We start from the raw sequence: 144,179 nt of genomic DNA, 5'->3' as shown, positions 1-144,179 counted from the left end.
TGGGATTGTGAGCTTCTGTTGGAGAGCCCCAGCTGCTGTACTAGCTACTAGGTCTTGGGCTTGGATGATGTGGTTCTTTGGTTGGCTGATTTCATCCTAGACCAGTATGCAAGCTTGAGCACAAGGGGGGAAAATGTCTCCGACGTACAGCCAAGGCCTTGAGGAACTAGAAATGTGTCCTTAAATAATGTTTGTGTGTATATGGAGAAGCCTTCATTTGGAATGCATGTAAAATTCCAATTTACGCTTTTTCTATTCTCCGGGTTTTCCAGCCTCCGTCCTAAGTGCCCAACCTTAGGAGCTTGTTGACCTTTGATAGTGTGAGGAGATAAAACTCCCCACAGCTCTCTTGGCCCCTAACCCCCTCCTTCCGGATTAAAGTGTAAGGACACAATGTAATGTGTGCCAGAGGGGGTAATTTGGAACTCCCCTGAAGTAAACAAAAAGTATTACTAAGAAAAAAAGCAAAGGCTTTCTGTGGGCATCTGAGAGAAAAGCATCATTTGTTGAAATAAACCCCATAAGACAAGCTGCAGTTTGGCTGCCGGACACTGCACACATCCCTGGTCGTCCTGCTGGGCCAGTTAAACGCTCACTTGTCCGGGATTAACCCCAAGGGGTTAAATAGGGGCAATGCAGAGATAATGTCGGGTGATTTCTGTCATTAAGATTGTGTTAAATTCTTCTTCTGTTTGATAATAGGTCGTAAAAATAAATTATTAGACCGGAGAATGTTTGGTATATGGTTAAAAATCAAGACCAGAGATGACTCCCAAGCAGAATTCTTTGTGTAAACTCGGCCTCGGCTCTGACGGGGGAGCTCGAATGTGACTTCGCAGGGGGCAAGGCTGACCTTGCGTGGGGCAAGTTACATCCTGCGGGTTGTGACCCGAGGACTCGACCCCACCCCCAACTCTGATTTCCTTGACCCAGAGAACTGTTTCTGAGGCTAGGTGGCCTAACTTGTAGCTGAGAAGAGAGGCGCAGGACCCCTTCAAAGAGTCCTTGGTGATAAGATTCTTGTAGGTGAGCAGGATGTGTCTGGAGCCTACGGAGTCCAGTCCCCACTGTCAAGCACCCTGGCGTTCGCTTTTGAGAATAGGAAAAAGAAAGGAAATAGAAAATGGTAGGTGGAGAAATATGGAGAGCAAGAGAGAGAGAGAGAGAGAGAGAGAGAGAGAGAGAGAGAGAGAGAGCCTTTACTTTCAGTCCCGATTATTTTAGATAGTATATGAAAGGCCCTTCCCCCCATATTGCCAACCCAATACGTTTTCCTATCCTTTGAATCAAAGAGAAAAAAAATTGCTGCCCAAACGCGTTTAATGGCATTAATTTAAAAAGAGGCATGTGATGGAAAGAGATACTGAAAACCTTAATCTCTCTCTCTCTCTCTCTCTCTCTCTCTCTCTCTCTCTCTCTCTGTGTGTGTGTGTGTGTGTGTGTGTGTGGTGTGTGTGTGATGTGTGTGTGGTGTGTGTGTGAATTGATATATTTTTTAAATGACATACATAAGTAAGCAAAAGTCCTCAATCACTGCAGGAAGGTCGCCAGAGTTAAGTACCTTTCAGGTATTATCAAAATAGTTTATGGAATAGGCAAACTTCTGATTAGTATTTATTTTTTGTGCTTTTGAGGTTCCTTTTATTTTAAAAAGGAAAACATGTTTTTAAATGGCATCGATGACAAAGAGAGAGCCTTGATATTCAAGGATGCCGCCTTCCTCTCCTCCCTCAACCACCCTGCCTGCTCCTTAAGGGAGACCCCAGTTCTATCCACCTGTCCCAGGGTTCTCAATACCCACCATCGGGCAGTGTATGGGTGAGAGAGCCAGGAGAGGAGAGAGTTGGCCCTGCACCGGGAGAGAGAGGCTTTTTGGCCAGTCCTTCAGAAAGGAGCAGAGGCCAGTTGAGGACTCTGCAAGAGTTTTTTAGGAACTCTTACAATGGTCCTGACCTTCAGGAAGAGAACAGAGTGCAGAATGTTTGGGAGTAGCTTCTGTAGAGCAAAAAGCCCACAGCGCTGCTACCCGCTTGGCCTCAAAGCCTGTCCACTTTGCCCTGTGACAAGTGGCCAGTACGTCACCCTCTGCCCCCTACCCCCAGCCATGCTGTTAATTTTTAAATAGCTTTGACAGAATGGCTGGACTGAAAGTATTCTTTCTGATCACACCTAGTCCCAGATTTCCCCGCCTGGAAGGAAACTAAGGTCCCTCCTGATACCCTGGGTCCCCGCATGCCCCTTCTCCCACTCTGCCAACTCAACCCCCCTTGGGGGATATGGGTAAACTCTGGCTCTTGACTGGGCACAGTTTCCCTCTTGGACCCCCAGTCACTTAGTCAGAAAATGTTGGTGAGCCTCCTCATTTTAACTACAAAAGAACATGACTCTCTTTTCCTTCAACATTATGAAGCTGCTTAAATGGGAGATCTTCTAACAGCAGCCACTTAAATCTCTGTAGCAAAATGCAGAATGGTGGTTCCTGGGGCAGGGATCTGAGCCCTGAGAAAGAAGGTTACACACATGTGGGAAAGTGGAGAGACCGTGGCTGTGACGAGGAGGTAAGGTATAGGTGCTAACTAAGGAGAGCGGAGGCTTGCAAGAGCAAAGCCAGGAGGACTGGGTGGTGGCAGGTGTCTATTTTCTTTTCCCCCCGCTGAACACCACCTCTACCACCATTAAACCTGCAGTGACACTGGCAGAAGCCGCCTCTCTGCCTGTGGTTTGCAACCCCCAGTCCCAGCGGGAAATTGTACCAGATGTCCAGGTAGTTAGTCCCTGGTGATCGGTGGCACGAGCGGCGACCAGCGTTCTTTGCAGGAGAAAGGACTGCCTCCTTTCTCAAAGTTTCTTTAGACTGCTTGGGCTGTTACTGCGCACAGGCTGCTGTTAATATATGCAGCAGTTGTTAGAGCGACTCCGGGGAAAAGGAAATGTATAACGAAAGCTTATTCGTGAGCAGGAATATACTAATGGAACAATCTGATGTCTTCTTAATCCTATGTAAAAAGCTTTGTCGTCTTCCTAATATTGACTGAATGGGTAATTAATGGCTCTTCATCTAGGCGAATACCCTGTAATCCAAGATAGGCAAAAGACAACAAGCCCAAGTTAGAAGACAAAAGGCCCAATGCAGCCACAGGCCCCTCCTCAGGGACTCCAACTGGGAAAGTTTCTTCTGCTGGGGAAGAAAGCAGGAATGGGAGACAAGACCCACCCTTTCTTGGTTTTGCTAACCACGTACTTGACTGCTCAACCCTCCAAGATGCAGCTTTGCTCTCTCCAGCTCTTCTTCTAGACTTCTCTAAGGCATACCCATCCAAAAGCCATCCGAAGCTCACCCACCCCCAAATCGATTAAATGCCCATGTGCAACACAAAAGGTCCCTAAAAAGCCTTAACGGGGCACTCACTCCCTTCTTTTACAAACCAGTGATTAGAGTCCATTAAGACTGAAGTAGTTGAGGTGCAGGCAAGAAAATAGTAGAGCAACACACGCACGTGTGTGTGTGTGTGTGTGTGTGTGTGTTGAACAACCATTGGGAGTGATGGAGTCAACTTCTTTGTGAGAATCTGATGTAGAGTGCCCAAGATTCTGCCAGCATGTTTTGAACAGGCTGACATTTTAATTTAAACCTTTAGAGTAATACATTACTAAGGTTACTACAATGAGGTGGGTTCCTTTTTTTGTCAGCTGACAGCTTTTAAAATATTATTTCGCTAGGGAAATAAAAGCTTCATCTCAGATTATAGGTGGGTATTTTTGGATTTATGTGATTTATGGTCACCATGGCAACTAATGCTGAATGTTAGCTACCAGCATGTCTGGGAGAGAAAAAACAGAAAGAAGAGAGAGGGAGAGAAATAGGAAAAGGAGGTGAACATGAGCTGGAGAGAGGATTGATTTAATCCAATTATTTTTTAAGTGACTTCAGTTAGTTCCTTGCACCTCCTTTTCTCCAAACCTGCATATCTATATTTATTTTCATTTTCGTTTTCTTCCTGCCCTTGCTCTTCTCAGCTTCCTTCTCCTCTCCTGCTCACTGTCTGTTTCCTTTCCTCCTTTTCTCTCTTCTCCATGCCTCTAAGTCACATTTAACTATACCAATCTCCCTGTTAAGGAAAGTGATGCTTTCTAGAAATGAGATGAATGTCTAGTGAACCTGCCATGCTCACATGCAAATGTGGGGGGGCATTAACTGCTCTTGGGTTAGTAGTGCCAGCACCCTCTTCCCCTCGGTCTCTTCCATTTTTCTCACTGGGAAGCGGGAGATAGGGAGATACCTCCCAGTGGCACCCTAGTATCCTCTTAAGTTATCACCCCAAAACCGCTTCAAGAGGTTGAGCAATTAGAACAGAGATGAGGGACTCTACCGGCTCTGGTCTACCGAGTATGTTTTTATAGGACTGCAGTGTTGGTTGATCTTCGGCCTTCTGATTTACAGCCGAATCCTCTCTTTTAACAAACCTTAACTTTTGTTGCGTTTAGGGAATGAAAAAAAAATCATCCACGCTGAAGAAGCTTTTAAGTTGGGAGGGGTAGTCACTTTCGTGTGTGTGTGTGTGTGTGTGTGTGTGTGTGTGTGTGTGTGCACTCGCATGTGCGCATGTGTTAAGGGCAGGGTCTTTTCAAGCCTGGTATGTGAAAAAGCCCACTCAGTTGAAAGAGAGAGTAAGAGGCCACTTCTCTAGGTGCCAGATCTCGTCTAACCTTTGTGCCTCACAGCACCCATTCACACATTCACTACCCATCACATGGCCAGCACCCCCTACACACACACACACACACACACACACACACACACACACACACACACACACACCTCCTTATGGCCTGATAGCTCAGGGAACCCTCTAACTTCCAGGTGAGTTCTGAGGGCAGAAGCTTTATAAGATTTGAGGATTGGTTGATTAAGTCCCAGCCCATACTCCCCGCAACTACTGCCCAGACAGACTTACTGCTCACAGAGCTGGAATAGCTGGAGGGAGTTTGCTCAACTAACACTAAAGAGTGTGAAATTAAATAAGACTTTAAGACAGTAATCGGGTAATCGGTGGCAAATACCAGCTCAAAACACGCCTGACCCTGTGTCACATACTTCCCTCCTAGAGAGTCTTTCTTTGAAGGAGTGAGCAAGAAAACCCAGTTGATGGGACCCTAGTGCCTCCTAACACTAGGTTTCCTCTCCTTGGCCCCAAGGAAGACACACAACAGAGCACAGGTTTCACACACACACACACACACACACACACACACACACACACACACACACCTTCTTCTTTCTTCCTTTCTTTCCTTTTTAATGTTTGTTTCTTGAATAGAAGACTTCTCTAATGATGGCTGTGGTCACCATAATATCTAGAGTCGACCAAGAAGAATCCACTTGGATTCGCAGTAGTGCCAAACTCACTGAAAACACGATTTGACTTCAAACCTCTTCTTCATCTATGTGACTGTCTACAGATCTCAAATAGTTGATTACAACTCCAAACTTGGTTACCACCCTGGAATCTTCATTTCAAGGCCTTTCTTGGTCTCCATCAAACACCTCCACAACCTACTCTGGCACGAACCCTTTGGGTCCTGAGAAGGCTGACGTCCTATCAGGACTAGTTGGCATGTGAAGAGCAAGTAGGAAAGGGTCAGATGACTGTGAAAAGAATGTTAAAACATATTTGCATCAGTTGCTTGTGTACGTGTGTGCCCACATGCGTACACATGTGTGCACAGGTATATATATGGACATGCCTCAATGCTATGCTATTCTGTTTTTTACTTCAAGCAGCGTTCTCCGAATACTGTTCAAATGTCTTTATTCTCTTGACCTCAGTGGTTCCATGCAATTTAAATTTATTTTTTAATCTATTTAGACCTGGCTGTTTGTACATCTATATCTTTCCCAAATCTCCCATAATATGGCAACCACTTACCCTTGGGCTTTCCATCCATTTGGGGGTCTGGCTGAGCCACGCCCCACCCCCACCCCCATGTGTTTTTCCATATCTGAATGTTCTGCTAGAAGCGTGGAATCAACAGAGCTTAAGCTGAAAGTCTCCGGGCTGAATGGGAGATGATCTGGGAACTCTATGTGGCTCTTTGCACCTGCTCAGTTCTGCAGGAAAAGGAGCCTTGAAAAAGATCTGTAGTCTCAAAAAAAAAAAAAAAAAAACAACCAACTGGTTTTGATGCTTCCCCATTCGAATCTTGAGGCAAAGAAGAGTATGCCCACCAAAGTAGAGATTCTTCCATGCTTTGATGCAATGGAGTCTATCATGAAATGAAGCACTCTGGGCGATGGTATTGTGACACCCACAGTGATGGTGAGGTTTATAGAAGAAACTAGAATATGACTAGTAAACATGTTGGGCAAGAAAGATTCATATTGGCTTAGTTGTAGGTCATTCGCTGGCAAGTGCACAGGAGAAAATATTTACTTTACACATATACTTTATGATCTTGAGGGAATTAGAGGAAATTCAATAAGAAAATGGCGAGAAACATTTAAAACCCTTATTTAAGAGACTTAGGCAAATGAGAGTCTTATCAGATTAAAACCCACTACAAATGTAAGAACATTGTCTTCAGTGAACCGCTGTGGGGTCTGAGAAGGAGATTGGCCCTCCAAATCTCAGGGATAAAATGCGTCATCTAAGCACCAGATAATGAGTAGAATGTAAATTAATTTAACCTTCTTTACCAACAGGCTGATGGTGTAATGTGTGCAATTTAGTGATAAGGTTGGAGGACCTAATATAGCTGGATGCATGAGCCTCTGTTAACGCAGGCATGTGTTCTGCTCTGAGCAGGTGTGTGTGTGTGTGTGTGTGTGTGTGTGTGTGTGTGCGCAGAATAATGTGAGTTAGAAAAAAAAAGGTTAAAAACCAACAATGCTGACCTAAAGCTTATGAAGAAATTTCTCTAGTACCTAAATTCTTAAAATGGATTGACAGTGGTGTGACAAGACTGGAAGCAATTCTCCTGTTGGTCCTTTGGATGGCCTTGTGTATTTAAGATGGGAGGAATTGTTGATAGTGTGTTGGGAAGGGGGAGTAAGGGTAAAAGAGACAAATGTTATAAATATATCTGTAGTCAGTTTCATCTGCTTAGTGCCAGGGTCCCCCAACCTTGTGAAAAGGGCTGGAAGGGGAGTTTGCTGAAGATTCCTTATACTGGTGTTGCAAATCATTGACTGTAACGTCAAACAAATTACGTTCCACGATGATAACACTAACTCCACAGTAAAACAATCACCAATGCAGAACCCAGAGGAAAGGGGTAGATTACTTTGTGTTCTTCTGCTGACCTAGGCTGGGGGACAAAAGGTGTGTGTGTGTGTGTGTGTGTGTGTGTGTGTGTGTGTGTATGTGTGTGTGTGTGTGTGTGTCTAGATCTCAAACCCAGAACCTCCTGAGAGCTAGGTAAGAAGAACTCCCTGACTGAGCGCGGACTCCTCCCTTCCAGTCCCACAACGAATTGAGAAAAAAAAATGAATGTATCTAAATGTATTTCTTTGAAACTTAAATTTCCTTTGGAATAACGCTGCACCATGCTGATGCCTTCATAAGTGATCTGTTTTGTTTTATATATATATGAAAAAGACTTTGCTTGTCCTAGTTGAACAGTCCTCTACCCCCCCTCCAGCGCAAACCTACTGTTTCTGCCTGTGTTTTAATGATTCAAGACAGCCTTGAGCTCCCTAGGAAAAGAAAATGACTGTTAAAAATCATCCTTGAAATTGGTCATTTGGCAACGTCCTTAATTGTATGGAAATTCATTAAGGCATATTTTCTATATAATTAGCTCAAGGTTGTTGATTCTACGGGCTAAAGCCTGGATTTGAATCTGATTGATAATAAAGTAAACAAGGGAGTCGAATTTAAAGCATAGCTCTCTCTCTGGCTAGGACGAACTTAATACAGTGTACAAGGAATTTGAAAGATCTAGGATGTGTCTTAATCAACGTTAAGTAGAATGGATAAGCTTTCAGCATTTCGAAAGCGCTGGGTTAGGGTTTCTACTCTATTGTGAGTTTTCTGTCTGGGGACTAATAAGCATTACAGCGAACGTGATTTGAGGCGACTTTTTATTCATGTATAAATCCAGAGTGAACCACCAAGCAGTTGTTCGACTAAAGTCAAGGTAATTTCCTTTTGACGGGTCCATTTTCTTCTCGATTTCTAATTTATTAGCCTGCATTTTCAAGACTCTGTCTTCTTTGCAATTAAAGTAAAGCTTCCTCAGATTAGCGCGACATTCACCTGACAGGCGAATGGGGTGGGGGCGGAATTAAGATGGGAAAGGTGATTTGCTGATGTTTTTAACTTCGTAGCTGTAGGTAGCACATCTTCTTTCTGTCCTGGCCAGAGGTGGTGGTGGAGGCGGGGGGGGGGGGTTCTGGTCTAGAAATGGATGTGGTGAGACACAAAAGGAAGAGTACCGGGTGCTTGCTAAACCTTACACCTTTCGGTCCTCGACTTCTCTTCCTTTTCCCAAACCATCCGGCTCCAAGCCTCCTCTCTCCACCTAACCCAAAGCCAGGTCGCCTTTGGCCAGGCAGGAGCAGAATTCCCAGGAGCGCGCCTGTGTAGACCGGGTGGGCACAGCTAGGAATTAGTTTGGGCCTCGCACTGCTGATAGGTGCAGACAGAACCATCCCTCTGCCGCGGCTCGGGGCCTCGCGATTGGTGTGGAGCCACGTCACTCCGACCCCGAGAAAGGTCTGGGAGGAGGCGGAGGCGGGGAGAGCTGGGGAGGGCCTCCGCAGAGTGACGTCTCTCCACCAGGAAGCCCGCCTCTGGTTTTAAGATGTTAGGCCAACAGGGAAGCGCGGAGCCGCAGAGCTTGCCCGTCGCTCGCCAGGGTGTCTGGAGCTGAGCTGCGGCGGGGCCCGGCTCCAGCTCGACGGCCCGCGGGGGTGTGCGTGCGCGCCGCGGAGGGTGTGCTCGGAGGCCAGCGCGGTGGCCGTGGCGGCTGCAGCCGCCGCGGGGGATCTAATATCAGCTACCTGTCCCTGTCACTCTTGACACATCGCTGTCAGGGCTGCAGCGCCGGGGGCGGGCAGAGCGCGCCCTTAACTGTCCTTATTGGAGGGGTATCTGGGGGGAGGGAGGGAGGCAAGAAAAGGGTCTTTGCCCATTCTTGTTTCGCTTTGGATCGTGGAAGTCAGCTCCCTAAAGAGGCTCGCAGCGGTTCCCTCCTGCCCACGTCCCCAAGTCTCTGTTGGCTCCCTGACTTTCGGCTGCCGAACACTTTTGGCTGGAACCTGCAGCTAGAGAAGACAGGGGGAACTTGGCTCGAGGACTCGGCAGGGGTTGCTTCCCCTAGCTCTACCGTCTCGGCTAACGCGGGGACACTCGGTGCCTAGAGTGCTACCCAGAACCGGCGACTGTTGCGGCACGGTGGGCGCTAGCCCGGGACTCATAGAACGCCGCACTCCCTCGTCCATGAACTGCATGAAAGGCCCGCTGCCCTTGGAGCACCGAGCAGCCGGGACTAAGCTGTCGGCCGCCTCCTCACCCTTCTGTCACCATCCCCAGGCGTTAGCCATGGCTTCGGTCCTGGCTCCAGGTCAGCCCCGCTCCCTGGACTCCTCCAAACACAGACTGGAGGTGCACACAATCTCAGATACTTCCAGCCCTGAAGCCTCAGGTAAGGCGCCGCGCTGCCCCACCGACACTTGAGCGCAGCCCCCCGGCGCCTCCTGGTTCTCTTGATCCCCGAGGAAGTCGCCCCCTCCTGGGGGAGGCGTGGTGGGAGTGGTCGTTCTGTTAGCTCAACGTAGAACTTCCGGGAGCCCGGATTCTAGTGACCCTGTCCCTTCCATTCGGTCTACATCGGCTTGGTTCCTGTGGTTCAAGTAATCCGGCAAACGCCACAGTGCCCACCTTGGTCTTCCTTCAGTTTCTTAGATCACAAATCCCTGAGCATTTCGTTCCAAGGACGTTCAGAGGCTGCCCACCATCCTATCCCTAGTCTCTTGTTGGCCTTTACCTCCCAAGGAGACTCACTCTCTTAAAAAGTATTTCTAAAGCTACTTAGAAAGGCCCTTGGCAACGAGGCTTACCTCCCCACCATTTGAAGAGCTGGCCAACTTGCATTCCTACCTGTATCCTAACATCCACTTTCCTGGCCTTCCAAAACCGTAAGGAAATCTGAGGTTCGGGGGTGTTGTCTGTAAACCACGCACATGTGCGTGTATTGAAAGATACGTGTCTTCTCAGGGGTGTATGCTTGTGAGCAAGGCTATAAAAATGAGTGTATCGCCTGCCTCGGTGAGATAAACGTGTAAATAAAACGTGCAGCGCTGGGGGAGGGGAGGAAATGGGGCGCACACACCCACGCTTCCACCGCTCACCCCCAGACACAACTGCTCCCTAAGGAACTGAGCTGCTGCTCACTGCCCTGTCCTCCTCCAGCAGCCTGGCTACCCGATTCGGTTAAGAGCTCACGTTTTGCAAACAGGAATCTGACCGAAGCCGTGTGTTTCTTTTTGTTTTGTTTTGTCTTGTTTTCTCAGAGAAAGATAAGGGCCAGCAAGGAAAGAATGAGGACGTGGGCGCCGAGGACCCATCCAAGAAGAAGCGGCAACGCCGACAGAGGACTCATTTCACTAGCCAACAGCTACAGGAGCTGGAAGCCACTTTTCAGAGGAACCGCTACCCAGACATGTCCACTCGCGAGGAAATCGCCGTGTGGACCAACCTTACGGAAGCCCGAGTCCGGGTAGGAGACAGCACCCAGTCTGGAAAAAACTAGGGGGAAGGCCTTGCCAAGCTTCAGACCCTGCAGATCGGGGCTGGTGGTAAGAGTGGTGTTTGGAAGGCAGTGCCGCCCTCCAGGGTGACAGTGGGAAACAATTTTACAAGAAGAAAAGGCCGAAGGCCTCTAGGCGGCAAGTGTGCCCGGAGTTATTGCTCTGGGTTCCCAGGCAGAGCGGCTTGCCTGGCGCAGGCGCCGAGAGCCTCACCCGTTCTCTGCCCGGCCATCCGGCGCCCTCCCAAGCTGAGCCGCGCGGGCATTCCTCAGTAAAGGGCATTGTGTTCCCGGCTTGCCTTCTCCAGACGAGCGCCAATAAAATCCATCCCCTCCAGGAGCTGTGAACAGGCTCCAACCTGTGCGCCTAGAACAAGAAACCCCTCCAGAAACACGCTAGGGTTGGCCCGGCCCAGCCTTTTCTTCCATCGGCTAGCAAGAGTTGCTCTCCGACCTTTTCCCGGGCGGGGTTTTTAGCCATTCAGACTTCTCTCAAACTCTACTCCCTAGTTTTGTAATCCTTGGAAATAACGACTATTCTGCTAGCACTTTTAGAAAGAAAGGAGAAGAAAGACGTTTCAATTTGGTTTATTTATCTTCTCGAGGAAGTTCAGCTCTTTGAAGGTTGTACTCACACCCCTCGCTTAATTATAGTTATAGGTTTATAAAGAGGGCTTACCTTCACTCTGTAGCAAATCTGCCCCTTTACGGACTGGCGAAAAAAAAATAAAAAGCTTAAATAAATTACCAAGTAGCAGCATCCTGGTTTAACACCGGTCGGTAGGCATTTCCAAAATAGTTACGACTCTGAAAGAGGAAAACAGAACCCAGCAGACTCCAGAGACCACCGTTTTATAAAACGCGGTCTGTGTAGAAGTGTAAGAAAGTAAGGGGGGCGAAAAGAAAAAGAAAGAGAATATTAGACAGCAAGGAAAGTAAAAACTCAAGTGCATTCCCAAAGCTAAGAGAAGGAAGACCCTGTCCGGGCGGCACTGCTTCAGGCTAGGCTACGCCGGTAGATAAAGGAGCCCGGAAGAAGTGGGGAGTGGTTTTAGTTTAACTGCGGGGAGCCAGCGCTCGTGCAGGGGCCGCCTGGTTTTGAGCAAGGTCAGACTTCCTTTAGCTTTCCTTAGCGTCAGGGAACAGTGGGTCTTGCACGTTTTGTTCTCGCCTGGTCAAAGTTTAGAAGGCCTGGAGTAGAAATGACAAGTCATTAAAATAAAGACACAATTTGTCTTTCACTGAAATCCCCGGGGAGAGCCCTCCCACCACACCCGCTTTTCGGAGGCCCCGTTCCCCCGCAGAGGGTGCTCGCTCCAGTGGTCTCCTTCCAGGCGCTTAGTTGTTCAGCCAAGTGCGTGAAGCTTGCTTTTTATAGCAATCGGGTGCAAAGAGGAAGGGGGAGAAAAAAGGAAATCTGGACTAAAAGGAAAAAGGAAAAAAAAAAGCGGATTAGACGGCTGGGCGCGACAGAGATGTGTAATGTGGAACATCACCAGTGTCAGCTCTGGGCTGCTGGGCCAGGCCTCGCTCCAATACACAAAAGCCGCTGTCTGGGGCGACCGGCGGGCTGGGTGTGGATTGGAAGAGGGGTTGCGGCGGGGCCACCGAACGCGGGCCGGGGGCTGGCCAGCTTGAGCAGGCAGATGACTGCTCTGGTCTCGTCCAGAGCTGAGCCCGGTGCTGGCGAGGCCCGAGTGTCAGTGGGGTGCTACAGAGTAAAGCGAAGCGAGGTGGAGGGCTACAGACAGGCTGGTCCGGGAGCCCCAGTTTGCCCAGCTCCCGAAATTTACTTTTTATTCGGTTGTTTTTCTGGGAGGGCAAGGGTATCTTGCATCCGGGTCCTAGCGAGTTGGGGCAGAGGGGGTGGAGGGGGCAGCGTGGAGGTACTGGGGGCAGGGGAGGGGCTGTGTGGGAGGAGAGTGGGTGCTCCCCAGTGCCTCTAGTCCTCATCACTATCTGTGGCTTTCGAAAGGAAGCAAGTTTGCAAGGTCCGGGAAGGGTCCCGTTTATTTTACAGTGTGTTTGGACCCCAAATAGGGCTTAGGTTGGGGAGGGGGGAAGTCAAGCGACCTATAGACAGTTAGGCGTTTGGCTGGGCATTGTGGCCCAGCTCAGAGGCCAGAGCTGGAGCAGCGGACTAGGCCTCAGAGCGTTGCCAAGGCCTGGGACAAGCCCCGGTGCTGTTTTCACTACTCTCAAGGGGCTCGCACGCCATGTAGACTGCGGGGGATGCGGGGGCGGCCAGAGCGTGACCTGGGTTGGCTCCTGGTACTTTGTGTGAGTGAGTTTTTAACTGTCTCTGTGCCCTCTGTCTCATCCTTTATCCCCACCACCCCAGGTTTGGTTCAAGAACCGCCGAGCCAAATGGAGAAAGAGGGAACGCAACCAGCAAGCCGAGCTGTGTAAGAATGGCTTCGGGCCGCAGTTCAATGGGCTTATGCAGCCCTACGACGACATGTACCCCGGCTACTCCTACAACAACTGGGCCGCCAAGGGCCTCACGTCGGCGTCCCTGTCCACCAAGAGCTTCCCCTTCTTCAACTCAATGAACGTCAACCCCCTGTCGTCACAGAGCATGTTCTCCCCGCCCAACTCCATCTCATCCATGAGTATGTCGTCCAGCATGGTGCCCTCGGCGGTGACCGGCGTCCCGGGCTCCAGCCTCAATAGCCTGAATAACTTGAACAACCTGAGCAGCCCGTCGCTGAATTCCGCGGTGCCGACGCCCGCCTGTCCTTACGCGCCGCCGACTCCTCCGTATGTTTATAGGGACACTTGTAACTCGAGCCTGGCCAGCCTGAGACTGAAAGCGAAGCAGCACTCCAGCTTCGGCTACGCCAGCGTGCAGAACCCGGCCTCCAACCTGAGTGCTTGCCAGTACGCAGTCGACCGGCCGGTGTGAACCGCGCCCAGCGCGCGGGGATCCGAGGACTGTCGGAGGGAGCAACTCTGCCCCAGAAAGACTGAGAATTGTGCTAAAAGGTCGTGCGCACTACGGAAAGAAGAGGAAAAAAAGAGAAGATATCGGAGGAGAAGAAACCACTGAATTCAAAAGGAGAGCGCCTTTGGTTTCAAAGGAACGCCCCCAAGTGTCTGACATCTTTCCCTAAAAGTATTTCCAGCAATTGCAAGAACGCGTACACCAACAAATGTTTGACTGGATATGACATTTTAACATTACTATAAGCTTGTTATTTTTTAAGTTTAGCATTGTTAACATTAAAATGACTGAAAGGATGTATATATATCGAAATGTCAAATTAATTTTATAAAAGCAGTTGTTAGTACTATCACGACAGTGTTTTTAAAGTCTAGGCTTTAAAAGAAAGCATGTTATACAGAATCGGCTAGAATTTTTCGCTTGCAAGCAAAGGAATGTATATACTAAATGCCACACTGTATGTTTCTAACATATTATTATTATAAAAATGTGTGAATATGTTTTAGAATAGTTTCTCTGGTGGATGCATTGTTTCTGAAACTGCTATGTACAACCTATCCTGTGTATAACATTTCGTACGATATTATCGTTTTACTTTTCAGCAAATATGAAAAATGTGTTTTATTTCTTGGGAGTAAAATATACTGCGTACAAATTGGTCTGGATTCTTTCTCCCTTTCTCTGTCACCTGGCCAGGGTATCTCAGTCACTGCCTCCTAAACAAACCAGTTTCCTCTGCCAGCTCAGTCAAACATACAGGGTAGTATTTAAATTCAGTAGAGATAGTTTCTAGCCATTCATCAGAACCTAAAAGGGGGGGCAGCAATGGAGAGGTGGGAAGCTGCAACATGTTATGTGCCTAGGATTTTTCTTTGGCCTAAATCCATAAAATGCCATTGTTAGCAAATAATACCAGAGAAAGAAGAGAGGTGAAAGAAATTTCGAGGTATGCCAACCAGCTTGGAATGATTCGGAAGCTTACTCAGTCAGAAAGAAACCACACCTCCAGTAAACTGTTCTGGAGAAATATAGGAGTGTATACTCATGTACAGTTTATATACATAAACTTCTTAGAAGGGACACAGCTATAATAAATTTACAAGGAAACACCTCAGTTCAAAATATTTAGGCCTCTGCGTTTATCTTGGAGGCTTAAGTAGAGAGATCCTTCATTTATATTGTATTACTATTTCCAAGTCCTTTGGAGACATTAAAAGAAACAAAGCCCATTTCTAATAACTACAGCCGTTTCAGTGTGTCAAAGAACCCAGGGGTCGAGGGTTAGACTGGAGTTTCCTGAGCCTTGTAGAGCAATATGTAGTTGAGGCAAAGGTCATGCTCCCTGTGTTTTGTTTTAAATAATATTGACCCATTAATTCTAAACCTGCTTGTTCCTGAAATTATACAGGATTATAGTTTGCACACTGCAGGACAATGAAGCAAATCAAGATGAATTACAGCTTGGGCCCTCCCCCCATCCTCTGACATCTAAACAGGGAATGAGATCCATGTGAGTGTTTGAAAGAACCTTAAGCCCCGGCCTCGTCCAGCGCAGCGTTTTAGCTCCTTTATGTTAAACGTGAAACTTGATTTCGTAACCAATAGTGGCCAATAAGGCTTACTCCCGAAGACTTGGCGGCCTAGGCGCTGGGAGGGTCACCAAAGGGTGTGCAGAGGTCTTTTGTTATTCTTGCCCCAGCCCCCCACGCAGTACGCTAGGACAAACACCAGCTAGGGAACCGGTAGAGAAAAAGCGGCCTCCGGTTTTCTGAAGTCGAGAAAGCCGGCATCTTTACGTTTAAGTTCTTTTTGTCTCGCGGAAACTCTACCTAGGAGCTTTCGGAGCTCAGACACCGAGTCTTTGTTCTGCGAGGATCTGCTGCTGCCACTTAAACAGACCGCAGATAATATGCCCGGTTTAAGATCAAGTGCTCCGAGCACATTAACTTTCTTTTTCTTTCTTTCTTTTTAAAGCTTTGCTCCTGTCCCGGGCCGGGATCACGCGGCGGTGGGGGCAGATAGAAGAAGGCCTTTGGACGAGGGTCACCTCCGTCCTTGTTCACTTGAGAGCAGTGGAGAGGAAAGTGGTCACCCAAGGCGGACTTTGCCTTCTGGAGCAGGGAAGGCGGGCGAGGGTGCCTCTCTGCTCCTCAGTGTGGTAGGGGAGAGCTGAGAGGGCGTTGTAAACTCGGTGAAAGATTTGGGGACCCTGCCTCCAAGTGCGGGAGAGGGCAGCTGGCTCCTTTTGCTTCTCCGGCAGGACTGACCCAGGGTGACTTTGGGAGCCCACGTTTAAAAAGGCGAATCTTGGCCTGCTTTGTTGACTTAACTAGAACTCTGTTGGAGGAAATCAAAGTGAAAATAAATAAATAAATAAATAAACAAATAAAAGAGTTATCACTTCCCCGACTTTAGAGGTTCAGACCGGGGGCGGAGATTTGGGACAGAAGATATAGGCCTTGTCTCAATCACACCTCAGCTACATTCTGTGGACTTCCATTTCGCCTTCCTCCGGGATTCACAGGCAACGCATCCTCCCGGCAGCTCCTCTTTTGCCCCAGGAGGGAGAGAAGCCTAGTTCCCGAGCGAGTGGAACCCGTCCCCATCCCCCCTCCTACCCGGACCCCCCCCAACCATCGCCACCTCTACCAACTCAGTTCCACTCAATCGATTTTTGCTGCATGTCAACACTTATTACCGGTGAGTGTGAGGGTATTTTTTTTCTTCTTCTCTAGGTCTCTTAATGATTTCTGAGCTAGTTGTGTATTAAAGTGCTTAAAGGAAACTTTAAGGTAATCTATAGCATGAAGATCAACCTCCCCCGCGTGAGTTCAAACATGGCGAGCGCTTAGCGGCAGAGCCAGGCCTCGGTGGCCTGGGTGTCCAGCAGCACACCTCTGGGGAAGCCAGAGCAAACCCGGCTTAGAGCGAAGGAGGCCTTGCTTAGACCCGCAGTGGGGTAGGCTCTAGTTCCTACTCACCCATTTGCTACACACTCGAACTTTCACCCACCTTGACGGCTACATTTAAACTGGGTTTTTATTTTATTAAAAAAAAAACTTTAAAAATCTTAGGGTCTCCAAACTCACCATTCTTCTAATACGGGATTCGGGTTGGTGGAGGCTGGAAGAAAGGTGTCTACAGCCCACGTTCCTCCTCATCACCTCCCTAAATCTCAAATGTAATGCCCACAACTTACTTACAAATGTGATTGGAAGGGAAATATGGTGGCAAGCACCAGCCCCACAGGCAACCTGAGCAGAAGGGCAAGCCGCTCCTCCATGACCTGGTTTTTCCCTTCCCACGAGGTTCTGAAACCTGGAGTCCTCTTAGGAGTGTAGAAACACCACCAACAAATTAATGGGGAAAAACAGCATCTTTAAAGTCCCAATATTCCTCGAAAGCCCTAGAAATTAACCCGTGGAGAGCAACGAACCCTTTCAAGGAGTGTCTATAAAACGCGTTCAGGAAAGAGGACAATCTCCCCGCCCCCTGTCACGGAGGTGACCTAAACAAAGGTCTGTCCTGCAATCCACATCCAAATCCACGAGTCGCAGACGCCTGTCGCCTGTCGTCCAGCTCAGTAGGCCCACGACAAGACCTGAGCTAACTGGGAAGCCCCGGCTGGGAGGTTTAACTTTTTTTTTTTAAGAGGTGAGGAGAGAGGGAGGGGTGTAACCAGATCAGAGTCTTTATGAATATAGACTCCCCACTGATTGATTTATAAACCCCCAGCGAACTGCAGTTAACGCAAGTTAGCACGCTGATATTCGAGACACAGGGTGGGCTCGGTGAGGCAGGTCTGAAAAGAAAAGGACAGGAATCTCGTAGCAGATTTTTCAGAAGAAATTAAAAAAATACCCTTCTCCATCCTCCCAGACTATTGTGTTTTAATTTAACCTGAAAACAGATAATTCTAGAGGAGACTTTTTTTTTTAAATGAGCTGTTAGAAATGTCTCTGTGAACACAGATTTCACACTGGTCTTCAAAGTTTTCACCTCCTCCTTTCTCCTGGCCCCCCCTCCCCAGACCTTTACATTGTTGATTTTTCTATCTGAAAAGACAGAAAGTAGAATTTATTGTGTTCAGGATGCATACCTTCACTTCTGTACTGAATATTTTATGTTTTATGTAAATGTTGGTTTTAGGTGTTTAAGGACTAAGGAAGTCCTGCAAGAAATAAATGCCCCATTAAAGTAGCTAATTCTACTTAATTACTCTAAAAAAAATCACAGACACTCCTTTCCTGCACTGTAGCAGTTGTGGAAAAAGTCAGATACTCAAAGCTTAAGCTACTTAGCTCAAGAATGCCTAATAGAACCATCTAGCTTCCTTTTAATTTAAAACATGCTTTTAAAAACATTCAATGGCTATGTGGAGAAGGTATTTACTTTGGGGTGATAGTGTTGCAGGATTACCTTTCTTCCTCTGTCTTTTTAAAAGGAGGCTAAATGAAGTTGAGGCTAATTAGTTGCTCCCCAACCACTGTGTTGTGTGTGTGTGGGGGGGGCTGCTAGTCTGTGATTTTGATGGATCTTTTCCCGTTCCTCCTAATCTTCTGGTAAAAATGTTTAACGTCTCCTTGTTTATTTTTATTTTTATTTTTCTCTCCCTTACCATCTTCTTTGGACCCAGCCAAGGTTTTGCTTTGTTTTGCTGTTTTCTTGCCCTCTCCATTTAGAGAGGTAGTGCTGAAGGCTGATGCCCCAAAATTAAGTCTTGGGTTTGGGTGTTTCCTTAGAGACTCGGCCAAAGCTTTGTTTTTCAAGATTTTGCATAGCTTCTTTGCTTCTTTCAGTGAGTAGCAGCGCTAACTGTCGGGAGCTGGAACCCTTCTGCTAGTCGCTTGGACATGAGAATATCTAGAACTCTCCTAACTGTCCCCAGTAGAACAGTGGGGCAGGGTTTCAGTTGTGACTCGGAACTCAGCCAAGTAGCAGCCCAGTTCTCCTGCTCTGCACCCAGCAACTAAGTATCACCGCTGGGTTGATTCCTGCACAGGAAGAAAAAAAAAAAAAAGGAAGAAAAAGAAGAAGAGGAAAAAAAAAAGAAAACTTTGATGCCATCCTTTCCTGTTCTTCAAGATGGAGAGGCAGGGCTTTCTTGGGAGTCACTACACACCGATGCCTGCGTTTGGTTGACCGCCTGTCTCCCAGACGGCTTCACCTCGCGGTGTGCGGGCCCGGGGGGCCGGGGAGGGGAAGACTGCGGACAGAGGTGGAAACCCTGCAGGCCATCCTCAGGACAGGGCTTTGCCTGCCAGAGCCCAGGGCTACAGATCCCTTTGAAAATAAAGTAATATCAAACAAAAGAAAGTGAAATAAAAGCCTTCCGCGTGCTCTGGGCCTCAGGCGAGTGTTCATTCCCGGGACTTCATCAACCGCGGCGCCTCGGGTCCCCGCTGAAATCCAGAAATGGGGTGGGGGGAGTTGATCTTATCTGATGAGGTGGTGTCTTATCTGTTTCAATGACAAAGGGGTGGATCCCGCCTGCGACTGCCGGACTGCCCTTCCAGGCTCCAGCTTCCCCGCTCGGAACTTCCCTGGCTTAGACCTCCTTCTGCATAGCTGGGCTAGTTTGCCAATTCCCGGACTCCAGGCCCTGGGCAGCAGGACAGGACCTTTTGGATCCTCGAGTTCCGTTCCGCCCGGCCCACTGCCACGGCTCCACCTGAGTGTGCCCTCCAGGCCAGCTACTAGGGCCTCTAGACCCGGTGGCTCGGTACAGCCCAGCGTTGTGGCTGTCTGTCTATTCCCGCAATCGCTTTAATCTCAACGTCCTGGCGTTTTTGTTTTATTTTGTTTTGGCCAGGAGGTAAGAGCAAGGGACTGTGGTAAGAGGTCTGACCTCCCTTTAATCTAATCGCATTTTTCTGATACAGTAGGAGGAGACTATGGAACCCTAGGGCCACCTACGCACGTCCAGTTTCGCTCTGTTGGGTCTCAGTATAGTTTCCACGTCCCTCCAGATAACACAATCTGACCTGGTCGGTAGCCGGACCCACTTCCCTGCTTCCCTCTCGCGCCCGCAACCAGTAGCCCCGGATGCGGGGTCCAAAACCTTTGGCTGGAGCACTTAGGGTGGCCGCGGGGTTCAGAGGTGGAGGTGAGCGGACCCTAGCTCGCGCGTGCCTGGGTGGCCCTGAAAAGGTCGGGACCGCAGCCTGGCAGGCGGTCCCCACACAGCCAGGGCGCGACCTTGTAGCAGCCTTCCCAGAGACTGCAGTCTGGGGCAGGGGGAGCCCTCCCCTTTACATCCCTTCTCACCCTCTCCCGGCCTCTGCGTCTTCGCTCCTGAGCGGCCATATACCTTGAGTGGGTCACCCTTGCCTGCCTCCTTCAAGATGCCTCAAGCCCGAGGCTTAAATATTAACTGGCCAGAGCTATAGAGTGAGGTAAAACGTTACATATAAAAATGAATCATCTATCCGATCCCAGGAGAGACAGCCTATAGCCAGCTCGGCATCTAGGAAAAGTCTGGTCACATCCCGTGTACCCACTCCACTGACTGCTTCGACCCACAGACCACTCTGCCGCAGGTGGCCAGGGACAGACACCGGACAGCCAATCATTCTCCTCGCCGAGCCTGAGGTTAATTGAGGGTTTTGAACACAAGCAAAAGTCCTTTCGAGAAAGGTCAGGGACAGCATTTCATCTCTTATAAGAGTTAGTGGAGACAGCCTTTAATTTAAGAGGACTCCCTGGCCTCAAGGTGAAGGGGGAAACCCCGCGGTCGCTTCTGGCATAGCTGGGAGACTGGGCTGAGTGGGTATCAGAGTGTCAGGCAGAGGAGATCAGAGGCCAGTGGTGGGTGGCTACAAGCTCATAGGGCTGGCCTGGGCCGAGTGTCCTGGCCTGAGGTGCTTCAGGAAAGCACTCAAACGCCTCTCCCCACACCCCTACCCCTCATCCTCCTGCCTCTGGCTTTACCTTTTCTCTCTCTGACCTATTATTTCTATTAACAAAAAAGTAACCAATGCTCTATGCTGAGTTAGGAGGTAGACCAGGCATCCAGTCACTCGAAACACATGTAAAGATAGCAGAAATTGAAAGAATAAGAGACACTACTCTCTCTAACTTCTTTCGTCGTTACCTGGGAAACACTAATGACTCTGGCGCTGGGCAAATTCCTGAGTAGGAAGGTGATTTGGTTTCTTTCTCTGGTTTTCCCTCAGCCTAATCCTCCCTTCCCCTCCCAGTTGAGAGAGAGAGAGAGAGACAGAGAGACAGACAGAGAGAGAGAGAGAGAGAGAGAGAGAGAGAGAGAGAGAGAGAGAGAGAGAGAGAGGTGGTGCTCCATGAAGCTCCCAAGCATTGCCAAGAAGCTGCACGAAAAGTGCCTGCCTCCTAAGAAAACTGAACCATCCCTACCCCCGAATACTGGTTTGATTAAGAATGCCTGGCTTGTAGCATTTGTTCAGCATCTTTGCCCTGGCAGGTGGCAATCACCATTCTCCTCAACTTGGACTCTCCTTTGACCTGGTCACTGAAGCAACCCCATTTTCACTGAGAGCATTTCCCTGAGTCTTTGCACTTAGTGGCTACAAAAATAAATAACTAGAAAGTGGCTTTGGTGGTCTAATGTGAAGCCTGCTCCACTTTGCATCCTCAGACCCCCTCTTAACTTCTTCACTGTGTTCACAGCCTGTATCACTAGCGGTCCTGTGTAGTTCTGGAAAGGTTTAGAGGCTGGCAGCAGGGATGTCTAGTTAACAGGGTTTTTCAGAGACTCCCCAGGTGTACCCATGATGTTCTGCTGAGTCCTATGCACAAGTATTAGTGGGATGTTGCCATTCAGTTAGTTATTAGCGAATACGGCTTGAGTTTAAGATGTGGTTACACACTTAATCTCATCACTCCGTGGCTTGTCACTGCTCTTACTTCATTGCACACAGTGTCCTATGTCACTCCAGTACAGCCGTGACAGCCCAGCTTTGTCATCATCCAATTTTGTGTTCCATCCCTTCCCCAGGAAAAATAGAATTGACTCAAAGGTTCCAGCAGTTTGCTCCAGAAAGATAATGAACACATCAAAGCAAATAAATACAAGGAGGTATGAATCACGCACTCCATTGCCCTTCTCAAAGTGAATTTGAGACTGAGGAACAGGTCGGGAAGGGCATTTACTCTTTAAGGTACCCGGTGGCAGGGGAAGGGGAATTATGGAGGGCATAATAGCCTCCAACAACCTTCTTCCTCACCAAACTACCGTGTTATCTGACACCCTCGATCTATTTGTGTCCTGGGTAACAGGGTTTGACTGATAGGTCACAGACTAGAGGGCTTGGGTGACTGAAAACAAGTTTGACAAGAAAGGAATCTGGGTGGGGTGCCACCATGGAGGTGGAGAGAGGATGGGCCTGGAGTTCCAGGAGCAGCCTGACAGCCAGGGTTGGGCTGGATCCTGATTTACACAGAACTCTTCCTCAGAGAAGTTACAGATACAACATCATGGAGGAGACAAACTTCAATCTCTGTGTACATACACATTTACCTTTTCCCCATTTCCCACTTCCGCCGAACCTTCCTGCTCAACCTCGCTCTGACCTCCCCATAACCGGGGCTCCTCCTGGTTAACCCTCTGCTTGTTCCCTTTTAAATTAGACTTTGGGTTAGTTTCAGTTTTCATTTCTTTTTGTATAAAAAGTTGTTTTGTGCAAATAAGAGTCTACCTGTAAACTGTTCGTTGTCAAGAATCTGGAGCATCCGTTTGAACCAACCACAGATCTTTTGGGATGAGCAGACTCTGTGCACATTACCCTTGTCTTTTAAGAGCTCAAGAGAGACCATGGCTGTTCTTCAGTGATGCTCCCTGGCATGCTGGATGTCCTGGGAAATCATGAGCACAGTCCTTCCAGGGGGCTCCGAGACCCTTAGAAAGAACACCAAAGTGAGACATCTGCCTCCAATTTATCCTCTTGATTTTAAATAGCAACAATAACAGCAAAAGCAAATATTTGTGTGTGTACATGTGTGCACACATGTATGGAGTTCAGAGGACAACTTAGGATGTACTATTTAGGAACACCACCCAACTTTTTTTTTGACTGTGTTTCTCTGTATGGCCCTGGCTGTTCTAGAACTATCTTTGTAGACCAAGCTGGCCTCAAACTCATAGCGATTCACCTGTCTCTGCCTCCCAAGTGCCGGCATTAACGGCATGTACCACTCCTGCTCAGCCCAACTTATTTAAAAAACATATTGCTAGCGTGTCTTCAGTCATGCATGTCTTGTCATGTATGTGGAGGTAAGAGGACAACTTTTTGGAACCAGTTCTCTCATTTTTCTCTTTCTACTTTTTGGTGAGTTCTGGAAATCAAACTCAAGTTGTCAGGCTTCATTGGTAGGCCTCAAGCACCTTACCATTGAGTCATCTCTCTGTCCTAGCCTAACTTATTTCAGAGTCAGGGTTTTCCATTAACTTGGAACTCCCATTAAGATAGGCTAGTGGCTAGAGAGCCAGGTACCCCCTGTCTCCACCTCCCTAGTTCCGGTATTACAATCCTGTACCACCACACTTGGCATTTTACCAGGGTTGGGGACATGCAACTCAGGTTCTCCTGCTGTCAAGGTTGGCACTCCACTGACTAAGCCTGTCTCCCAACCACAGTTTGCTGTCTTACCTTGGAGGTTTCCTCCATGGAAATTACCACTTGTGGACTTGTAAGTTGTCTTCCAGGAAAACACACACAGCCTTTGTTGAGCTGATATGTGCTCATCAGCTCCTCTGTCCATCATCCTATACAAAGGCCCTTGGTTTGTAGTGGTACATACTTATTGGATTCTCCTTTCTTTTGTGATGGAAAAACCCTTGCATCTTCGTGCTGTAACTCAGACTAGAACTTGATTAGAAGATACCCTTCCTCCATACACAAGCTGCCTGTTCCCCTTTCCTCTGACCTCTTCTCTGCTTTTCTAACTCCTTCCAAAGTCTGAGCTGATGTCATTTTAAATCAGTCCCACACTCTTTTTGTTAAACCTAGTTTCTAGAAAATTGCTGTTCTCATACCGTATAACTACCTTTTGACGAGTAACTCCTTTGGTGATTCCTATATAGGGCATTGTATTGTGAGCTAAGATTTTGGAGGTCATTTTTTAGCTTTTTGTTGGAACTTGGCACCATACTTGACATGATAGTAGATGTCCAATAAATGCTTATTGATCAAATGGTATAATTAAAACCTTTGTGCACAGGAATAAAACATCAAAGACATTAAAATCTATTTGGTTTCATGAATTAAATCTCAGATTAATTCTAATTAATTTTTAATCTTTTTCTCAAATCAGATATGTAAAAGTATCCTGTAGAAGTTTCTCCTAAATCTTTTCATCATCTTCTTGATGCCAGAGTGTTTCTAAGATGTTGAGTCATAGTCTAGGTTCATAAGATGCCAGACAAATGCTAGCATATTGGCTTTATCTATAAAGATGTTTCTAGAAAATTTAACTTGAGAAATAGATGTGATAAGTAGGTAGAGAAAGATATTATGACTTGTCATGGGGGAATGACGCTTGTTGCTAACTGTAGGACCTAGGAGGCTGAGCCACAAATTCAAACCAAGCTTAGGCTATCAAAATGAGGCCCTACCTCAAAATGAGAGGGATGGGAGGTGTTGGAATGAGAGAAACAGAGACAGAAACCCAGAGTGTGTGTGTAAAGTGAGGAGCAGACAAGGCAGACATTCTCAGCTTGTCCAGCTAGAGGGTTGGTTATAATAGCTAATCCTTAAAATTATTTTACTATTTAAGTAATTTTCCTATTTACAATAGTATGAACAAATATGATGATTCCCAAGAATATAATGACAAATCCATCAGCAAAGTTGGTCTTTCTTTGCCTTTTTTCTCCCTTTTTCTTCTAGTGTTTTGAATGAGTCTTGGTTTATTTCTTTATTGATTTTATGTATATGAGTGCTCTGTTTTCATGTACACCAGAAGAGGGAGTCAGATCCCTTTACAGATGGGTGAAAGTCACCACATGAGTGCTAGGAATTGAACTCAGAACCTCTAGAAGAATACACAGTGCTCTTAACCACTGAGCCATCTGTCCAGCCCCCAAGGCTTCATTCTGTCTAGATGTTAGACAAGTGCTCTTTCACTTAGTTATGTTCCAAGACCCTGATTTTTCATTTTTATGATTAGAAACAAGAAAATCTGTGCGGTTAAAAATACTGGCAAAAAGAACAACAAAGATATTTTACTCAATCAGATTGGAGTTGCAAACTAAATCACATTTTATTTTTCGCTAATGCAAATATGTGTTACATGTAGTAAGACTCTTTGCTGTTGATTGTTTGGTATATGGTCTTGCCATGTAGCACTAGTTGTCCTAGAACTTGCTGTATAGAACACGTGACTAGACCAGCCTACCTCTGACTCGTGAGCAAGATGAAAGGAGTGTACCATCATGCCTGCATGCTCACATATTTTCTTTCTCTTACTGGTGGCAACATACTCCTTGGACCAATCATATGCATTCCCACTTTCCAGAAGCTATGACTGACCTTGCCTGAGACATGGGAACTTTGATGAAATATCTATGAAGCTTTGATAATTCTTGATAGTTACCAGAAAAAATCACCTTTGCACAAAATAAATGGACAAAAAATACATACATAAATAAACAAGTAAATGGTAAGGTCCAGAGTTGTAAAGGATTACAGTGAAGTGTGTCACTTCTAATAATGAATCTGTCTTACAGGACTCTGAGAGAGAACTCACTGTCTAGAGAGTCAAAAACCAAGAAGATAGTTGTTGGAAAAGCAGAAAAAAATGTAATCTTGTGAAGTAGGTACTATCATTTTCTTATCTGCTGGATTGATGTTGAGGATTAGTTTGCTTCAGATTGCTTGGTTAATCAATGGTAGACTCAAGCCTAGAATAGAACTGGTTGATTGACAACATGATTCCCAGTACACTCTCCCAAGAGGTGTTTCCAGAGATGATTAACTAGAGAAAGACCTATCCTGCCTGTAGATGGAGCCACTCAATGTATTGAAAGCCCAGATGAAACAAAAAGAGGCAGGAAAAAAAGAAACAGTACACTAATGTGGGCATTCTCTCTCTGTGTGTCTCTCCCTCTCTCTGTCTCTCTATCCCTCTGTCTCTCTGTCTTTCTCCCTGTCTCTCTGTCTCTGTCTCCCTCTCTGTCTCTCTCTTTCTCTCTCTCTCCCCCTCTCTCTGTCTCTGTTTGTCTCCCTCTGTCTCTCTCCCTCTGTTTCTCTCTCTCTATCTCCCCTACTTCCCTCCCCTTTCTCCCCCTCCCTGCTTCCTGACTGCCATGAGGTAAGCAGTTTCTTCCATACGCCCCCACTCCCTTGCTGGTCCGAATCACTATGGCCTAACACTGAAACCAGCTGTCCTCCAAAGCCACAAGCTAATACACACATATCCTCTTTAAACTATCTCTCTCAATATTTGCCAAAGGTTGAAAGAGTCTAGCCCAGGCACTAAACAATCTTGCCACCCTGGAATTATTACTATTCTTCTCTATTGCCCTTTGATGACCTGATTGGAATATATAAGATCAAAGACTGATATGGAAAGTGACATGAACACAACAGCACCTACCTGTCTCCTGAGAAGAACAAGGCTGGGAAAAGTGATGATTACAATGACCAAGCCAAGGATTAAGTCTTACTCTTTCTTGTGCATTTCAACACACATTTTTTTTCTTTTTAAATTTGCTTATGGTGTTTTGCCTGCAAGCACATCTGTATGAGGGCGTCTTATCCCCTGGAACTGGAGTTATAGACAGTTGTGAGCTGGCATTTGGATCAGGGATCTCTAGAAGAGCATCCAGTGCTCTTAATCTCTAAGCCATCTATCTCTCCAGCCCCTCAGCACACATTTCTTGGGGCAAAGAAATACACACAGTGTCTCCTGATATTTGAACATGGGATATTTTATTTTTTTAAACATTTATTTAATATGTATACAGCATATGTTTATATGCCCACAGGCCAGAAGAGGGCACCAGATCTCATTACAGATGGTTGAGAGCCACCATGTGGTTGCTGGGAATTGAACTCAGGACCTCTGGAAGAGCAGCCAGTGCTCTTAACCTCTGAGCCATCTCTCCAGCCCCATGGGATATTTTAGATACAATGGGAAAATCAGTCCATTCTCCCTGGCATCCATCTATCTATTTATCTATCTATCTATCTATCTATCTATCTATCTATCTATCTATCTATCATCTCTCTATATATGCATACATATAATTGTGTATACATACACAAATGTGTAACAATCAGAAATATGGTATTTGATAGTTATTTTTCCACTTCATTTTATATGTATGTTACACCTCTCCCACTTTCTTGCTCCTCCTTCCCTGTCTACACTGTCCCTTCTCAAGGCTATCTGAAGGTCTTAGCTTGCTCATCCCTACTCTGGGAAAAGCATCCCTACCACCCTGGCAGTAACTTGGACTGGACTACCTCTCCTTTGTCCTTTCATGGTGTTTTAGTTCCATGTCTTCTTGATATGACAAAAGCAATAGAAGAGAAATGATTGGTTTTACATCGCAGTTTTCCACAATACAGACCATCGTAGCAGAGAAGTCACAGTGATGGGGGTTTGAGAGAACTGGTCACACTTTGCATCCATAGTCAAGAGCAGGGACCAGTGAATTTAAGCACTGCATGCATGCTTACACTCATCTCTCTTTCCTCATTCCTATATAGCTCAGGATCCCCGGCCTAGGGAATTGTGCCACCCAAAGTGGATGGGTCTTCACATCTCAGTTAACATAATCAAGGCCTCCACCACAAGCATGCCCTCTGACCTAGAGAATCTCCCTTTGAAGTCTCTTTCCAGTTGATTCTAGACTGTGCCAAGTTAACAAATATGATCATACCAAAGCAGTTTCATAAACTTTGGACTTTTGAAGAGCATGAACTGAATGATGAAGTTTAGAATGTCACATTTGGGATTTTCCACTAATCTCACATATTCTGATTACACATTTTCTATGATGCTCAGGATATCAAAACTACAGTTCACAAGCATGTTCTTTTGTGTAATCCTTCACCCAAGTGGCCCACTACCTACGTTCTATTAGCAACTCCAAGAAGCTCATTCACTCACCAAACTAGACTGAAGGAGAATAGTTTATTTTGGCCTGTTGCCAGTGTCCTGTCTGGGTGAGTAGATATTGTCTCTCCAGGAAAATTCACCTAACAAACTATGTGATTGAGCTTGGGACCAGAGCCTGTATCTCCTTAAATCTATACTGCTATGATCAACAGCTTGACTCTTCTCTTCTCAGAATGCCAGTGAACACAGCTCCCAGACTATAAAACACTGGATGGCGTAAATGAGAGTTAGCAACTGCTTCTTCCTAGCTGGGTTTAAGGCCTGCAGAAGGGAACTGACATTTGGCACCGGAGAGTGTGTGAAAAGTCCAAGGCTGGAGAGGTCAGAGGCCCCAGTGATAAAGCTATTGCTGTTGTTTGGCTAGATGGACACAACACGCTAGTCAGATTACTCTCTGGATATGTATGCTTGTGCACATAGATCAGTACCAATTTCAACTCTGGTCAGAGAAGCTGCTTTTTAAAAACTAGCTTTATGTATTCTTTATGTCTTTCACATCATGCACCTCAAGCCCACTCATTTCCATTTGTATCCACCCTCGGCCCTCACAACCCCCCCACAATAAAAGAAAATTTAAGAGAAGGGGGGAGGAAAAATCGCGAAGCTGCTGTATGACACAATGAGTCACACAGTATACCATTTTGTCCACACATCGTCACTTGCAAGTGTTCATTACAAAGAGTCATTGGTCTGGTTCGAGGCTCAAGTTTCTGCTACACTACTGATGCTGGGCCCTCACTGGGACTCCTCTTAGATAGCCTGTTGTTGCCCTGTGTCATGGAGATCCTGCAGCTTTGGGTCTACAGCCCCAGCCTTTTCACAGGCACCGGCAGATCATAGGTGGGATGGACGTTGGGCTGGGCCAACTCATAACTCTGCTTCTGGGTCTGAGTAGTTGCAGGATTGGTCAGCCCATCAGTTCTTCCCCATGCTCACTCCCAAGATGAGCTCTCCAGCATTGCCCTGGCTAGTTTACCCATTGCAGTGATGAGCAAGGGACAGGACCAGTTTTCCTGCTTTCGTGCCAATCAATGCATGGACCACACAGATGGACAGGGCCAGCTCTATTTACTGTGTTGCTCAGGCAAAATGCAGCTGGTGAGGGACAGGGACAGCTCTTTCACTCTTATGACCTCAGGGCCAGCTTTCCCACCCATCACAGGCAGCAGGGGATATGTCTATCACACCACTATATGGCAGATGAGGTGTGGGGCCTGATCTCCTGCTCAGGTTCTCAAGGCTGGTTCACCGATAGTCCTGTCAATAGGGTCAGCTCTACTGTGCCGCCCAGGTGGGGTGCAGGGCCCACTTTCAAGAGTGCTGCAGCTAGTAAGGGGGAGGGTCAGTTCCCTTGTTCACCACAGGTTGGAGAAGCAAGGGAGCGAGGGTGTCTTTCTCTCAACCTCTCCACCATACGGCAGACGAGGGGGGTGGGGCTAGCTATCCGGCTCTCACACCCTCAGTGCCAACTCACCTGCACCTCTTCCAACAGGATCCGCTATACTGTGCTGCCCAGACCGGGAGCAGGCAGACCGGGAGCAGGGTCTGCTTTCCTTAGTGGTATGGTAAGGCGGAGGGAGAGCCGGCTCCCTGGTCTGCAGAGAAGCTTCTTTTGCGCTGAGTGACAGCTATTGCAGAGACAAGTGTAGAGAAAGCACGACTGCTGAGTGCTTAGCCCTAAAGCAGATGTCTGTACTGACCCCTCCAAGGCTCAGAGAACATTGTGGAAGGGGGTCTGGAAAGAATTCAGGAGCTGGAGGAAGCCACAGAGTGCTGCAGAGTACTCCAGAACATGCCACGGCCTTTGCACTCAGTGTTTACCCTCATGAGGGATTTGACCCGTCAACATTCTCTCACAGAGGGAGGCAGGACTCAGGAGACCCAGTGCCTCCCTGAAGACTTATCTATAAGGAGTTATTGGTTACTGGGGGTGGAGACATGCATTCTTCAGTGGTGTAGCTAGTGGCAAGTTGCCCCTGCTACTATAGATAACTTCTCATTGAGACCCCTGTAAGCAACCTTAAATCAACTGGGTAGCCCTCTCAAACTCCTAAGAATAAAAGACATTAAAGTAGAAACGGGACTAATTGGGAAGAAGACTGGGACCATTAGGAGTGGAAGGGGAAGAAAAGAGAGCCATAGGGGGTGAAGATGATCAAAATTATTATATACATGTATGGAGATGTCTGAATGGATCTTGTTATTGTGTATAACTTATATACTTATATATGCTAGCACAAACTTTAAGAATTAAATTAGGGTCGGGCGTTGGTGGCGCACACCTTTAATCCCAGCACTCGGGAGGCAGAGGCAGGTGGATCTCTGTGAGTTCGAGACCAGCCTGGTCTACAAGAGTGAGTTCCAGGACAGCCTCCAAAGCCACAGAGAAACCCTGTCTCGAAAAACCAAAAAATACAAAAAAAAAAAAGAACTAAATTAGGAAAACCTGACGGGATAGGCTTATGATCCCAGGTACACAAGAGGCTAAGAATGGAAGATTGCAAAGTCAAGGTCTGCCCGGATTAGGGACAGTTCACTGCCAGCCTGAGCAATTTAGTGAAATTCTGTTTCAAAATAAAAAGTAAAAATATAATGGGTGACAGCCTCATTGTTAGAGTATCTGCCTAGCTCCTGCAAAGCTCTAGGTTCAGTTTCCCAGGAGAACACACACACACACACACACACACACACACACACACACACACACACACACTGGGTAAGATAACTTTTTAAATAATGCTATATTTTAGAATGATTTATTATGTTACAATAGATAACTAATGCATTATATACCTTTTATAGTAAAATATTTGCCACTTTTCATCTTTTGCAATCTCCTTTACATTTAGTGGTATGTTCATTTGTTTGCTTTTTGTTTTTTAGTGCTACTTTAAAAGCATTCTAGGGGCATTAGAAGTAAATAAATGTAGTCAAGTACCACACTTCAAAATATGTCAAGGAAATACATCTCAAGCAGCGTTGGAATGGGGAAGAGATGGGAAGTAGTCATATTGTGCTTGACACAAAAGAAATACAAAATCAACGACAGTGGACAGAGTACCGTGACATTTTATAGAAACAAAAACAAGCTTTAGGAAGGTGTCTTGATTTCATAGTTGATAAGACTATCTCTTACAGTGCCAAGATTGACCTTTAACTCTTAAGCTCAAGCAATTCTTCTGGACTCCACAGCTCAGAAGACACTGTGGAAAAGGGGCTGAAGGAGAGCTGCAGGGGAGTAGCTGGGCTCTAAGAGTGCCTCACCACCCTGGCTTCTTCCCGACTGTAGCTTAACAACACTTTTCTCAGTGTCTTTGGTTCTTCTGCAGATAGGTGTCTTCCACTGGGACAAAGCTGCCCTTCCCTTTATTCCAGCCATATTGGTCTACTGAAGGCTGCCAATTAGACTGGCTCCCAGGACTAGGCAAGTGACCTTAGTGGCACCTGTACCTTCCTCACAATTTCTCAAGTGGAACTTTAAAAAAGAGAAGCAGTTCACGATGAAGAGATGAATTTTCAGAATCTATGTCCCTGAAAAGCAGAAGGCTGAAGGGTCCTGATCCCCAAGACAGAGAGCTGACTTTGAGAGAAGCATACTTGAAAGAATGAAGAAGACAGGACACTGGGGAGTACTGTTGTTAGGATGTGTGTGATCCCCTTAAAGCCATGCCCATTCCTAAGATCCTGCTACTTAGGTCCATATATATTTGCCTGAAGTAGGACACAATGAGTCTCTGCCACTTGGAAAGGAAGAGTTCCTGTTTCAGTAGACACAGCCCTTCTCCTTATTCATGGATTTTGGAATCAAAATTTGACACTACCTGTTGGGGTCCTCAGAAGTTCAGTGAGAAGTAGATGAAATATCTTCTAGTGACTCTCACCTAATGCTGCCTGAGTGGTATCAAAGGGAAGAAGGAGGATCATGCATATACACACATATATACACAAACACACACATACAAACACATACATTCCCACACATGCACACACATGTACAACTCACACATGAATAAACACACACATACACACACAAACACACATGTTAAGTTACTTTTTTTTGTTTTTGTGATTTCTTTTTTTTTGCTGTAACACTTATTGAAAGTCTATTATGTTTCCAGGACTTTCAAAAACGTCTGCTCTGCATTAGTTCAAGACACTAGATTTTCAAACTGTATCTAATTATAGATAAGATAACATCTTTAAAAATGAAACAAACTGAATATTATCCTTTACAAAACTGGAAAATCAGGGGTGAAGGTCCTCTGCACCTCTCCACACCTTATCTGGGTTTGACCCACTGCTTAAATGTCTTTTCTGGAGTTTTAGGAAAAGATTATCCCAAGGAACTTGAAACATGATCTTACATGTGAAGTCTGTGCAGCGCTGCAGTGTGGGGGGACTTGGTTCTAAAGATATTTTGGAGAAAGGTTATTTAAAAAAAATAAACCCAAACTCTGAATTAACTATAACTAAGTAGCGTGACGTGCCCTGAAACTCTAGCTTTCCTCATGGGAAGTTTTCCTCCTCCCAAGAAGCAGGCTGCTACAAGCCAGCTCAAACCTATACACACAGGCCTACACTTAGGATCCCAGCCATGTTAAAGGTATTAATCCCAGCTTTGGTTACTCCCTTGAAACAAACAAACAGCGTTTGTCCAGTAGTCCCTCAGGTGCCTTTCTCCCGGAGTCTTCCTGAAGGCAGATGGCTACAACCATTTAGAGGGCAGAAAATACTCATGCGGACAAGGAGGCACACCAAGGGTTCGCTTTCGATGTGGGTGGTCCAGCACAGCCCTGTCCCATGGCCAAGCTCTAGAGCTGCCTAGACTTCCCATAAGCCGGAGTGTTTAAACATCTTTATTTGTAATTGAAGATGCAAGCTCTTGGAAATAATAATAGGTAACTGGATGTTTCCCATTAGAAAAAAATGTAAGGATCTCTCATCCTATTCTGTAGTTAAGACTTTGCTATAAATTTATACAAGAAGTTAGAAGGTGAAGGAGGTAAGATGTCTCAGAGGGTGAAGGGGCTTGTGATCAGGCCAGATAACCCAGGTTTGAGCCCGGGGACTCACCTCATAGAGGAAAGAACAGATTTTGGCAGGTGCCCTCTGGCCTCCACCAATGCACCCTGTGCTGGAGCCCCTGTTTTTGGTTTCATGAAAGGGTTTCATATTAGCCTTGAACTCACCAAGTCGCTGTCCCTGGCCTTAAATTCCCACTCCCTCTGCTCGTACCTTTTGCAGGCTAGGATCACAGGTGTGGACCACCAAACACAGTTAAAAAAAATAACAAGCAAGATTAAATTTCTTTTTTTTTTCTTTAAGATTTATTTATTTATTATGTACACAGTTTTCTGTCTGCATGGATCCCTGCAGACCAGAAGAGGGCACCAGATCTCATTACAGATGGTCGTGAGCCACCATGTGGTTGCTGGGAATTGAAATCTGGAAGAGCAAATAGTGCTCTTAACCTCTGAGCCATCTCTCCAAACCAAGATTAAATTTCTTCATGCTTACTTTTAAAAAGTCTTGGAGCTTGGGCTCAGTGGTTAAGAGGACATGTTGCTTTTCCGAGGGCCTGGATTTGGTTCCCAGCACCTACAGAGAGCTTGCAACCACCTGTAACTCCAGTTTTAGAGGATCTGATGCTCCCTTCTGGCCTCTGAAGGCAACAGGCACAGGTGGTACACACATATATATGCAGGCAAAACATTCATACACATAAAAATAAATTAAGACAGTCTGGTGCTGGTGGTACACGCTTTTAATCCTACCACTTGGGAGGCAGAGGCAGGTGGATCTCTGTGAGTTCGAGGCCAGCCTAGTCTACAGAGCGAGTTCCAGGACAGGTTCCAAAGCAATACACAGAAATTGTGTCTCGAAAAACCAAATAAACAAATACTAAAACAAAAATAAATTTTCAAAAAATCTTCATTCTTTGCCTTGCTCTGTCATCTTTATGTTTTCCCCGTATGTTTCCAATATTTTTCTTAGTTGTTCTGCAATTCAGAATTCTTAGTTTGTTTTTACTTTTGGACAACTCATTTTATTTTATAAATTATTTATTTGTTTGCCTTTTGAGACAGAGTTTCCCTGAGTAGGCCTGGCTGTCCTGGAACTCACTTAGTAGACTGTCTGACCTCAAACTCAAAGACCCGCCTCCCTCTGATTATTAACCGCTCAGATTAAGGCGTGTGCCACCATGCCTGGCAGCATAAATTTTATTCTAATTGATTGCCATTTTATCAAAATATACAGAGATCTCTTACAAGATTTCTGCTAGGCACAAGAAATGAAGATAATAATTACTTTTTAGCACTATTTGTTTTGGAAAAGAGTCTCACTATGTAGCCCAGGTTGGCCTCGAACTCTCAGTTCTCCTACCTCCTCCTCCTGCCGAGTGCTGGGGTTACTGGGATGTGTCAGGACATCTGGCACAGAAGCGACTTATAGAGAGCATGCTATTTAACTATGACAGCAGGTTATGAGATAAGGCACACTATACTACTTTTGGCGACGAAGAGCCTGAGGTGTCAAAAGATGAATTGATTTACCCACGATCATCCAGTTTAATTAGCCCTGGGATGGTTTGGACTTCAAAGATTTTTCTCCTAACCACACACAATACTGCACTACTACCTACTACCCCAAAAATGACAGGCAAGGCTTATTTAGTTAGGCCCACTCCATAACTCACAAAGAACCTCTACGTAGGGCAGATGTGCTAACTGCTGTTCACGGAATGTTGCTACCCAAGTCCTAAGAATCTTACAATATACAAGAAAAATCACGCAGTCAAGTGACTGAATCTGTTACAGCATGGTACATCGTTCCATGAACCTTCAAGGGGAATAAAAACAGCACTTTTAGCAGAAAAGATTATGTTTTCAAGTCCTTCTGCCTTTTTCATAAATTTTAATGGAAGTAGAGGGAGAACATTTAGAGCAGAGGCAGAAAATGCAAAATAGAAACTTGATGGTGTGTGGGGTGAATTTGGTGAACCAAAAATAATATGGTGTGGGGAAGAGACATTTTTGGAAAGCTAAATTGTGGCTAGAATGTGGCAGACCCTGAAATATAAACTGTACTGGCAGTTCATCACAGGACTGGTGAGGCATTGGCACTGAGGTTTCTGGGAAACAAGATGAGTGTTGATTTTGTGTTTTAATGTGGTGAGGACGTGTGGCCGGATGACCTGCTGTGAGAGGTAAGCTAAATAATTTAAACTGGGGTCACAGTAGAAAAGAAAAAAAAAACTATAAATTTTAACTTAATAGTTTTTTCATTTTAAATATTATTATTATTATTATTATCAATTTTTATTTGCTTTTTGAGACAGGGTTTCTCCTTGTAGCCTTGATTGTCCTAGAACTCACTCCGTAGACCAGGCTGGCCTCGAACTCACAGAGATCCACCTGCCTCTGCCTCCCAAGTCCCGGGATTAAAAGCATGCATGCACCACCACCACCCAGATAATATTTATTATTTTAAATTAAAAACACTCTTATTTTGCATAATATTTATTTTGTATGTGCAAGTATTTGTGTGTGCCTGCATGAGTTCATGTATATCATGTTTATGGCCCACAGACTCATGGCCATAGGAGCCCTAAGAATTAGACTTACAGCTGTGATGGTTGGGGGAACAGAATCAGGGAACTATGAAAGAGCAGTAGTAAGTACTCTTCAGCACTGAGCTACCTCTCCAGCTCCAGAGTGGGGTTTCAGAAGATGACCAGGTCAGAACGGGGGGCACTTTTGGGGTATCTAGGGTGTGGCCCTAATGATAGGAGAAACTGGGTACCAAGAAACCAAAGAGGGAGATTTATATACATTAATAGTTATTAACCAATTTAGCACGTAAGGAGCATCCACTGGGCAATAGTTATAGCTTCATGGCAGAGCACTTGCTTAGCCTGTGTAAGGTCCCAGGTTCAGATCTGTGGGGGGGGGGTCAGAATGACAACAAAAACCCTGCCTCTGCTCTTAGGAAATTTAATGGGCAAAAGATAATCAATTTATCTTACCTTGTAATTTTGTCAGAGAGTAGTACTTGGTATATAACTCTAGTGATTCAATCATATGTTTATAGATTCCAAATTAGAAATCTACACTTGTAATCATTAGTACTCATTTGTTGAGGGCTTTGCAGCCTAATCCAGTCTTTGAAAAATGTGTTAGAATTTCTAAAGAAGTTAGGGCTATGGCATACATGACATACTATAATGTAAGTTCATTCCTGCAAATCGTTCTCTGACTTCTACACATGTACTTTGCCAAGTGTGTGCCCCCACAAATATACCCCTACAAATACAATAATAAATAAATTCCATGATTTACTACACTAATCATTCAAAGTTCAAGAATGTTGTTCATATAACAGAAACACAGTTCAAAAAAATCTGATTAGGTTGGAATATGAAACTGAATTTGATCAGACTTAAGTGTCTGACAGCCATGAAAGGTGTCGGTGGTTGAGTGCCTGCCAGTAGGCATGAGGCCTTAGATTCAATTCGCAGAATTACACAAAGTAAAAATAGCTAAATGACAAAGAAGGGTGAATTTAAACAGTAAAAACCAGTGAGTACCTAAAGAGGTAAAGCTGGATTAATAGAAGCATCTAAACATTAAGGCATCAGTGATTTCATTGAACATGGCCACTCACTCCCATGATAATGCCAATGATTCCTGGATCCTATGATCGACACTCTTCTGCAGCCTTCTTTCACAAGGATTAAGAGTTGATAGAGTATGTAGAAAACAGTAAGGGTGGCACAGGCATGTGTTTTACCATAGAACACATGCTTAGTATGTACACGGTCCTTGGTTCAATCCCCAACATGTTAACTGAAAAAGTGATATTGAAGAAATGACGAAATGTCACTGCCTAGGCTAAGACATAAGAGACACGCAACTTTTACTTAGCTTTCCTGTGAATAGATCTCTGACAATGGGACAGGAAGCAGTTGTCATGTCACGAGGTCACTCTGACCACTCTGTGAAGAAGCCCGTAAGGTTTAGGAACTAAGACTGCCTGACAAGAGCCAGCAGGAGCTTACCAGCCATGTGAGAAGGTGTCTGGGAAGCAGACCTACAGCCACTGTGACTTTATAGATGGTTGCAATGGCAGTAAGTGTCTATGAAAGTCCCTGGAGGACCTCATGAAAGACCCCGCAGCAGAACCACTTGGGATAAGCTGTTCACCAATCCCTGGCTCACAGACACTGAAACAGCAACTCAAGGAGCCTGGTGATTTGCTGTGTGTTAATAGTTAACTAATATATCTGGAAATGGGCTGCTGCCAAACAGCATGACAATAAAGGCCAATCAAAAACCAAACCAAAGACAAAGCAGGACCAGGGAAGAGCTCAGCGGTAGAGGATTTCTGCCCGCCTCCCCAAAGTTGAGAGTCCCATCTTCAGTACCACAAGAAGAAAAGGGAAAAAGAGAAAACCGGCTTGTTTAGGTAACAGATTTCCAATTAGAGTTTTGAAGATGGTCCTTGGCTGATTTTGCAATTCACAGTGAAATGTGAGAAGAGGAAGTCAAATGAATGGAAGGATTGTCAAACCAACACGAGCCAAGAATTGTTGACTTTCAAAGTGACCAGACTTTCCAAGATGGAGAACATGCCAAAACAAAGACGTGGCTTCTAGACCAAAATTCAGCGCAGGACTTCCAGATAGTCTCGGCCTGAAAGTGAAGCTGAGGATAGGACTGTGAAAGTCTCCGTGAAAACCTTAGGAAGATCCACAGTACTGCTTCAGACAACCTCTGAGTCTAGTGTGGTGTGCTTCATTAGTTCATTGACTTCAGCAGGATCTCTAAGTAGAGAAGGAATGATGCTGAAAGACCTTGTAGTGTGTGTGTGTGTGTGTGTGTGTGTGTGTGTGTGTGTGTGTGTGTGTTTAAATGGAATCAGCCCTAGTAAAACTCACAGGATACCATCATATTTCTCTGAGCACAGTGTCATCAGGAATGTCATTAGGGTATATGGAAAGGAATGGAGATGGCAGTAAAAGGAAAACATTTGGACTGTTGGTTTTCCATAGGCGGTGACCAGACTTAGAAAAGCAAGGTGTGCGTCATTGAAAAGAAGTCCCCTCCAAAGAGGAAGCCTGCATGTAAAGAGCCAAGATGAATACTCAGTCCCAGGAAGCACGAATGAATGAGCATGCATGAAGAACGTCTGATATTTGCCCAGCCAGATTCCAGAATTTCTATGAACCAGTGACTCCAGCACGTCCAGCATTCACTGTGTTCTGAATGGGAGTGTGTACAGTGGTTACTGCCATTCTGTCCCATTGTTGTGTGGTATGCAATACACGGGGCAGGGTGGGGGGGAATCTTATCTATTTAAGCCACACTGAAAAAGCTTCATCTACATTTAGACCTGGTTGGCACGTAAGACTTGGGATGCTCTTGCTAATGGGATGAGGCTTTTGGGAACCTTGAGAAGATGAAAGGATACTTCACACATGGATGATGATGGTGGTAGAGGGTAGTGGGGGTATAGGATTAACTCGCATGTTAATGAGAAATATGTTCCCCAAATAATTCTCTCTCCTCATGCTCCTATATAGTCTTCTCCCACAGTAGATAAAACTGACCTGTACCACCCATGGTATAGAACATGGAAAGGACAGTGTGTGGCTTACAGTGTTAACACATAAGAGATACTGTGGTTTCTTGATTTTTCTCTGTTGTATCACCAACTCTGAGGAAAGCCAACTGTCATACCATGTCATGAGGACCCTCAACCAGTGCTATGAAGTCTGTGTGGTAAGGACCAAAGCTAGCGTGCATCAGAGTAAGCTATCTTAGAAGAAAGACTCCATCCCCACACCAGCTCTTTCTTGGAAGACTATGCTGAGAGTTTAACTTTAATTTCATGAGAGTGGCACTGATCCAGAATCACTCACCTAAGCTGGGCCCAAATTCCTAAGCCATAGAAACCATGTAAGATAATAAATGTTTGTTGTCGTTTTCAGCTAGTAAGTGTTAGGGTAATTTGCTATGCAGCAATAGGTAACTAATACGTTGAATTGCACTCTCAGTATGTGGCTGGAGTATGACATAATTGTTTAAAAAATGTGAAATGTGTTTTGCCTGCATCAATTGAAGACTTTCCACATTCCATTCTAGATCTACACAATATGAGATGCTGTGTCTACTTTAATTCTTACACTCTGAAAGGTACTGTTCAAAAACACTGAAAGACCCAAGGGACTGTCAGAATGGTGAATACTCAAAATACACAGGCTCCTTAACTCATGATATTTAGACTTAGTGAGTTTTTGACTTTCTGATGATGTCAAAGATATACACATTTAGTAGAAACTGTACTTTTAATTTTGATCTTTTTTGGGCAAATAATCATGCTGTGATAACTCTCTCACAGTGCTTGGGAGCAGCAGGGAGCTCCCTGTCAACCACACAGCCAGTAGGGGAAGCTGCTAATACTCTCTTGTGTGTGGTGTGGCTGAGTTATCATGGCTGGGAGGTTGGGTGTATTAAATGCATTGCTGATTGCATTTTCAACATGCACTGTTTTCGGTGATATATAACACTACTGTAAGTTGAGGAGCATATGTGTAACACGTGGAATGCTCCAGACAACTGCAAGGTGTTTGTCCTTGAGTAGATTTAAGAGTGGCATGTCTATCTACGTATGTTTAAACCAGCAATTCAAGGTAGATGTAATTGATACTTCCTGTGGATCCCGTGTCCTGAAGAACAAAAGGGCGGATGTGATGAAGTGGTAGATTCCAGCCAGACATATGGAATCATTTTCTGGTACTTCAGTCATATAGCAAAATAATGGCTTCCTCGTTGAAAGAGTTACAACATAGGCAGAGTTACCACCTGCAAAACATGTATGCAGAAAAGTCCTCAACTGGAATATGGCATGAACTTAGAAACACTGCCTTAAAGTTTTTGTCTTATCTGGTCTAGCCCCTTTATTTAGTGAACTATAACAACCAGATTCATAGGACTTCCCTTAACATTAAATTCCAAAATCTTACTGAAGTGCCACCTTAGGTGATACCGTAGACTTTCTTCAGATAATTGGTCTATATTACTATTTTCCAGATACATGAACATGTAGTCTTTCGGCAAAGGATCTTCCACCTTGTTTTATAGAAACATTAAGACCTGAAAATGTGATTTCCCTAGGATAGGTGTACTTTCTGAACCTAACACCCATGTTAATCTTTATCTTCATATTAAAGCACAAACCCAGTGGCTTAGAGCAATTCATAAGATTTAAGATTAACTGGCATATTGTAAAGTACAAAGAAGCTAGACATAGGCCACTTGCTTCACCAAAGTCATCTTGCTTTCCACCGTTGGAGGCCTATGCAGAGGTTTTTTTCATGTATCTAACATGTAAGTGATAAACTGCCAGTCACTTAGCCAATCATAATTATTGATAACACAACTGGGAAAAGGAATCAGTGTTTTTCATTCTCAAGGTGACAGTCATAATTTGGGGAGTCTCATGTTCTACAGTTTAATTTTAGTAAAAAGTTGAAAAGATTAATTGACATTGTCATTCTTAAAAACAAGTTAGAAATTAGTATAAAATGATGCTTACAAGCCGGGAGGTGGTGGCACACGCCTTTAATTCCAGCACTCGGGAGGCAGAGGCAGGTGGATCTCTGTGAGTTCGAGGCTGGGCTGGACCGATAGCCTCCAAAACAATACAGAGAAACCCTGTCTCATAAAAACAAAAAAAAAATGATGCTTACAGTTATAAGAACAATGGTTTATCTATAGCACTTTATTGGATTTTGTTGGATGTGATATTCCTTTTAAGAGAAATATAGAAAGAAAACCATAGGCTTTCTTGGCTAATTGTCTCTGAAGTTAATATTCTTTTTCTATTTTGCCATCCATAGGTTGGGATCAATGTTGATGAAAATGCATGAATGTTATAAAAATATTGATGTTATCTATTGTTGCTTGATTGTAAAGAGTCTGATTATTGTGAAATGGCATTTAAAGTTTCATATTAAATCTTACTGTGATATCAACCACATTTGTTTAGAAAATACATAATCAAATGTTGTCTAAAATGTTAATTGCAAAGTAGTTTTTTTCTTTTGATATCACAGAGCTCAGTTTCTTGAAAGCATTCCCAAGAAGCTGGACTATACAAAAAGCCCATTCTTAATTGTCTTCTTGGGGAAAATCTTATGTTCAAAATCTCCCTTTTTCCATTTCTTTCCTCTCTCTCTCTCTCTCTCTCTCTCTCTCTCTCTCTCTCTCTCTCTCTCTCTCTCTCACACACACACACACACACACACACACACACAACACTTTTTCTGTCTATTTGCTTGTTTTATATGCGTGTAGGGGATACATTCAGGTGATAACATGTGAGTGTACACTCATTCATATATTTGTTTCTATGTGCACACACTCATCTATGTCAGTGTGGAGGTGCACATGTGCCCCCAGACGCAAGCAGAGGTCAAAGTACAATTTATGGGAGGGAGTCAGCTCTGCCCTTCTACATCCATCCTTCCAGGGATGGAACACAGGTCCTCTGGCTTGATGGCAAGCACCTCAAGTCACTGAGCCATCCCACCATCCCTCAATACAGTTTCTTATTGCTCTCCCAGGTAAAGACTTTTGAGTTGTTTTGGGGTCATCACTACAGATTATGGGTTAAATAGAAAAACACATAAGGCAAATTGTACATAAATGCATCAGTGTTCTAACTTAGATATTTGCCTTTCCAAGTTTTAGTTACTATTGTCAATATTGGTATAAGATAGTTTAAGGTTTTTAAATTATTGACAGTTTGGTGAAGGGGAAACATATGCTTTTAAATTTTCTTAAAAAACTTGTTCCTACCCCGTGAGCCTTCACTAGTTCCTGAAATCCATCAGGATTAACATTTATAAACTGCAAATACACAAAGAGCCAGAGGCCCAGTGTTTCTCAGTAGATGTAAATGCAATTTTCCTGCAGTGATAAAGTCTATTTGCCCTGAGGAGAACCTACACTCCTCATTTCCAATGCACCTCCCAAATAAATTTAGTTTCTCTACAAAATGAATGGGCCTGGATTTAGAACATAGAAAATTTATAAGAAATTATATTACAGTAAGGACAAGAGTACCCACTTGTCACACCAGGTGGTTATGTGCGTCTGTTTCTAAACATTAACCACAACAAATTATTAAATATATTTTATTCCTGCCTAAGAAAAGCTAATATCTTTTTTACTCTAAAGCCACTACTGTTAAATATACCTGAAAGTTTTGTTTAAGAACAATGTTGTATAAAGTAGGTAGAATACTACCAGAACAGCTCTAAATGAGAACATGGAGTGTGAATTTCAATGTCTTGTACTTATTTTCAGTCATGGAGACTCATCTCATAATATTTAAAGAGAATGAAATTTAAAACACAAAGTAAATGGTTTTTCTTTCTCCTACTGTCTTAATAAGTTATTTGCAATATGAAAATATTTCATTGCTAATGGCTTGCAGAACAGTTTTTTAACATCACTAGAAGTGAATATTCAGGGTCTGATAAAAGAAAATTAATTTGTCTCTAATTTGGGTCATCCTCAAACCCAATATATCTTAGTCATGGCTTTTCCTTTAATGTTCTTTATATATTTTTAGTCATAAAATGAAAAATTGGAAATGGTACAATCAACACAATAAAAAATATACATCTCACCCAGCACTAGGGAGGTGAGTCTCTAGGTTTGAAGCCAGCCTGGTCTACAGAGTGAGTTCCAGGACAACTAGGGCTACACAGAGAAACCCTGTGTGTGTGTGTGTGTGTGTGTGTGTGTGTGTGTGTGTGTGTGTGTTTGTATGTGTGTGCGTGTGTGTCTATGTCTGTGTCTGTATACACATATCCATAGTTTGGAATATCATTTCAGAGACTTTGATGCACTATTAAATGTTATAAAAGCCTGTGCTTTACTCAGGACACAGAACTACAGGACTGTAGAGCACTTTACAAGTGATGAGAAAAGGAGAGAAATTTAATGTGGCTGTGCTGGTGCCAAAGATTGCCCTGTCAACACCAGTCCTCTTCCATCACTCAGAAGAAAAAAGCAAAACCACCACGCAATAGCACAAGTATTCCAATCGCTTTCTTAACCCAGCAGGCGTGGGGGCCGGGAGATGCACGCATGCGTGTGTTTCCAAAAGTCCGGTGACTTGTAGCGCATGTACATACAAATAAAGACTAAAAAGATGAGACTCAGAGCTGACGGATTTGACAATTCAAATTCTAAACAATGTCTCAAGGGTGGCAAGATGAAAATGTTCCCTCAGTTCTCATCATTCATGGCAATGGTGGGTATCCAGTAGACGGACCGGTTCCTGGGTTGTTTTCCAGCTCTTTTCTCCTCAGATAGCTGAAGAAAAAAAGTTTGGAATCACAGCACATCTACATCAAGCTCTCATGGATTCTGCACGTTAGTACTCTCAAATTGTCTAAAATGTCTAGTAAATCCATTATAGGCTTAATAAGCCTAGGAGCAGACACCAATTTACTAAAGGGAATTGCTGCCTCCAGTGAGCTCCAGCACAACGTCATTTGCTGGCGCTTCTGCGCTGAGTCATTTAATATGTTATATAAGTGATGAAGATGATTATGTTGATGATAGTGGTCTGGCCCGCTTTCGCAATATTAAGTTTTAATGTTTTCTGTGCTTGAATATAGAAAAGTTTCTCAATGATTGATTAGAGCTGCTCACTGGCTATTTCAGAACATTACTTTTAAAAGCCCTGTGTTGACAAAATAATTTATTACTAAAACTCCCGAGATTACTGTTGAAACACAATCAGTACCATGTGATTTTGAGAGCTGTGTTCAGTGGACATTAGTGAAGTAAAGAGGGGGAATTAAGGCAATTGTTATAATATTTAAAGCCTGTTCCTGTCCGGGAGCCAGAAAAGGCTATGTATCCAATAGCCAGGGTAAAATATTTTAAATTCTCTGGGGTTTTATTTTCATTTCTATTATAATAACTGAGCAGCAGGGCTTCTACGAAGGGAAGAAAATGATCTAATCCTCAGTTTGTTAGTGAAGATTGAAAACTATTTTAAATCATTGGAAAGATAGCATGGGAAATCTATCCATTTATATGTGATTAGACATGATGGGTTTATTATAATAATAGAGAAAAAGGAAACTAAATCAATCATGAGACTTTCTGTGGTGATATTTTGTCTATGATCTAACAAAAAAAGTTTGCCTGAAGATCAGAGTGCAAAACTAGCCACACTAGTTAGCCATCAAGGCCAGGCAGTGGTGGCATACACCCTTAATCCCAGCATTTGGGACGCAGAGGCAGATGGATCTCTGTGAGTTCAAGGCCACCCTGGTCTACATGAGAGCGAATCAGTCTAAAAGAGAAACAGAGCTCACCCCTTTGATCCCAGCACTTAGAGTGACATGCTTTTAATCCTAGCACTAGGGAGGTGGAGACAGGGGTGATATGGCTAGGCGGAGAGAGTACTATAAGGCAGGGGGAGACAGGAACTCATTGGGGTCTGAGGTTCAGTGGATCTCCCCTTCTGCCTGAGCATTGGTCGAGGTGAGAACTCTTTAGTGGCTGGCTGCTTTGCTTCTCTGATCTTCAGTTTTAGCCCCAATATTTGTCTCTGGGTTTTTATTTATCATGCTACAACTTTCCCTCAAAGTACTATCTCATTTTTTTTTCTGGATACTTGAATTACCTGAGTAATTATTCCTGAATACTGTCTTTGGGCCTGAATAGGCAAAGGCCATTTCCAACAGTAAGCTCAATTAATGTAGCAGATGGCACGGGGTTACCAGTCCCATGAGGTTATTATTTTCCTGCATCAATAATAATAGAGTAGTTCCATCATGTTTCATGTTGTCTTTAGTTCCAGGCACTCAGCAAATACGAATTCATCATTGCAGCACTCCTACCCAAGTGGAAAAATTTCAATAAACAAAATATAGCAAAAAATAAGATTGAGGTTAATTTATTTGAAAGCACCTGTGTAAGACACGCGGAGAAATTAAAACTATTGCATGTTTATATTAATTATATAAAGAAAGGTAGCCCTGTTTTATTGTTCGGTCTCCGTGGAACAAAAGGATTTATGAGAAGGGTTTCAGCGGGAGAGGAGGAGGGTGGAAGAGGGCCGTGGAGGGTTGCCAAAATAACCAAAGTTCACTCTATAGGTGTGTGAAGTCGAACGAAAGGTAGACATACTCAGGGAACTTCTCCGAGGTCCATCCTTTCAAAAGAGTGTCAATATGTCAAGTAGGTCTTTTCTCAATCCGTGTGCCTGCCTTTCTCATTCCTCCAATCCATCACCTCAAACCCTGGCTTCTCACACTGGAAATGAAGGAGTAAAGAAAATGTTCTCCCTCATCCCTCATTAAAGGCTGCCGTGAGCTACCTCGGGAAGCTTGAGGACCGCAGTCCAGACATTTGTTCCCATAAAGGATGGTGTCAGGGAGCTGGAACCACCTTAGGAGACAGCAAAGTGTCCCACCTCCCCTGGGCACTGGACTCCTTGAACCAGGCTGCATCCTTAGGGAAGGCATGCGCAGCCACAGTCCTCCGCCTCCCTGCGGTGCCTCCCCCCCAGTCCTGCTCCCGGGGCCACAGGACCAGGGCGCATGGCCAACCAGGCTGCATTCCATCCTTACCGGGCGTCTTTCCCGGGTTTGGGCCTGTGCAGTGTCTGCCCAGAGAGGGCTACATCGGAACCGGAGGGGGAGAAGAGCCCCAAGGGAACCCCGGGGGGCATCCGGACCTGAAGAATCTCTCTCTGCTGCGGGTTACTCCACTAGGGAAGGAGACAGTAAACACTCTGTCCGACCCTTTCTCCCGGATCCCTCCTACTATAACTTAAATGATAAAGAACGGCATTGGAGGAGAGGGTTCATGGTGAAGACGGTCAAGCCTTCTGTCTTTGTTCCTTAAAGTAAAGCCCCCGTTCACCGTACCCACCGCGCTTCAGCTCAGAGATCACAGGGTCTCCCCCTCCATCTGCAACGCATTGGGAGCTTTGGCACTGTGCGCACAGATCCAAACAGAAGTAAGTATTAAGGACAGTTGACTGTGTAGCTGCCAAGGCTGGTTAGCTATTTTGACTCAGCGCTGGCTCAGTAGTAAAAGAAGTAGAAGGCATCTTTGGTTTGGCAAGGTCACTGTAAAGTCCTTAATCTGCCACTAGAGGCTGCTCTGAAGTCTTAATACATGAAGGGCTTAAGCAGTGAGAGGAGACCCTCCCTTCCCCCAGTCAGGAACTGGGAAAGTCTGGAGGTGGTACTAGTTTGCAGTTCATTGCAATGTTTTGCCCCCACGGATAGGCTTTTGTTCTTCCTCTCTTTCTTCCTATTCTTTCACTCTCGCCCTCCCTCGTCTTTCTTCCTCCTTTCTCTGCTTCGCGCCAGTGTTTGATTTTTATGGGCATCCAAGTAGAAGATAACGAAATTCTTACTTTTGCTTTAATGAGTCTGTATTTCAAGGTAGTGTAGTATACACGCCTGGAATGCTTGTGGCCTCTATTAATAACATTTTCATTTTGCTATTAGAAAGAACCTGTCTTGCATAAAAGGCAGAGTTCGTGATCAAAGTGCACCGTCTGCTGCTATTCCCACAAACCATAAAATGCCCGTTCTCTTTTTCTCAGTTGCCGTTTAACAATGTAAGGGATGATCAGAAAGGACTTTTTATTTTTTAGGAGGCATGACATAATTAGGCCCCAAATAAGCAAACTCAGGATGACTCAAGGTGAAGATTTCTGAAAGTTCCAGCAGCTGGTGGAGGCTTTCTCTCTGATCGGAAACATATTGCATTCATTTCTGCCAAGTGAGACCCACCCCTCGGTGTCAGATGGCAAACTACTAACCTGACACATGAGGCTTACATATGCACCAATTTGCACGATACGTTAGTATCTAGGAGTGCTGTTTGATTTTGTTTTAGGCTTATCTGTTTTGCTGTTGGTTATTTTGGGGGAATTTTCTTTTTGAGATGGATTTATTTTATGTGTATGAGTGCTTGCCTGCGTGGGCCATTCATGTGCTTGGTGCCTGCAGAGGCCAGAAGAGGGCATCAGATTCCATGTAACTGGAATTAAAGACAGTTGTGAGATGCCATGTGTGTGTTGGGAACTGAATTCTGGTCCCCTTCAAGGTGGCTCTTAACCACTGAGCCATCCTCAGCAGCCGAGTGCTGGATGGGATGCCCTGCTTGTGACACGGGTGCTTGGATCTGTCCTCACGGCTTTTCAGCAGGCACTGTTGACCACTGAGCCATCTCCCCAGACGCAGATGCCTCCACTTTTAAGGACACGGTAGAATTGGGAATTAACTCATTACTAATACTTGCAGAAGAAAAAATGGAAAGATTTATTGCCGAGAAAGTTCTCTAGGGACTCACGGCATTTGTAACAATATTCTAGAAAACTTAAACAAAATCCCAAATTACTGTCTCTAAAATCTGCTGGAATACCAGTGCAGTTGTTGAGTTTTCTTTGTGGATAGTTATACCCTTGCACTCATATTTTATAATTTCCCTGTCTTGTTAGTATCAGGTTTATAGAAGACTGGAAGTTGACAGAACAAATGTTGTCATTTAGATATGAAGAGTTTCTCCCCAAAGGCACAAGTGTAAATGCCTGACAGCCAGATGGTAAACACTGGGAATTCCGGAGGGTTCTATCTTCATCAGTGGATTCATCCATTAATTGATTCTTTATTTGATTGCTTTATTGAGAGATGAGTCCTAGTTAGAGGAAGTAGGTCACAGTGGGGCAGGCCTTTGAGGAATACTTTGTCCCTCACCTCCTGCCCACTATGAGGTAAGCCACTCAATCACATGTCATGCACGTATCATCCTACTTCAACACGCATGGAACCATGGCCTGAAACTGTAAGTCAAAAACAAACATTTCCTCCTTTCAACTCATTCCTTTCAGGTATTTTGTCATAGCAACAAAAGTTTGACCCAAAAATGTGCATCATAAAGTGGGAACACTACTGTGGCTGCAAGATCATAAAGGGTTCAGACTCTTTGCTACTGGTTTTTGGAAGGAATTTGGAAATTTGGAGATGTGGACTAGTGGTACCCTAGAATGCTGTAAGTGGAGATTAGAAGACAGTCTTGATCTGTTTACAGAATACCAGGATGGTCATCATGAAGTTTTGATGAGAACAAAGACTCCGTTGGGGGTTAGGTCAGAAGCCATGCTTGTTGTGTCAAAGAATTTGTCTACATTGTTTTGATGCTCTAAGACTGTACTCGAGACAGATTTAAAGATATTGTTAGCTAGGTGTGATCGAGCACTTGAAAGGCAGAGGCAGTGACCTCCGCCAACCCAACACTTGGGAGAGCAGGCCCTATACTTCACGAGGGCAGCACAATAAAGCCAACTCTGTTCGCAAATGTGTGGGTGAGCCAGCCCCGAAGTTATGAACATAGAACTGTCCCCATTACTCATCTGTCTTGTGGTAGCATGGGCAGGGGAGAGGTGGCCCTCTGAGTCCATCAACACCTAAGGCAGGAAAGCTGTAGTCATAAGAACAGGAGAGCTGTCTCTGACTCCAACCAGCTGCAACACTTGGGAGAGCAGGCCCTGCACCTTGCCTGGGCAGTTTAATAGTCAACCCTGTTAGTGGTGGTGTGGGTGAGCCAGCCCCAAAACTGTAATCATGAGAGAGCTATCTCCACTACTCATCTGTCATGAGGCAGTGTGGGTGGGGAAGAAATGATCCCCCGCCACCCCTCACCCATTACCACCTGCAACAGATGAGAGAACTGATCTTCCCTTATACCAGCTGCAACTCTCAAGAAAGTGGGCCCTTCTCCTTGCCTAGGCAGTACAGCAAAGCTGGCCCTATTGTTGGAGGTGTGGGTGACCCAGTCCCAGTGTTGTAAGCAGGGAGAGACGGCACCCATTGCTCATCTGACATGTGGCGGCATGGGCGAAGGAGAGATGCCCTCCATCCCTACCTCCATTGATGCCTGGGACAGGTAGAGGAGCCAGCCCTGGGGTCTTGGGAGTAGAAGGGCGGTCCCTGCCCCTCACCATCTGCAGCACGTGGGAGAGTGGTCCCTGTACCTTGCCTTGGCAACACAGTGGAGCTGGCCTTGATAGTGTACGTGTGCAAGAGCAGACCCTGAGGGAATGAAGTCAGGAGACTTGGCCCTGCCCCTTGCTCATTGCTGCAAGGGGTGGATTAGCTGGGGCAGTGTTGGAGAGCTCACCCTGGTGGTGAGGCCAGGGGAGGACTGATAGGCTGACCAACCCTGAAGCTGCCCAGGCTCAGAACCAGGGCTATGAGTTGCTCCTCCCGCAACATCCGCCCCATCTGTGATTTCTGACGGAGTAAGGAAAGGGGCCTGACCCACAGATCCAACGCTGCAGGGTCTCCACAATATAGGGCGACAACAGGATATCCAAGAGGGGTCCCAGGGAGGCCCCTGCTTTGATAGTGTAGTAGAAACCAGAGGCCTCTAAGCAGACCAATGACTCTTAGCAATGAACACTTGCATGTAAAGATACATGGACAAAGGGATTTACTGCGTGACTCACTGTGCCACACTGCAGCTTTCATGACAAGATTTTTTTCATTTTTCATTTTTTCCTTTAATTATGTTGCTCTGGGGAGAGGAGCTCAGGGGCAGTGGACACATGTGAAGGGATGGGGAGATGAAGAGAATCAAAATGCACAATGTGAAAGGCACACAAAATAAATAAAAAGATAGTACATAAAAAAGAATGAAGGAAAAGAAAAGAGAGGCAGAGGTCTAGTGCACATAGCAAGCTCCAGGACCACGGGGTGACACAAAGGGACCCTATCTTAAAGAAAGAAATGGAGAGAGGAGGGGGGCACTATCATCCGATCAATCTGTGGAAGATATTTCGTGGTAGTCCAACATCCAGGCTGTTGTATGAGTATAGTCGCTCTTATGCAGCTTAAGATGGCAGTTGAGAGTAAAAATCCAAGTAGAAAATTTGAAAACCTGGAGTAAAGTAGGAGCTAAAGAACGCATAGCTTCTGACAACATTATCACAAAACGACAACAACAAACCCCCCAATCTTTTTCTCAGGGATAGTGGAAGAGTTGCTTTCAAGGCATTTCTGGAACTGGCCAGATCCAACCCATTTTCAGCTCAAGAGCATGAAAGAATAAAGTCACTGAAAGATTCCCTTGAGAACAGAATATTTCTTGGGTTCTGCACTTGAACAGTCACACCTAAGAAGTTATTTCTTCAGGATTCATTTCACCATGTTCAGCTGTCTAGATTCTTAGAGGTCACTAAAGTCATGATCCAAGTGAATCTATTTGCTGCTTGAGCTGATGCTAGATCTTGCCATTGTTCATGTGATACTGACTTTACTGATAGGAAGAACTCTAGAGTTGTAGAGTCATGGAGGCTTCCACCTAGTTTTCAGGAGGCCAGGCAATGTGTGTCAAGGTGAGGATATTCCATTAGGTAGTCCCAAAGACAGTGACACGGGAAGCTATTAGAATGAAGACAAAGATGTAATGGAGACCCCAGGGAGACAGAAATGCCAGGGATGTGGACTATCTGCTGAGGAAAGCAAAGCCAGAGAGGAGAACAGTGTAGGAGAAAACCTGAGTGGCAGAACTGTCCAGCCTTTTGGAGCACATATCATGCCTCCATGTACCGCAGTGCAGGACCATATGATTTAATGTTTGTTCTTTGGGTTTCAGCCTTGCTTAGATCTCATCTTTCTTTCCTGTGACACATTGTTCCCTTTAGGATCTTAACATTTTCTCTGTGGCATTGTACTTTTGTCATACACACATCGTTTAATTTCCCAGAGACTCACAGCTTAGAATTTGACTTGAGTCTTGGAAGAGCTCTTGTCCTTGGACATTCAAGCAATGTTGGGATTGTTTAGGTTTGGGAACTCTTAGAGAAATAATGGAGACATTTCTGCATTGAGAGAGGCATGAACCTTTGGACTTCTTTACTATATGCTATGGGCGATGAAATTCTGTCTTGCCAGGTTTGGGGCCAGAAGCAATGGGGCCAAGTGATTGTGGGCTGAGACCTATAAAGCCGTGAGCCAAAATAAATCTTCCTTCCTGTTAAATTATTTCCCTCAGCAATGTGGCAAAATTATTTTTGTCACAGCATTAAATCTTTGGCCAATATAGAAGGTGTAAATCAAACAGGCCAAGTGGCATGGGAAGCCAAAGCATACATGTTAGGTGTTGTCATATTTAAGTTGTGCTCCTTAATACCTCCAAATAAAACACCTCTTACCTCTAATGCCAACACACACAAAAAAGAAAGTATCCATGTAAATATCTTAGCTTGGAAATCAAGACCAAGATGTAGGATGTATTCTGGGTTTCAGTAATTTGAAGCATGAATTTAGTGTAAGGTCAAAGAGTTGATTCCAGCTGAACCGTAGGTCTCAGCCATATAAACAAGGCTAACTATTCTAAATGTCACAGATTGTATTCTTCTCTGTTCTGCTTTAATTTTGTGAGTGCACATTTGATTTTAAAGTTAAAGCTAAACTTTGATTTTTTATGTGCAATTATTGACTAATCTTGGTTGGATTTAGAGTGTAGTTTATCATTTGCATTTAAAAGAAAGACCAAAATCACAGCCTTTTAGTTACCCCAAAATTATGGCCCTGTTAGTCTATTTGATGCTTTGTCTAAACTTTTATGGCTTCCTTCTCGATAAACCTCAAGTTTGGATGTTTTGAAAAGTTGGAACATCATTTCTCATTATAATGCAAGTAAATATTTTACAAAAGCATGCATTTACTTGAGCCTTTATTGATACTTAAACCTTTAACTCTATGGGTGAGAGTCAGTCATGCTGCCCAGGCATAATCATTGTTACAATTTTAACACAAGATCCTCCAATTAGAGTACATATTCAATTGATCTGGAAGAGTTAATTGCAAAGATGTATTGACTAAAGTTATAGGTTACATATTACTTTATCAAGAGTTTTTTCATTTCTTTCTTCTTAGGGGAGATGGCCAAGAAGAAAGCTTAATGATGTTTTGTAAAGCTTTTTACAAAATTGGAGTCCTCCTCTGTGTCCTATAATTTGGGGGACTTTACTAATTGTTCTATGCATTAGAGCAAATGGATGCAGAATTGTTTATGTGGGACACCCTTACCTTGGCACAACTTTTAGAATGATTTTTATCTAGACAGCTGCCTTTGAACTTGGTATTTGTCATCATGGCCTCTAGTTCATCAAGTTATTAAGTAACAAGGGAAAATATCTGTATTCAAAGTCATTTTGGTTTGATAAAACTTTTGAAACTCCCATTAAATTAGTATTGTAGTCAGGTTTTTCTGAAGACTATGCTTCATTCATTTTGATATTCTGAGTTTAGGTTTGTGTTAGTCGGTTGTCAATTAACTCTGTACGTGTACACTGTAACCTTGACTTTCTGTACAATTGTTTCCTCAGGAAATGTAGTTTTAGTGGACCAGTGAGATCAAGCCCTGGTAGAATGTGCTGGAAGTGGGATCTTAGGCAAGTGTCAGCAACTCGTTTAGACAAATGTTGTAGTAAAGATACATCAGGACCTGAAAACATTGTTGTTTTGTTTTTCCTTTTGGCAGAATAGTGGCACATTGCCCTACCGGTACAAAGAGGAGAGGAAAATCAAATATTGACAATAGAAAAGAAAGAATGCCTCATGGAGCAGAATAAGTATGGAGTCCAGACACAAGCAGAAATCATCACCCATGCCATTAAGCAGGCACTGGCTATTGCTGGTGAAGAGTTCTTCCCCTGACTGTTACTGGCCTCCTCATTCAGTAACCTTGCCTTTGATATAAAGGAAGCGATTAAGTGAGAAAAATGAAAGAGGCCACTGGGGTTGAGGGGACACCGGCTAGACGAGGCACGTCTAGCAACCAAGAGCTATAACTATTTCCAAAAAACTATATTGAACATATCCTTACCCCTGGACTTTACATCAGCTAAGAACAGCAGATCATGTTCTTGAACTTGGATGATTATGTACATTCCAGAAAAGAGTGTGGTTCCAGGGTTATACAATGTGGCTTTGCAGCTGACAGCCTTTCTTTCTCTTTCTCACTGAAAAGTAACATATTGCAGATTAAAAAAAATTGGTACCTGTCACTGAAGTAAAAATTCTCTCTGGGCATTTCAAAATGCTTGATTTAATATGACACACAGTTAAATGAATCAGCCGCTCCTTTAGGCTATGTGCTGGCTTGCTCATTGTGTTTTCTCTCTGTCCTTCCTGTGCTCTGTTTACTCGTTTGGGGGATGGTAGGACCTTCATTTGTTTTTCCATGGAATTTCAATGATTGATAGACTGTGTTTTAATGATAGCAAAATGACATTGCTCTTAGCTACCAGTCCGCCATCTGTTATGACCGGAACCTTAAAATGTTTCCCACAAGCTCATGTGTGCAAAGTTCGCTTCCCTACTATTGGGAGGCAGTGGGGACTTCCAGAGGTAGGACCCAGCTGGAGGAGGCAACTCACTGGGACACAAAGAGGGTCTTGGGATTCTGGTCGTCTTCTGTGACCTTGACTGTCCCATTCACAATAAGGTGAGCAGCCTTCTCCATCAAGCCTTTCTGCCTTGCTGTTCTGCCTTCCCACAGGCCCCAAAAGAACCTGGTCAGATGACCATGGACAGGGAGCTGAGATAAATCTTTTAACAAGTTTTTTTCAACTATGCTGTCAAGCACTGGAAAGTAGACCAACAAACTATTTCTCTTGGTTTTCAAATAGAGGGAAAAACAAATGACTGTGTTTTTCCTAACTGGAAACAAATTATTGGAAAACAAATGAAGTGTTTCATCATATCCAATATAGATACATAGTGATAATTATAACAATATTCTCAGCTTCCTTTCACTCTCTCCTTCCCTCCCCTCCTGCCATCCTTCCTCCCTTTAAAGCTTATTGGGCCTTTCTTTTAGCCTTCAGGATTTCTTTAACATAGCATTTGGCACACGTGTGTGTGTGTGTGTGTGTGTGTGTGTACATATATATACATATATACATACAATCACACACACATATATATATTTCAAAGATCAATGGTATATCCATATGGCATATGGGCAGCTAGATCTAGGTAAAGGATAATGTGACCAGACTCTGGCTAAATTGTAGTCCACTTTATGGCTAATGCTTATTTTTTGTTTATTAAATGATGAGCATTTGGGCTAATATCCATTTTTTGGCAATTTTGAACAAAACTTCTATGAATATCCACATATAAGACTTTGTGTGGAGCTTGAACACTCTCCTCCCTCCCCGGAAATATTCCTAGTAATAGGATTCCTGCCATTTGGTGACTCTACACTTGCAGAACTGTGAAGTCAGCATTGAAGGCATCTCAGAGATGCCTGTCAAAAAGAGATGTATCATGATACAGATACAGACGTCAAGCGTTGTTCTGGTTCCTCTTCCCCCTTTCCACAAGGAACAATCTTTGCTTCATTTCTTTTCTGTTGCTCCAATGGGACACCATGACCAAGGCAGCTTATTAAAGAAAACGTTTATTTGGGTTTATTGTTCAGGAGGTTAGAGTCCACGATAGTGGAGTGGAGACAGCAAGAGGCAGGTGTGGTGGTTGGACCAGAGACTGAGGGCTCACATCTTGGACCACAAGAGCGAAACAGAGAAAGGAAACTGAAAATGGCCCGAGTCTTTAAACTCTCAAAGCTACCTCCAATGACACTCCTCCTCCAACAAGCCACACCTCCCAAGCCTTCCCAGACCGTGTCACCAACTGGAGACCAAGTACTCAAATGTCTGAGATGACAGGACAGTTTTCATTCAAACACCATAGGCTCTATATTCTAAAGCTGGTTAGAATTGAAGCAGAATCTTTGGGGGGTCACCTGGGTCCGTCGTCTACACCAGACAAGGTCTACTTGCAACATTTATGGGTGAAGAATAAAGAACAGCAAAACAAGCACTAGGTTAATGGAAATGCAAAACAAAATAAAATTCTGTGATTATAATTTGTAAATTTCAGGGTCAGCTCAAGAAACACTCTAGGTTCTCTAAGAAGAAAAGATTTTTTTTCTGAGACAGGGTTTCTCTGTATTGTTTTGGAGGCTGTCCTGGAACTCGCTCTGTAGACCAGGCTGGCCTCTAACTCACGGAGATCTGTCTACCTCTGCCTCCCGAGCGCTGGGATTAAAGGCGTGTGCCACCATTGCCCCAGAAGAAAAGAATTTAACAGAGGGAATGAAGAACTTGTCTGCCATTAAAGGAGCTTGAGTAGAGCAAAGATGAGCACTAGGCTCTTGTATTTCTGGTCCAGAATAAGACAGATCCCCCAGGAGTGAGTAATTTAGTTGTTATACTAGCAATGCTCTGAACCTCAGAAATGTTAAGTGTGGTTGGGGTGAAGGGGTGAGGGGTGAGGGGAATGGGGGTGGAGGAGAAGTGGGAGGGTGGGGGGAATGAGGGTGGGAGTAGGGGGTGAGAGTGGAGGGTGGGAGAGATTGAGGGGGTAAGGGAAGTGGGGTGGGGATAGGAAAGAAGTGGGGGGTAAGGAGAGTAGGGGGTCGGGGAGAAGTGGGGGTGAGGGGACTGAGGGTGAGAGTGGAGGGTGGGGAGAGGCTGGGGTTGAGAAAAGTGGAGGTAGGGGCGGAGGAGTCAGAGCTCAGAGGCTACCCACTCATGTTACCCATTGGCACCCCTTTCTCCTCACCACCACAAAAGAATGGCTCCTTCAATTGCTCTCTTCCAAACTCCATGCAGGTGCACACCAGCCATGGAGCCTAAGCTGCTGGAAGACTCTAAAGTACGAATCCATCGTCTGGGCCGTGCAGAGCAGGACAGGATAGTACAGTGTGTGGAAGGGTGACCCAGGATAGTACAGTGTGTGACCCAGTGCTGGTGGGCAATAACTAACCCATCTCAAAACCGTGCACTCTCCCTTGCCACGAGGGCATATTTTACATTTACCTGTGGCAGTTTAGTATGGAAGGGTGTTCCAAAGAAGTGTCAGCACGAAACACGGGTTCTCAAGTCCGTGAGCATCCCTTCCTTCTGCCCCATTCTCTGGTCCCACCACTAAGCTCATTTTCCCACTTCTTTTAGAGCCAACTTGTTGGTCGCAGACAACTATCAGTATGACACTGGCGCACATGTTTGAGGCATATTTGTGTAAACAAAGTGAAAGCCAACATTTTTTTTATTGTGCACATGGGCCCCAAACCAATTCTGAATTTTCCAAGTCAATTTAGATTTTTCAAAATGGAACCGATGAGAAGACAGGAATTCTCTCTGTCCTGCATCCCTGGACTGCCATTGTGATCTGCTGGGCATCAAGGGCCAATGTCAGCATGCCCTGGCCACCAACTTCTGTGAAACTCACACCTTTCATCCAGTTACATACATAAATTAAAAACTGCATTTATTAATGTTGTATGTGCATGTGCGAGAAAAATAAGAGGTCCGGACCCCTTCTCCGGTAAGAGAAGACCACGTGGAAATACTCAGATTAGCAGTTATGGGTTAATAATTAAGTCAGAGCTAGCCAACAAGAAACCATTACTAATAGACAACAGCTTTATAATTAATATATCACCCTGTGTGTTCCTTTGGGACTGATGCAGCTCAGGGACCAGACTGGCAGGAAGAATGCACGTTACAGGCTTATAGGTAAAATTTCTATATAAGAAGACATTTTTAGATACACTTCTATGCTGGAGGCAACCTGGAGTTTCTCCATTTTCACACTTTCATTGCTAGGGAGTGCAAAGCTAAATATTAAGCCCTTTTACTTTTATGGAATAATCTGCTTCTCTCCTTCCTGAACAGTTTCAAATTACTTTCACTTTTCCCTATAAAATCCACAGAGCACAGTTAAGCACTCCATTCCCACTAATTTCATAGTGCATTTGGAGAAACTCTGCATGCATCACGAGAGACGAAAGAGCATAATGGGTGACCGAGGCCGGGTTCTCGATGCATGCTTATAATGTACTAAATTATTTGGGGAATGCTGCCATTGTGTTCCCTCAAGAGTAAGGTGACACTGGGAAACAATTTTTTTCAAGGTAATAATTTAAATTTATTTTTTAAAGAAGAATACAGCATTGTCTGATTGATCTTATAAGAGTGAAGGCAACAGTCAATCATTTCTCTGGCTCATTCATTCAGTCCTTGAGCAGAACTTAAGCCAAGGTTACTTTGGTAGGATTTAAAGCAGTGAGACATATGTGAATAAAATTATATTAGGTCTATGTAATTCTGAATAATAAAATAAAGATTAAGATGGCAATATGTCCCGCAAGTACTGGTATTTAAACTTTAAAAATCAATCAAGAGAGAAGATTAAGTGGTGTTTCTTTGGCGCTAAAAATGTAAAGCTAGTACCAAATTGTTCTATTTTCACAGATTTAAGATACAAGGAATGATATTTAAAGACATTAATGTGACTATTAGCCCTTTCCGTTTGTAAAGACGTCCTGTGAAGTACACTTAGCAGAAATCCCTGAGGATATTAAATACTCTATTAGTATCTTCCTTCAGAAACAAAGAGGGATAATTTAAAAGCTTTGCGAGACATAAACACAGTCCTTAGCACAAGCAGAACCCGTTTCCAAGGCTCCCTCTGCAGTTTGTAAAAACAGGACACCTCAGGCTCCATGGTGCAGCAGAGTCACAAGACGAAATACTCTAGCTGTCCTTCGGCAAGCTAGTAAACCACTCGCTTATGGTCTGCCTGTTCTGTTTTAGCCACTCAATATTGTTCTTCACTGTTTCCAACACTTGCTGTCTAGATTGTTCTCCAGCTCCAGCATTTGGATATTTTGCAAAAAAGCTCTCCATCTAGAAAAGAGAAGGAAATAATTAGAAGAACCATTTGAGGTCCATCTCTTCATGAATTCTATTTGGAAACTGGCTTTGTTTCTTCACGTGGGGAATTTGTTATGACTATAGCTCCTGGTATATCACTCAGAATGGGTCTGCCAAGCATGTGAGCAATCACTCCTCTTGATTTTGGGCCCACGAGAGCCAGTTTAACCACAAGAGGCTATGATAGGGAAGGAGGGCATCATGCCATGGTTAGCATGTTCACATTTGTGGTTTGCTCTACTGTCTGTGTATTCCCCAAAGTGTCTCATGGACAGTGTGGCCTGTGGAATGATGGTTTTTCTCCAGCTTTTTTACTTTAGAGGTCTGGAGAATTTCCCATACTTTCAGTTCATATCCTAAAGACTTGTAAGAAAAATCTCTCTTCAGCATGGTTCTATACTTCTACCCTTCAAACTACCCCTAAAACTCAACTGGAGTATTATCTGCCATTTTCAAAACTAAGAATTATTTTATTTCTTAACATATGCAGCAATCTAAACATCTCCATATCTAATACACAGACATGAAGAGTTCATGACATCTCTCTTTGTCCTACATTAATGGACATACTGTTTCCTCCGCTGAAATTTCAGAGATTTAGGATTCATTTCGAAATTCTCAAACTATCAATTCTGAATAGACTCAAACCTCAATCAACTTATCCCAGAGTCACCAACAGCTACCAGGGTAGGAGAGACATGCTACCCTCGCGTCTGTCAGCCAGTCCCAGTCTTCCTGGGCCTTTCATTTCTCGGGTTCTAAACCTCTTTGCCATTTGAATCATTTTTCAAGGTAGTAAAAAGAAGCAGTGTGTAACTGATTAAATACAAGGAGTTTCTCTTTCTTCTTGTGTCTGGCATTTTGTCAGAGAAACCACCACAAATCTTTGGGAGAACAGCTTAAGCCTGTTCCTTCCTAGACAAGTCAAAAGTGACCTGGCTCCCTACCTCCCAGAGCTGCAGCTCAGTGTTGAAGGGCTCAGCAATGGTGACGATCCGGCCAAGTGTTCTGTCATTGAGTGTGAATCTGTAGAGGAGCGGAAGAGAGGAAGAGATGACATTAGTGTCCTAGTATGATCTTTTTCCTAGATGGAAAAGGTATATGTGTGGGTGTGGATGGGAAGTACTTTTCTGAAGAAGCTAAACACAGTAAGAAATTATGATGGCTCAGGTAATGAAAGTGCCTTCCATGAAAGCCCAATGCCCTGAGTCCAACCCCCAAATCCCACAATGGAAAACAAAAAACAACTCCTGAGAGCTATCCTTTGACCAGTACAGGCGTACAACCAATAAAAATTTAAAAGCAAACACTTGTAATCATATTCAGGAGTAATATCTACAAAGTTCATATTTCTTCTTGTGTATAAATTTCATATCATTTCTCAGGCATAGTAGGAGGCTTGTTATGTGCCCCCAAATACTTCCATTCCTCTTGGGTACAAGAGCTAGAATTATGGGTGGTTATGAACTCCTTGAGGTGAGTCCTAGGAAATGAACTCAGGTCCCTAGCAAGAGGAGTAAGTACTCTTCCCTCTGCACAGTTTCTCTAGCCCTAAATGTCTCTTTCCAGAATTGCCTATTCTACATAAGTACATCTAGCTGACATTTTTCGGCTTCAGTTTACTCAAATTTTAAGTAGCATCTGACCAGAGACCATCTCTCCTTCTTGCCCTTTTAAGAAAACCATAGACATATATGTAGCAAGCTGAACCCCACCAGAAACCCAAGCATCGTCCTCATCATCTCACTCTCCTCTTTTATTTTCAACCCCTCCATGTTCCACGAGTCTTTCATATTCGCCATGGCTCCATGGTCCAGTTTATCGCTGTCTTTTGCTGCCGGTTGCTCTTTGCTGGGACTGCTGCAGAAGTTAGCTGTGTTTCCAAAATCCACTGTGATCTCCTAGTGCCCATGCTTCTCTGTTACCAGCGGAAGCATTCATTTTCAAAGTAAACCCATCATTTATGCAAGTCATAGTTATTTGAATGACCTACGATTTATTAATTATTGTTGTTTCACTCTTAGTGACTAAAAATTAAAAGAAGTATTTGGGAACTAGTAAGGAATACAATGAATAAAAACTGCAGATACTTGTGCAAACACTGCCTACACAGGAACAAAATATGTTTATCTCATGGCCCAATATCATATGAAGTGCAAAAAATATGGGGAAACATACTATGCCTGCATCAAAGAAGCTAAAACTGTATTAAGAATTTAAGTATACCTTAAGCAGCCTGAAAAAGTTAGATGAGGTCATCGTCTTTGACTTCATATTTATATACCTAATATTACATCATTCAGAAATCATTTTGATGTATTCAAAACTTATAATTGGGTGTTTATTAAATTATTCTGAGATAATGTTTAAATGTTTACATTATGCTCATTTTGTCAAAATTGCTGATTTTTTTTCATCTGTAACAAGCCAAAATCGAATTTGGTTAAGCCCGACTACAAACCTACTGAACTCATTGTGATTCAGTGTCACCTAAGGGTTTAGAAGACACAGGGACAGAGTCATCTCCCACAGATACTGGAGCTTTGTGGCTAAGGCTCAAACCGGAGAGCACAGTAGTGACCCAGCAAACAAGTTATAAAGGTCACATGAAAAAAAGCTTGAGAGAAAAATGGATTATTTATTTGAGGGCAACAATAAATAATCCAGAAATAGAGACAGTAACACCACTCAATAGAAAATTTGGAAATCATTCAAGAGTTTGGAAATATTTTAATAAAACTTGGCTCATTTCTGCTTAACTTGTCTCTTATTAGTTTTTCATTGGAAAATTTTGTCTTCAAGTCAAACATAATTAACATTGCTTTTTGTGTAACAGACATGTGGCTATTGTATGATCTTGTGTTGGAGCCATCTGTAATAATATCTCATGAAAGTTAGAGCATCAGACAATGAAGAAATAATAAAAGCCTTGAGCAAGGTCTGTGGGCCAAGCTCTGACAATGGTTAATCAACTCATTGTCCTCACAAAACAGTTTAGTCTATAAGATCTAATATGTTTACTTTAAAGACAGATGTCTATGGTCTCTATTACAAGGTAAACCCTATATTTTCTAATTATTAATTGCTAAGATATATAATAATCTTTTCACAACAATTTAAAATTACACATTGTGTTTCATTTATATAAATTTCTTGCAGCGTACATAGACTTTCAGCTAACACAAAACACACAGTAGGCATCATTAGGCATTTGTCTTTCTAAATGGAAAGTACTCCTCACACACGATGAATTCCGAGGCCCAGAAAACACGTTATGGTTGAATAGATTTACTCAGACCAAACCAAGCCTTTCACTGAAACAATTACAGACTGGTGAACCAGAGATAGGAACTCAAATGTGCACATGAGTTCAGGCGGTGGTAGCACATGCCTTTAATCCCAGCACTGGGGAGGCAGAAGTAGGCAGATCTCTATGAGCTCAGGTCAGTCTTGTTTACATAGTGAGTTTCAGAACAGCCAAGGCAGTTAGTTACACAGAGAAACCCTGTCTCAACCAAACAAAACAAAGCAAGAAATGGGTAAACGGTGACTCTCTAATCACAAGAATAGAAATGACAAAACTCTATCATAAACAAGCAAAAGCAATGTAGCACACTTTAGTTGACAGCTAGAGATACAATGTATAGGGAAAAAGAAACACACCCTGAGCAGAGCCAAAGAAACACACTTGGGCCCTGTAACCAGAACCAAAGAAATGTACCCTGACCCTAAACCAGTGCCAAAAAAAAATACACTTTGTCCCTGGATTCAGAGCTGGTGAAAGAAATACACCCTGGTCCTAAAACTAGAACCAAAAGGCTAAAAAGGATCAGAGAAAGAAACACACTTTGGCCCTGAAACCAGAGCCAAATCTGACCCTAACCCTGTGCAGAAAACTAACCAATCCCTGAGCGGGAGATCTAAACTCAGGGATTGAAATCTGACCAATCTTCACCCTGGAAAACTCTGCCCCCTAAGAAGCCCTATATAAACTCTGTGTCTGTTCAAGCTTGTAGCTGTTCGTGCTACCTGGCTGTCCTCTGCCACTCTGACAGAGAGCAGCCACTCTCCTGGATTCTTCCCTTCCAATAAACCCCTTTGATGAGCTTTGGGTAAAGACCTTCTTTCGTGGTGGAGCAGAGACGACTCTAGGCAGAGCACAGCTAGCAGGGCTGTAACACTTCGGCTGGGGGAAACTTTCTCTTGGCACATCGGAGTTGTTACACTTGGCTTTCCACTCTCCTGGAGCAAAGCTAAACTGTAGCAACTTCACCCTGGCCAGAGCAAAACTGCTGCACTGGGCAAACATCCCCAGCTGGAAGACCCTCTCCTGCCAGAGCAGACCTGATACACTGGGGAAGCCTTTCCCTGAGGCGGGGCTGTGAGCTGCTATGCTTACTGAAGCCTGTGGTAGTCCTTGGCTCCAGAGCTCCAGGATACCTTTCCACCTGAGCTGTGTAACACTTAGTATTCTGTGACTCCCGAGTGCCAGAGTACCTGTCCCACCTGATCTGTCGAAATGCCTGCACAATGTGCATCTCAGAAGGAAAGGGAATATAAGCAGACACAGTGGCAGTAGCGAATTGTAAGAGAAAGGAGGGGGTAAATTCATCCCAGTGGCTGTACTTCTCAGAGGACAGCGATTACCAGGAAAGACTAAGACAGACAACAAGGAGACTTCCTAACATGAGGCTTCAGGTGGAATTACCTTTCATCAATGTGTACACATTTATTTGGGAAATGTATTTAAACTATATTCTATTTTATATTCAGCCTAAGAGATGCTTTTTTTTTAAACAGAAATTGAGCATTTAGAGGGCCAGAGCCAAGAAGAGCAGCAGCACATGCTCTGAGTGGGGCTAAAGAAATAAGAAGCCTGGGGAAACATCCCTCATCTGTTCTGCTCTTCTTTTGTGATCGGTAGTTCCCATTTTCCAAGCTGCATGAGGGTGGGTCAGTCATAGAGTGTGTGCTTTGTGCATTGTAGACAGAAGGCCCCCAGATCCTCCAGTCCTCAGCACCAACAAACCACACACACACACACACACACACACACACACACACGCACACGCACATAGACACACACACACACATGCATGCACGCACACACACACACACACAAGCAGATGTGCATATGCCAAATCTCCACCCACTCACCTCCAAAGTACTATTGCCTAAGAAATGTTGTTCTCTTTTAAGAAGCCTTTGGGACACTTAAAGTTTATTATCTGGCCAAGGGAGACGGAAGTTGCTCTACCTATGGAGTTCTGGAGACATAGTGCTCTGCTTGGAGCCCAGCTCCAGGAACTCCCACCTAGCTTTCAGCAAATAGTAGCTGAGAACTAAACATGTATCTGACATTTTGCTATGTATGGGCAGAAATATATGAACTTGTTTTAGTTAAGCAAAAATCATGTGATCTAGTTCTCTCTCTAGATCTCAGAATCTTGTTGATCAGCTGGAAACAGTAACTTCCAGGAAAAAGAATTATACCTAAAATCAACAGAGCTGGAAGGACAGTGTTGTGGTTCTTTACCTCTGGCATTATGCCGTTTTGGTATGGTACAGAATTCAGAGAAAGTTCACCAGAGAGAAAAAGAAGCACCTCTAGAGAGTGTCACACAAAGAGAACAAGGAGGCATCATCTGAGTGTCCCACCTGTTGACCAGATAGTCCCAATTGAGTTGTATCCAGTTCCAAGCCATGGTCTTCCCATAGCTGTTGTATGAGATGTATCGGATGACTGTAAACACATCCTGACTTTTAATAATATTCGGGTCTTTGAGCATGTCCAGATACCTAAGTGAAGACAGAAGAAAACTTCTTTAAAATAAACTGCGAATGTAAACTATCATCTAAATTTCAGGACCACAGCTTTCATCCTGGCAGCTCAATCCTTGAGGCACCAACTGACAAAATGAATTAAATATGACACATGGGAAAAAAGTCTATAAAAATTAGTTTATTTAATTTTTTTTAAAGAATTGATGTAAGTCGAATAATTTTAGTTAGGTGATGTTAAATATTAAAACTATTATTGAAAATTAAACTAATTTAAAATTTAAATTATTTTGGAAGCACCAAAACAATTAAAACAAATTTTAGTGATTACTCTAATAAATGAGCATTTATTGAATTGGAATACACATACTTACTTGTCTATTATCTCACTGAATTTAAAAAAAGTGTGTGCTAAAGAAAAACTCTAGGTCTTATTCTATAGGTCAGATCTTAAACTTGGCTTGCTAATGTAAACTGCATGGTTAGATTAGCTAGCTATAATTATAGTGTAATACAAATTAGTTAAGGATGAACTAAAGAACAGATGGGTAGATGTTCCTCGATGTTATACTGTGGTGTTAACCTGAGTTGACTTTCTAAGTCCATATTGCTATTAGAACTATTTCTATCTGAATGCATCACATACTTTGTTTACTATGAGAATGACACCTAAAAAATACCTATATCAGACATATTCTCATAATATCCTTGTCTTGTTCCATGGCTTCCTACCTGCTGGCTTAGACCACTCCTATTTTTAGGGAAGATAAGGGTAAAAAGGATCACTGTTCAACTTTGAGATGTGAGATAGATTAGAGAGATGTATCCTTTATCAAAGAGGAAAGAAACTTATAGATTTTAACATTTTAAGCACACCAACATCAAGCACACTTAATATTGGAGTCTACATATAAAGTGGTCTGAAAGTTCTGTAGTTAAAGGCCTGGTGCCCAGTTGTTAATGTACTAGAAATAATTGGATCATGATGATGCTGTCTTCATCAATGAATTGATCCATTGTGATGAATGCCTAATTTAACAGGCTGGGAAGAGGTCCTGCTTAATTGAAGGACGTGGATCACTTTGAGGGGTATACATTGCCAACCTCCTTCTCTGCTTCTCCCTATTTCCTGACTGCCATGTGGTGAGCAGCCTTCCTTCTGTTTACTGCCATGTTTCCACCCTCTGTCAGTCCTAAGAGCATTGAAACATAAACTCAGATCTCTGAGCCCTGAGCCAGAATTAATCTTTCCCTGCTTTAAGTTGTTTTCCTGGGTATTCTGGCACTGTGAAAGAAAAGGAAGACATTTGACCCCAGAAATTTACCATAAGCAACACTGGAGAAAACTCAGGCCTTAAGTTAAGCTCATATGCTACATTTGAATATACTACCATGTCCTTTCAGTCTTTAGGGAAAGTTCTGCCCATCAATATCTAACTTTGTGCAATGCCCCTTGTGGAATGGGAGCACAACAATACGTCCTAGGCAAGATCAAGTGACTCGAGTAAGTGATTTAAGGAACACACATGCTGCTTTGGTTTGTTGTCTGTGGGGGTGGGAGGACCCTAGAAATATCTTCAGTCTCAAAAAGAAACATGCAGGGATTCTGAAAAAGCCTCAGGGCAAACCAAAATGTTACACAGCAAAAGGACTTCAGGAGTGGAAGGATATGACTGTGACCACAGCACTCATGTCCAGAAGACAGCATTCTAGAAGTTAAGATGTGACTAGATAAAACCCAACAGTCTTTGGCCCAGGACCAAAATAGGTAAATACCTTAGGGGAGACCAATAAGAAACAGAGCATCCCTTTCTCGTCACTGCAAAAGGACATGCGTCTTCCTTGCGTAACAGGAAAGGGTACAAGGGAGGAAACAATAGGACACTTACTTTAACAGACTATGTGAACTGGGGTTTGCATTTAACAACTCATTTAAAAACCAAACTTGCAGACAAACACAACAGGGTCAATGGTTCCTCATTGTACTGGCTTATAAAACCAATTGGCTAGAAAACAAAGGTGGCCACCTTTTTAAGTACATGTAGTTGTACATATAAACCCACTTTCATGTGAAATATAGCACATTTATCATATGCTTCAGACAAGCAGGAATTCCAGGGCATCCCTCACTTCACCTCAAACATGTCACCAAACCTTGTGTTATGGTCATCACTTGAGTTCTGGAAGACTCTGTAGATGCTTGGAATATCAGTCTCAAATGTGAATATTGCTTCAGATTCACAGCTCATAAAGACCACTAGCCATAAAAACCACTTTCTATGGCAGATGGTGCAGGGTGGAACAACTTGTCTTTCTCAACTAATGTCTTAGAGGAATATTTTGTCACACTTGGCCATTGAAATCAAGAAAATATACTGATGTGGTAAGCCCTGAAGTTTGTGTGTGGGGGTGTGTGTATAATTTTTCTTCTACACCTGCATGCACAAGAGTCTTTTCTAAAACATCTAAAGTAGTTACTCAACTCCTTGACACATGTAATTAGCACCATGCCATCTAGTGTAATGCCTCGACATGTGTCAAGGTGGTTATGGTCTCTATTTCATCTAAAGCAATTTTGTTTTATTTATTTTAATTATTTTATGTGTATGGACATCTTCTTTGTATGTGTGTCCATGCATCACTTGAGAGCCTGGTGCCCCTAGAGGCCAGAAGAGGGCATGAGTTCCCCTGGGACTGGAGTTAACAGGCAGTTGTGAGTCACTATGTGATTTCTGAGAATTGAAAGAGCAGTCAGTGCTTCTAACTGCTGAGCCATCTCCCCAGTCTCCCAAATTGATTTTAAATTATACGTTAAACGGGCAGTCCTGGTGGGAAGCAGAGGCAGGAAGATTGCCTTAATGTTAATCTACAGGGCCACATAGTGAGAACTTGTCTAAAAAACAAATTTGAAAAGAGAGAAAATTAACAATAAATTACACCTAAGTGTACATGTTAACATTAAAAGGTTTGCCTGGCATGGACAAAGCATTGGTTGGATTTAACCCCAGCACCACAAAGCAAAGAGAAAGAGCTTGCCTTGACAAAAGAGTAACATTCTTCACAGAAGCTAGCCCATAGAGCAGTTTTTCTTTTTCTTGTGCTAGGGAGGTTTCCTGGTATTGGGCTAGAGTATAGTTCCATGAAGCTTCATTGCCAGAGTCCTGCATCCCGTAGCGGTACACCAGAAGCCTGAGATTTACAGGAATGCTGCGAGAAGAAACACTGTTTCAATGATGTCATGTGTTTACTCACAACTCTGTTAAAATCTTCAAGACAGGGGAGCAATGCAAGTAGTCACCTTTCATTCTTTTGTACCCAGTTATCAAATAACTTTGAAGCGTTATTCAAGGCTTCTCTGTCTCCCATCTTGCATGCAAATCCTAACACAGAGGCACGGAGTAACCTTACAAAACAAATGAGCACAGAGTCAGGGCCTTAGCAACTCTTCATCATATTTTAAAACAAAAACCACAAAACATTAGATGAATATTAGTTTTTAAAAGGTAAGAAATAACCTTTCAATGTGGCTTCCAGAATCCTGCCATCCCAAAGAATCTGCAATGGGCTTCACTTGACCTTGGAAGTACGTCTGAAATAGAAGCAGAGCATACTATGAGTAAGAACTTGTTACTTGAATCTTGTGTCACCTAGAGCAGCTACTGCGATCTTTGCCCTGATAGTTTTGAGAAATTTGGGCCAGCACTTAGAAAAAGAAGGTGGTCACATTTTATAATGCTGAGTTTTCCTTCTGTCCTAAACATAGAAACCATAGATCTTTCTTTAATTTTTAAAAAAATGCTGACTGAGCTTTGTTGCTTTGATTGTCAACTTGACACAGCCCAGAATCACCCAAAAAGGGGTCTCAGTGGGAAAGTGTCTAGATCAGGTAAGTCTGTGGGGATTTGTCTTGATTCCATTATTTGATGTGGGATGACCCAGCCCACCATTGGTGGTACCATTCCTTGGGTAATAGTCGAGAAAGTAAGCTGGGCAGTCACAAGCATACATTAGTTCTTTGTCTCTGCTCCTAACTGTTGATGTAAAGGGATCAGCTGGTTGAAGTCCCTGCCACCCTGTCTTCCCAGCAATGGGAAATTTGAATGTAATTGGCCTGCATAATCTCACAGGGAACACCACTAATAGGAGGTGTGGCCTTGCAGGAAGTGTGTCACCATGAAGGCAGGCTTTGAGTTCTCATATATGCTCAAGCTACCACCCAGTGTCACAGTCCACTTCCCATTGCCTTCTGATCAAGATGTAGCCAGCACCATGTCTGCCATGCTCCCCACCATGATGAAAATGAACTAACCTCTGAACTCAATTAAGTGTTTTCCTTGGGAGAGTTGCTGAGGTCATGGTATCTCTCATAGCAACAGAAATCCTGTCTAAGGGAGAGTGTAACCTAGAATTGTGTACCAAATAAACCCTCTTCCTTAAATTGATTTTATCAGGGTATTGTTATCATAGCAACAGGAAAAGAAAAGACAACTGTTTCTTCATTATAGTATAAGTAGAAAAACACCTCACACACTTCTGATACTAAGATGACTGTTGGAGCATTGATGAAATATTTAAAAAATGACAGCTATTTAGAATTACAAAGACCATTTAGGGAACCTCACTATCCCATTACCACAGGCAGGCAAGTACTAATGTTCCTATTGCACAAATAAAACTTACACTCACAAATATCAAATAATTTTTCCAAAGGTCTTTCATTTAGTATACAAAATATCCAGATTTGGATCCAGAATCTGTTTAAAATTGTAAGCAGGCTGCCCAAGTGCTATTGAAATGACAAAGAAAAAGTAAACAGAAGTAATGAACTTAAAACAAATCCCAATGTGGAGATGAGAGTAAGAAAATATAATATTCTTATTTTGTTAAGAATAAACCAATTTTAGCAGCTAAATCAGTTTTAAAGTAGGTTCTAGTTTATAGCTTAAACTCTTATAAATTTAAATAAAATAGTCATTCGTTTTGTTACTAAAATGGATACCTTTTTGAGATATACTGAAACACAAATATGAAACACTTCAATGTGAAAAAGATCAGACAGTCTGTCTGCTTTGATTAGTCAAGTCCTTGAACATCTCTTGATTTCATGTGATGGATAGATATCCCTCAAGGGCTCCTTCCCTTATAAGCCATCCCAGTCTATTGAACATTTACATTTGTGGTATACTTATAGCATTAACATCACCTCTATCCTGGGGTACAGCTCTCTGTCATCTTCAAACATGCTAATGATATAGGTTACGGATGAGATGGCTCTCTGCCATGGTAAGAAATCCACTTCTGATTTGAGATACCTGGTCAAATTCAGAGCTTTCCCATAATCCAGTATTTGAGCTCTAAGAGAGAAAACAAACAGGACAATTTACTGAAAACTGGACTTTCAATTGAAAGGACCAGTATGGTGATTCCAGCATTTCATGTTGGTGACAATTCTTCTACTAAACACTTAAAAAAAAACTGCACTTAGAAACTGCAGAAATGACTTAGTTGTTGCAAACACTTTTTGTTTTAGCAGAGGACAAAAGTTCTCAGCACCCCTGTCAGGAGGGTCACACCTGCTTATAATTCTAGCCCTCTTCTGTCGTCTGTGGGCTCCTACCCCCCACTGTGTGTGTGTGTGTGTGTGTATGTGTGTATGTGTATAATATATATCTTTAAAAAAGAAAGAAGTTACACTTATTGTTGAGACTCAACTGAAACGTTTTTGCTCAGGACTGACTGGAGCCAAAGCTGAGTGATGGGGCACTTGCCTAGTACCCTGTGGTAGCCAGCGCCACAAAAAAAATATGGAAAAGTATTTCTAAAAGTTTGGTTCAGATATATTTGAGAAGAATGTTAGCTAGAAACCTTATCCTCAAAATTGCCCTTAACATTTTGAATGTTGACACACAGAAGGAGCTACTCTCAATCTTAACCAGAGATGTCTCTCTGTGTGGCAACCAATGGTAAATAAAGAAGATGCATGGCCACTCTAGGAGCTGAGATTAAGTGATGATTGAATGTGCAGTCCTAAATTGGATATTTCTACCTCTCCCTGTAAGGTTCAGGAGCGTTGCAGAAGAGGTCCGACTCAGGAGAGCTTTGGAAAACACATCTTTGCTGTTAATAAGCCAAGGTGGAAGCACTTTGGTCGAGTAATAGAATTTGATGAGAACTTGTAAAGAAGATAATCCTTCAGGTTCCATCTACCTACTTTCTCATTTATTTCTTAACAATAGTCTAATGTAGTCACATCTAGTTTTCTGTAAGGATTTTGATCCAGATAAGGATTAAAAGGTTACTCCAATTTCTGCAGAACCAGAATTTCAGTCAGGTTCAAAAGCTTATAACCCTTTGAAAAATGTCAACATTTTTGGACTTCCGATGTCATCTAAGGAATCCATGCAAAATATTTCTGCTTCAACTGCTAGCCATCAATCTCGCCATGAAGCTGATTAGTTAGTGATTATTGAACAATAACTCCAAGTAACAGTCACATGTTAGTTTGGATGGCCATTATCATAAAGGATTTCTTGGGCAGTATGGATACTAATAAGCAATGATGATACAGAACTGTGGAAAAAAATTAGGCACCTAAAAATAATGCCAAATTCAGGCAGAGAAGCGAGAAAACACTTCCCAGGGAATCCACATCTATCCTCATGCTTAGAAAAACTACTGAAAAACATAGAAATCAAATGAGATGTGTATCTAGCTCCTGAAGAGAGTCAGTATAGTGGCATCTTGCTTTACCAGGGAACTTGTGGTGGTGGCCACACCCTGTGGGCGTGGCTTTGGGTGAGTAGATGTGACCCCTTAGAAGGTAGAGGAGGGTCTGCCTCACTCTCTTGGGTTTCAGTGAGAGCATCGGAAGGGCAGAGACTGCATCTTCTAAAGCAGGAAGAATGGGGCTGTTATTTACTATTATTTGTGCAAATGCTAATAAATATCTTGAGTCTGGTGAAGACATTTAAACCCCACCTTCAGGTAAGGATCTTAATAATCATTAGGGTCAGGTGATCTGAAATACATCAAGAGATGCCATAGTCACTGTCCCTCTGTTCCCCAATTTAGGTTGCTTCTCTCTCTAAGTTCAGATTACTCTCAGATCATGAAAAAAAAGTCAAATTTCCAAAATAATTCCAAAAAGCTAATGTGGCTTATTCTTCTTGTCCCAATGACTTAGACAAAAATTCATAATTCTGGATTAAAATATCTAATAGTAAGCTTGGGCTCACAAAACTGAAACACTGGGCATTTGTTGAATCAACTTATGAACTGTGCCATTTACATTTTATCGTTTATTTTTAGGGGGTTGGGCCTACCGCTGTGCATATGTGGAGGTCAGAGGACAGTATATAGGAATTACTTCTCTCCTATCACGTGGGTCCTGGGGCTCGAACTCAGGTCATCAGGCATGGCAGAAGCCACCTCTACCCTTTGAGCAATCTTATCTGTTTAAGATGCACTTTTGATCATTTTAAAATATCACTAATTAAGTCAAAGACTCTAATATGGAGTATAACACACACCATGCCAGCAGGGAAGAAGGCAGGGTTGGGAAGTTTGCATGTCTGTGAATAGCTAATGTATGATTTTTTTTTAAAAAAAGAGGGCCAAAAATAAAAATAATGATTAAAATGCAGACTTTGGATATTTTCAATTAAAAACTCATACTTAAATGCAGTTGAAATTAATTTTAAAGATGTATGGAAAACTCATGGTATTTTAAGTGACCCAGCCTCATGTCAAGACATACCTTGTCAAAGCAAAAGCATCATCAATAAAACTTGTACGGTCAGCAGCAGAGAAGTACTGGAAGAGGAAGGAAAAAAAACACATGATTCTCAAAAGCAAAGAGCACTGAAAAAATTAGTACTTTTAAAATGCTGTTCTTGGAACAAAACTACAATAGTTCATAACCACACTTTCTCTTACCAAGTGGTTTGAGGACAGAGTCTCGACTATCCAGTCCCAGGTTTCTGCTTCATAATTTACACGATAAAACCCAATGTGATCTGGGTTTATTTTGAGAAAAACATCTCCAACAAGACTAGAATTCAAAATGATTCCTGTGGTAGTAAATAAACACTAATGAGAAACATGTTTGCATACACTGTAAACACAGAAATTAGACCCAGAGGGCAAAAAAGGAAGAAAAACAATATTAGCTCAAACAGTAGAGTTTGATTTGGACCCAAAGCCCCTAAGCCTAATTCTTATTTAGTTGCCTAACTTTAGAATGTCACCAGAGTGAGCAAGATGAACAAGAACTAAGCAATGCCAACAAGCATCCTACCATTTGTAACTTGCACTCCTCCCTGGCAGAAGCACACGCTACATGAGTACAATAATTCTAAGAGTCCTTCAGCAAAGAAAATGATGCCCAACGACAGAAATCCATGCCTCCTAGAGGGGAGTCCATACATTCCCAAGTGTAATGGATAAATATGCAAAAGTTATTCACTAGGACAGCCTGGAGAAGGGATGAGATGCAAACATTTAAAGAATACCTCAAAATAATCTCAGAAGCCGGACCTATTAGTATATGTTCAGAATTCCAGCTACTCTTGGGGTTGAGACAGACTATAGGCTTACCTGGACTAAGGTGAGTTCAAAGCCAGCCTGAGAAACCTAGTGAGACCGTGCCTCAAAATCAAATTAAAACAGGTCTGGGGATGCTTCTTGCCCAGCATGGAGGAGGCCCTGGGTTGTATCCCCAGAACAAAATATATCCAGATTGTAGCTAGAGGAAGTAAACATTGCTAAGCAGGACCGTGATATGAGAATCATGACATGTTTAAGGTGTCAGGATGTGCTGCAACTGACTTGGAACCCAAATACAATGTTCTTACTTGGCAATCCACTTTCTACTTGTGCTTTCAATTTTATTTGTCTTTATAAGGTCATCTACATCCTTATCTCAGCTGACAATAATAGAACTTTTTTTTATCAGTGGAGTTAGCAAATTAACTTTCTTCCCAAAGTACCATCCAACAAACACACAGGGTTCCAGCATCTAGCTTTTAGAAGCCCAATGCTGAAAAGACAGAGACCTAAATTTTAGGTCAAACATATACCTTAATAGCTGTGCTTACATACCACAAGTATTTGCCAACATTACTTCTATACTTTTCCATTAATGTATATTTTGTGTGCATGGAAAATGAACTATGCAAATATTGTGGGGACTTGGACTATGTGAGAGGCTTCAAGGAGTTTACTATAGTGACAATGTAGGAAATACTACTGGAAAATAGCAGATGAGGCTGGCAAAGGAGACCAGTGTTCATGGCACGTGCCATGTGAAAGGGTTCATGCTTTGAGAGGGAAAAACACAGAGAAGATAGTCAAACAAGGAAATAACATACCTAAGTCTGTTTTCTAAAAAAATAATTTTTGACAGTGATATGGAAGATATTCTAGATTAGATTCTAAAAGCAGGAAGACCAGCTTCCTAGGACAAAGATCTTTTCTTCTTCTGGAGGCTGCCATTTTGTCTTGTTGACTGTGTCGTTTGCCTTACAGAAGCTTCTCAGTTTTGGAAGGTTCCACTTACTCATTGTTGCTCTCAGTGTCTGTGTGTCTGTGCTACTGATGTTCTATTTAGGAAGTGGTCTCTTGTGCCAATACATTCAAGGCTACTTCCCACTTTCTCTTCTATGAAGTTCAGTGTGGTTGGTTTTATGTTGAGGTTTTTGATCTATTTGGACTTGAGTTTTGTCTGACAGAGGACTGATCTACAAAATATGCAAAGAACTCAAGAAACTAGACATCAAAAGACCAAATAATCCAATAAAAATGGGGTGCAGAACTAAACAGAGAATTCTCAACAGAGGAATCTCAAATGGTGGAAAGACACAAAAAGAAATGGTCAGCACTCCCATGGAGGGCCTCACCCTCCCTGGGGGAATGAGGGGATAACGGGGGGGGGGGGTTGGGGGAAGGGCACAGGAGGAGGGGAGGGAATGGGAGAGGGACCTGGAACTGACTTGTGAAGCAACCTCGTTTCTTATCTAAATTTAAACTGGAAAATAAAATATAAAAAAAAATAAAAACAAAACAAAACAAAAAAAAGAGAAATGGTCAGCATTCTCAGTCATCAGGGAAATGCAAATCAAAACAACTCTGAGATAACATCTTAAACCTGTCAGCATGGCCAAGATCAAAAACTCTCATGACAGCTTATGCTAGAGGGGATGTGGAGTAAGGGGAACACTCCTCCATTGTTGGTGGGAGTGCAAACTTGTACAACCACTTTGGAAATCGGTATGGCAGTTTCTCAGAAAATTGGCAATCAATCTACCTTAAGACCCAGCAATACCACTTTTGGGCATAACTGAAAGGATACTCAATAATACTACAAGGACATTTGCTCAACTGTGTTCACAGTAGCATTATTTATAATAGCCAGAACCTGGGAACAACCTGGATGCCCCTCAACCAAAGAATGCATAAAGAAAATGTGGTACATTTACACAATGGAGTACTACTCAGCAGTAAAAAACAGAAATTTGCAGACAAATGAACAGAACTAGAGAAAGACATTCTGAGTGAGACAACCTGGGCCTAGAAAGACAAATATAACATGTTCTCACTCATAAGTGGATATTAGACATAAAGCAAAGGACAAGTAGCCTACAAGCCACAAACCCAGAGAACACAGGTAACAAAGAGCACCCTTAGAGACATATACATGGATCCACCTAGGAAGGGGAAGGGAAAAAAGACAAGCTCTCCTGAGTAAACTGGGAGCATGGGGGCAGGGGAGAGGATGGAAAGGGTGAGGGGAGGAAGGAAGGGGAATAGAGAAAATGTATAGCTCAATAAAAAATAAATAAACAGAAAAGCAATTAGCTGATTTCTCAATGACTGGAAAAAACTAGGACAAAAGGGCAAGAACTGGGCTGGAGAGATGGCTCAGAGATTAAGAGCACTGGCTCTTCCAGAGGTCCTTAACTCCCAGCAGCCACATGGTGGCTCACAACCATCTGTAATAAGATACGGCATCCTCTTCTGGCATGTTTACATGCCAGAACACTGTATATATAATAAATAAATATTTTTTAAAGGGTGAGAACTTGGACTGATGTGGCCCCAATGAGAACAGCAGAATCAAGTTAGAGGGAAAGCCGGCATAGCCCTCCTTCTGCCTAGAGGAGGGGCAAAGGCACCCACAGTGGAGTGAGTAATGATGTTGTAGTCGGAGAAGAGAGGAAGGCAAGTTTGGGAGGAAAGATGATTTAAATTTTGGAAGCATTTGCAAGGTCTGGAAGATATCCAGGACACAGTAGTTTTTCATAGTATATAAGTAAATTCTTCAACAAGACAATAAGTTTCCTTAGGAACCTTTGGAGCAGGTACTTGACAAATTATAAACCCTTACCTCACTCATGCATCTTTCTTTGTCATTTGGCCATGAAGAAGTTGTTGAAAGGAAACTAAGCTTTTGGCAACCTTACTCTTTGAATGTTTGTATTGGGAGGAGAGTTTCTTGCTCAGGGTAAAGCCATATGTTACTGAAGATAGAACAGGAACTTCTAAGTTTGACAGACCTAGGATAAAATCCTTTCTGTGAGACTGGCAAGCTGTGTAACTCTGGCCAAATCACTTGACCTCTCTGTGTTACAACTTACCAGGAGGAAAACAGGGATCAAAATCCCTCTCGGGGCTGTTGTGAAGATTAAGTAAGATAACACACATGAAGCGGGGTCACATCGTTAGGTGTTATGTGACCAACAGATGGTAGCTATCCCCATTATTATGAAACGGGATAGGCCGCCTGGTCTAGAAATAGCCAAGCAAATATAAATAACATTGAGAAGTTCCTGGCAATCCATCTAAATACTGCAGTAATTTACTGTGCTTTCTACGTGCCCGGCTAAGCCTGTCTAATGTTACCGTGATTTTTCTCACTTTATGGATGAGGAAGTTGAGACCCAGGAAGTCAGTAGTTAAGGACTTTCCAAGTTCATGCTACTTTGAGAACAGTTGACAACAGCAAACTGTAGGGTTGTTCCATGACATAGCAAAGCAAGCAGACCTGAACAACCGAGGCCTGCTTATGGGTAGAAGAGTGTGCAGCTGGTTTCATTCTTTTTAATGATTGGGACGCCAGCATGTGTGCTTTGCAGGATACCTGGAAATAAAGTGCAAAGAATGCCAGGCACATGCCTGAATGGTATGTAATTCCAGCACTCAGGAGGCTGAAGCAGGAGGATGGCTGCAAGTCTGAGGTCAGTCTGTGCTGCAGAACTGACCCTGTTTCCAACAGAACCAAACAAAAAAAGTGTACATAATAATATAAAGGCTACTCATGCAGCTTAATTTTTAAAAATGTCTTTGCGTGTGCCTGTGGGAGAAGCTTCCACATCTGTACACAGCAAACAAAAACAGGAGCGATGACACCCTACCTACTCTTTCTACAACTAGCAATCTTGGTCATTTGAAATTATTCTCAGAAGCCTTACTTTATATGTTGAAAACGGATGTGTAATGACCACAGGGGAGTCTTATCACCCACTTTAATAAATGATTTTTTTCTATTTTAATTAGTTCCATGCAGCAAATGTTGAACAAGTTATTCCTGGATGGGCTCTTTCTTAGGAACGTCACTCTCAGAGCTGGCGGGTCAGTGAGTGAAGGACTGGACACACCAGCGAAGACTCAACCCGGCATCCCCAACATCCCCCTAGAAGGCATTCACCTGTAACCAGCATTAAGAGGGAAAACAGGGTCCATCCCTGGGACTCTGGCCAGCCAATCAACCCCAAAACGCTGAGCTCCAGGTTTAGTCAGAGATCTTACCTCGAAGACTAAGGTGGAGAGTGGTTGAACTCCGATCTCCATACCCATACACATGGTTGAGTGTGTGTGCAATATTACACAAACATGCCTACAGCACGCACATACCCACGCAATAAAAAAATTTTTAATCAATTTAAAATTTCTGCTCTCTAAAATCAAGCATGATTCGCTGTAAAATGGACTTTTTATCCAAGTGTGGTAACATTTTTCAACAACATTGTGCTGCATTGGTAGCCCCAGCTATTTACTCAAGAGACTGACATTAAGAGGATCAGGAATCAGGAATTGAAGGTTGAAGGCTAGCCTGGGAAACTTAGTGAGCTTGCAGAGTGGTGGAGGGGAGAAGAGAAGAGAGATGGGGGAGGAAAGGAAGAAAAAGGGAGAAGAGAGGAACTGAATCATGACTGTGTGAGCTATAACTGCAGGGTTTCGCCCAGAGCTCAGCACAACCGATTCTGCATTTGCACGGTACATGAGATTCAGTGTGACTAGTCATGATTGTGTGAGTTATAACTGAAGGGCATCCCCCAGAGCTCAGCAATGGACAGAGCATTTGCCCTCAAAGAATGTTGCTTGCAATTGTTTGTTCTTTGGTTTTTGAGACAAGATGGTGCTACATGGCCCAGGCTATCTAGAATAATGTCTTAGGCCTCTCCTATATTAACATCTTAGGTCCTCTACTTTAGTAACATCTTAGACCCTCTCCTATAGCAATATCTTAGGTCCTCTCCTACAGTAATGTCTTAGGTCCTCTCCTATAACAATGTTTTAGGCCCTCTCCTATAGTAATATCTTAAGCCTTCTCCAAAACAATGTCTTAGGCCATCTCTTTGACTCCACACCTGAGATAATGCTTTAGTCCCTCTCCTAGCCTCCATTCCTGGAGTAATGCCTACAGAAACAATGTTCGAGCAAGACTGATAACTCGCCTGTGACAACTTTCATCTAAATGCTAGCACTTAGAAAATCAAAGCATAAAGGTGGTATCCTATTAGATGTAGCTGCATCGTTATAAGAGAAATGGCGACTGATATCAAAGACAGGGATGTCACTAACCAGAGCATAGCTGACATCATCGGAGAACACACTGGGCAAGCAGCCCTCAGCTAAGCAAATGCTCACCAAACTCTTACCATGTGCCTAGCAGTTATTGATAGTCTATGGGGGACAAGAGATACGTTAAGTGCTTTGTATCTTCCAGGAGCTTATCATTTAGTTAAAAAAGAGAAGAGAGCAAATGGAGTTTCAATAACTACGGTTTCTATTTAAATGCCAACCACTAACATTAAGAATAAAAGGATTCCCAGATTGGTGACTGAGAGGCCAGCATGGGACTGATCCAGGCCCCGTGAACCTAGGTGTCAGTGAGGAGGCCTCAGTAATCTATGGAACCTTGGATTTATCCCTGGCATACAAATGGACTTTAAGAGCCCATTCCACATGGAGGGATGCTCTCTCAGCCTGGACACATGGGGGAGGGCCTAGGCCCTGCCCAGGATGATATGACAGACTTTGAAAATCCCCCATGGAAGGCCTTACCCTCCCTGGGGAGCAGAGGGTGGACGGGATGGGGGTGGGTTAGGGGGTTGGGGGTCAGAGGAGGAGAGGAGGGAGAGGGAGCTGGGAGTAATATGTATAAAAACTTAAATAAAAAAAGATTGTGAAACTAAAAAAAACACATAAAACACAAAACAAAACAACAACAAAAAAGAATAAAAGGACTGACAATGCTGCCAGCATCAACTATATAATGAAAAAGTATTTAGAATAATAATCTTCTAATAACATCCCAGTGACCACAAATAGTAGTAGCAAGAAGATAAGGCAGTATATTTTGGTAAGAATAAATTCACTGTAGCAGAGTTAAGACTATTTAAATAAGGGTGATTTTCTGTCTAGGTTCCAATATCCAGAAAACATTTTGTTTGAGATTTACTTCTTTTGTTAGAAAACAAATATTTTTCCCCACTGCTTAAAATATCATGTACAATACTAGCGTAAATGAAACGGAAGTCCTATTATTGCTTGGGGCATTTCTAACTGCTGAGTCACCAGAGTGGCCGAGAGCAGGGACGTGAGACAGGTAACATGAGCTGCTTGCCCATCTAGTACACTCGGGACATATTCATCATCTGTGCCCTGAGCTCAAAATGTCCTCAAACAGGAAACAGGAACTCATGGCGTAGCCTAAAAATGGAGCAGGCGCTTTGAAGAAGGAAGCAATGTCCAGTGTTTTCCTGGCGAGGAGACCAATCGTGGTTCTAAAGTTTCCGATAAAGGTAGATTTGTTATCCCAGCTCCTTGGACACCCGAGCCCTTCATGCATTCATTTATTCACTCATGCGTGCAACAAACAATTACAGAGCAGCAGCAACAACCAGAAAGTCATTCATTTTGTCAAAAGAATATTCTAGAAAGAAGAGAGACATAGGTATGGCAATAGTGACACAAACGCCATGTTAGGCGTGTCTGAGAGCTGGAAGGGAGCAGGTAAGCCCCCCCTCTCTCCTCTCTTTTCCATATACTCCCTGTCTGAGGTACAGACCCCTTCTGTACTTCCTCAGTCCTATTACCCTCAAACTCTCGTGAGCCCCTGAGTTTTGATCTAGGAATTTTTTCCATAGCAACCTTTCCTGGACCTATAAATTTGCACCAGTTCTTGTCCTTTACCACCTGCATCATGGCAACAGTTATGACTGAATGTTTGTCTGCTGACCTGCCCTAGACAGCAGTCTACAAGATAGGAAGGGTAGAACTTCAATCCCCTAGTGTTCATTCCCAAACTGCCCCCAAAACTACTTTCAAAAAATTATTTGCTTGAACTAGGAGTGCCGCTTACTTGGTAACTACAATGCTTGCTGAACAGGCCTGGAATCGTAGATTCCATCCCCAGCAAGGTATAAAGCAGGTGTATAGCCTCAGGCTTGCGATCCCAGCACTTTCTGGTGGAGCAGAAGAGTCAGGAGTTTAAGGTCATCCTTGACTACATAGCAAGTAGGAGGCAACCTGGCTTACATGAGACACTGTCTCAAAAATAAAACAAAACAAAAACTTGCCTGACAGAATGAACTAATGAATTAAGGATTGTATATCCAGAAGATTCTTTCTAATAAATATATAGTAAATATTAGAAAAATAATTTATTCTGAATCCTTGACATGTTTTCTGAAGTGCTTTATTGAGCTTTCACTATCTAGAACTTTCTCTTATATGAAGTCCTCATTCCATGAAAACACTGGAAAATTATGTTAGAATGGATGAATTATTCATGTTTTTAAATCTTCAAGCAGCAAATCAAGCTGCTGCTGACACAGTCTTCTGACCCTCAGTTAGACACAGCAACCAACAGGGAGCATATGTGGGGATGGTTCAGTTGAAGGCATTGAAACCCTAACCTTCTTTACTGTCTTTTATTTCTCTTTCTGTCCTTTTCATTTTCTGTTGGCAAACCTTCCTGTGATTAGGAAAATGAGCAGCAGACAGACCACAAGACATTCAGCTCAGAGCTCAAGTACAGCGTAAATATGTGGAGTACTGAGACAAAAAGGCATTGATCTGGAATCTCTGGAAGGACTCAGAGTCGTTGGCCAGAACGTCATAACAATCATTAGCATAAACAATCAAGGGGAAGTTTTCCTCCGATCATATTTTCTGCCAGGAACAGCCCAGAGATGAATCTTACTTTCATAGTATCAAAGATGGAAAAGCTGTCAATGAATGAGGGTTTATAAGAAAAGAAAAAAGAAACAGCAAAGATGAAAACACCTAAGGCATAATTACTACTATGGAAGCGATTCTAACATATTCTGTAGGATTAAAAGGTCCAAAGTGTATGACAGATAAAATAGTGGTAACATATGCATGTGACATAGGATGACATATATCCACTATGAGAGGGAATGAAGCATTGACCCTTGCCACGACATGGAAGAACCCAGGAAAACCTGCTTTAATTGAAATGAGACAGTAGAAAAACGCTATTATCATAAAGCAAATTTCCAGAATAACTTAAGTCCTCACAGGCATAAGTTCAGTAATTGTTTAAGGCCTGGGCATGTGGAGGATGGAAGGGAAGTCACTAAAAGGTATAAGTCTCTTTCTGAGGTGATGATATCACTGAGCTACAAGCTTAACCAAAAAGATTGGATAATACACACACACACACACACACACACACATTTTTTTTTGAGATAGAGCTTCACGGAATTCAAGCTGCCCTCGACTGCAGGCTGAGTGCATTCTCTAGGTAGCTGATGATAACCCTGAGTTTGTGGTCCTCTTGCTTCTGCCTGAAGGCTGGGATTATAGCTGCTCACCACCAGATCTGGGTATATTGCTCACAACCACGTCTGGTTATATATGGTGATGACAACAGACCCAGGGCTTCCTGATCACTGGCTAAGTGTTCTACTGACTGAGCTCTAGTCCCCAGCTCAGGTAACCCACTTTAGATGGGTGAATTTAGCAGGTGCAGATAAAGGAATGCAGGTTGCTTTTAGCTTCAAGAACCCCCAGGGAAAGCCTTCAGAACATGCTGTTCTAAAACCAAATTCTCATGGAACAGAATGAAAAAATCCAGTCTGTCTTAGATAAGAAATGTTTTGCAACACAAGACAACTACAATGGTCAAATCATAAAAAGCAAGACTCTCCATGGCTTAGTTACTGTGATGAAAGATGTATTAAGATGGTCTTTGCTTGCAAGTGACTTGAACTCTAGCTAGGATGGCAAAATGCAAAAGACAAGACTCCCCTGGGATTGATACTAAAACCTGTCTTACTTATTTGGCCCTTTTTCCTCAGCAACTTTGAAACTCATGATAAGACCTTGATTTTAAAGAACCCTAAATTGTTTTCAAATAAGGAAAAGAAAAACCGATGGAGAGAGAACAGGAAAGACATTGCAAGCTGATTGTTCTAATTGAAAGAGAACATTTGAAAAGCAGGCCATTCCCGTGCTAGTCTAAGAAATCTGGTGTCTTATCTGATACAAAGAGCAGAAGAAGAAAGAGGGAAGAAGAAAGGAAGAAGGAACAGAGGGATGAGTTGGAGCGCGGGGAAGCTGGAAATGCAGAAATCTTCCAGCTTGCTTTCCCAAGGATTGGCAGGTAAATACCATTCCTTTAGCTCTGGTGACGTGTTCCTGTCACCAGAAAGATAATGGAGGTGGGAAAGTTCTCGTTGTAGACAAAGGTATAGAATTTTCGGTAAGTTACTTAAGAGAGGACTTTTAGCTGAAATTTACAAGTTTTGGCTTAATGGTTGCTTCATTGTATTTATATTTGTTTACTGAGTGAATCAATTCAAAGAAGAAATGACTGTGTGTTAAATAATATTTACCTTTTTCTGACCTGTTGTAGACGACGACATTTGAATTGTTATTTTCAGTCCATCTAATTGGAATATTCCATGTGTAACTAAAAGTTTTAAGAAAGAAAACATTTAACTTAGTCACGAAAAGCTTAAATGTCGAAATCAACAGGTGAGCACATTTTTTTCCTTACAAGTGATTGGCCAGTGTGTAGTACACATCACACACAGTTTGCAAAATGTACTTCAGGGCTGAAGATGGGCCATGCCACTGACGGTTCCCAGTCTCTACATACCCACAAAATGTAGAAACTTGCATGAAAATTAGATAAGCGTGAAGAAAGGTGTTCAGTTAAAAAAAAAAAAAGCTTTGAAACAAATATCTTGCATTACTTGCACAAATGTAGCATTTTACACTAAGGCGGAGCCTCTGCGCTGGGGCCTGTGTAGGTTCTAGCATGTTGTGCTTTCCCAAACGATACTGAGACTCTACCTCCCTACCCAAGACTCTACCTCCCTACCCACCGAGAATCCCACTGAGCATCGCCTGCTCCACTCTGGAAATCTCCTAATGAGACCAAACATGAGGACCAGTGCTGCAAAGGAAAATCACCAGGTAAGCTTGTTTTTGAGGAGCCCAAGTGTTGTCTTTATCTCTTTTGTGGAATTGGAGGGTTGGTTCTAGGGCCTTCTGCATGCCAAGGATGCCCTTTAACAATGCGTTACTTTTTAACTTTATTTTGAGACAAAGCCCTTCTTAAACTATGCAGGCTGGCTTCGAAATCACTCTGAAGCCCAGGAAGGTCTGGGACTTGCCATCCTCCTGTCTCCACTAGAACGTGGCGCTACGTGTTTCAGGAGACTAGTGTATAAAAGGTTTTCTAGGTCCTACAGTGCATGTCCTGGGTGCTTCAGGCCTACCCAACACCGTCTGCTTGCGGCCCCCACCCACCCCCCCCCCCGCCCCTAATCTGGGTAAGCTTTCCTACCTGGCTAACTGGGAGCTACCCTCAGGCGGCTGGAGCCTGAAGGCCCAAAATTCCAGGAAATTTACTCCTCTGAATGTGGCCCTTTGCCATGGTAGACGGTAGCGACAACCGTCTTGTCTAATCTGTCAGGTACATGCGTGTGGGCTACAGAGCTCCCCTGAAGTTGGCAGCCAGTTACTCTCTACAGATGCTGCTTCATACAGCATCCCCGCTGCACCCCCTCTTTCCAGCTCCCCACTTTCACTTGCAGAGACATCCAGGTCTGTTTTTAGTGAGCCTTACAGCTTCTCAGGAGAGCGACAGAGAAGTGTTGTAAAGAGCCCTGTTCTATACCCTTGCCATGCTGCTAGTTTGGTTCCGACCGGAAGACAGCAGAGCATCCTTGACTCTTCTATTTCTCCCACAGAGGCAGCCTGGCCCAACACGGGGCAGTCAGGGGCTTCACGACAGTCTTCACGAATGTGAAGCCTCCCTGGGGCTACACCATACTAAAGACTGGCAGAAGCCGTGCTATTGAAAACTGACACGAAATATACTATCCTGGGGTGTCTATGAGTGTCATACATAAAAACAATAGAAAGCAAGGGACACTACTGCCTTCCAATTTTAACTTCGTGGTATCATACCTCATCTTCGTTGAATAAGGGAAAAGATTTAGGAACATAAAATGCTGGAGTGGAAATCACATCAATGAAGCGATAAAGGGTGTTACATGTTATCTAAATTCAGGGGCATCAGCGATCATTCCTGAAGGTGTAATTAGTGCTCAGGCCTTCTTCTTTTTTTTTTTTTTTTTTTATTTTACGAGACAGGGTTTCTCTGTATTGTTTTGGAGGCTGTCGGTCTAGCCTGGCCTCGAACTCACAGAGATCTGCCTTCCTCTGCCTCCCGAGTGCTGGGATTAAAGGCGTGCACCACTACCACCTGGCTCAGTGCTCAGGCCTTCTTTCAGGCTCCGTCAATGTTAAATATGACTGCTCTGATTTTCTTCACTGACTCTGACTCAGTCATCCAAGATGGCATGCCTACTCCTTTTCTTCTGCCTCTCAATGTGGAATGGGTGCCCAAGGCCCTGATATGAAGAAATCCCACTGACAGACGAGAAATGGCCCATTTGAAGAGATGGTGAAGGCCACAGTATGACCCACATGGGGCTCGTTTGAATGATAAAACTTTCTGTTCACTAAGCTTCTCCTAATCTTGGATTAAGCAAAGAGAAACACTCTCAGGAGTGTCACTCAACTCAGAGCATAACTGTGAGTGCATTGTCTACCAAATCAGAGCAACTCTGAACAGACAGAAGCCAGTCTTAGTGTAGGAAAAGAACCGGTTTTTTATTTTTTATTTTCTGGATAGATGAAGGTACTTTTTAGACATTTTTTATTAATGTATGTTAATTGTACTAGGTAATAGTCTGCCTGAAAGTATTTATTGTAATCTATTGTTGTTGGTTTTTTTCTAAGATAGGGTTTCTCCGTGATGTCCTGGCTATCCTGGAGCTTATTCTGTTGACCAGGCTGGTCTCAACTCACAGAGATCCACCTGCCTTTGCCTCCCCAGTGCTGGGATTAAAGGTGTGTATCACCATTGCCTGACATAATCTAGCATTTTAATAAAGTAAAATATAAGGAAGGCTTGCTTCTGTTTTTAAGGTTTCTTGCTCTCTTGTTCAGCTACTGTTGTCTTTTAACAAATGTTGTCAATAGGGAAGAACCTGCTTTCTGTTTCTTTTCCTGTGGCTATATAATTGTATTTTATAAACATGAGACAAATAAATCAATTTTATGGTAAATGATCTCTAAGATTCATGCCTCTAGAAATTAAAATAAAATGTGCAACAGTATCTGGTTAAAACCTCAAAAATATTAACATAAATGTTTAGTTCATTTGGTTATAATATTTTTTGGGGGGATCTGCATAGAGAGGACTTGATAGCCAAGGAGTTTATTTTTTTGTTGTTGTTGTTGTTCTTAACTACAGTCCTGTCAGCTCAGCTCAAACAAAGCCAGGGCTGACTGTCTTTGGTTTAATAAATCAGTGGCTACACATTGACAGGGGGAAACAATTACTGGAGAACTTGCCCAGTGGAAGCCTGTTTTGCAAGACGGAAGTACATTGTTGTTTAACATTTTAATATTCAAATTCAGGCAAAATATATATGGCCAATGTAGTTTGCCAAAACGAAAACACCAAACTATAAATGAAACAGTCAAAAATGTTAACAGAGCCAAGCCAAAATCAATTAAGTTGACTTTTATAACTGAATTATCACCTGAAAACAAGTCAACTTGTGTTCTAATCCAGGTATCATGAAATAAAGAGTGAAAGTAACTGGTTTTCTCCATCATAGCCCCTTCTAAAGTAAAGATGGAGAAGCATAGACCCCCACACATAGGTCGGGAGAAGCGAATGCCCTGGTGACCCACACTGACATAGGTGCCCAGAAGTGCAGGCCCTGGTGGCCCACACTGGTGTCGGTGCCCAGCTGAAGAGAACGACCAGACCTTGCTTTACAGCAAGACTCCCGGTTTCCCTAGACTGTGCTCCCTGTGGAAAGCCGAGTGTGGCTTTCAGGACAGGCTGACAGTAGAATAAGCAAAACAGGCTTTCTGGATTTTACTCCAGTTCAATAAGTACCAGTCATCATCTTAGAAGAATCTAATTGAAACATTCTGAGCGCTTTCTATTCTCTGATACTCTCATAGTTACAGTGCCTTGGTGATTTTAATTTCTGAAGTGCCCAAATGTGTTGCTAGTGTGGTTTAATTCCCAAAGCCAAGTTCTGGACTCCTTCACCCAATCTATGTTGTATGTATCATATCATGTGTTCGCAAATATCTTTCAGTTTTCCAGAAATACAGTTAGAGTGTCCTGCAGGACAAGAAGAATATTAGATGGCCAGGGGACTTAAACTTGTGCAATTTGTTCATAAATTCATCATTAATCAAAACTTTGAAGAGCTGGTAACGAAAACTCTAGACCTTCACGTCCCTCCCTCAGGTTAAGGCTTCTGGGTTTAATTCTGCAGTTTAACTTTACTAATTTATTTAGCCAAAGTGTTCTAGTTTACCCACGAGAGGGCATGGGTTAGCTCCCTAATATTCCTTGTCCTTCTATGTCCTTTTAACAATAAAATTTAATAAAATAAAATCATTTCTAGACTTCTCTATGGGTCACAAGTGGACCTCTGAGAGAGTTTCACCCCACCTTTCTTGCCCCGTGGATTTCGGCGTCACTACTGTTCTGCAAAGTGAGACCAGCCACCTAGTGTTAGTTGACCCTCCACAACCAGCTCTCTGAGGAAAATTGATAGTGTTTGCTCATTTCCATGAGATATACCAATGGTGCCTAAGGACAAGCTACAAACAGTATCCCTGGGATTGGAAAGGGAAACAGGCCCTGCCTGTTTCGATGCCTGGATCAGTTCCTAACACTTTCTTACAGACTATGCCACCCACTATGCCTAGCTGTTTTCTTGTGAGGGTAACCTCTTACTCAGGCACAAGGTCTTCACCTTTGCCTTCTCCTTCATATTTACCATCTCATTGTGTCTGTCTTATATTTTCGGAGAATTTCTCCCTAATTTACTTTGGCTAAAATTCTAGTCTTCCTTCTGTGTTCTCAACTTGTCTTTCTGGGACACTCTGTCTTAGATGATGAGCAAAATCTCTTTTTTTAAAAAAACCTTTGAATATATCTCAAATTCTTCTTTCTTTTCTATTGTCTTCTTCTTCTCCTTCTTCTTCTCCTTCTTCTTCTCCTTCTTCTTCTTCTTCTTCTTCTTCTTCTTCTTCTTCTTCTTCTTCTTCTTCTTCTTCTTCTTCTTCTTCTTCTTCTTCTTCTGCTTTTACGTTCTGAGACTTTTCATGTGTTTTGATCCTCCACTGTCTATTCATATTATAAAAAGGGAATTGAGCTTATTATTGTTTTGTGTCTGCAAGTATGTTACACGTTTGCGTGTAAGTGTGTACATGCTACGGCACTTGTGTGGAAGTTAGTGGGTAACCTGGAGTGCTGGTCCTCATGGTCCACCTTATTGAGACAAAGTGTCTCTATTATCCTCCTCTGTGTACGCAGACTAGCTGAGGACTCTGGGGATTCTCCTGTGTCCACCTTGCATTTTACCATAGAAGAACAGGGGTTACAGATGCACACACGGCCTCACATGGGTTCTAGGGATTCAAACCCAGGCCTGTATGCTTACATGGCAAGCCCATTGCCACCTGAATCATCTCTCAAGGCCAAGTTGATTATTCTTGGGGGCTGGAACGCCAGCTCTACTGTGGAGGAGGGAAACAGGCTTTGGAAACAAGTGTCCCTGTGAGCTGGTGTTGGGGAGGCCAGCCGACCCTCCTTGCAAGTGCTGTAGCAAGGGAAGCTTTGCACTGGAGCCTCCACCATGGAAGTCCTTGGCTGTCCTCTACTGATTTAGTCTATTTGGGGCGGGGGAACAAGCCATCTGGATTTCTGCCCGCTGTCACTGCCAAACTTCTGAGAGTGCTCTCCAGCGAGGACAATGGCGTGAATGGGAACAAAGTGGAGGGTGTAGGTCCAGTTGGCACAGTCTGGACTCATTACTCGACCTATTTGCAGCTTCATGTGTCATTGCTCTCTACGCTCTTCATGTACACCGTGAGTGCGGTGCCTGTCTAGTGACAGGGAGACCCTTGTCATTATCTGACAGCATCCTTTCCTGCTCCTTTTGGGCCACTGTTTGTCCTATAGCCTTTCTCCCAGCATTCTCCATAGCCTACAGCTCCACCCACTCATGTTCATCACCATCGCAGCTTTATTTCTTTTATGGCTTCCATTCTTCTATCAATGGTATCCAAGTAGAAGAGACACAGATGCAACGTGTGTGCTCAGCCTGTCGCTCAGCTAGCTCTGGACTCTCTGTCGCCTCTACACTGTCACATAGCAATCACACAATGATAGCAGGATGATCGCTACCATTCTTTGAAGTGTGTCATCATCATAAAGCCTTACTTAAGTGCTGACGGTGGCTCCAAAGGGTTGGCTGTGGAATCCAACAGAAAGCGTTTCTGGGTTAAGTTCCTCCTTGCATTCACAGTGATCACAGGATAGCCCATCTGGCTAGTCCAGGTGTCCATAACTTCTTTCACTGGCAGATTACTTGCCTGTCGTTGGGGATAACAGAGATCCATTATTTTATTTATACACAAGGGGAAATTAAATATTAGTGATACAGTTGGACAAAGAAATGTCTAAAGGTATTGCCTTCCTTACCTCTTCCAATGACTCCCAAAAGTCTGAAGTTTTTGCATTGCTGAAATGGAATTTTTTCAAGTAATTCTATAAGAGAAGAAGAATGCTTTAGATTCCAACCTTGGCTTTCCTTGTTCCTACACAGCCTCAGCTGGATCTCGCTCAACGGCTCAACCTGTGTCCATGTCATGAGAAGAGACACAAAACAACATACAAGACAGGCGTGGCTTTCTTGTGCTGTGTGAATTTCATATCACTAACCATTCTTCCCATTATTCAGCCGTTTAAAAGGTGGATATGTCTTCAGTGCTTGAACTCTAAAAACGGCATTGGCCAAATTTGTCGTGGAAAGGAAATGAAGATGCATGTAGTCTTTTGAAAAGTGATAAGGGTGGTTATGAGTGAGTGGGAGAAATTATTCACTATGGGAGCGAGTCTTTACTCTTCAAATACTTTAAAAACATAAATCTTTTAAATAGAAGTCTGCCCTTTAGTCAGTTCTGTCTGTAAGATCGCTCTGCATGGGGAGATATTAGGTATTCCCCTCCACCCCATCCCACCCCCCCACCCCCCCACCCTCCCACCCCCGCCAGAACATTGCCAGTCTTTTCCCAATCCCATAATTAGCCATTGTGCATTGCTAGGAGGGAGGGGTCGTCTACAGATCTACCCGTGTTCCCGCCCCCCTCCTCCCCGAGTCCCCTCCTTCCCACACACTGGGCTTTCCAGACCTGTGCAATAGGGAATCTTACTTAGAAATCAAACTTCAACAAGGGCTCCCAGAGCTTAACTTTGTACGTAACATTTAATCTCTAAATTGCTCTAATGTTTAAGGAGGTGCTATATCTAGGTCTTATTATCTTCTGGATTCTTCTTTATTCCGGGCACTTAGAGATAAAATAAACTTAGAATCACAGAATGACTCCAGCATTGCTGTAGCCGGTATGGAATACTGCCCCCATGTTACTTTTTTTCCTTTGTTAATTCACTTCTCAACACTACCGCCAGAGGGCAGGCGAAGGAAGGCAGAAGTGTGTCTGTTTCTGGTCTTCATTCCAGACTTAGACACTTAATATAATCACTATAACCGTAGCTATGGGTTCATGCGGCCTTCTACAGAACAGTGGTCTCTGAAAATCATCTTGGAGGAGTTCATTTGTTCACTGGGTATTTTGTTATTGTTTCTTGTTTATTTTTGAGACTGACTTTCCCTGTGTAATAGAGGCTGGCCTTGGCCTTGTGTCTATTCTTCTAAGTGGGTTTTTTCTTTTTCTTCCTTCCTTCCTTCCTTCCTTCCTTCCTTTCTCTCTCTCTCTCTCTCTCTCTCTCTCTCTCTCTCTCTCTCTCTCTCTCTTTACTCCTCCTCCTCCTTCTTCTTCATCTTCCTCTTCTTCTTTTTTTGTATACTTATAGGATCTTGAGATGAGAAATAGGCAAGCCACCTTGGAACTGGATAGTACCTTAAATATTATTTAATGCCATGCTCCTCTTTTCGAGGTGACAGAAAAGGCCCTGATCAAATGTCTGCTTCCTTGGAGGAAGAGGGATGTCTGAGACTCGCAGGCAAGAATCAACACATCAGGCTGTTACGTTTTGGTTTGGTTTTTTTCTGACTGCTGTTTATTGTCCCTCATGAACTAGAGTCTGAGCTGAAATTTACATGGACACTACTAAACGGTCCCACTCTTAGTTTGTCTAGGTCAGGGTTTCCTAATACTCCATACTAAGAATGTCTCCTCTTCCCTTATCACAGTTGCATCATCTTTCTACTCGAATCCCATGATGACCTAGGCCTTAGCCAGCTGGTGCTGGTGAACACAAAAGAAAAATGAACGGTGTGTGTTGTTAGTGTCCTGGGAAGGAAAAGGCCTTCCCAGCTCAGTCGGTCTTCTTTCCCAGGGAAAATACTAATTACTTATAGCAGAACAAGGAAAGATGGAAACATTTCTCATAATAATATATTGTTACTAATGTCCCAGCATCTATTGTACTTTTAAAATGCATAATTGCAGCTCAAGGGTCTTCCAGTTAACGGCAGCATCACTTTGTGGTGTGACATTGTCCTTGGTGTGATGAGCACACAAAGGAGACACGCCTGGTCTACTCAGACTCTGCACTGGCCGCCTTTCTGATGGATGACCAGTCTGGGCAGAAAGCTAGAATTTGTAAAAGAAAGTCCTTGAACTCCAGTTTCCCAGACCATGTGACTTTGGGGCAACAGCCTCAGTGTGAGGACAGCAGTTCAAGGATTCAGGTGAGAGGTTCAGTGTCCCGGATGACCTGAGAACCTCACTGATATCTAAAAAGATCAGTTTGGGTTTGGGATTTGGTATTTCTTTTTCCTATAAATCTATTCCATAGTGCTATAATCTTATGAAACATATTGCCTGTTACCTGGGTTAAATGTTTAGGGTCATCATGATTGAAGACTATTATCACTTGAGAAGTATTAGTCTCGGGGAGACTTTAAATACTAGTGACCACACATCAGGAGTGAGCATTTACCGAGTGATTAGCTCAGCTGTTTATTTTTAAGGACATTTTTGACAGCTCTCTACAAAACTTAATCTGATGGACCATTTAATTTAAAGTAGCAAGAATCTGTTATTCTAAGTGGTAATTTAAGATTAAAACTATGCAAATAGAATTGTAAGAGTCTTTAAAAGCAAGCTTTCTTTTTTCTTTCTTTCTTTTAAAAAGAATTTTTTGTTATTTAATTTGTGGGTCTCACTGGATAATCCTGGCCTAGAACTCACTATGTAGATCAGGCTGGCCTTGAACTCAGAAATACACCTGCCTTTGCCTCTCAAATGCTGGGATTAAAGGCGGACCCACCATGCCTGGCTTTTTAAAATTTCTAGTTCAACCCTGTATATTATAGATATTCACTGAACAAACACCTGTTGGATCACCTAATACGTGAAGAATTCTATAGGCATGCCTGAGGATGCAGGAGACAGGGCCTCCATGAAGGTGGTCACAACAGAGATGTGGTGGGCACTGAGTTAGAAGCTCAAGGGAAGCTATACAGCACATTTCTGGTAAACGATCACACTGTCCTGTGCTGGCATGGTCCTGGAAAACGCATGACAGAGAACTGATAGTGTGAAATGTTCCTCTCTTGTGTTATATGGACTGGAATCCATCAAGTTTCTGGACTAGCACAACTGGAGGCTGGAGGGGGAAGGGAAGCAGCTAGGGGGTAGCTCCATCTCTAGGTTGAAATGCGCCCAACCAGAAGATGGGGCAGTTGTAAGGACACATTGTAGTGACTTCAGTAAAGATCAGGAGACACCAACCCTGAGATAACTGGCATAGGGTCTTCTAGAAGAGCAAAAACGGCCTGGACATTTCCAGTAAAGGATCATTACAGAGCCTTAACTTGATATACGGTCACCCGTTATCTCTTACACGTCTGTCCACGTACAGGGAAAGTAAGAAAGCAATTATCCGTAATCAAACGCGTTTATCAGCTGCATATCAGTATGGCTTACTTTTGCTAGCACTAACTAAGAAATCGTACCTGACACCCTTTTTGAAATTTGGCTGGCGTGATCCAGTCTTCGAGCATTCTCAGAATAGAAGCTCCCTAAGTTGAGAAAAAGAGGCCAATTAAATTAATGAAACAGCGCGAGGATCAGGGATCAGTTTGCATCATCACAGCATTTTATGATTGTATCTGAGTGTTTCTTGAAGGTCATTCTGGTGAGTGGCATCGGTATAGTACTATGATTTAGGGCAAACAGACAAAAACCCCAGCACTTGGCACCCTTCTGTATATATGCTTCCAAATAACTAGGTGGTAAAGAGAAACTGCTCTAATTGCCTTCGTATCAGTGACTCCAGGCCCAAATGGTTATTGCATTTCCCCAGGGTAGCCGGCAGGTGGCGCTTTGTTAATGAAAGAAAAAAATTGGTCCCCACAGCACATTCTAAGATGAAGCACTAATTTCAAGGTAAGATTATGGTAAATCATTAAGTATACCTCCACATCGGAGACAATGATATATTTAACAGAAGGAAGTAGAGAGTGAAAATAGCTTATTAAATACTTTAGTGTGGATAGATATAAAATGTAGTTACAAAACCTTTCTCATCAAAAGTAGTTAGCTTTGGGTGGTTTTATAGATCTCAAGAATCTGAGGAATGCCCTGATTTCCAGCTTCTCCCGTGTGGGTTAATAGCAAAGCACACCACTTCTAAGGTTTTTAAATCAGTTTTCAATTAATGTACACGAAAAATACAACCTTCCCACTTAACTTAGTAGTAATTACTGTATTTCCCAAGTATTTTAAATTGCATTTGGACATGGTAAGAATAAGGCTTAGAAACATATTTATTTCTGGCAATATTTTAAGCCTCCGGAGGACCTAGGGCTTAAAGAATTGAGTCTTCCTTTGTGAGTTACTGTGACAGATGATCAATCATTTCAAAGAAGCCTGAAAAGATGCCATGGGAATATGAGAGGAAAGCAGAAAATTATGGCATCAGCACCAAATAATAACTATTTTTCACTTAAGCTGATTTTGATAAACATTCATTTTAATAATGATAAACAAACACGACTAAGTCAGGGTTCATCCCAGACAACAGTAGCTTTCGAGTAAGGGGACAGAAAGGCTGCTCCATGGGGAAGTGAGGTGGGGGGGGGGTTACTAAAATAAAGATTTAAATTATATTCCTACAAGTATGGAACATGTATGGAGGAGACAAAGTAGGAGGTATTGTGAGAGAGAATGTCATAGAAAACTTGGGTGGCACAGTCTCAGCTTTATCGTCTCAAGTTTTAGTGACTAAGAAAAATTCCTTGTCTGCTGTACACAAACCTAATTAACTCACACACACACACACACACACACATACACAACTCACACTAACATACACACATACACACACTGGATAAAGGTTTTCCTCCAACTAAGCTGCATCTGAATATTTGTTCTGGACTTTAAAGTGTTCTCCTACTAAAAGTGCCCGTGTAGATGGATTTCCTCATGGACCACACAGCAGAAAAGTAAGACGTATTATCTTCCAGAAGAATCCAGTAAGAGCCGGTGGGATGGTTTAGATAAAGGTGCTTGCTGCCAAACCTGACAACCTGAGTTCAGTCCTCCCTACACATATGGTGAAAGTCGAGAAGCTGCCTGGTCTCCCTCTACATTCATATATGTGCTTCCCCAGCATAAATTTTAAAAATTAAAGAAAAAAATTAAATTGGATGTTTAAGATATAATTTCTTAATTATCAGTTGCTTTAACCAAAAGTGGGGGGGGGGGGAGGATGGAAATTAGTTCCAAAATCCTGTGACATCGATTCCTTGGCCTGCAAAGTATCAATAGTGACTATTCACCCCCGACTGTGCTCTCCACTCTCCCCAGAGCTCACATTAGAATCTAACCACTTCTTAAAAACAATCTGTCAGACAGTTTGTACTAAAAGTCAGCTAATACAAAGACGTTCAGAACCACGCCACGCACCCCCTACCTTGCTGTATGATATCCCATCAAACACCGAAGTTATTTCAGCGGGCGTTGACACCGGGACAACCACTGGGTGTGAAGACACCAAGGAGTCATCTTCTTGCACAGGCAGCACGTCTTCCAACAGCACCTGACTGAGCTGGAATGACACAAAGAACTTCAGACCGCTTTCTGCTTTATACCGCCCCGTGTCATCAAAGCGGTGGGGAGAGAAACGGAGATGACTCCAGTTATGTAACATTCTTCAAATGAACCCCATTACAGCAACTGTCACACACTGATTTCTTCCTCTGTATTCTGTCACTGGACTGCACTTCAAACTGGGTCAAACTTTTCAAGTTTCCCTGTCTGTGTAATGGGAATGATGTCACCTCACAGGGTTGTCATGAAAATTCACTGAGGTAGAGAGTCATTTGGCCAAACTTGTTGCTTTCTGTTACTTGTCATTGAAACGTGGACAATTCCTAATCAATCAAAGAAAACACTAACTCATTCTTTAGTTCCAGTGATCACTTATGTTTCAGTCTTGGGTTTTCTCTGCCAAGTAGAGTGGCTACGATCTCAAAGCGTGATCAGCCTTCTGGGTTGAGAGCACATCCTCTTCATTCTCTTAATAAATATCTTGAACAAGTTCCCTGACTCACTAGCAGTGAGAGCACCTTCTCTTTGGACTTGTACATGGGATTCAAACTCCAGTTCAAGTGCAGCCCTTGACATAGTACCTGGAACTCAGGGAAACCCAACAAACTGGCCGCCTTTGTTATTTCGATTAATATGGAGTAAGAATCTGAAAAAACTAGTCCTGTTAAAATAGTGCTAATTTTTAAAACAATCAAAAATTTTATTTCTTCTCCTAACTTAAAATATTTCTGAAAGGGGAGCTTCTTAAATTAACATATTTTCTAGTGTCATAGTTGCCATTTATAATAGACAAGGTACTACGGTTGAGTGACGACTGCAATCAAGATATTGATATGTTTGTTTGTTTGCTTGGTTGGTTGGTTTGGTTTGGTTTGCATATCTAAGAGGTTCGAGTGATAAGAAATAACTATGTTCTTGGCTTCAAGCAATATGAGTGTAGTCTGGCTTTTATGCCATTGGGAGGTGTTATTATCTCCTCCAACCTCAAAGTTGTCACCGATGAAGTAAGGTATAGTGGTGCTCATGTCATGGGACTTTCTTTCTAACTTGTTTATCTGTCCCTTCCCACACAAGACCTTAAACTGGGAACTCTGTGAGGACTAAAACTATGTTCTTAACAAATGGCTTCATCTTCTGCTCTTAGCTAAATGACAGATGAATAGATGGGAAGAAGGGAGGTGCAAATTGCCGCTGCAGTGTGGGATTCTATCCCACTGAGATCTCAAGAAGAGAATAATCAATTCTCCTAGAATACACTAATGTTTCTTTTCCCTGGTCCTGAGGATTGAACCTAGGGCCTTGCGCATGCTGACAAGGTGCTCTATGGAGTTACATCACAGCCCTTGCTTTTCCACGTCAGGGCCTTACTAAGTGTCTCAGGTTATGCTCAAGGTCCTGCTCCTGCTGCTCTTACCTCCCTTGAAAATAAATTGCACAAACAGCAAATTTCTTGCATGAAATTATAACACTTGAGTGTTTTTGAAACATTGAAATTGGAATATTAACTAACACTCAAATGTTATAATTTCATACTAGAGTTTGCTATAGAAAGGACACCAAGGTATGTTAGTAGAAAAAAATAAATAAGTAAAGAGCAAAATAATTTGCTGTTTGTACAATTTATTTTTAATAAATTGTAAAGTCACCAGTTTTTACTGTAGATGATGATGGAAAGTAGAGATTTCTATTTATTTATTTTTGCCCCCATTCCCAGCCGTTGTCACTACTGGGGAAGGGTTGCTAGCTGTAGATGATGGGACAGGAACTAGCTAAGTGATGACAGTGCAAAGGACAGTCCACGAAACAAAGCTTTGCCCCAAATGTTAAAAGTTCCAGGGTGAGAAAACCCTGAAGCAGATTAAATGTTGAAAGAGGCAACTTTTCAGGGTAGCTTCCTCACATTTCAGAGGTTAGGGAGAGTGCAAGCATTTACTTTAAACGGTAGGTTTCCCCAGAGCCATGGTGGTGTATGCCTTTAATACCTGCAGAAGCAGACAGGACCTCTAAATTCAAGGCCAGCCTGGTCTACAGGGCTTGTTACAAGACTGTCAAGGCAGCATACAGAGACCATGTCTCAGAAAGAGAGAGGCAGGGAGGGGCAGGAAAATTTCCAGACCAGAAGGATCTCCCTAGCCTTCTTTGAAAAATTGAAAAGCTGATTGGCAACAATTGTTTCTTTAAAAATTTAATCTGTATCAGCAGCTGTGATTGCATGCATGAGATCATCCCAGCATGGATGGGGAGGGGGTTATGCTGCCCACCCCAGCATGGATAGGGAGGGAGTCATGCTGCCCACCCCAGCATGGATGGAGAGGGGGTTATGGCCACCCCCAGCTGAGAAACCGTTGGCAACTGAAGGCTGCTCAGAGAGGAAGAGTGAGTTTTCTCCAAGAATGTGTCCATGAAAAGCCACCCAAGCTCCAGTGGCTTGTTCTATACCCACGTGCTGTTTTGTTTAATTTACCTTACTTCCGTTTTGTTTTGTTTTCTTTTTTAAAGGACATAAAATTATGAAGGGGATGTGGGGGCTGGGGGTAGAGGAGGAGATGGAGGGGAGAAAGCAGAGGAAGCAAAAGTACTTTTTAAAGATGAAAAAGAAAAACAGTTAAGATGTTTGAGCTCCAAGGAAGTTAAATCTCTATTGGATGGTGTTTCCCTTCATTTTTAAATTTGCCTGTAGTAGACTTTCTACCCTACTTAAGAGACATTAAAGTTTAGGGGTCATTTAAAAACACTTCCAAAAGTCAGAAAAAGATAAAAGTAAGCAGTCTTGTTTATTCTTTGTCAGATTCACGTGGAAGGCTAAGTCCTTTTGAACACACTTTACTGTTCACCTTTACAACAACCCAAAGAGGTAGTTCTTACTATGTCCACCTCTTTAAAAAGGATACACACAGACAAGGTAAATAAAAGTTACTCAATGTCAAAAACAGTTGTTCCAGTAGAGGGCAGTATTCTATATGCTTCACAGTATGTACCTCTATACAGAGCTAGGCATACACGTCTACAGTGTGTACATACGTGCATATATAACAGTCACAGAAGAATACTCACATGATCTAAAGACAAACAAGAAAACCTAACTTTCCTAAGAAAAATTCTGTAGCATTTCTGGAAATTTTTATTCCAGGCCCCTCAATGGCACACTGTGTGAATGTTCACTGTGCACGCAGTTTGGGAACTTGGAAACTGATTTGACACTGAACAGTGTTCTCATTGGATGTTAAGAAGCTGACTTGATACTGAACAGTACTCTCATTGGATGTTAAAGGGAGGCCACCTTGTTCATGGCCACGTCATGTCTTGTTGTGCATCTAAGAGACCGTGTGTTTAGGATTTGATCTTGTATCTGACGGCTAAGCACATCCTTCATCTCTTTAGCACAATCCAGCAACATGCTTAGGTCAAGTAGCTAATACAGTAAGACTACTTCAGAGGGTAACACTATACTTCCCAGAATGCAAGGTGGGCATCTCGTACATTTCCTTCCCTCGCATCCTTCCCTTCCTGACAGGTCTATGACTCCCAATCGCCTCGGTGACTGGGTAAAGGTTCCTGGCAAAGAACAGCCCAGGAAGTCACTGGCTCCACTCTCGCCTCCCAATGGATGGCCACGGCCACCGTCATCCTTGATCCTGACCCTGGACCATTGTCAAAATCTTCAGCTCAGTTTGCACTAAGAAAATGGATTCCTAGAGCGTGTGTTTATAACTCACCATTTGCCAGCTTGTTTCCGCATGGTTTACTCCCAAGAACTCAAAGAAAGAAGCGAATCCTTCATTTAGCCACAAGTCGTCCCACCAATCCATGGTCACAATATTTCCAAACCACTGAAATGATAAGCAGGGAGGAAGTGCTTAGATGTTTATCCTTGTGGCAGAGAGAAGCGTAGGAAGTGTCACAGCACAGATCTGGAGCTGACACAGAAGTGGCCAGCGTTGAACCTAACATATATTTCACACTTTGTCTTGGTTTGAGAATGTTAAAATCTCATTTATTCCCATAGTTTAAGGAATGTATAATGCTATAGGAAGGTGTTTATTACAGGCAAAACAGTCTAAAGCAGTGGTTCTCAATCTTCCTAGCACTGTGACCCTTTAATATAGTTCTTCATGTTGTGGTGATTCCCCGCCATAAAATTGTTTTCATTGCTACTTCATAACTGTAATTTTGCTACTGTTACAAATTCTAATATGTGTGTGTGTGTGTGTTTTTGGATGGTCTTTGGCAACCCCTGTGAAAAAGTAGCTCAACAACCCCCTCCCCAAGGGTCTCCACCCACAGGTTGAGAAACACTGGAGAGTTTCTGTACAGGTAAATGTTAGCTAACACTAAGATTGGTTTCCCGAAGCATTTTCTGAGTAGTCTCTTTTCTCTTCTTTATGTATCTATACTTTGTATTATTGCTATGGAAACAGACCAGTTTTAAAAAGCAAGTAGATTTGCTTCAGGACCCTCTACCTGGTGTACAAGTTCATGGGCAATCACACTGGCCACTCTTTGTTGGTTGGATGATGCTGATTCGTTGGGGTCATAAAGCAGGTTTGTTTCTCGGTAAGTGATGAGTCCCCAGTTTTCCATGGCACCGGTGCCAAAATCTGGAATAGCGATTTTATCTATGGAAAAAGACAGTCCAGTGAGAAATGAATTCTTTCCATTTGTTCATAGCATTTCTTACCAAATTAAGTTCTTTGGATGACTTTTTTAAGGCTAAAAATAATTCCTCAGAGTGAGAAACAGGAATCATTTGTGCAAACATTTTGGTCCTAAAGCACTCAACATTCCCACGAAGCAGTTCCTGTAGGCTCCAGACTTCGATGTGTCCTTCCCCTCCCCCCCTTTCTGCTTAACGGTTACGTGACTTTTTTTTTTTAAGCCTGTATGATTTTATGTCTTTTCTTCTTTGCACAGTACTTCATTTTTATTAGCTGTCCCCATCCTTCATTTATCACCTTGGTTATAAACAGCATCGGCTTAGGAGGGACACTGCTAGGCAAAAGAGAATGAAGTCTTTAAATGAAGATTAAGGAAGACAGAACTTGTGAGTTCATAGAAACAGCTCACACGCCAAGGTCACAGACTTAGAAACCCCACTGCCTCCAGGGCTGTACAATTTGAGGACAGTGATGCTCCACCCGTCTAGTGTCCCTTCCCCTTGCCATCTCCTTTTACATATTAGATAAGTTAGAGGGACATGGAATTGACTGGCTTCTCTCTAAACTTCCTCCAGGTCTAAAATGCTATTTGCCACAGGAATCTGTCTTTTTTTCCTCTGGATTTTAGACATAACACACATCAAGAGGCTGCAATGTTGGGCACTTCTACATTTAATCTGCAAATAGAAAAATGTTGATTAGTGGGAAATACAGCTTCCCCAGCTAATGAACTATAACCCAAATGTAATTTTTCATGACTACTGTCATTTAAATGAGGCACAAAAATGCAAACCAGTTAAATTTCTTTCTAACGTGTAAGAGAGGGGACTTTCTGGTTAAAATAAAAATTCTCAAAGATTTTTATAAAACAATAAAAAGCATATATCATCAGCAGAAATCAAGCTAGCGGTAGCAGTTTTTTTGTCATGCTGTCATTCTAAGGCTTGGTCATTATGACATAGGAATATCCCTAAAGATTGAGCAAGTATTCCCCCACACCCAACGTTTTTCACAGTGTTGGAAATTTGCACAAATCCTTGAGCAAATGAAAGTAATCTCTCACCTAATGAATAGAGGCATTATAATTAATTTACATCAATTCAATTACCTTTTGATAGAAATGAGGACACCATTTCCAAAGACTACTATACAGCTAATTCAGAAAGTGTTGAAGATGCACAGAAAAATGCAGGGGGAGGGAAGAGAAGAGGAGGAGAAAGAAAGACATGGGAGTGCGTTCTACACCTCAGGTCATCCTGGTCACTACAAGTGAGACAATTCGGTGAGATCTGTGTGGGTTTGGGTTCTCCATTCTCTCACAATTTTTCTTCTAACGCCGGTTTTTTTTAAACTGCTGTCTTTCTGTCTCCCCTAATAACTTCTAAGCAATACAAAAAGCCATTGAAGAGAAACTGAGGCGTGTACACATGCAGTCACAGAGCCTTTTTGCCTTCCATGGGATTTATTAAGGCAGTTGGAACTGAATGAGGAAATTGGATTTTTGGTTGGCTCTCATGACTGACACCTTCCTTAGCAGCTTCTTCTGGGTCTACAGCTTTACTCAAAGCAACCAGTCAGGCTTGTTAACAAAGTACCTCGGTTGTTGATGGAGATGGAGAGTACTATGGTCCTTCCGTTTTTCACAGAAAACATACTTCTATCCATGTTAAAGATAAGAAAACTCTGGAAGAAGTTTCAGAGTTTCATTTTCAGGGCCAGAGAGTCTTGCATAACAAGGGGCAGATTGGGAGCACATGGGCCTCTTACAACATCACTGACCCTATTAGTTTCCAGCTTCCTCAGGAGGGTCATGCGTGTAAACCAGCAGATGAGTACTGATTTTTAAATCAAATGATTTAGGCAGCTGTTTTGGACCCACTTTGAGCAAGTCCTACAATTTTGTGTACACACTTTAATCTCAGTTTGCAAATCAACGACTGTATCTTCATCATATGAGAGGAGAAAACGCCTATTATTTTTCGAGGAACCTAGAATGGATCTTTGGGCTTGTGGTAAACATCAAACATGTCGTGCAGGAACATACTAAAAAGACTCGGGTTGGACCAGTGTTTAATGGCAATATAATTAGACATACTAGACTAACTTAGGTCAAACAAACAAAAACAAAGGCAACTTGAAATGATGAAATGAAAGTATTTTCTCACCCAGTTTAGGAAGAGAATAATCCATAGCAAAGTAGTCTTCAAAATAATCAAATACAGCTTTAGTTATGTTTGCAGCATACTCCGCTGTTTCCTGTTGCTGTGGCTGGACATAAATAGTGAGCTGGTAAAAAAACACAAACATTCAGGACATGAGTCTTCACGTGATGAAACACATATACACAAAGTGAAACACGGTATCCTTGAAAGGAGGAGGCCTCTGGAGTCACAGCGTGTAGTTTGCATCCCAAGCCTGCTTCGTTATGGCTCGACCTCAACAGCCTTGGACCAAACATGTCACTGTTCTAAGACCTGTGTAAGAGGTCATTAAAATATAACTGTGTGGCATCAATAATAAGAAACAGCATAAGAAACAACACCCGGAACATTAAAAGATAATACCACTTTTTAGTATTTAAATTTGTATTGTTTGATCCACAGCTAAACTCTGAACTGAATTCCTGGAAACCAGTGACAGAGAAGGAGGACTGATGAGCAAAGGGATTAAGACAGGGCTGGTTTAACCCACAGAAACAGCTGACCTGAACAAGGGGGAGCTCTTAGACCCCAAAATGATGGCTGGGAGGCCAGCATGGAACTGATCCAGACCCCCTGAATGTGGGTGTCAGTGAGGAGGCCTAGGCAATCTGTGGGGCCTTGGGTAGTAGATCAGTATTTATCCCTGGCGTACAAATGGACTTTGAGTGCCCATCCAACAATGAGAGATGCTCTCTCAGCCTGGACTCTTGGGGGAGGGTCTAGGCCCTGCCTTGAACGAAATGACAGGGGAGGAGGGGAAAGGGAGGGAGCTGGGACTGACATGTGAAGCAAGCTTGTTTCTAATTTAAATAAAAAAATCTAAAAAAAAAGCAATTTCTTATTGTATGTAAGATTAAAAGTAATAAAGAATATATAATATGAGGAAAATTTTGTATTGTCTGGAGCTGGAGAGATGGCTCAGCAGTTAAGAACACTGACTGCTCTTCCAGAGGACCTAGGTTCAATTCCCAGCAACCACATAGCAGCTTAGAACCATCTGTAACTCCAGTTCCAGAGAATCTGGCTCCCTCACACAGACATACCTGCAGTCAAAACACCGTTGCACACAAAATAAAAATAAATAGATCATTTTAAAAAAGACCAAAAATCAAAACAACTTGCATTGTCTTTTTGGTATCTATGGACCTATGGATCTGTTTGCCTTTCTGTGAAGCCAATGATTTGTCCTGGGTATGGAGCTCCTTGAGAGGAAACACATTCATTTCTTGTTTCTCATCCACAGTGTTTTTGATTGCACATTTCCCCTTTGTAATATTCCACTCTGCTTTTCTAAATGGCCCTCAACATGTTTCTATTTTACTCCCAGAGCCTAAAAAATGATGACCCAAACATTTGCCAAGAAGGAGTGAGTAGGCTAAGTTCATTCTCTGAGCTTCCGGGGTATTATTTTATGTCTCTGTGACCTAATTTACAAATTAAACTGAGTGCCTAGTGCAGATTTTTTTCCAGCTGTAATCATGTATGACTTTATTAAAAAAATATTGAGAATCCTTCTAAGCAGATGAATAAAATGTCCCTTGAAGCTAGGGTTTGTGCTCGGGAACTCTTGGCTGTTTAGTAACTTTTAGTGTGTGAAGGAGAGAACAGTGCTTCGGATGACAGTCTGCTAAATTTATGAGAAAGCGAAATGACATATGCACGCTGACCCTGAGACCTGATCTGAAACCTCCACCAAAAACTGATGCCTGCGTTTTAGTAAGTTCAAGACCATTGACCCGACTAAACAAGATGATTCAAGATTAGAAAAATGAGAGAGGGAGAGAGAGAGAGAGAGAGAGAGAGAGAGAGAGAGAGAGAGAGAGAGAGAGAGAGAGAGAGAGAGAGAGAGAGAGAGAGAGAGAGAGAGAGAGAGAGAGAGAGAGAGAGAGAGAGAGAGAGAGAGAGAGAGAGAGAGAGAGAGAGAGAGAGAGAGAGAGAGAGAGAGGGAGAGAGAGATGAAATCTACTTGTTTCCTACCCCTACGGCATTGCTATAGGTGATGCTCATTTGGGCACACACCTCCAACGCTGTTTCTTAGAAGAGAACTCAGGAGAGCTCCGACAATATAAAGGACAAATTCTAAAAGAATGTCCCTTAATGACCAGTCCTGACTGACTACTCCCCATCCTAGCCAAGGGACATTATCGCCTCTTTTGCATAAATAGAAATTTGGGTGCCCATCCCACAATGAGAGATGCTCTCTCAGCCTGGACTCTTGGTGAAGGCCTAGGCCCGGCCCTGGATGAAATGGCAGACTATGGACACCCCCATGGAGGGCCTCACCCTCCCTGGGGAAAGGAGTGGACATTGGGGGGGGGATTGGTGGAAGGGTGTAGGAGGAGGGGAGGGAGAGGTAGCTGGGATTGACATGTGAAGCAGCCTTGTTTCTAATTTAAATTTAGAAATAAAAAAGAGACAAAAAAATGAACTCCCACCACAGTTAGTGACCCTGCCCGTCGCCCCCACATTCCTTGAGACTTTCAGTTTTTACTTGCCAGAAGAGAGGAGATGATCCGCTTCTACTGCCCTCCCCTACCCTCCTGGTAAGCAATGCCTTCTCCAAGCCATAGCTGAATCCAAGGATCCAGCAGGTAGCCACTGAACAGAACAACGGAAGCCGGCCGTGAAACACCAAAGCCAGTGTGGTTGCCTTACTGTCAGTGGGAAGGCTCGCAGCCTTTCACCTGTTAACGTGTCAACAACTAGGTGTGACACGACACACTCAGATTCTCTGCCACACTCATTATCCATGAGACATTTCAGGGACATTTCCTCTTGTCGCTGCACTGCTGTCTGTGTGCCCATGCTCTGTGCTGTCTGGAGAGGCGAGCTGAGAAAAGTCCGAAGACAGTGAACCCTCTGTGGTAGGTGGTATGCGGGAGGAGAAAGGCTGGGCTGTCTCTGCTGGTGCTTTCCTATTCCCCACAGAAGGTGGGTTCTTTTTACCGACTCCGGGATTTAAGAACTCAGCTACACTACCATTGAGCTGGGTCCCCGGCTCACAGAGACTTCTTTCAAGCGTGCTGTGGAAGCAGTACCGGTTACTTTTCTTCTTTCTCCTCCTTTCTCTTGGTGACAGCAACAGAAAAGACTGCTATCAGCATTCATTCACTTGGAATCAGAGCAATTCCTTTCTCACTCATGCCCATCTGCACACGGAAGTGGGCACGGTCTGCACCCAGCCAGATGCAGACTTCCCATCACCTAGGACCCTTCCAGACAACCCCCACAGGTCATATTCTCCTAAACACAGATTCGCTCAATGAGCTGAGGAATCGTAGAACAGCGTGCTGGCGGTTCACCAGGGTCCTTGCACTGGTTCCACAAACCCTATCTATAATCATGAGGTTTGAAGAATTCTGATGGTTTGCAACTAGCCAAAGCATATCCTCGAGTGTACCCTCTCTGCCACAAGTTAGGAACATATTTCAACATGGAAGACTCCCTCCATGAACATGCCAACGCAGTCTGTCATTTGAAGCCTGTGTGTAATGTTTGCCCGCCCCGCCCCCTGCAGACGCCCTCACTCCTGCTCTGGGGTCTATTTCCAGCTCCCTGGTGGTGGCTCATTGAGCCCCATTCCTGTATCCTTTTCCTTCCTCTCCTTCCTCCGGGTTCTTAGCACATCTGTCCAACACAAAGCCCCCTGCATCACCATCACTTAACGAGTTCTCACGCTTGCTTTCAAGGAAGCTTTTAGTGGCTAAGTATGAAGTTTATAAACTTATTCTGTAAATGAAAGGATTCTGGAGCCTGTTATATATATATCTGTTTATTTTCCAAAGTAGGGTATCTTCTCAGAGGAAATTATATTCCTGATACATACCTCTGCTACAGAGGACTAGCCCTGCCTCAAAACACTGAGTCCACTACACAGTCTGGACTTTCAAAACTCCATTTTAAATTGATTCTTCATTTGGGAGTCATGACACATCTGCTCTGCCATTATTCTAGTTGTTTTTCTCTTATCATCCTGGACCCACTTATGAGGCAAGCTTAATCTTTTAATGTATCATTTATTTTATTTTATGTGTATGAGTGTTTTGATTGCATGTATGAGGAGTTTGACATGGTCATGTGCTATGTGTATGTCATGTGTACCGGAAGAGGCCAGAAGGGAGTTAGGTTCCCCAGAGAGAGGTTGTGATAAAAAGCCATGGGTGTTCTGTGAGTCCAATGAGTGTCCTCCTCAAGTGCAACAGGTGGTGGTGACACCTTTCATCTCAGTCCTTGGGAGGCAGAGGAGAGTGGATCTCTATGAGTTTGAGGACAGCCTGGTTTACAGAGCAAGTTCTAGGTAAACCTGGGCCACACAGAGAAACCGAAACAAAAACAAACACAAGCCCTCTTAACCACTACAATGGCTCTCCAGACCCATGGAGTGGGCATGTAGGAGGAAGTCTGATGCCGCCATTAAACATGTGACTTACTAAGTCTATGCCGCCATTAAACATGTGACTTACTAGAGGCGCATACAGATGAGGTAATAAAAGGGCGGTTTACCACACCGCTAACCACACCCACTTTAGGCAGGACTAAAGACGTATACGGCTGGACGTAAAGACTATACGTACGTAGGCGGAACTACGTCACTAGCCAAGCCCACTTTTGGGCATGGCTAGGGGCGTTACGGGGGGAAGGCATAAAAGACAGCGCACAGGAAGTCTCGCTCTCTTTTCCTGGAGTTCGGCTTCCGGTCCAGTCGCTAGCTGAGATCTGCTGGGCTTCTCGGGGTTTGGTATCTTGTGAGTAATCTTCTACATTAAATACTTAGCTTCACTTTCAGTAACTGTGTGTCGCGTATCGTTACAGCGTCCGTTGAAGCCAACATGGGCATTTAGAATTTTTTTTTTTAATACGATGACTTTCTGGTGTCTCCAGCAATTTGAGGGATGAGACATGAGCCCAGGAGGGTTGGTATCTAGTTGCTTGCTGTCACTCTCTTATGTCTCTCTGTTAGACATGATCCTCATGACTGAACAACTTTTCCTGGAACAACTTAATGCATCTTCATACCATTTCCCTCCTCAGTGCCCATTTATGTCTGCAAACCTCAAACTTTGTACAAACCTCACCAGTGTTTACTTATGAGTGTCACTGCAGCTGATGTTACCAGGCCTTCTGCAAGGAACTTGTCGTGCTACATGTCAGTTCTATGAATTTTGAACTACTATTAATAGAATGTCATATTTTTATGTAGCCGATGATTATTTTACCGAAACTCTTAACCACAGTTTGAAAATCAAAAGCTTTTTATTTGTCTAAACTAACTAATTTTGTAATATCATCTGACCTGAACTGATAACTGATAGGCAGATTTTCATACCTTTTACTTTTCCCATTTGTATATACTATGTATGGGAAATATATCTAATTTTATATATACGTAGCTATACGTATAGATATAGATAATGAAACTGTGTATATGCATACACATACACACACATACACACACTGTTTAGTTATTGAGTCCCATGAAATGCATCAACATTTGAAAAAAAAGCCTTCACACAAATCCTAACACACTCAATTTCTAACATAAAACCAGCCCCAAAGATACAGACTTTTTTTTAAATTTGTGAGTTCAAAGGGGATTTAAAGTAAAAATTTGAACATTTGCCAGTGAAGTGTGTGGGGGTTTGAGTGAGAATGGGTCCCCCGGGTGCTCAGTGGAACTGTCTGGGAAGGATTAGGAGGTGTGGCCTTGTTGGAGGAAGTATGTCACTGGGGGCAGCTTTTTCACGAGCTTCCTGCCATCCCCACTGTTCCCTCTGACTTGTGCTTGTGGATGGAGATAATGAGGCTTCAGTCACTGAATTCACTCAGCCATCATGGACTCTTATCAATCTGGAACTACAAACCCAATTAAACACTTTCATTTGTAAGTTGCCTTTGTCATGGTGTGTCGTCACAGCAGTGGAAAAGTAGCCAACGCAAAGAGCAAGACCCAAACGAGAGCCCAATTCAGTGGCTCCCACATCATCACACCAACTGTTTTCTCTACTACTAAAACTGAAGCCTTACTTTCCCCAGCCGCACAACGCAGAGAGCAGCAAGATTTATGTCTCAAACAGACAGCACGGAGTGGATAAGATAACATTTCCACAGTGCTTGACACATCAAAGTTCTGAGGCTCATCGCCAGAATCAGTGTCTTGGATAACATGTTCAGTTATTAACCTTGGTGACTCTCTTTGTCTGCACTTCCTTCTGTGAGTGACAGCACAAGGTGGTACCCACATTACTGTTAAGAGCAGTAGAGAATGACGGGGTGGCAGGAAGGAAATGAACTTTATGCTTTTGAGATACAAAATAATAGGTTCCTGGTATCAGCACAGTGAACACAAAAGATAAACCATTTGATATGCAACAGCTTGATTTACAAAGGTTTTCAGAAAGCCAGGAACCAAACAGAGCACAGAGTTTTTGCTGTGATACTGGGTGGGACAGAGAATGGACAGGAATCCAGAATGCCTTGTCTCAAAAGGCAAGGGGAAAGTTATCCATGTCCAAAGAATCAAGAAGAGTGATGGTGTTAGACCAAGAATTGTGCAGAGGTCTGATATCAGGACACTGATCATACATCCTACTTTTCCTAGGAATATTAATCTATAGTTGACCTCTTGACCCAGCATAATCCATATCACTACCTATATTGCTTATATTTTGTAGATGGTAAAACTCTATGGCCACTCTTACTACTAACAGGCAACAGCCTTATTTCCCAGTGTCATTCACTTCTTGGAGGTTGTCAGGGTTTCACCAAGGAAGTGTCCCAGGACCATGCAGGACACTAAAACTGAAGGAGATAGCCATGGCTCTCACAAGGATATCATCAGAACATATAGGAAAACACTAGGGTATCACTGAATAATGGTGGCTGCTTCTGACTCCCATCTCAGTCCAGAGATAGGTAGTTTTTAGTATCCCCCCTTCTTGGGGCTTAGCGTCCTCCTGAGTATATGTGTGTTCCATAAGGACATGAGATAACCTGGCTGAAGAGTCTTCTGTTTCACTATCAATACCAAGATAGCCTGAATGAGACAGAGATATCTACATGGCTTTCACGCCACACACCTATGTAAGTTACATGATATTGAAGATGACACTGCTGCATGAACATATAGTTGAGTGGCCATTGCCTTCAATGGGTATTCCCTCTCCAGTCTTCCCCTTTGCTAGGGAAGCCAAGGGAACTCCCCAACAAGGTAATTACTCCTTCTTACACATAGATCTTTACAAAAAGACATCATCCAACTGCCCCCAAAAAATTTAACTTGGCCTGGATTTGACTCATTGGAGATGGGTGCAAAGCTAATAAGTTCTGAAGACTTAATATAGGTCTAATATATCTGAGAAGGCACCACAAACCTACTAACAGGAAATGAGTTTACATGTGGCAATTTGGAACTTTTAATTTTTCTCAGTTCCTGTTTTCTTCTAAGCTTTCTATTAAATGGGTGCTTAAGGAAAACAAAAACAATATATTTAAATCCAAATTGCACTGGATTTGGAAATGAATTACAGTATACAGTACATCCCAGTGAAACCCTGAAGCAGAAATATTGCTTATAACATTATTAATAATAAAGCTAGTTATGTAATTATGATGCAATTATGATGTAACCCCTGAAAGGATGTTGATGGGATGGCAGTTTTTACATACATGGCTGCAGTTACTTCATACAGCTAAAACACCATGTACTTACCATACCATGCATAGTTCAGGGCCATTTGGCTGGTTGGTTGGCTGACTGGTTTTCATAAAGTTGAATTTAGTGATATCATTTGCTATAAACTCCATATATTTTTTCTCATGCATAAGGAAAAACTTTATTTATAATAGATGGCTCCACTACCGACATCTGCTATGTCCTTTCTTCTAGTTACAGAAAATACCAGACCTCAAGTTGCTGATAATGGGTGGGAAGGAACTCCTATCAGAGGGTCAAATGTCTATACCTCACCAAGTTTAATGAGAGTGTCACAGATTCTTGTATCATATAGTAGAAACTGATTGAATGGTTGACAGGGGACGAATGTGCCAGAACTATATTGTCAGAAACAGTGTAGATAAGAATGGCTGCCGGCTTCACTCCGTTTCTATGAAGGATGCTGTGTGCACAGTAATGATCTGGCTCCATCTTCACAGTGCCTACTGAAAAAGTAGCAGGACTTCATTCGGGTCCAGATGGTGCAGTGAATGGTGCTCTGCTGCACCTTCATGGAATCAGCATGTAGCAATGGTGGGTAAAGCATCCACAGGCTTTGGCTTCTCTGTGGAACTTGTGATAAGAAGCAGTGGGTGGAGTTGGGGCGGTCAGTTTGCCAAGAAGATACAGGGTCCCACCCTAACCCTGGATAATTGATACCCACTGGCCAAAGGAAAATCAGTTTTTTTCCAATGGATTATAACTGTATATCAACCATACCCACATCCCATACTCAGGAGTAGTTGGCCAGCACAATATGAGTTCCATGTTTTTTTAAGGGGGGTGACTTTGTGTGTGTGTGTGTGTCTGTGTGTGTGTGTACTTTTTGCTTTGGGGTTTGGCTTTTTTTGTCTTATTAGTTTTTTGCTTTTTTGTTTGTATTTTCAGTTATGTGTTTTGTTTTTGAAAGCAAGAGTGGGGGAGTGAGAGGGAGATGATAGACATAAGATAGATGGATAGATAGATAGATAGATAGATAGATGAACACATTTGGGGGGGAGGTAGGGAAGACATTGGAGGAACTGGTGGAGGGAGAAAACATGATCAAAATACATTGTGTGAAAAAGAAGTTTTTAAAAATATTTATTAGCTTTGAATTTGAGAGGGAGTTAGGGGGACTATGGGAGGGATTGAAGAGAGAGGACATGGTAAGGGTTTGAGGGAGGAAAGGAAAGGGGGAAATGACTTAATTATGTTAATTAAAATTTTTATAATTATTTTTAAAAATTAAAGTATGTGCAAGATGTTTTAAGAATATGTAATGTAAAAGAGTAAAATTTTGTAATAGAAAACAGGCCCCCCCCATGGAAGGCCTCACCCTCCCTGAGGAGTGGATAGGGGGTGGGATGGGGAGTTGGTGGGGAGCATGGAAGGATGGGAGGGAGAGGGAACTGGGATTGATATGTAAAATAAGATTGTTTCTAAATTAAAGAAAGGAAGGAAGGAAGGAAGGAAGGAAGGGAGGAAGGGAGGGAGGGAGGGAGGGAGGGAGGAAGGAAGGAGGGAGGGAGGGAAGAAAGGAAGAAAGACAGAAAAAAAGAAAGAAAGAAAAGTACACGAGGATCAATAGGAGGTTTTAAATAGAGAATTGATTTTCCTCTCTTTCTTTTTAAAATATATTGACAAAATATTTTAGAGAAATTTCAAATGATAAATATATTTTCCCATGATCCAGAAAAACCCATATGTGGGAGAGCACATCAGTGTAATACAGGAAAACCAGTATGTGAGAAATTCGGTCAGTGGGGGTAAAATGGTTATCTAGACCTTTATACACCTCTGTCTGAGAACCGCTCGAGATGACAGGAAGAGAGTCAGAGAAATGCAGGCTGGACTGCTATGTCTGCCTGTTACGCCTTACCTCATTCATGAAGCTAGACTCCCTACCTTCCTATTACGTCTTACCTCATTCATGAAGCTATACTCCCTGCCTGCCTGTTATGTCTTATCTCATTCATGATGCTGGACTGCCCAGATGCCTGTTTTGTCTTCCTTTACTAGGTAACTTTTTCAACGAATTGATTAGGTGGGTTTCCTGTTTGTCACATTTCAATGGATCTAAAGAGGCCGATTCTCTTATGCTTCTCTCTGAAGTGAGTATCACACTGGGGAAACATTCTTCTGGGTGCCAATATTAGCCTTCAATTCAGAGTGAACATACAGAGGGTGGGGAGGAGCTTCCAAATATGAAAGAAAAGGAAACCTTCGGGAAACATTAGCATGAACATTAGGTGCTTCAGGTCCTTGTGAAGTTCTGTTCAACTTTTAGGGGAGATGACCCCACAGTGTAGCAGAAGATGAGGACAAGGCACCCCCTAGCTTCAGTTCCAGGTCACTTGGTTAAATTCTGACTAGAGGATCCGGGAAATTTCAGAAGGCAATTAAGTTCTCTTATGAAATAGGTGATCAGAAAGGAATGTCATGACAGGATATCCTTGCTCTCCTTCCAAAGTATGGAAAGTGCTGCTGGTCTTAGAGCAACCCACTACCAGCTTTCCCAAAAGAGCCACTTAAGAAGTGGCATGTTTGGCAAAAACTGTATTTCCCACTACGTTGCTCCATTCCTTTACTTGAAATCCATCCTTAGAATCTAGTCAAATGCTGATCCACCCGTAGTGACTCCCCGGGCCACAAGAGCTGCTCGGGGGATTCAGCGAGGGAGTCATCCAGAAACTCCAGCTCACTCACAGTTGCTATTAGAAAGTAACTAAGAGTGTAATGTCCTTTGCTGGCTGCTCGGCTGCATTCTGACTCATAAAACTATATGAGCATAGAGGAATTGCTCAGCCTTTCTGCCTTGTCTTGACGTTCTACTCAAAACAGAAAAAAAGGCGTGCCCAGAATGTAATCATATTGTAAAAACGTCATGTGAAAAACACCTGCATGTGACGAAGTGTGGGTTCTAAAGAAAGCACTCAATAAATATGTCACATTTGCTATGACAGTGGAAGAAAAACATGAACGTCACTTATGAACTCAACCTTATGTCAAGCCAGAGGTACACCACCGACTATGTGAAATACAGTCTAGAGAAGTAATTTTCCCCAATGCTAAGCATTATCTTTAGGAACTGGTGGTGCCCTTGATCAAAGGGTCATATGTGGCACGAGGGAGAGTTGAGCTGGACCAGTCCTCCTGAGTCCAAAGGGAAGGTCTCTATGTCCCCCGCAACTCTCTATAACTTGGATGCTGGAAACCCAATTTTAGTATGTCTCAATATCCACCCCATTGATACATAAATGAAGGTGGAAGTTTCATGGGAAGTAAAACCATCTGGCTCTTCCCCTGCAATGACAGATGACGATGTCACATTCCCCAGACACCTTAGCAGAGCATGATGTTTTAGGAAGAGTATGGACTGGGAGTCCCTCCCACTCCTCAGATGGCTCTTCAGCAAAGCCATTGAGTTCCCTGGGCTCCAAGCTTATCTGTAAAATGGGTAGCCACTTCTTCCTTATAAATGCATACTGTGAAGAGTACCCATATATACACATACATATGGATACATATATGCATACATATATGTTATAGAGGTGAATTTAAAAAATAGCAAAATTGGAGCTTCCAAAACAAACCATTTCTTAATTAAAAAATTTTTTGCATGTATGTCTGTATATTGTGTGCATGCCTGGTACCTGAGGTAGCCAGAAAAGGGAATCATATTTCCTAAAACTAGAGTTACAGATAGTTGTGGGCCACATGGGTGCTGGTAATCAAATTCAGGCTCTTTGGAAAAGCCAGTGCTCTTAACCTCTGAGCAATCTCTCTAGCCCCCAAACCAAAAAAACTTGTAGGTAATAACGGTTTGGGGTTTTCAAAAGGAAGTCATTGGGATAGCCAGATAAACCACCCGGTAAAGGGAATTGGTGACACTCTGAAGACTCAAGTTCAATCCCCAGATTTTACTTGGTAGAAGGAAAGAATAAATTCCCACAAGGTGTCCTCTGACCTCGACACAACACTGTAACATACACACACACACACACACACACACACACACACACACACACACGTACACACACGTGCACACTCACACACATGCACACACTATACATAATTGTAAAAAAGTTTAAAGGAAGTTATCGTAGCTGTCATTAGAAACATGCTCAACGAGATGATGGGACAGACTTAGTAGACTTCCTAGGGGAGGCCTTACCCGCTTCGTGGAACAGATGGGAGGAGGAAGGAAGTGGGGGGAGAGGGAGAAGAGGAGGGAAGGGGAACTAGGATTGGAATGTAAAAAACAGATTAATTTAAAAAGAAACATATGCTCATACTTTCAAAAATACTTCTGATATTTTGTTGACTTTTAGATTTCTGTATCAGTTTGTTGATTTAAAACTTATGTACTTTGAAGTACAAGTTTGTTTTTCTTGAGTCAGGGTCTCAGGAAGTAGCTGATTGATTTTAATTACATATAGAGTGGGGCAGGGGTGGTGCACACCTTAAATCCCAGTACTCAGAAGCAGAAGCAGGCAGATGTCTGAGTTAGAGGCCAGCCTGGTCTACAGAACCTACTGCAGGACAGCCAGGGCTACACAAAGAAACCCTATCTCAAAAACAAGCAAACTAACAAAAATGACAGAAATGGCACCATAAACTGATTGGCTCCTGTTGCTTCCAGAACATTCTCCTCCTCACCCCCTCTCTACCTAGACATACCTTCTGACACGTATACCTAGCCTTGTAATGAAGTTGGATAGAGCCACATAGTTGACATACTTATGCTGGTCTATAGAGGAACTATCACTGGTTTTCCAGTGAATTTTCCCTTGAAAATATTTCAAGGCTGTGCACATTTACTTGTTTATTTATCACCCATGTCCTTGTGGCTTGCACTTTTCCATGTTGTTTAGTATATTACTGAGCTCCTAAAACCCAGTGGCTAAGGAGGGTTCTTGCCTGCTGTATGGAACTAATAAGCAATTGTTTTTAAAAGTCAGAAGGTTAACCACAAGTGCACTGGTGTTGAGTTTTTGAATCTAATAAGACTCACAGGTTTGCCGCTCTTGGACACTCTCCGTACATATGTAAACCGGTGTACAGCGAAGCACACCAGGTAAGTGCTCATGGGGACAGACTTCATAAAAGTGGTTTTGTTCCAGTAGGCATCCAGTGACTCTTCTTTCTGCACGAAACGGAAGATCGTCTTTTACTTATCACAAGATCACCCATGAATAAGACAAACAAATGGGTACCCCAAAGCCCACTCCCTACTCAGAAGTTCATTTTCAAAGTTCAGGGGTCAAATGACAAGTGGTAATGTTGAAAAGACTGTGGGAAAAGGCACCTTATCTTCAAGACTATGGAAGTGACCAAATTGCACATTGTATCAGATTTCTCAGGGAAAAGTAAGTTTCGCGGGCACATCAAGTGGGCAGGTGTTTATCTTTCAGCAAAAATTGCATAGCACTGACCATATTATAAGGGAAACTTGATCCCCTAATAAAGAATAAGCTGAAAGTCTTGCAGAGGGAAGAATTCATCAGGCAGCAGCTTGTTTACTGTGTGTAAATGGATACCTACTGTGTGAAGAACCTGTGTGGGCTTCTCTCTTCCAATTCTATTTGTCTACATCAAAGACCCATGGTATGGGCACTAGTTAATGCCCTGGTGTCAGAGGGGACTCCATTGTTTGACATAACTACTAAGCCATCTGGGATTTTTTTTTTCATCCACACCAGTTCTGCCACTCTCCTGTCAATCAACTACCAGTCCTAAACACCCACCTGCCATATTCTTGCTACCATAGCTTAAACATTTGCACATCACCTCATAACCACTTTCTAGATGGGGACATTCTTGCTATTTGTGGGTATGTGTATGCTCCAGAGAGAAAAGTTACTTCACAATAAAAGTCAACTGCTATCCATTCAGGCCTATTAATGACCCAGAGAGCCATCCTTCTCCCAGTCAGTTTCTGAATCTAGCAGAAACAAAAAAAATCTATAGTCTTCTGAGATGACTAGGTCATGAAGAAAGAGGGATTGGTTTTTCTTCTTTCTCCTTCCACCTTCATTTTCTCTCATCTGCTCCAAGGCATTCTGAGGCCTATTGTACTCTGATCACATGCTTTCAATTGACATGTCAAACTTGAATTTTTTCCTTTATTCTTCCTTCTGCAATCCGAACTCTCAAATGCCCATAGGAAAAAATCTGATTAATGGATTCACTCTAGGTCTGGGGACATTTTACATTTTAATCTTTATAAATTTGATCTCTTTGCTTGGTTTGTGCTTTTCAAGGGTCAGTTTGTTATCAGAAGGATGGGTTTCAGTGATAGTGTAGATCACTATCTGAACTAATCAGAAAGATGGGACATAGAGAACAATTATGCTGATGACTTTATGCATCAAATGTGTGATGTGTATAATAAACCTTAATTTCAAGGTAAGGAATGGTCTTTAGCCATGCCACCCATTATGAAGAGGAAACACAGGAAAGAGTCCTGTATCCGCAAGGATCCAGACATAATTATGGCATCCTATTATTAGTTTAGTGCTTGACAGATTCTTTCAGCAGGAGAATCTAAGGGCATGGTATCCTCTGGAGTTGACTTGCACAACAAAGAATTGAAGTCATGATATTTAAAAATAGCTTTATCTATTAAAAAAAGAGGATTGCATTGAACTGAAAAGTCTAAACAGTGAGTGTAACCTAGAAACTTTAAGTGTGTCATTGATTTTTTTATGACTAGTGATTTGCGTAGTCAAGAAGAGCCCCCAATATATAGAGATTGTGTTCTTTCTTCCTTAAAAATTTCAAAGTGAATTTATTAATGGACTGTGGTGTTATGAATTGACAACTTCCTGGAGTCAAAGAAAAAAGGTTGCTAAGATGTATTTTTTTAAAAGTTTTTCAAGGCAGGGTTTCTCTGTGGCTTTGGAGGCTGTCCTGGAACTAGCTCTTGTAGACCAGGCTGGCCTGGAACTCACAGAGATCCACCTGCCTCCACCTCCCGAGTGCTGGGATTAAAGGCGTGTGCCACCAATGCCTGGCTGCTAAGATGTATTCTTAATTCTTTAAATTGATAGCTATACCACATTTAATTTTAGAATTCAGAGTACTCTGCTATGGTAAATCAGGTAGTTCGAGTAATATTGCAAACAGTTCATGTGCAGAAACAAGATTTTAAAGTACTCACCTCCACCGGCATATTTGAAAGCGCTGAGTATTCTTTGGGGTGGATGATGGATATATTGTAAGTTGCCTTCTTGTTGGGTTCATCAAAACAAGGGAAGGACTTCCTGGCATCCGTTGGTTCATGGTCAGTGGCCGCTATGCTCCTTAGAAATAAACACAGACAGGATACATGCTGCCACTTCTGACAGTCCCTATGTTTCTATTCATATAGAAAATATGAGTAACATTACGATAACTATTAACATTTCTTTTCATAAGCTCCATCTAAAAGACTATCAAATATCTGTCACAGGATTTTAGAATTTTGGGGATACTCTACCCAAAGTCACTGAGCAACAAGGAGGCAAACACATGCACACCCAGTTGCCTCTTTCTGTGTTGGGAGCTATGAGCAGGCATGTCCTATCACAGAGCGGAGAAGTTTCTTCTCATACCCTCCTTCTGCCCAGTGGCACATTCTTCCATGCTTATGCTACAGCAAGGACAGAACTCTTGTTCATTTACAGGGCAAATGGGTGACTAGCCTCCTTCCTAGTGAGGAAAATGTCAAACTGACCTAAAGCCCCATTTTGAGGGCTGAGGCTCTATAGCTCAGTGGTAGATCACCCACTTGATATGTGCAAGGGTCTGGGTACAATCTCTCGTATAGCTTTTTAAATTAAAAAACCCACTTTTGAAAAGACAGCAGCATCCCTGATGGCTGCTAGTAGGCATGTGCTTATAGTCACTAAACTGTTAATGTTTAACATTTCTAGAATTTCAAACTGAAAGTACTGTTTTCCACACTATATATATATATACATGTTTATGTATATATAAGCATATTACAGTAAAACAATTTGACTGTATATTTTTTGCTCATTGAAAAGAACAGCAAATAAAAATATTAGAAGCAAGATAACATTGATTGATGTCAGCAATAATCTATACAAGAATCACATGGGTTCTCATGAACTAAAGAAACTGTATCACAAAGAATTCCAAGCTTAAGAACCAGGAGGAGTGTCTCACCCTTGTTTCCCAACACTGAGGAGTTTCAAGCTAGTCTGCGGTACGGAGCCAGACCCTGTCTCAACCAAAAAAACTACACACACACACACACACACACACACACACACACACACACACACACCAACCTCCTAATAACACACATTGCAGATATTATTCTGCTCCCAGATGAAGAGTTCCAAATGCAATTCTCTACTAAGAGGAGCTGGAGCTCCTTAGAAAAGGGGCTTTTCTAGGCTAGGTAAAAAGTCCATGATGACCCAGATCATTTTGTCAAGACAGTAAGAAGTACTCAAAGAATCATGGGAACAAGTCAGAAGGACGCAGGTGTCTGCTTGACAGGAGCACTACTTGCCAAACCAAAATCAGCAGAATGAGAAAACAACCCATTGAATGAACTAAGAACACATGAATCCTTTCTTGCTCTTCTTTTTTAATGGCTTTTTCTTTTACATTTTATTTATGGTGGTATTGGATGGGGGACACTGTGGCAGACTGTGAAGATCAGAGGACAGCTGGTGGATTCAGCTCTCTCTCCCTCCATCAAGTTCTAGGGGTCAAACTTAGATCATCAAGCTTGAGGTGAAGGCCTTTGGGTAAACCCAACCATTGTTCTGGTTAGCTTTTTTCCAATTTAACAAACTAGAGACACATGGGAAGAGGGAACCTTAATTGGGGAATTACCTCCAATCAGAGTAACCTATGGGTATGTCAGAGAGGCATTTCCTTGAGAGCCCAGCCCATCATGGGTGCTGGAACTCTTCAGCAGGTGGACCTTGGTTCCATAAAGAAAGCAAGCTGAGCAAGCTATGGAGATTAAGTCACAAAGTAACATTCCTCCATGGTTTCTACTTCAGCTTCTACTTCAAAATCCTACCTTAAGCTTCTTCCTTAATTCCCGACACTGACGGTCTGTGACATGGAAGCCTACATAAACCAATCATTTTCCCCAAGTTGGTTTGGGTCAGTATTTTATCACAGCAGCAGAGAAGCTAATTAGGACAGCCCATAGGCTCTTTCTTTGATTGCAAGTCTGATTTAAATTCTTCTTTAAATAATTATACACATTTTATCTTGCAAGGCTAGAGATTGGCCTTGGGGTCTTATGCATGCTAAGCACAGACTCTATCAATGAGACACATTCCAAACTCTTAGAGCCCAAGAATCTTAGAAGGAATACCAGACTCAGAAAATCTTCAGAAATACTTTACCCAAAAGAATTGAGTAAAGATGTATTTGCCTGTTTTAGATATTCTCTGGAAAAATGACCTACAAACCCTGTTACTCTGACTCTGGAGAAAGCCGTTGGAAATTACCTGAAGAACATGGTTTAAAAAGTAGCATCACCAACAATCACTGACTTATAAACAGTTTGCACCACTTCCTGAGTGCTACACAGCTGTGCTTCCTTGATACTCCTGACAGAAATGCTCACATGACATTTTAAAAAGATCATTAAAAAGAGTCAACAAATAGAAACTTAGGGGGCATTCCCAAAATAACTGGCCCATCCTCTTCAGCACTACTGATGTCAAGAAAGATGAAGGAAGGCTAGGGAAAAACTTGGATTTGAAGGAGTTTGTCATGATGGACACACTTCCAAGGTGGGATACTGGGGAGAGGCAAAAAACTGAAGAAATCCAGTTATGAACTCAAGTAACATAATTGTATTGATGCTAAATTCTTTGATTTTTCTTTTTAAGCTGCTGTATAGTTGTTAGACGATGCCTTGTACTTAAGAAATATACCCTGATGTCAAGATGTAAACAAGTGCTTTAGATGGAGAGAAAAGAGGGTCAAAGTGGGCAAAATGTAAATAATTGTGAATCTGGGTAAATTACTTTACAAGTTCTAGATACCATTCTTGTAACATTTCTGTAAGTGGTTTTTCTTGTTGTTGTTGCTTGGTATTTTTTTTTTAAATCAAGTTACCTAAGAAAAACTTTAGCCAAGGATCTGTTCTGCAACAGAATAATTATTGGCTATTGTGATGTTAACAGTTTTTGTTTTGTTTTGTTCTTTGAGGCAGGGTCTCATTGTATGACCCTGGCTGCCCAAGAACTCACTATGTAGACCAAGTTGTCCTTGAACTCACAGAGATTCACTTGCATCTGCCTCTACAGGAATTAAAGGCGTGTGCCACTGTGTCCTGCAATAAACCTTAATTTTAGACCTCTTGGAGATTACACTGGAATGTAAATATATCAGACTATGAAGAATTCGTCATGTTTTTCCCAGAGTAGGAAGGACTTATGACAAGATGCCACCAGGAACAGCCCATGTTTGCGCACCTGCCCTTTTCATTTGAATTGTTTTGACTTCTGATTTTTTTGTACCCCCAGGGTTGAAGGAAAGGGAACAATCATGTTGCAGATTAGTCTACCAGCAAAGTGATGAGAGAGACGTATGTGTGCGCGCTCACGTGTGTGTGTGTGTGTGTGTGTGTGTGTGTGTGTGTGTGTGTGTTAGGAGGGACCTGGCTCAGGCAAAAGCATCACAACAGCCCAGAATAAGCAGGGAGCAGAGAGGCCCTTCCAGGCAACAGTCATTCATCATATAGATTTTCCAAAGGTCAACTCTGCAAGATGGTAGAGAAGAAACGTCTGGGAACCCAGGGGAGAGAAGGTGTTTAACCCTTTCACCCTCTCTCTTTACAAAGGTCTCTGACCAAATGTTCTTATAAACAGAGAGGTTTTGCTTCTGCTCTTGCTTGAACACAGGGATCCAGGAGAGCTGCAGGCATCTCCAGCAGCGGGTCTGTTTTGCCTCGGTGGCTTTTTCAGCAGTCGCACCGAGGGTAACGCAATTATGGAGAACTGATTGTGTAGGGGAAATGAATGATATTAATTGCCAGCAGACAGGCAAAATAAGTATTGTCCCCCTACCCCGTCAAAGTGCTGAGCCATGGGATTTTAAAGGAAAAACTCTCTTCTAAGAGAAATAATCCTGAGATTCTAATCTTCTTTTGTCTTTCCACATGTGACCTTCAGCAACTCACAAAACCTGATTTTGTGTCTTCAGACAGTGTAAAATGTAGTCAGCAGCCGGGCGTTGGTGGCACACGCCTTTAATCCCAGCACTCGGGAGGCAGAGGCAGGCGGATCTCTGTGAGTTCGAGGCCAGCCTGGTATACAAAGCGAGTTCCAGGACAGCCTCCAAAGCCACAGAGAAACCCTGTCTCAAAAATCCAAAAAAAAAATGTAGTCACCAGAGTAAATATTGCCGGACATACCTTAGGGATCATCATATGAAGTAACTCCCTTGATATGTGTATAATAGAGCCAAGACACACCCCCATGCTATTCATTGTAAATCTCAAGAACAAAGTATACTTTTTTTTTTGCCTTTCTGAGGCAGGACCATGCTATGTGGTCCAGGTAAGCCTTGAACTCCTCATCTTCCTGCCTCAGCTGCCCCAGTATTGGGTTAAAATCATGTGATGAACCAGCCTGCCTCCACTTTAGGCTTAAAAGTCATTTTATAGTCCAGACAAACTAGGTTCATTCCGGTTCAGGATTGCATCTCTGTTTCTCAAGGATGGGGCTGTCCTCCACCTATAACCTTAACTACAAATGTTTCTGTTCTGCCTGTTCCAGAAAACAATAACCGTGTCTTTATTTCAAAAGGTTATTGTAACCACGTGTATGACTACCTTGGTATGACCACCTTGCAATCATGTCTTTGTTTCAAGAGGTTGTTAAGACTAATTTGTTGTTTATGTTCTGCTCCTGTAATCCTACTATTTTGTCTGCGAAACCCTCCATTTGAAAACCCGTACCCAGGGATGGGAAGGAGGGGAGGGAGAGGGAGCTGGGATTGACATGTGAAACAAACTTGTTTCTAACTTAAATTTTAAAAAAAGGAAGAGGAAAAAAAAAACCCTATATTTAAAAAAAAAAGGAAACCCCTACCCCTGAGCTGTAAAAACATTATCTTCCTCACTTCTAATGCTGATCTCTTGAACCCCACATTTAGGAAGAGAAATTCTGTGTACACAAACAAAAAAGCTTGCTTTGATTAATTGTTTGCTTTAATTAATTTAACCATGATGATTTGGGTTGATGGTCTTTCTCCTCAAATATTTGGGATTTACACATGCACGACCATATTAGCCCCATATTTTATGACACAGTGCTTTCTGCAGTCTAAAATATTTAACTGGACTATATACTGGAAAAATATTGTGTGTAAGTCTTAATGGTAATGCAACCATATTTTGAAATGGTAACTTGTGCCAAGCATGGTGGTGTGTGCCTTTAATTCCATCACTTGGGAGGCAGAGGCAGGTAGATCTTTGTGTATTTGGGGTCATCCTAGTCTACATAGTGAGTTTCAGGATATCCAGAGCTACATAGTGAGACCCTGTCTCTGAAAAACCAAACCAAACCAAACCAAAATAACAACAACAAGCAAAGGTAACTTGTTTCTTTTTTCTCTCATTGTCTACAGAAGAACTCAGAAAACTCTGTCGATAGATGGCCAGCTCTTTGAATTGCCACCAGAATTTCCTAAATGCTAAGCAAATTTGCAAATAAGACATGTAAGACAGCAATATAAAGTGATTTTAGGTCACATTCTTTATCTGATGACTAAGAGTCCTTTTTAGGTAGAACAAAGCAGGCAACCTCATCAGCCACCATTCCGGGCTTGCCCCTCCACCCGAGAGTAGAGAGGTGAGTCCCAGGGTCTCTTCTAGCCCACCTCCCATCTCTTCAAGTCCCCTGAAACTGAGGCCTCCAGAACCTTCCTGCCACTGAACCTCGCAGAGGGACCTGGAGGCAGAAAAAAGCAGGCAACACAAACCCCGGTCACAATTCTGGTCTTGGCTCTCTACTCTCCAGGAGGGCGGGGGAGGATGGAGTTTTGAATCCATACCCACCAGGAGAGGGAGAGACCCCCCCCACAGACCCACTGGAAGAAGAGATAAGAAGATGACAGTATATGAACACATCCAACAACAGAAAAACTTACATGACACCACCAGAGCCTCAGGACTCTACACCAGCAAGACCTGAACATCCCAACACAGATAAAACAGATGAGAATGACCGTAAAAACAGCCTCATGGAAATGATAGACACCCTCAAAGAGGGTATGAGAAAATCTCTTAAAGAAATGAAAGAAAAAAACAAACCAAAAAAATGCAAGAGATCAACAAATCTCGCAAGGAAAGCCAAGGGGGAGAGGGGACCAAACAGATGAAGGAAATAATTCAAACAGTTCAAGACCTGAAAACTAAAATAGAGACAATAAACAAAACACAAATTGAGGGAATACTGGAAATAGAAAAACTGAATAAATGACCAGAAACTACAGATGTAAGCATAACAAATAGAATACAAGAGATGGAAGAGAGAATCTCAGGTGCTGAAGATAAACTAAAGAAAATAGATTCATCAACAAAAGAAAATCTTAAATCCAACAAATCCTTAACACAAAATATCCAGGAAATATGGGACACCATGAAAAGACTTAAGAATAATAGGTATAGAAGAAGGTGAAGAAGCCCTGCTCAATGGTACAGAAAACATATTCAACCAAAATCATGGAAGAAAACTTTCCCAACCTGAAGAAGGGCATGCCTATGAAAGTATAAGAACACCAAATAGACTGAACCAAAAAAAAAGTTTCCTTACCACATAATAATCAAAACACCAAATATACAGAATAAAGAAAGAATATTAAGAGCAGCAAAGGAAAAAGGCCAAGTAACATATAAAGGCAGACCTATCAGAATTACACCTGACTTCTCCATGGAAACAATTAAAGTCAGAAGGTCCTCGATAGATGTTCTACAAACACTAAGAGAACACAGATTCCAGCCCAGACTACTATACCCAGCAAAACTCTCAATCACTATAGATAGAGAAAACAAGATATTCCATGACAAAACCAGAATTATACAATACATATCCACAAATCCAGCCCTACAGAAAGCTCTGGAAGGAAAACTTCAACCCAAGGAAGTTAACTACACTCACAATAACATAGGCAATAGATAATCTCACTTTACCAAAAACCAGAAATAGGGGAAAAACTCACACATAATACCACCACCAAATTGAATCCAAAACAAATAAGAATCAACAATCAATGGTCATTAATATCCCTCAATACCAATTATCTTAACTCACCTATAAAAAGACACAGACTAATAGAATGGATACGAAGACGGAATCCATCCTTCTACTGCATACAAGAAACACACCTCAACTTCAAAGACAGACATTACCTCAGAGTTAAGAGTTGGGAAAAGATTTTCCAATCAAATGGACCTAAGAAGCAAGCGGGTATAGCTAGCCTAATATCTAACAAGTTATACTTCAAACTAAAATTAATAAAAAGAATTGAAGAAGGACAGTTCATATTCATCATAGGAAAAATCTATCAGGATAAAGTCTCAATTCTGAACATCTATGCCCCAAATACAAAGGCACCCACATTTGTAAAAGAAACATTACTAAAACTCAAGTCACACATTAAACCCCACATACTTATAGTGAGAGACTTCAACACCCTACTCTCACCACTGGAAAGGGCCACTAGACAGGAACTTAACAAAGGAACTAACAGAAGTTATGACCAAATTTGGTTTAACAGACATCTATAGAACATTCCATCAAAACAAAAAAGAATATACCTTCTTCTCAGCACCACATGGAACCTTCTCTAAAATCGACCACATACTTGACAATAAAGCAAACCTCAACAGATACAAAAAAATGGAATAATCCCCTGTATCTTATCAGACCACCATGGCTTAAAATTAGAATTCGACAACAACACAAATTGCAGAAACCTCACAAAGTCATGGAAATTGAATAATGTTCAATTGTATCATTGCTGGGTAAGGAGGAAATAAAGAAAGAAATCAAAGACTCCCTAGAATTCAATGAAAATGAAGACACAACATACCCAAACCTCTGGGACACTCTGAAAGCAGTTTTAAGAGGAAAGTTCATAGCACTAAGTGCCCACATGAAGAAACTGGACAATAGTCACACTAGAGAATTAACAGAACACCTGAAAGCTCTAGAACAAAATGAAGCAAACTTGCCCAGGAGGAGTAGACACCAGGAAATAATCACATTGAGATCTGAAATTAATAAAGTAGAAACAAAGAAAACAATGCAAAGAATCAATGAAACTAAGAGTTGGTTGTTTGAGAAAATCAACAAGAAAGACAAACCTTTATCTAACCTAACCAAAAGGCAGAAAGAGAACATGCTAATTAACAAAACCAGAAATGAAAAGGGGGATATAATAACAGACACTGGGGAAATCCAGAGAATCATCAAGTCATACTTTGAAAATCTGTACTCCACAAAATTAGAAAATTTAAAGGAAATGCACAATTTTCTGGATAGATATCACTTACCAAAAATTAAATAAATCTATAACCCCTAAAGAAATAGAAGCAGCCATAAAAAGTCTTCCAACCAAAAAAAGTCCAGGGCCAGATGGTTTCAGTGCAGAATTCTACCAGAAATTCAAAGAAGAGCTAATACCAATACTCTTCAAATTGTTCCACACAATAGAAGCAGAAGAGTCACTGCCAAACTCTTTTTACAAAGCTATAATTACTTTAGTACCCAAACCACACAAAGACACAACTAAAATAAGGAACTACAGAGCAATATCCCTCATGAACATTGATGCAAAAATACTCAATAAAATACTGGCAAATTGAATCCAAGAACACATCAGAAAAACCATCCACCATGATCAAGTAGGTTTCATCCCAGGGATGCAGGGATGGTTCAACATACGAAAATCCATCAATGTAATCCACCATATAAACAATCTGAAAAAGAAAAGCCACATGATCATCTCAATAGATCCTGAAAAAGCCTTTGGCAAAATCCAACACCCCTTGATGATAAAGGTCTTGGAGAAATCAGGGATAACAGCAACATACCTAAACATAATAAAGGCAATATACAGCAAACCAACAGCCAACATCAAACTGAATGGAGAGAAACTCAAGGTGATTCCTCTAAGATCAGGAACAAGACAAGGTTGTCAACTCTCTCCATATCTGTTCAATACTGTACTTGAAGTTCTTGCTAGAGCAATAAGACAACAAAAGGAGATCAAGGGGATACAAATTGGAAAGGAAGAAGTCAAGCTTCACTATTTGCAGATGATATGATAGCGTACATAAGTAACCCAAAAAACTCTACCAGGGAACTCCTATAGCTGATTAACACCTTCAGCAAAGTGGCAGGATACAAGATTAACTTAAAAAAAACCAGTAGCTCTACTATATATAGACAATAAAGAGGCTGAGAAAGAAATCAGAGAAACATCATCCTTTACAATGATCATAAGCAACATAAAATACCTTGGGGTAACTCTAACCAAAGAGACGAAAGACCTGTGTGACAAGAACTTTGAGTCTTTAAAGAAAAAATTAAAAAGACACCAGAAAATGGAAAGATCTCCCATGCTCTTAGACAGGATGGATCAACATGGTAAAAATGGCAATCTAACCAAAGGCAATCTACAGATTCAATGCAATCCCTATCAAAATGCCAGCATAATTCTTCATAGACTTTGAAAGGACAATTCTCAACAGTATATGGAAAAACAAAAGACCCAGGATAACAAAAATAACCCTGTACAATAAAGGAACCTCCAGAGGCATCACCATCCCTGACTTCAAGCTCTACTGTAGAGCTACAGTCCTGAAAACTGCTTGATATTGGCACAAAAACAGACAGGTAGACTAATGGAATCTAATTGAAAACCCTGATATGGATCCACACATCTATGAACACCTGAATTTGACAAAGAAGCTAAAATTATACAATGGAAAAAAGGAAGCATCTTCAATAAATGGTTCTAGCATAACTGGATGCTGGTGTGAAGACTGCAGATAGATCCATATCTATCACCATGCACAAAACTTAAGTCCAAATGGACAAAGACCTAAACATAAATCCAGCCACACTGAACCTCTTAGAAGAGAAAGTAGGTGGTACCCTCAAACGAATTGGTACAGGAAACCTGCTTCCTGAACATAACACCAGTAGCACAGACAGTGAGATAGACAATTAACAAATGGAACCTCCTCAAACTAAGAAGCTTCTGTAAGGCAAAGAACACAGTCAACAAGACAAAATGGCAGCCCACAGAATGGGAAAAGATCTTCACCAACCCTACATCTGACAGAGGGCTGATTTCCAAAATATACAAAGAACTCAAGAAGTTAATCACCAAAACACCAAATAATCCAATTAAAAAGTGGGGTACAGAACTAAATAGTGAATTCTCAATAGAGGAGGCTAAAATGGCTGATAGACTTGAGAAAGTGTTCAACATCCTTAGACATCAGGGAAATGCAAATCCAAACAACTCTGAGATACCATCTCACTCCTGTTAGAATGTCTAAAATCAAAAACACTAGTGACAGTTTATACTGGAGAGGATGTGGAGAAAGGGATACACTCCTCCACTGCTGGTGGGAGTGCCAACTTGCACAGCCACTTTGGAGATCAGTATAAAGATTCCTCAGGAAAATGGGAATCAACCAACCACAAGACCCAGCAATTCCACTCTTAGGCATATATCCAAAAGGATGCACATTCATAAAATAAGGATGTCTGTTACACTATGTTCATAGCAGCATTATTTGTAATAGCCAGAATTTGGAAGCCACCTAGATGTCCCTCAACTGAAGAGTGGATAAAGAGAATGTGGTACATTTACACAATGGAGTACTACTCAGCAGAACAAAAACCAATGGAATCTTGAAATTCCCAGGCTAATGGATGGCACTAGAAGAAACCATCCTGAGGGAGGTAACCCAGTCACAAAAAGACAAACATGGTATGGACTCACTCATATATGGATTTTAGACATGGAGCAGGGGATTTCCAGCCTACAATCCCACTGCCAGAGAATCTGGGAAACAGGGAGGACCCTAAGAGACATATGCATGGTACCCCTGAGAAGGAAAATGGGACAGCATCTCCTGAGGGGATTGGGAGCATGGTGGGAGGTAGAGGAGAGGGAGCTGGAAGAAAGAGGGGGGAGAAGAGGAAGGGAGAGGAGGACGGACATACAGGAGTAGGAATGTTTGAGTCAGGGTAAGAATAGAGGAGAGCAGGATGAGAGATACCATAATATAGGGAGCCATTATAGATTTCAGGAGAGATCTGGCACTAGTGAGATTTTCAGAGATCTACAATGATGACACCAACTAGCAATCTAAGCAATAGTGGAGAGGCTACCTTAAATGTCCTCCCCTGATAATGAGATTGATGACTACCTTATATGCCATCCTTGAGTCTTTATCCAGTGACTGATGGAAGCAGAGGCAGGCACCCACAGCTAAACACTGAACTAAACCCCTGGAACTCAGTTAAAAAAAGGAGTGATGAGCAAAGGAGTCAAGACCAGCCTGGTGAAACCCACAGAGGCAGCTGACCTGAACAAGGAGGAGCTCATGGACCCCAGACTGGTTACTGAGAGGCCAGCATGGAATTGATCCAGACCCCCTGAACAAGGGTGTCAGTGAGGAGGATTTGGCAATCTATCGGGCCTTAGTAGATCAGTATTTATCCCTGGCACCCAAATGAACTTTGGGAGCCCATTCCACGTGGAGGGATGCTCTGTCAGCCTGGACACATGGGGGAAGGCCTAGTCCCTGCCAAGGATGATACGACAGACTTTGAAAATTCCCCATGGAAGGCCTCACCCCACCTGGGGAGCGAAGGGGCCATGAGGTGAAGGGTTGGGGGGTTTGGTGAGGGGCAGGGTAGGAGGGGAGGGAGAGGGATCTGGGATTGACATGTGAAGCAAACTTGTTTCTAATTTAAAGAAAAAGGAAAAAAAAGTCCCTTGTAAAAACTGAGCTGGGCTGCAAATGGATGACTCCTGCCTAAGGACAGCAGGAGACACTCAGAAGTGATTGCAGTGTTCTGAGTAATTAATTCCACCAGCAAATGTGCTGAGCAAGCCACTTCTCCGGGAGACCTCCCTGGGACATGCTAATAAGTCATCCACTGGACTTTAAAATCCTGCTCCTTGTAGCTTATTAACTCACCATCAGCGAGTTGTCTACCTCCCTTAACAGCTCAAGACCAACATGCTTTTGAGAAAGCTGAGGAAGGAGAAACCAAGGTCACCCTGAATCAGCTTTAGAAAAGAAAACCCCAAAGGACTGGGTTATCTCATAAGTGACTGGCATCATGCTCCCAAAGATGACTCCCAGCTGTGTTCAACAACTTCATAACGTGAGCCAGCAAGATACAAGCAGCAAAGTCTGGCTAAAATCCTTAAGCAGGGGGCGCTTTTGCTGTAGGGGTAGCAACTACCAGCGCTGTGTCTACAGTCTGTCAAGGGTTCCCAAGTCATGCACACGAGCTGCTCACTTGATGCAGAGTGGCCACTTACATCTCCTACATCTCAATGGAGTCGTATGGTGGATTGAACAAACCAGTTCATTATTTAATTCCAAATTGTGCTGCTTTTTACCCAGGACATATTAAAGGCCAGCTAAAATTCCCTTGCCTCCAAAGTAAAGAAAAATCACTAGCCCCTCAGCAAGCACACAAGACCTCCTCATAAATCTCACTCTGTAGGGATAACCTTCTACGAGCTGAGCATCATCTTACTACAGCTAAAATCTCAAGAGCAAAACCTCACAATGGAGTATACATATTTGTGTGTGATGATGCATTTTTCCATGTATACAGTGTTTTCACAAAGCTACTAAATCATACTATAAACCTTAGCTTTTTGATTCAGAGGTATTTGCCCCAAATCCTACTAGCTGTGTCTAAGAGGCTTCAACAGGTCTAAAACTGAACTTCTACATCAACGTCATCCTTCTATACCACCTCCTTCTGTTTCCAGTATCAACTAAAACGTAGGACCATCACTCAGATGCTACATCTTGGGCATCCTGGACCCATAACTTCGGCCCATCCCCACCATCAGTCAAGCGACAGGTCTGAGTTGTTTCCCCTGTAGGCTTTTTCCCCATGTGTCCTCTCGTCCCCGTCTTGATGTCACCTGGTTTGCCTATCTCTCCACCCCGATCTGCTCTGTCCTCTATGCATGGATGAAGGTGTCTGTCTTTGACAATCCATGACCCCTGTGTCACCCTCACTAATTCTTCCCCTGTCGCCATAGTGACTGTCTCCCTTCTTTCCACAGTTATCTCCAGTGTCCTCCCTCAAGTTATCTCTAGCTTGCTTCTTTATATAAACCTTACCAACAAACTCACTTTCTTGTTCTCACCATGATTTCTCTGGCCTTTTACCTTCTCATTTGCCTCTATGTAAACCCCACCATAATATCAAAACTTCATCTTAAGCCCTACCAATGCTATGAGAAACAACAGAAAACTCAAACTGGAGATAGGCACAGGTGATTATTTATAAGGTTGTTCCTTACATTATGTAGGACCAACTTAGATATGCATACTTAGTGGAAAAGAATACCAAATAACAGGTTAACTTTTCACTGTTTTGTTTTTCAGATTCTCTGCAATGACTGTATTATTCATGTATAAATAAAGTTTAGTGCTACCAAGTTTTTTGGTGTGCTTGCACCCTTGACCTGGTAATTCAACTTTTAGGATAATAACTTCTGATGTGCTTATAATAATATAGTAGAAGCAGCACCAATGTCCAACAACAGGAACTGAGAGAATTCAATGCATTTATGAGACAGTGCACAATCTTCAACATCAGATTCTTTTTTTCTAAATTTATATTTATTTACAGATATAAGAATGTTTTACTAGCCGGGCGTTGGTGGCGCACGCCTTTAATCCCAGCACTCGGGAGGCAGAGGCAGGCGGATCTCTGTGAGTTCGAGACCAGGCTGGACTACCAAGCGAGTTCCAGGACAGCCTCCAAAGCCACAGAGAAACCCTGTCTCGAAAAAACCAAAAAAAAAAAAAAAAAGAATGTTTTACTAATATTCTGTATCCTATCTGACCACCATGAGTTGAAGCTGGCTATCAACAATAGAAATGTATACAAAAGCATAGAAATTGTACAACTCAGTATTGAATAAAAATGTGTCAATATAGAAATAAAAAAGCAATTAGACATGTTTATAGTTAAATGAAAATTAAAACACAACATACAAAATCCTATGGGATGTAATAAAGTCATTTCTAAGAAGAAAGTCTATAACAATAAATGCTCACATTAAGAAGAGAAAAAACTGGAAGGTCTTGCCAGACTTTGTTACCTCTCCAGGAAAGGCCTTACCCGCTCTGAGGAGTGGATGAGGGGTGGGAAAGGAGGAGTGGGGATCAAGGAGAAGGGGAAGGAGGAGAACTTGGGCTGGTATGTAAAATGAAAAAAAATTAAGTAAAAAGGAAAACCTAAATTTTAAAAAAGAAAATTGTTTTGAAATCAAAAGAAGATGAAAACACAATATATATGTTTCAACATCAGACTTTTGTACATATTTAAAGACAAAAGAAAAAGTTTATGTGTATTAAATTTCAAAATCCACAGAGATAGATATAGTTTTATAAATGTAACTTGGTTTCAACTTTGGTTATCTAGGGAAGTATTACGGTGCCTCTGTGCTGTGAAACTGTTATATTTTGCTATGCTGTCATTTTTAAAAATGGAAAAAAATCAACCAGCTTGATTGCTAGCATGATAGATCTATGTGATCCCCATCCCCCCATGTCTTCTTACAATTGTCCCTTCTCTACAGCTTACTCATGTACCACACAATAATAGTGTAAAGCTGGGTCTATCTGGTCAACAATAGGAAGACATCTGACTGAGAGATTTTGTTTTGCTCTGTAAGATGCCTCAGACAGGACAGAGGACTGGCCCAGCTCCCGTTTTTGATTTGTGATACCCAGATTTTTTTTCAGTCATTTAACTCGGCAGAATCTGTGTAGGGAAAGTTCCAGTCAGGTTCAAGTCCAGTGACAGTTCAGGTATAGTGTAGCCTGGGTTCCTGGCTGTCCTCACAGTGTGATGGCTCTGTGAGTTCAGAGAAGGCCCTTATGCCTTTAACCAAGGTCTGATAACTCACCGATTTGTGTGAATATCAGATAGAAAGATAATAGGTTAGATTAGATAGGATACATATTAGTTTATAATTATTATTTAGTGTGTATTTTCAACACTTCTGCTTGGAGCACTACAGGGAAGAAAACCATATGTGACTGTCTTTTATGTTGTAAAGGCTTAGTGTTGCCAGGAGGTGGTGGCGCACACCTTTAATCCTAGCACTCGGGAGGCAGAGGCAGACGGATCTCTGTGAGTTCGAGGCCGGGCAGGACCGACAGCCTCCAAAACAATACAGAGAAACCCTGTCTCGTAAAAACCAAAAAAAAAAAAAAAAAAAAAAGGCTTAGTGTTACTATCGAATGCTTTGTGATAGCTGGTCGCTCCAAGACATCCGCCATTCAAGACACGTGTCTTTAGCATTCCCTGAAAACCTAGGTAGAAACTGGTTCTGGCCACAGAAGACCACAAGACACAGCCAGGCTTTTCTTCTCAGATGGACACTTCTTACTTGTGCAATTTCCATTAAGACCCTATTCCAGGAATTTGCACGAAATAACAATTGACATTTAATGTAATTGTCATTTCAAATGAAATTGTTTATCCTTATAAAATCGTCAGTGATATATCCCAAAAACATCAGTAGTGAAATGTACCAAATGCATCCATTCATAACAATCTGAGGTAGTTTATGTGGCTGTTAGGGGTAGGAGGCAGTGAGTGATTTACTGGCTTCTCTGCACCAGGCATTCCATTTACGACCTTCAAGCTCAGTGATAGAATTTCAAAACACAATAGGGCAAGACATTTTGCTTCTCAGATGAACAAACAGAATTGATGCCAAGGGCAGACAGGGATCAGACCAACAAAATAAAAGATGGAAAGCAAAGAGGAAAGGGAAGTAAGCATTGCAGAAGTTGAGCTCAGAGAAGCGCAGTACCTACCTGACTTGCCCATTCTCGGTGTAAGTGGTTTTGTAAAACCCCACGAGGGAGCCGTTTAACCAGCCGGCAAACTCCAGGGCCAGCAGGTAGGCACTGCCGCCACTGGTGGCGGCAAGCTCTTCTTCAGCTTGGATCACCACGTACTCCTGCTTCTTGTACTCGAAGCACCGCACAACAGACACCTTCTCCCCAGAGGGCTTCCACAGCTCCGGCTTCGTGGTGATCTTGGTCTCCCTGATGTGCAGCCACAGGTAACGCGTGGGCTTGGTCACGTTGACAGAGATGTTCACTCTGCCCGTGTACCTGTCTTCCTCCATCAGGGGCTTCACCTCCAGGTCGTAGTGGACTGGCCTGATGTAGTCTGGAAGCCTGAAGTTTTCCCATTCTCCACTCAGATCTTCGTCAGGGCAGATGTTCGGGTCCTGGGGAGGCACGTCAGGAGCCGGGGTTGTGATCTGCCCATTGTCTCCAGAGGATTCACACGACCTGGTTAAGCCCACGGAAAGCCCCACTATTAATCCGACAGCCACCACCATCCCACAGATGATGGCCACATGTTTGCCTCTAATGCAGTATCTCTTAGAAGGCTGGTGCTCTGCGGAGTTCATTTTCCTCCCCAAGTCAGACGCCACACATGAAAGGATGTCAAGTTTAACTAACTAGCATCAGCTGACTTCCCTTTTCAATCAGAAGGAGTCCCCGGGTTTGGCAGTCTGTCTATGCTTTCCCACACCTCTCTGGCGTCCAGTGCCTCTTTCCAGTCCCGCTGGTCTCCACCAGTCACTCCAGGATGAATGCGGAAACCAAGGAGTAGAATGGAGACCCAGGAGAGAAGCTTACTTGAAGGAGGAGTTCGGATGAGAATGTTGGCCCAGCTCTCTATAAACAGCGTCTCCCCAGGCCGGCCCCTTCTGCACTGGAGCAAGTTAAATATAAAACAGGGCTTGAGCCTATCGGCCAACAGGAGGAAAAGATTTTGCCAGACCTCTGTCAGCAGCCTTGAGGGAGAAAACCTTTGGCTAAGTGGCGTGCTTACGGTATAAAACACAACCTTTGCCACCAGATCTTCCTGTTGTGGGCGCAGTCCAGCTCTCTCAGCCAAAGGGCTTCTTGAATTTCACTATTTTATTAGGTCGCTTGCCAAAGAAGCTGTTTTGTTTTTTTTTTCCTCTTATCCCTCAAATTATGTAAACATTCAAATTCTGCCCTCTGCGGAAATCATGTCCTGGAGTTGGATACTTGGAGGAATTCCTAAATTTGAGGATCCCTTAGCTAGTTGGTGACCCATTGCTTGAACCAGGTACCCAAGACAAGGGGAAACACAAGGAAACTGGCTGGTCAGGGAGGCTGTGAAAGGTCAAAGAGGATGGAAGGCTTGAGAGGACAGAAAGTCAAGGATGACTCTCTGCTTGTCTCAGAGTTTGCTCCCAAGTGAGAGTGTGTTCTGGAGACTTTGATACAGCGAGTCAGGTTTGGAGCAGATGTAGGTGCCAAAACTGGACTATGCCATCCATTGTCAAAGATCCGATTGGCAGTGAGTGAGGTGTGTGTGGAGACTTACAGGTTCTGGCCTTGGAAGTAGCCTACATGCAGACACTAGCCATTCTCTGACAACAGCAATGCAAACATACTCACAGAAGTTTCAGTAACTGTTTACATGCGTGCACTATGTAAGGTACCTTATAGAAACTGGTCTCTAAATTTTCCCCATGGCTCTATGTGATCGGATCTATTGTGATGCCCATTTAAGAGGAGGTGAGATTGACATTTAGACATTGTCAGTGCTGAGCCACAGCAGAATTGGTGTCTGAAGCTGGGTTGTTTGAGGTGAAGGTCCATATATTTACTGCATTGCAGATTTTCTTATCTAAAGAGGAGAAATATTCAAGGTTAAATGGTTATTAAAAGCTTAACATTTTCCAAAGGACAGTCCTTATGGTCAAGGTAAGATAACATTAAAATCTCTGGCTGGGAGATGGCTCAGTCAGTAAGTACTTGTTTTGCAAGCACAAAGACCTGAGTTTGGTTCCTAGAACCCATGTTAAAGGAAAATAAAATAAAATAAGTGTGATGGTATAAAACTTGGAATCCCAGTGTTGGGGAGTTGTAGACAAGCATATCCCTGGGGCTTGCTAGGCCAGCACACCCTACTTGGTGAGGTAAAGCCCGAGAGAGACTGACATGTGGGTGCTCGGAACTGAAGGGTCCTCTGGAAGAGTAGCCAGTGCTCTTAACATCTCTAGTACCCGATGACTTTTTTTTTTTTTTTTTTAGGGAACTCGTGTTCTTCCATGGGACACATTCTGAGAAATACTACTTTAACCCATTCTAATTTTTAAATTTAGAATGGTTTCAAATTTCAAATTTTAGCAAATACTAGAAAGAGAAGAAACCCTTTAATGTCAAAATAGAACACTAATCTCTAACATTTGTGGAATTTTCTCATGAAATAATGCTGACACAAAGAATAGAAGAGTTTTATTTTCTAAATTATAGGTTCATCTTGTAACTATTAATTTCATATTTGAAACATCCTAAACTTTTCGAGATCTTTCTCATTTGTTTGTTTTGTTTTTCCTTTGGTAAATCAACATTCTAGCTTGTGAATTTCCCTCTTCCATTTTACTGTAAAAATCATCTGAGATATCACTAAATGTTTGATGGGACAAACATTTTGCAGTATGTCTCCAAAAACAAAATGCAAAATGGTTATCAAATTTTCTTCAACATATTGAATAGAATGAAGAGAAAAACTATTTGAAAGAACGTACACATAATTACGTTAAGCTGGAAGCATTTTTTTTGTTTTAATTTCAGGCCAGTGCACATATACACATTTCCTTAAACTCTGCTCTGTCTGGATACATAGTGTCTCATCTCAGGTCTGAGCCTGCGCTCTGAGCCTGTGCTCTGACCTGCCGAAGACTTTGAAGGGGGAAGGGCACTGCAAGATGACCGAGAATGGCCACTCTGCTTGAAGTGCCAAAGGAATTAAAAAATGTACTTTTTCCTAAAAGAAATGAAACGTACTTAACTACATGGTACGTGTGTGTGTGTGTGTGTGTGTGTGTGTGTGTGTGTGTTGTGTTGTATAAATTTCATGCCTAAGGTCCAGTTCTAGGCCAAATATCTTCATCCAGTGAGGATCAACATACTGGGATTGTCTTGTTGACAGATGTAAACCACAGACCAAGGAAAGCAGCCAGCAGATCAAGCATGTGCACTAGACGTGCCTAGGGTCAGCATGGCCGGGCGGCTCCCATAACTCCACACTTTTCCTGCTACAGCCATTGCTTACTCTTCTTTCTTTCACTGGCAGTGGAGGACTGAGTCTACAGCAAGAGGCTCTTGACCATGAAAATCCCCGTTCCATAGGCCATTCACAGTGAGGATCAAGACAGCCACTGGTGCAAGGATTTCGTCCTGCGAGGAGACCAGTGAATCATCAGCCACCTAGACTAAGTCATTTGTATTGGATAACCTTGTGATGAATGATATATATATATATGTACATATACACATACACACACACATATATATCACATATATATATATATATATATATATATATATATATATATATATATATATATATATATATATATGGAAGAGCCACTCTGACTAATTCACATTTATTATGTCCTGGCAAGTGAACTAAATAAGCAGCCATATACTGTGGATCCTCGACCAGTACTTTCAGTAGTTTTGTTTTGTTTTTGAGACAGGGTTTCTCTTTATTGTTTTTGGAGCCTGTTCTGGAACTTGCTCAGTAGACAAGGCTGGTTTCAAACTCACAGAGATCTGCCTGCCTCTGCCTGTTGGGATTAAAGGCGTATGCCACCGACGCCTAGTTCTTCCAGTAGTTTTTAACAATAGAGATGATCTGCTTTTTTGAGTATGAAGTCTAGGCTCTGTTCTCTGACAGTCAATGCTTTCTGATTGCTTAATGAATCAATAAAATAAAAAGGGAAAGAGAATACCAAGAATACATACAGTCAAGAGTTTGTAGCTATAGTATCCAGGAAGTGTTGAAATAAAATAAAGATAAGATAAGAAAAAAACCAGTTCAAATTCCAGGGGAGACTGGAAAGACTATTCCAGAGCTTGGAGTCTTATCTGGGCTTGAAGAAGAGAAAGGCTTCTCATGCTGTCGAGTCCCCTGAGGCCAGACACTCACGGTGACATTGGACACCTAGGATGCACCTTTCTGTTTCAGTTGGAGTTTCACATTAGCACTTTTCTTTTAGGGCCAAGAATTTCTTATTTCATAGAGTCTTATGGGATCTTTTATGTGTGGGTGCCACCACCTCACCAGACACTAGGACCACACTCAAAATTCCTAGCAATAATGAACACCTGTGTAGCTATTCAACAGGTCCTTGACACTTACCGGTTAGTCTCAGCCTTACCTATGGCTCAAGAAAGCAAAGACAGAAAAACACAAGCTGGCTTCACCATAAACTAAGTGGGAGCTGTACACTAGGTTGTATTATTTTAGGCAACAGTTTCCTGCCAAATGGCTAAGAGTGTCGCTATTATTAAGGATGTAAATTTTATAGCCCTCGTGGGTTTAGAGTTAAGAAGGCGCCTCTGTATTTGATGTGGCTGAGAATTCACCACCCATACTGCAGTGTTCCTGGAGCCTCAGTGGAGTCACGCTGCCCTTCCCTTCCCTCCTCTACTCTGAGTCTTTTAAAATTAGTTTACTTAAGAATTTCATGTGTGAGTACACTGTGTTTGCATAATTTGGCGTAATTTCCACCCTTCCTTGTCTTCCTCTAATTCTTCTCATGTCCATCCCTTGAATTCATGACATCTTCTATAAATCTATAAATATAGTTGACATCCACACACACTAATTAAAGAAAAAGAGGCCTTGCATTTGATAGAAAGCAAGGAGGGAGTGTATGAAGGGATGGAGGGAAGAAAGGAAAAGAATAAATGATGTAATTATATTTTAACTTCAAAATGTAAGCAAATTAAACAGAAAAGAAAAGAAAGGAAAATGTCCCACGAGCTTGCCTAGAGGCCAATTTGATTGGGACATTTTCTTAGCTGAGTTCCTTCTTCTCAGATGACTCTAGTTTGTTTCAGGTTGACATAAAAAAACAACAACAACAACATAGTGTGTGTGTGTGTGTATTTTATTTTTTTTATTTTTTTAAGATTTATTTATTTATTACATATACAGTGTTCTGTCTACATGCCAGAAGAGGGCACCAGATTGAATTGTAGATGGTTGTGAGCCACCATGTGGTTTCTGGGAATTGAACTCAGGACCTCTGGAAGAGCAGACAGTGCTCTTAACCTCTGAGCCATCTCTCCAGCCCCCGTGTGTGTATTTTAAAGTAAGAATATAAAATAATAGATGCCTGTGGCTTTTCAAACATCCTCCTTCTGTCTGTCTGTGTTACCCTGTTTTCCCTCTCCCTAGTTAAGCACCCTTTCCCCACTTGCATAGCAACTGTGTCCTGTTACCACTCTCTCCTTCCCCGCGATGCCTCCTGTATCTTAACCTCAGGGAACAGGAGAAAGAGAGGGCAGAAAGACTGTAGGCACCGAGGACCAGGAAGACTTGTCTGAGTTAGCATCTTTCTAAGTGTGTAAATACAGTCTGCTCAGCTTGTATAATGTTTCTTGTATATTATTTCAGGGCTGACCATTTGGTGTTGGATAACCAAGGAGCTCCTCCCTAGGGAAGGCTGTGTTTCCTGCTCTCAGCATCTCTTAGCTGCCTGTAGTTCTTTTTAGGGTTGAGGCCCCATAAGATTGTCCCCTTCGATGTTAATATATCTATTACTGTACTCATTCAGGTCTTGTGTAAGGCAGGCATGTTGCTGAGACTTCATGGGTGTAGCTTCTCTGTTGTTTCTAAAATTCTCACAGCAGACTTCCTGTTCCTCTGGCTCTTCTCCCATCTCTTTCTTACCCTTCACCCTTTCTGGTCCCTGAGTTTTAGGTGCATGAGTTGTATCATACTTGTGTCAGTTGAGGCTGAGTGCCACACAATCACTTGTTCACTGCATATGGACCAGTTGTAGTTTTCTTTTGTAGCCTCTACTACAAAGAGGAGTTTTCTTGATAAGGGATGAAATCTACACTGTGGGTAAAGGATACATATTTAGAATGAAGTTAGGAGTTATAATAATGGCTTAAGTAAGTGGAAGTAGTAGATTCTCACCTAAAATTCATGACCTCAGTAGCCTAGTGTAGATAGCAAGGTTTCCAGTACCAGGCATGATTTCCCTCTGTCGAGCAGGCCTTGTCCAACTAAACAGCTGAGATATGAATGCCACTGTTGCGCTGTAAGGGATCTCTTGCCGTGATGATCATTGTCATGGTTCATAGACATCACAGCAGCTAGAACTATTGACTGTTTCTCCCTTGAAACTTCGAGTGTCGCCTTCTGGTACTATTAAACTAGTACCCAAAGGAGGAGGCTTTTAAGTCAGATCCAGTTCAATTTCTCCAAATCCTATGTCTGAAGCGTGTGGTGTCTTCAACAATAGGGACTTACTTTCAATTTCCGGAAGGCAACCAAGGGCAACCATAGCTTACAGTTTGGGGAAAGTCCCCAGAACTCCCCTGACCAAAAGAAGGCCTCATGCCTGGTGCTGGGTTTTTTGGTAGACAGTCTGTGGCTCTTGCAGGATAGAACTGTCAGTCTATGTGGGAGATTTTAGTTTGAAATATATGTGTATATATGTATACTCATGGACTTACTTGTATTATTTGTAATTTTAGGTAAATAAATAGCAATATGCTTCCTTATGGCTTTTGGACATCCTTACTGTTATTTTACCCTCCTTCCTTCTATGTTGACTCCCTTCACCTTCCCTAATTAAGCTACTCTTAATTTTTCCCATTTTCCCACTTGTATCCCACTGTTCTCCGCGCTATCCCCCATCGCACACACCTGGTGATGCTGTTTTACTTTTCTACTTTCTGTAGTAACTCTAGGTTATCTACTCACACCTGAAGTTTTGGAGTTAAGAGCCACAGATGACAGAGACTATGTGGCGTTTGTCTTTCTGTGACTGGGTTACCTCACTCAGTAGAATATGTTCTAGTTCTATCAATTGACCTGCAAATTTTGTGATTTGTTTTCTTTACAGCTGAAAAACATTCTATAGTGCATTGAACCACATTTCCACTGTCCACTCATCAGCTGAAGTGAAAGTCAGTGTAGAAAACTCTAAAAGAGCTAAAAACAAATGCACCATATTATTCAGCTATACCACCTCATGGCATACACCCAAAGGATTTGACATCCTATGCCAGAGATGTTTGCTGGACCATATTTATTGCTGTTTTATTCACAATTGCCTGGAAATGAAAACAACCCATACCCTTCAATAGACAAATGTGGGGCATTTTCTTGATTGACAGTTGAAATGAAAGTGCCCATTAAACCAGGAGCAAGCAAGCCATTAAACAATGCTTCTCCATGACTTCTGCTTCAGTCCCTGCCTCTAGGTTGATGTCTTTAGTGTCTATCTTGGCTTCCATCAACAGACTGTGACTCTGGATAAGCAAGCCAAATAAAACCCTGTGTTCCCCAAGTTCCTTTTGGTCATGGTCTTTACCACAACAACAAATATCGCTAACACATACATACACACGTACACACACATATATAATTTTAATGTCATTACCCCCTATAATGAAATAAGGCTCCCTTCAAGAGCCATAACATATCTAACAGAAACCCTAGTACCAAGCAAAGAATATTTCCCTTTGAGTTCCTGGTTAGGAAGGCCCAGGTGATTCTCGAACAATAGGCTATTTCCATTGACCTTGATTGCTTGCCAGAATAGCAAGGTAAGATCCAGTTACTGAAAATACCAGTCAGAGGACCTGGAAAAATCAAGCTGGTATTAACCTGGAAGCATCCTCCCTGAGGGCTAGCTCCCATAATGTCAGAAAGTGCTACGCAAGCTGCCGACAGAGAACAGTCATCCACAGTCCTACCCAGCTTTAAAGCATATGAACCACAGCAATGACTAGACTGCCCAAAGTATCTCCAGTGGTGCAATAGTGGCACTTGATTTTGGAGTAACCAACAGCTTTCTAATTGGACCTAAAGTCCATTCAAATGGAGAGAACTTGTAAGCCTATGAGAATCCATGGCTGCAGAGGTCAAAGACCCTAGAGGAGAACCTGCTTGCTACCATGTTGTTGTTAGTATTACTTCCAACTACCTCCAAATTATTCACTGAACAATGAACTTCACTGAAACAATAGGTTTCTGACACCTCTATTCCGTGTTTTCAGGATTGTTCTCTGGCAGGATTTTCTGAGATGCACAGTCAACCATAATACCACCATACCCACAGCCCATAGCTGCAATGACTTCTCAGTCCACAGGTTCCTGATTCTCAGGGGCCTCTGAAGAGGACCACTTCCCTGCCCTCTGAGTGTGTTTCGGCTACTACTGTCCATCCATCCATCCATGCAGTCACTCTACAAAAACTTGTTGCCACAATAAATACAAATATTTCAATGAATATTTACTAGTCAAGGTAATCTAGGATTCACTTTAAAATACAAATGTTATAAGCCAGAGAGATCATTCAGCAGTTAACGGTGCCTACCTCCAAGCCTGATGACTGAGTCTCAATCATTGACCATAGCGTGGTGTGAGGAGAGAACCAGCCCCTCCCCAAGCTCTTAGGCATGTAACCCCACCCCCAAGTCCACCCCTCTTCACATAAAAAAACTAAACAAACCATTTTTTAAAAAGTATTTAAAAATCAAGTCATTAAAAGAAATGGGGATTGTGAGATGGCTCATGGGGCAAGGATGTTGAAGAGAAAGCGTGATGGCCCAAGTTCAATTCCCAGAACCCAGATAAAGATGAAAAAAGAGAACTCACTTTGCAAAGTTATCCTCTGACCTCATCACCCACACCCCACAGTATAAATAAAATAAATTTTAAAGAAGAAGTAGGTGTAGCAAAATGTGCACCTAAAATCCTTGCCCCAGGATGGGAGGGATCAATAGTTTGAGGCTCACTGAGACTACCCCAGTGAGATTTTGTCCCACCCCTGAAAAAAAGAAGCCCAACAAATGCATACAAGTGAGCTTGGAGTGGTGATTCGAACCTGTCATCACAGCACTTAGAAGGCCGAGCTAGGAGGACTGATTTGCCTTAAGCCAGCCTGGACTACACAGTGAGTTCCAGTCACTGGAGAGCTGATGTAAGACCCTGTTACAGAAACAGAATGGAATAGCCAGAGTAAACATTTAACACTCTGAGAGTAAATTGCAAGGCTAAGTACTTCTAAAGCATGTGTGTAAAACCTGGTCTTATTCTCAGCATGTAGACACTTTGCAAAGATTCAGAAAAATCAAACAAAATAAAATTGAAGGATTCAATGTCCATATAATTCTAACCACTTTTTATACTGAGCTCTGTAACGTATACCACAACACTGGAAGTACACAGCTGGATGTGAAAAGCAGTAGGAGAAAAAGAATAAAGATAATGCAGTCCAGATTTCTATTATCCCAAGAACTGCAGAATTATCTTTATTTTCTCAGTGCACTAAATGGCTCTTGCATGCTGAGTTTTTAAATTTCCTGAAATACTTCACCCTCTCCACATTTCCTCCAGCCTTTGTAGTTTCAGAGTTCTTGGCAAGGATTTCTCCTCTCTCTGTTCTATATCTGCAGAAGCCTGCAAAAAAAATAATAATAATGTTGGCGTTAACTAAACTCTGTCACTCCATAGAGAAGCCAAATGAACTGCAGCAGCCATGAAGGAGTTTCCCACACAAATAAAAATGGACTTAATCTCCAGGGCAGGGACTCTTCATGGTTCCTTTCTGGGGAAAGATCTGGTCTTCTTCAATTGCTGTTCATCAGGGTTAGTTATTTGACTTGAGTTCTTTTATTATCACATTAACATTAGCAAATGAAATTTGTCTTCAGCTTTTGTTTTCCTTGGATGTAAGACTTGAACTGTATTAAGGTGATCAAAGTCACCCAGATGGGTAACAGGGATATCCTTTTCCTATTGGGGACTCTTTTTGGAATCTCCTTTGTTTTCAGTTATTTTTTGTGTGGCTTAAAAGTGGAATGACTCCCACAGACTTCTCCCCAGCTGGAAGCATTGTTTGGGAAGGTTGGGGAACCTTGAGGAGGTGGAGCCTCTCTGGAGATGCCTTGGAAATGCATGTATGGCCTCTAGCTATGTATCTTTCTCATGGCATCCTATCAGTTAGGAAGCCAGCCTCCCCCCCTCTCTACTTGTTCCTGCCAACATGATGTCCTTCTCAAGAGCATAGGGTGATGGACTGAACCCTCTGCAAGTGACCCAAAATAAATATGTTAATCCATATGAATTATGTTGTTGGGTATTACCGTCACAAGTGTGGAAAAACAAGTAAGACATTCTTCAAAATGCTTTTGTATTAACCCCTCCCATCCTAAATCCTGGAATTTGTTAACATAATTTTACATGCTTTAAAGACAGTGTTGAGCAGATAGGACTTGCCTGAGGATATTGAGATGGGAGTTGATCCTGGGTGATTAGCGTGGGAACTAATTAAACCTTGAGCTATCCTTCCAAGAGGGAGAAAGAGAGAGAGAGAGAGAAAGAGAGAGAGAGAGAGAGAGAGAGAGAGAGAGAGAGAGAGAGAGAGAGAGAGAGAGAGAGATTTTGTAAACAGATTAGGCAAGATAAAGACAGCAGAGAAGAGTTTGAAGATGCATGTCCTATGGATGGAGGTGATGCAGTCACAGGCAAAACTTGGTAGCATTCACCAGAAGTTGGAAGGAAGAGAGATTGGCTTCCATGGGAAGTGTGGCCCTGCTAACATATTGATTTAGAATTGCTGGTATTCATTTTGGACGTCTATCCTTCCCCAAATACTATAGAAAAGAATTGTTTCTCATTTTTTTGAAGATTTGTTTTTATCTTGTGTGTATGAATGTGTGCCTGCATATGTGTATATGTACTATGTTTGTGACTGGTGCCCATGGAGGCCAGATGATAAAGTTGGATCCCCTGGAAGTGGAGTTACTACATTATTGGGAATTTGTTCTACCAGTTTTATTAGTTACTTTTTATCGCTGCTATAAAACACCACGATCAAGACAACTTCTAAAAGAAAGCATTTAGTTCAGCGTACAGTTTTGGAGGAAGGTTAGAGTACACGTTGGTGGAACAATATCTTGGTGCACAACCACAAGGCAGAGGGGGACACACTTGGAATTACAGTAGTCTTTTGAAACTCCAAAGCTGGCTCCTAGGGACACACCTCCTCCAACAAGATCACACCTCCTAATTCTTCCTAAATAGTTCCGCCAACCGGGGACCAAGTATATGAATCTATGGTGGGATCAGTCTCCCTCAAACCACCATACCAGCTAAGGAAAGCAATACCACAGATTTTACATAGTCATTCAACAAACACATGTTAAGAATCACAGTGTGTTAGATATTTTCAACTGATGTAAAAACACCAAATACAAACACCAGTGAAACTCTCAAGACAACAGATTTTCTTAAGTTAAAAACATGATCAGGAGAAATCAGAGAACCATCACCCTTTACAATTGCCACAAACAACATAAAATACCTTGGGGTAACACTAACCAAACAAGTGAAAGACCTGTATCACTAGAACTTTGAGTCTTTAAAGAAAGAAATTAAAGACATCAGAAAATGGAAAGATCTCCCATGCTCTTGGATAGGTACGATCAACATAGTAAAATTGGCAATCCTGCCAAAAGCAATCTACAGATTCAATGCAATCCTCATTAAAATACCAGCACAATTCTTCACAGACCCTGAAAGAACAATAATCAACTTTGTATGGAAAAACAAAAGACCCAGGATATCCAAAACAACCTTATTCAACAAAGCAACATCTGGAGGCATCATCATCCCTGACTTCAAGCTCTTTATAGAGCTGTAGTCCTGAAAACAGCTTGGTATTCGCACAAAAATAGACAGGTAGACCAATGGAATTGAACTGAACACCTGGTATTAACCCATACATGTATGAACACCTGATCTTGACAAAGTAGCCAAAAATACACAATGGAAAAAAGAAAGCAACTTTAACAAATGGTGCTGGCATAACTGGATGCTGGCATCTAGAAGAATGTGGATAGATCCATGTCTATCGCAATGGACAAAACTTAAGTCCAAATGAATCAAAGACCTCAACATAAATCCAGCCACACTGAACATCTTAGAAAAGAAAGTGGGTGGTACCCTTGAATGAATTGGTACAGGAGACTGCTTCCTGAACATAACACCAGTAGCACAGACAGTGAGGTCAACAATTAATACATGGGACCTCCTGAGACTGAGAAGCTTCTGTAAGGCAAAGGACACAGTCAACAAGACAAAAAGGCAGCCCACAGAATGAGAAAAGATATTCATTAACCCCACATCTGACAGAGGGTTGATCTCCAAAATTTACAAAGAACTCAAGAAGCAAGTCTCCAAAACACCAAAGGATCCAATTAAAAAGTGGGGGACTGAACTAAATAGAGAATTCTCAATAGAGGAGTCTAACATGGCTGAGAGACACTTAAGGAAGTACTCAACATACCTAGCCATCCGGGAAATGCAAATCAAAACAACTCTGAGATACCATCTTACTCCTGTCAGAATGGCTAAAATCAAAAACACCAATGACAGTTTATGCTGGAGAGGTTGTGGAGAAAGGGGAACACTCCTCCACTGCTGGTGAGAGTACCAACTCATACAGCCACTTTGGAAATCAGTGTGGAGATTCCTCAGAAAAATAGGAAAAAGCCTACCACAAGACCCAGCAATTTCACTCTTAAGCATATATCAAAAAAACCTGACAAGGGTTAGCTCTTGAAGCCCATACTGATGGCTGGGAATCCAGCATGGGACTGATCAAGACCCCCTGAATGTGGGTGTCATTGAGGAGGCCTAGGCAATCTATTAGGCCTTGGGTAGTAGATCAGTATTTATCCCGGGTATACAAATGGACTTTGGGCTCCCATCCAACAATGAGAGATGCACTCTCACCCTTGACTCTTGGGGAAGGGTCTAGGCCCTCCCCTGGATGAAATGACAGACTACGGACACCCCCATGGAGGGTCTCACCCTCCCTGGGGAAATGAGGCGGTACTGGGGAATTGGTGGGAGAGCATGGGA

The 144,179-nt window shown here is 42.6% G+C and overlaps 2 protein-coding genes across 5 annotated transcripts in view; one reads left to right on the top strand and one right to left on the bottom strand.

The window, feature by feature from the left end:
* Pitx2 (paired like homeodomain 2) overlaps positions 1-14,348 on the top strand; it is a 19,491-nt gene extending 5,143 nt beyond the window's left edge. Inside the window, exons 1-3 of one of the 3 annotated variants that reach the window (XM_005082817.4) lie at positions 8,822-9,645; positions 10,514-10,719; positions 13,091-14,308. In XM_005082817.4, coding sequence (XP_005082874.1) covers positions 9,441-9,645; positions 10,514-10,719; positions 13,091-13,654 — 975 coding nt within the window. In that variant the 5' untranslated portion in view covers positions 8,822-9,440 and the 3' untranslated portion in view covers positions 13,655-14,308. Of the gene's footprint in view, positions 1-8,821; positions 9,646-10,513; positions 10,720-13,090 lie in introns of those variants that run through there. The other 2 variants (XM_040751803.1, XM_021234556.2) reach the window with 2 other exon arrangements.
* A 42,482-nt stretch (positions 14,349-56,830) lies between these two features.
* On the bottom strand, positions 56,831-132,030 carry LOC101830901 (glutamyl aminopeptidase). 2 transcript variants are annotated; one of them, XM_040751801.1, is made up of 20 exons: positions 131,033-132,030; positions 115,085-115,226; positions 112,937-113,068; positions 100,194-100,314; positions 97,835-97,989; positions 97,090-97,203; positions 93,237-93,371; positions 91,276-91,341; positions 87,774-87,839; positions 87,513-87,664; positions 81,568-81,644; positions 71,360-71,493; positions 71,181-71,236; positions 68,628-68,778; positions 66,940-67,013; positions 66,723-66,827; positions 66,461-66,646; positions 63,302-63,442; positions 58,591-58,669; positions 56,831-57,616 (listed from the first exon to the last, which is right to left on the bottom strand). In XM_040751801.1, exons 1-20 carry the CDS (start codon positions 131,638-131,640, stop codon positions 57,464-57,466), a joined length of 2,847 nt encoding a protein of 948 aa, XP_040607735.1. In that variant the 5' UTR covers positions 131,641-132,030; the 3' UTR covers positions 56,831-57,463. The 2 variants fall into 2 exon arrangements, with proteins under 2 accessions (XP_040607735.1, XP_040607736.1); XM_040751802.1 differs by having other exon boundaries at positions 66,461-66,631; positions 131,033-132,027.
* Between the last annotated feature and the right edge of the window lie 12,149 nt (positions 132,031-144,179).

This window comes from Mesocricetus auratus, unplaced genomic scaffold (assembly GCF_017639785.1).
Source record: "Mesocricetus auratus isolate SY011 unplaced genomic scaffold, BCM_Maur_2.0 Super-Scaffold_100009, whole genome shotgun sequence".
In the NCBI taxonomy this organism is placed as follows: domain Eukaryota; kingdom Metazoa; phylum Chordata; class Mammalia; order Rodentia; family Cricetidae; genus Mesocricetus; species Mesocricetus auratus.
This window is presented reverse-complemented; position numbering and strand designations above follow the sequence as displayed.

Coding starts and splice junctions, on each gene's coding strand:
- LOC101830901 (XM_040751801.1), bottom strand. CDS start 131,640: ATGAACTCCGCAGAGCACCAGCCTTCTAAGAGATACTGCATTAGAGGC. Junction 93,372..97,089: donor CGGAAACAAGCTGGCAAATG/GTGAGTTATAAA, acceptor GTGTCATTCCAG/CTCAGTCAGGTGCTGTTGGA. Junction 71,237..71,359: donor CTCTGTCCTCAAACCACTTG/GTAAGAGAAAGT, acceptor TTCCTCTTCCAG/TACTTCTCTGCTGCTGACCG.